A 122397-nucleotide genomic window follows, 5' to 3' on the forward strand; every position below is an offset into this window, starting at 1 on the left:
GGTTTCCTCTCAACCTCTCAAACATCGTTTGTTTTTTCAGCAGGATTACAGTTGATTCACTTTTCCCTTTCTGGATTCAAACATCTGGTGTAAATTAAAACTACAGAGAAGATGAAAAATAAATGTGTCATGCAGTCAGGGGCATCGCTATACCCATTTTACTGGAGCACTTTTTACTCGCCCTCTTGCTGTGCTCCTCCTCTCTTAACTTTTCGCTGTGTAATCCTCGACTTGCAGTCAGAGGATACGACACTGTAGCTGAGAAGAGGTAACTACCAGCTTAACTGTGCTATTTTATAAATACACTGTGAATTTTTATAAAGTAAGTGATTTTTAAATCAGTATACCTTCAGTAATGAATTTAACTGTTAATTGTTGTGTGCTACAAACCTTTGTTCTTATTAAAGTTTTAATTTTACGTTATTTTCTTTCTCAAAACGTGATAATAGTCTATTATTTCATTTCTCTTGGATCTTGATTGGGGGTCTTGATCTTGATCTTGATCTTGATTGGGGGAGTGCGTACATCAGGGTCTGAAAATAATGTGGGCTTTGGGCAAAAATGCCACCTAAATTAAATTCCTGATTATGCAACATGATTCAAGAGTACAGATATCCCCTAATATAATGCAAATGTGATAGAGATTATAGAACAGTTACACAAACAAGAATTTTAGATATTACATTTAAGACACGGTAGTCTGTTGTTGTTTTTTTCTTCAGGGAAAATAGGGGAGTGGGGACGGTTGCAACATGACTTATTTACTCCAAGGCAAATTATTTACTTTTCAACTCCATGTTATTATTATTATTTTTTGCAAACATACTTTGTAAAAATGTCACTGCAGGCATTCTTTACTTAAAAGTACTAACTCTGCTCAGTTATTCAGTAACTTGAGCAAATAAGCACGTCAACCATTCCAAACAAGACCACAGGGAGATGCCAATGGACTGCATATGGCTACTATACGGATCCATTCAGAATTATTAAACACACCAAAATACATTCTGAATGTGTGGAAAATCAGCAATCGGAAGGCGGGTTGATGTCATCACTGAACAGTTCCTCTGATAGAACCAGCAATCATGTCTGTTTGGAGTGTAAGAAGTCCATGTGTACATAAACCACACTGATCCTCACAAACTTCTCCAAAACACACTTCTTTGGCAAGCATCCTTTATAAAACACTCAAAGTACATTAATTTGGACAATTATACGAATATATTGAACTTTGTTCATGCAGAAATGCGATGTAGCGATCAGTGAGCGAGAGCGCACATACACTGTTTGCGCATCAATAATAATGGACTCGCGCATGCCTAATGTACGACTCCTGTATGTCACTGTAATCGTCTTTACCTTAATTAGCCTACAATCATCATCCATGAAAACTTTATTAGCGACACTGGTTTTCTTTAACCAAATGAGAGATGTAGTTTGCGTATGCTATGTTCATGAAGCGGTTGGGAGTTTTGAGCCGCCGTTCAGTCTGTATTTCACACAGCTATGAGAAACGGCTTGGGCTGCTCCGAAACAATTACAGAATACATACAAGAGAGTTGGTGTTTTGTAAATTTTTTTAATGAAATTAATGAATTCTATTAATGTATTTAAATTAATTTTAAGTAAAGTTATCTCACGGCCCCCCTGGAGGATCACTGAGCTAGAGATTATATTCATATTAAAGGGGTCATATAATGCCATTTTTTGTACAAGCTAATATGATTCTTTAGGGTCTAAATTAAAAGTTTGTAATATACTTTAATTAAAAATTCTCATTAGTATTGTAAGAAAACACAAATTTTACCTGGTCAAAAACAGCTCTGTTTTCAGCATGCCATTTAAGTGCATGTGTCTTTAAATGATAATGAGCTTTGCTCACCCCGCCCCTCTGTTCTGTGCGTACACCGTTTGTAACACAATAACACAATATAACCATAACACGTTGTTCATTATAAACGTGGGATTATGAATTATATTGAGAACGTCGTACATAGAAAACATGCCGTAGAGTGTAAAAATAGCCGCATTCATCGTGAAGCGTGCTAGCGATCTGCAAAGATTAATATAAATATGAATATAAAGGTTAATAAAACGTTACACTCACTTCTTCTTCTGGAGGTGCAGCAGGAACACGAATAGTTGGTACCGATCCTTTTTTCAGGAGCAGCTTCTTAGCAAAACCAGCTTTATAACGTTACTGATCCTCCTTTATAAAGCAGTGTGTGAAATGATTCGTGCAAACATGAAAGCATTGACGTTGTGGGGAATATTCCCTTCGAAAACAAAACTCAGCCACTGCGTCTTCAGCGGTTCAGATTTAGGAACATCAAAATGACTGATGTGTTCCTTATTGCACCCAAGAACAGAACACCACAATCGCTTAGACGCCATTCTGCTCATAGACAGTGCTCCAGCGTATCGGTATCAACAATGATGCGCGGACTATGACTGACAGCTCGCTCACGAGCGAGAGCGGGTCTGTGTTGAAACGCTGCTGTCAATCAACAATCGTGGGAGGGGCGTCGATTTTGTGACGTCACAAAATCGAACGGCTTGATTTGAGAGAAGGGAAAACATATAAGAAGATTTAAAAAACAAAACAATGGATGGATTTTTATCATTTTATGATGGTTGTGTACAGGCACTGCCAACACACATTTCAGTACAATCAACTTGTAAAAGTGCATGTACCATTATATGACCCCTTTAAATATGCTCAGTTAGCTCCTCTTCCTTCCTGGAAGAAAGCAGTCACATGTGACCAGTCCTTTTAACATTCCAAGTTAAAAAAGTTTTTTTAAAGATCATATTTTTTGTCAAACTGTCTAAACTGTTTGCGTAAAGCATTGTAAAGTAATATAATTTTAATAGGTGTTTTCCTAACTTCTAAAAGGCATAGCTATACGTGTCAAAGCTATTGTGTCAAGCTGGCATAGCAAGTTTTATTATGACTGTGATGAATTAATAATAAAAACTTAATAAAGAACCCTACTAATAGTCAGTGTTCTGCCCTTTATCTGCCCTACCTTTTATCTCTTCCCTTCTGCTGCTGAAACTAGACTCCCATATTTGTGATGTCATCATATAAGGACTTAAACAATATTATATGCAATACCCAACTTTGAACAGAAGGGTCACTTTACTACAACTTGTTAATAGAATGAATACAGAATGTTTATAGAGAACAGCCCTCTCCCTGTCTAGTATTCAGAGAATACCAAATCTTCTTAATTGAGTTTAACCCTGAATAGTCTATTCAGAATCTTCGTTAAGGTGGTGTACTATCTCATTAATAAGTCTCAGAAACAGTTTGGGTCCATCTGAGCCAACTGTTTTGAGGTAAGCAACTGTTGCGATTACTCTTCCTGAAGTGTCGGAAAAAACATGGAGCTCCTTGAACTTGGCGCTGAAAACAATGTGTGTCCATAGCTTCTTGGGACTTGTATATGTTGCAGTTCTTGTAATGAATCTCTCCATTCCTCCCACAACTTTTGTTTGTTCACAGGTAAGAACGCATCCCAGCAGCATTCCAGTTAGCTCCCTGAGTTGTACTTGAACTGTGATTGGGGCCACAAATCCTTGTGAGTCGTACAAACTGTTTATTACCGACAGCAGTCCATGCCTAGTATAAGGCCCTCTTTCCTTTTGGACGTAGAAGTTGAAGCAGTCTGTGTCCAAATTCCAAAGCAAGACGAGACTTCATTGCATAGTAAGTGAGCAGATACCTAAATCCAGTTCTTTCATTGAGTTGGGAGTAATCCTCAGATGGGAAAGCTCTCAAAACCTTCTTGCTGTTTGAAGCCAGTTTATGCAACTTCAAATTAGATCCAGCCAGCATGTCCTGTGTCCTTTTTAACAGGTCGATTGTCATATATGGGGAGGGTAAGGATTTAAATCTGTCATCCATATAAAAGTCTTGCTCTACGAACTCTTGGGCATCTTGACCGAATTCCTCTTTTCCTTCTTGAGCTGCATAACGAAGACTGTCAAGTTCTACAAGAGAGAGAGAGAGGACCCAAGCGCAGAATGAGCAGTGATGTTTTATGATAAGACTGTAGACAGGGCACAACAAGGAGACTGAGGTGTGAAACAGGATGACCACAGAGACCAGTCCTGGGGTGACCACAAGCTTGAGGACTGTAGAGAAAGAAGCAGCACCAGGTGGGACGATGGTGAGGAAGACCGATGTAGCACCAGTCTTGCTGCCAGGCAGAGGCTCCCAGAGCCAACTGCTTGTGGACGATTGTTTGGAAGATATTGCCTTGGCTGCTTGAATGGGAGTGGGGCAACCCATGAATTTTCCTTGTCATTATAGACATCTCTGTCCATGCAGAAAGAGTCTGTCCTCGATAGACGGAGCTGTCATCTTTTGTTCTCTGAAAAACATCCCATTCTGCTAGTCTTTTAGTCCCCTCCTTGATAAGGGACTTGGTGAGTGACATTCTCCATAATGTTGGTGTGGTAAGTTTGAACGAAGGTAGGTTTCTGAACTTTCCCAAGGCACATGTCTCCAATGATTGAACATCTTAAGTCTAACTTTTGCGCAAAGGGAGCATTTGGTGGACTGTTCACTTGCTTATGGGCTTTGTGGACTCTGATCATATCTGTCTAACAGGAGAGGAATGGGAACATGATGATCTGGTTCTGAAATGTACCTCACAATATGTTTTAAGTGACTGTGGTTACTAACCACTTTCTGGAGTGGGGATTTCGGAGCAATTGTCTGGAATTTCATTACACTCAAGAGGCACTCATAAAGGTAGACTAAGCTTCCATCATATGATTCCACTTGAAAGCCTCATGCTAGTCAGCCTTCTGTTTTCGACTGTGCCTGCGCATGTTTTGAGTGCCAAACAGATAGAAGAATTCTGATCTTGCGAGCGATCTGTTGCTTTGATCGTCTAGTATCGCATATGTTTTGACTGCTTTCTATGGGAGGCCTTCAGGAAATACTTTCACGAGACAAGTTGACTGTCTCCATATACCTCTGTACAAGTTGAGGAAACCTCAGACTTCACTGTGGTCCTCCGATGTTGGGAATTTGGTTATTTCATCCATGGTGCTTGTATGTATGGCTGCAGCTGTCTTTTCCAGCCTTAAAGTCTCTAGTGTCTAGCTGTGCTTGTTGTATTTTCAGTTCACTTTCTTTCTTAGCAAATGCTATTTCCACTTTAGCCGCTTCAGCCTATGATTTAGCCATTGTGGCGGCTGTGGTTATGGCCAATGAGCCTCGTAAGTGCCGTGATGAACATGATGCATTAGATGTTTGCCTCAGCAATCCAGACTTGGAGCTTGACTTAGACATTGTAGAAGGAAGATCACCTTATGAGCTAGCTTGCTTCCACCATTAGAAAAATGAAAGCTTTAGCGTAAGTTCTGCCGGGAAGACTCAATTGTTATGTCACTTATTACCTTCTCATCTATCCATTCGTGTTCTAATACTTGTAGTATAAAAGATCGGTACTTACACATGTCTGAGTTCGCAGATGCTGATGCCTACATTCACCTCCATCCTCCCCAGTGGAGGAGGACGTCCTTGTGACGACACACTAACTCTCTGGAATGAGCCAGAATGAGCCAGTCGTCTTGGTAATTTAGTACACGGATGCCCTAGAGCCACGAATGTGCCAGAACATCCGCAGGGCCAAGAACGCAGTATTGACAAGATTTGCCCCAAAAGCGAGCCTGAGGAACTTCCTGTGTCTCTTGGCGATTTGGATGTGGAATTACGCATCCTTAGATCGATGTTCACGAACCAATTTCCGGTTCGTAATGAGACAGATGGACTTCAACATCAGCATCTCGAATTTGCCTACTCCAAGCACAAGATTTAGGTGATGCAAGTCTAAATCGGAAGCAAAGCAGGGTATTTTTTTGTGATAACTTCTTCCGAAAGCGGTGGTCACTGTAGAAGCTGAATGATGTAACCATACAACAAACTGATCCTCTCGTATGAGGCCCCGAGACATTTGGCGGGAAAAACCTCTGAAACAGGAAACAGTCAGATGACTAAATCAGGCAAGCCAGCGCCAACCTCAGGGGTGGGAGCTTGGATGCCAACATAGACCCTACACACATGGCCATAGGGCTATCTTCTCAGACTCCGAAAGCTAAGGTGCGGAAAACAATTAAAATTGGTCCTAACGCAACAAACGCGGAACAGCTGAGAGAGAGGCAAACACACTTAGACGTTGCCATAGGAAGTTACTCTTAAGCGCAAACACATTCACGCAAAAGTTCCAGCTCAATGCAACAGCGGAGCTGACAAGAACTAAGTTATTAGTCATGCAAATCACTGTTTGGTAGCACGAAGCGCCAAACATATAGTGCATGGTAATGTATACTGCAGTACGTAAATGCAGCCAGTCATGTAAAATGAGTGTTGGTAGCATAAGTGCTGCACCGATCACATGAAGTGAGCCTGACAATGGTGAGCGCTAAAATGGCTTGCCATAAGAAAAATTACTCTTATACATGAACTCATTCACACAACTGTTCAGCTCAATGCATTTCCAGTTGGGCTGACAAGTAAAGAGTAATTAGTCATGCAAAATAGTGTTGGTAGCATGAACTGCCAAACACTATGTTGCACAATAAATGTGTGCTGCAGAACTCCTCAGAGCCAGCTCATAGAAACTGCCTTGGTATCAGGCATGAGAAAACTGAGAGAGATAGGAAAAACCATCTGCTCACCCTGCAGCCGGAGCCACTATGGCATTAGTGTTGAAACGGCTTGCCATTGGAAATTATTCTTAATACGTGAACGCATCCACTCATTTGTTCCAGCTCAAGGCAAAAGCGGAGTTAAAAGAAATAGTAATTAGTCATGCAGACTAATGCTTGGTAGCATGAAGCGCCAAAACATAGTGCACAACAAAATGTCTGCTTCAGAACTCAGAGAGTCCACCTAAAAGCAGCCATACGACACAAGAAGCGTAAGTGCCAAATCAAATGCACGTCAAGCTTAGAGGATTGAGAGTCGAAAGGCTCGTCAGGCCACTTGATGTTGAGCTTCTCTGTAGCACGCGCTCGAACGCTTCCTGGCCACTGGGCGGGAGAGCGTCGGCCGCAGTAGCAAAATCCTCAGAATCAGACACCGCGGTGAATAAAATATCCTCCATTACAAAGGAAACGACTTCACATGCCTCTGGACTGGGGCATAAATAATCATGGAGAAACTCTGCCGGAGAATCAGCGTTTCACACACTTACTGTGTGGGTCGTCGCTTGCAATGAAGCGAAAGCCAGAGACTGGCAACGATGCAAATCCATTGTGCTTCACCAAAAGGAGCACGAGAAGTTACACAAAATGCAGTCACTGAAGCACGAAGAGGGAAAATCGTAAAAAGAATGCGTACTAGCACGAGCAAGATAAATCGCTTCTTCTAAAAAAAAGAAAAATCTGAGGAGCAGATGGCGCGTTCACTGTATAAGTGTGAGTGATGTGGTGCCCGCGCCATCAGCCAATGAATTGGCGTGATTCTATACTGGTTCAGACAATTAGAGCACCGCACCTACAGCGTTCTTATTGCATCATCGCTACTCAGCGTCAAGTGAAACTATGTAAGAGAAGACTGATTCATCCAGTAATAAAACAAGTGAAGTAATTAGGAATCATTGAAACTAATTTTATAAAAATAATTCATTCAAATTAATTAGAAACATTTAAATAGACTGCAGCAATTAGTATTTTGTCAGAACCTCTAGCAAGATACATGTTATTTTGTTTAGCTGCCTGTTCAGAATTGTGGTAGAATCATGATATCTATTTTAAAGAAAAAAAAAATGTGATTCTCAATTTATTCAGAATCGTGAAGATCTAACCCAAAGTTACCAGAATTTAATGCTTTGGTGCTGTTTTTGTGAAAAAATGTCTTCCCGGGGGGCCATAACCCCAGACCCCCTACAAATTTATACATACTTTGGAACATTCTTGGGGGGCCTATGCCCCAGTAGTGATCAAACTCTAGAAACGCCCCTGCTATCAACATCATTATTTATCGCTGCATTCTTCAGTCAAACATATTAATACACATTTCTTGGTCCATTTAGTGAAATATTATGTTTTTTATACAGATAAACTTGCTGACCAGAAAAGGATCTGATTGAGACCATGGTGCCCTTGAGTCAGATGAAATTAGGAATAATCGTTTTGATAATCGCGTTTTTTGTATTCTACATAAAATGCCCCAGCGGTAAGTACGGTACATACACAAATCTCACAAACATACACCGAGAGTGAGGAACACTAATATAATGATTGTGTGTGTATGTGTGTGTGTGTGTGTGTGTGTGTGTGTGTGTGTGTGTGTGTGTGTGTGTGTGTGTGTGTGTGTGTGTGTGTGAGAATGTGCTCTAAAGGCACTATTCTCCCATCTCACAATCTACAAAGTATTATCCATCCATGAAATAGGACATAGTTTTTTCTATGCACAGATTAAAGTTGCAGTCCATAACTTTTTTGTGTTCAAAATTTACTAAATTATTTAGTACATCATGAATCCATTTTCCAAACCGTGTTTTTGTCTTATCCTGAATCACTACTGTACAGCGCAGTTTTATGCTCTGACTATTTTAGACCGTTATGGTATGGACCGTCATACCTATTTGGTTATGAACCGCTAGAGAACCAAACGTTATGGACTGCAACTTTAAATACAGAACCAGTACCTAATAAATTGCTGTGTGAGCATTTGCATGTGACCGCTGTGTTTTCTGACAGGACCGAGTTGTGATGCCTCCAATTCTAAGCTCGAGTCTCAGCTCAGAAACAATGCCCAGGAGGCCCTACGTGCCATTGGTTCTAATTGCACGGTGAATGCTTCTTATGAGCGAGCTAAACAGGGCCAGCATGTCTTCAACAAAGGACTCCTTAAGTTCCACCGCAGTGTTCTGAAGGTCCTGCTGGAAGATGTGGGGGGCTACGATGAGCAGCTGAAGAACCTGGAGCGGGACCTCATGATCCCCCTCAACCAATCTGTAAATGATTCAATAAGCACAATGGTGGCCAACTTCGGGTCAGTGTGTGTGTGTGTGTGTGGCAGGTGGGATGAGTGCTACAGTGTGTAGACACCTTAGTGTGTAAGTTTTGTATCTGGACGATAAAACAATATCAATAATTATGATAAAAAATGTCACAGCTCTCACGCTCATGCAGGCCACATCTAATGCGTTGCGCTGACACCATCCATGGACCAAAAACATATAAAGCCCTATTCTGACGGTAATTGTTTCTCATGGGGTTGTAAGGGAGTTTCATCATTTAGAGCAGGGTTCACCAATCTCGGTCCTGGAGGGCCGCTGTCCTGCAGAGTTTAGCTCCAACCCCAATTAAACACACCTGAACCAGCTAATCAAGGTCTCATTAGGCATACTAGAAACTTTCAAACAGGTGTGTTGGAGCTGGTTGGAGCTAAACTCCGCAGGACAGTGGCCCTCCAGGACCGAGATTGGTGAACCCTGATTTATAGGGTCTAGCAGTAGCGGTTTTTGGCACGGGCGAACCGGGCAATCGCCCGGGGCGGCATTTTTGGGGGGGCGGCGCCACCGGCACGAGCAGAAAAAAAAACCCCAAAAAAAAATCTGTGCCGCGAAGCGGTTTTCTATTATCTATCATTTCACTGTGTGGGGAATTGGCAAATTTGCGCCCCCTGCAGCTGCAGTCGCCCCTGCTTGCTGAGAAGATGCCGTGCACAGAAGCTGTTTGTTTGAGAAGGGGAAAGGGAAGGGGGCGCGGAGGCGCGGGCGCGGATGACAGTTCACCTCTGGGTCTCTCCCAAATGGAAAGGACAAGGGGGGGAGACGGGGGGATCCATATAGTTATCTAAGTCAGTCACACCTCGACTTTCTTCCAAATAACACACATTTCATTCATAATATTATAAATACAGGCCTCTATATTTCCTGCACATTTTTGTTTTTCTGAATTGTCTGAATGGCTAATGGGGGTCTCGCCCAGGGTGTAATTCAATGTAGGACCGCCACTGGGGTCTAGTCTGTGATTTTATTGCATTCTGAATCCAGGAAGTCTGTATTTTTCTCTCACCACCCTGCATGAAATTCCCCGGCCGAATTTACCTACTGTTTTTTGACAAACACATGTTTTTTGGTAATTTAATTGCCATCCGAATCCACATCTCAGAGTTTACAAGAAGAGATCAATTCAAAATTCACTGTTTAAATCCGTTTTGACCACTGCCGAGCACCGTACAATAACTGTTGCGCTTTGGGGATGCATTTTAAAGATCTAGCCTACACTTTTATTACTGAAATTCTGGAAAGTATTTACAAGAACAATATCTCTTTACCGCTCAAAAGAGAAAGAGAAGAAAAACACATACATTTGAAAAGGTTCGTTATTATGGCAGCATTTATATACATTAAAAAATAAACCAAGCAGCTTTGTCATTACCTCATGTAAATAAGAGGCTGTATTAACTTATTTCTGCAAATTTCCACATTTTGACACATTTAAAATGATTTTGAGATAAAATACAAGACTAGAGGCCCTATCATACACCCGTCACAATACAGCGCCAAGTGCGACGCTAGTGACGAATATTTTGCTAGTTTCAGTCTGACGCAGTTATCGTTTTTACATCCTGTGCCACGTTGTTTAAATAACAAATGCATCTATGCACCCATGGGCTGCACATAAATTATATGTATTTTAACATAACATAACATTAGGATGTTAGTAATTATGATGACCATAGAAGCACAAGAAAAAATATACAGTTAATACTGTAAATGTATTATACCTTATGGGATCTAGTCCCCTTTCCCTCCAAAATTAAACACAAACATTTTTTATTCAATTCAAAGGGCTTTATTGACATAAGAGTTTCATAAACAATGTGTTTTTATGTGTATATACACTACCAGTCAAATGTTTTGGATCGGTAAGATTTTTTATGTCTCTTCTGCTCACCAAAGTTGCATTTATTTGATAAAAAAAATAAAAAAAAATAAAAAAATAATAATATTGTGAAATATTATTACAATTTAAAACAGCTGTTTCTACGTGAATCTATATAGTAAAGTGTAATTTATTCCAGTGATCAAAGCTGAATTTTCAGCATCATTACTCCAGTCTTCAGTGTCACATGATCCTTCAGAAAATATCCTTCTAATATGATGATTTGCTGCTCAAGAAACATTTCTCTTTATTATCAACATTGAAAAAAGATATTTACATTTTTATTTCAGGATTATTTGATGCATAGAAAATTCAAAAGAACAGCATTTATCTGAAATGGAAAGATTTTGTAACATTAAACACTACCGTTCAAAATTTTGGGGTCAGTAAGAATTTCTATTTTAAAGGTGAACTAAGTAACTTTTTTTACCTTAACTGAACAGCTTCGGAGTCATTGGAATGGTTATATTACTTATTTCGGGTTGAATGGTGGTCGTTTCGCACCCCCCTGGTGCCCGTGAGCGGAAAATACGCACTTGCAACTTTGAGCCGGCGGGCCGCCGGCCGCTGCGTCAGGAAGTCTCGCGTGATATCAGGTCTCGCGATGTAAACAATTGCTTTACGGCCAAAAGAAATCTGCTAAAATGCTGTCATTATTGCGCTCTCTCACGCTGTCCGAACCCGAATGAAGAAGACGTTTTAAAGAACGTCCCATCTGCTTTGATGTCGTTGATCTACTAGCCTCTGGTGTCTGAGAATCGCCAACGAGTTTTTACAACAGTGTTGTCAAATATCTATTCCGAAGCTGTGGGGGGAGCTCTAGAGAGAAACCTGCGAGCAAAAAGCGAGAATACAGTGAAGAAGTCCCAAAGCTACTGAGTGCTGCTTTAATTCTAGGGGGAAAGAAATCAATACTTTTATTCATCAAGAATGAATTAAATTGATCAAAAGTTACAGTAAAGACATTTTTAATGTTACAAAAGATCCTATTTCAAATAAACACTGTTCTTTAGAACTTTCTATTCATCAAAGAATCCTTTTGTACAAAAACATTGATAATAATAAATGTTTTTTGAGCATCAAATCATATTAGAATGATTTCTGAAGGATCAAGTGACACTGAAGACTGGAGTACTGATGCTGAAAATGCAGCTTTGATCACATGAATAAATTACATTTTAAAATATATTAAAATAGAAAATTGTTATTTTAAATGGTCAGATTATTTTTAAAAAATTAAAAAATGAGTTTTTAATCAAATAAATGCAGCCTTGGTGAGCAGAAGAGATGACTTCTTTTAAAAACATTAAAAATCGTACTGATCCAAACATTTTGCCTGGTAGAGTACGCCTGTATCGTATGTATGTGTGTATCATATACATGCATATACACGTGTGTTTGTTTGTGTGTAACTGGAGAGATGGTTATTGAGTGAAATAACTATGTTTCTAAATACGATCCATAACGTCTCTGGTTACTCATGTAACCGTAGTTCCCTTAGAGGAGGGAACAAGACATTATGTATGGGGAAATCATTTTCCTCGAAATGCTGAAGCCTGATTTGAATAACTCTTTTGCTTGAGAAAACTGTGCGTTGAGCTGGGGTGAGAACACTCTTCTCTGTGTTTAACCTCAAGCCGAGAGACTGAATGTGACGAAGGACAATGTCCCTGTGGTGGGTCACCAATTCCCTGGAGCGAGCGCTAAAAGGAGCCAATCATCCAGGTAGTTGAGTATACGAATGCCCTGGAGCCACAATGGGCCAAGAGCAGCATCCATACACTTTGTGAACGTCCTCGACACTAGAGCGAGACCAAAGGGAAGGATCTTGTACTGGTAAGCCTTTCCTCCAAAGGCGAATCTGAGGAACCTCCTGTGTCGCCGTACAACCTGAATATGGAAATATGCATCCTTCAGGTCTACTGTCACGAACCAGTCCCCCGCACAAATTTGAGATATGATAGCTTTCAGCATCAACATCTTGATTTCCCTTTGTAAAGGGAGAAATTCAGCCGGCGGAGGTCTAATATAGGTCGCAGACCGCCGCCCTTCTTCGGGGCCAGGAAGTAACGGTTGAAGAAGCCTTGCTCGACTTCCTTTGAAGGAACCTCTTCTATCGCTCCCTTGAGGAGAAGGGACGAAATCTCCTGCTGTAGTACAGAAGTCTCTGAGGCGCTGTCGACTACAGTCGGAAAAACCCCTTTGAAGCAAAGGGGGTTGCGACAGAACTGAAGCATGTAGTCGAGCCGAACTGTGCTGAGGATCTAAGGCGATACCCCTGACAGACGCCTCTATACTTGAAAGAAATGTGATAGAGGAAGTGGAGTGTTGCAATGCAGAGGACATAACTGTCTTAAGGCGGCCGCACACCGGACGCGCAGCTCAGCGCTGCGCCACGCCACGTCTAGGACAACTGTCACCTGAAAATCCGATAACATCAGCAATTTTCTGATTTCTGTAAATAAATATAAAACTAAATGTATATTGCAGCACAGGGTGAAGTCCGTATATACATTAACTACGATTTGAGACACACACATGTATAAAACTATGTAAATGGCGCTCTGTGGCGCGGCAGGATTTTGAACACGGTCCTGAGCCGCCGCGGACAGACGCCGAAAGGCGCCGCCAGTGTGTGTACTCTCATAGAGAATAGTGGGTTCGAATTTAAAAGACGTGGCGCTGCGCGGCGCGCCGCCGAGCTGCGCGTCCAGTGTGCGACCCCCTTTAGGGTGTCGAGCTGAATCCTGTGGGGCCTTCTCCTTGATAGCTTCCGGCGTTAGGCCAGTGCCCTCGTCCGCTTGGTAGGCTTGGAGGATGGCCATAGTGTGAAGGGCCATGCTTGCCTGACCAGCTGCCATGTAGGACTTTCCGATAAGGGCGGAAGTAGTGCATTCGTATACTTCAAGTGCATGGTTTAGAGGGAAGGAGGGGGCGAGATTTCCACGATGGAGCCGACGACGGAGAAAGGTGAGTAGCCAGCGTGTCCTTGATTGCTGGGATGTCGGAATAGCCCTGCTCCACAGAACCAACGAGGTTGGTGAAGTCAGCGGCTGCGGCATTAGTCAAACGTGCAGAAAAAGGCTGTTTCCAGGATCTGGAGATCTCATTATGCAGATCACTGAAAAAGGGCAGCTTTCTCCTCTCTGGCCTAGAATTAGGGCCACTTAAATCGATCTTAAACTCGCACGGCTCGTCAGGCCAGTCAATATCGAGCTTCTCTGTAGCTGGTGGAAGCACTTCAATAAGCTCCATGTAGGCTGCAGTAGGCCGCGCTTCCTGGCCGCTAGGCGGGAGAACGTCATCAACTAAAACAGGCCCAAAATCCTCAGAGTCGGATGCTGCAGTGTAAATCACATCCTCTAGCCCGAAAGAAACCATGTCGCGCTCTTCCGGCTTAGGGCATAAATAATCATGAGAAAACTTGACTGGCAGAATGCCGTGCGTGTGCTTGGGAAAGGGAGGGAGAGAAAGGGCGAGGCCCGTCTGCTCATACTCCATACCCTCGAACTCTACATTCGAACCCCAGCTCGCGGATCCCCACGAGGCCTCTGCGGTCTCGGGAGAGCAACGAGGGGGGTGGATGACTCCTTCTCAAAAAACGCGAGCCTAGAGCGGAGGGTTTTGAGAAGTAGATTGTCAAAAAAATTACATTTTGATAAACCTAGAACCTAGAACAGCCTTGCGCGCATGCGAAAAACCCAAACATTTAACACACTTACTGTGAGGGTCTTTACTTGCAATAAAGCGAGCGCATGGCGGCAGGCAACGACAAAACTCCATGGCACTTCACCGCAAGGAGAACTGAGTTCCACTATTCGCAGTCGCTGAAGTGCGGATGAAGAATGCCGATGCTAAAATCCGAATATTTGGGCCAGAAAAACTGAGAATGAAGGGCTAGAATGGCCGCTTTATGATGGCAGAGAAATCTGAGGAGCAGATTGCGCGCGCGGCAATATAATATGACGACAAGAACGTCGAGGCGGCGCCCGCGCCATCAGCCAACGAATTGGTGTGATTCTATATGGTCTTCAGACAATCGGCACACCCAGAGGGCGTTCCCACTACGTCTTAAGCTTCGCAGCGTTGAGTGAAGCTATAAAAGAGAACTAGACTACACCACTGGTTGTAACGTTAGACTAGAGCACTGACTTTGTATGTTTGACTAAATTGTTTGCTTTATTTCTTATTGTATAGCTTCTTGTACCTTTCACTTATACTTTTATAATGACTATTATTGATAAAACTGAAATTTAACAAAAAGAGACAGGGCTGAGTTTTGTCATTTTTTACTTTATTACAGTGAAGATGATCACAATGCACATATTGCCTGAACCATATTAATAAGTTTAATATTTTTAAAAATTAAACAAAAAGAGGCAGTGTTGTGTTTTATATTTCGTTTTGTTATAAATAGGCTAACTTTATGCAGTGAATATAATCAATGCGCGTTGTCTGAAACACATTTGTGTGGCTATAATGTTTAAGATTTTTTTTAATGAAAATGAAAAGAGGCAGAGTGGTGTTTTATAACATTTCGTTTTATTGTTGCCTAAAATGTACATACAAAGAACCGGAGTAGCAGAGCGAGTTGAGTGACGCTTTCATGAACGCACTGTTCCATTTGCAGAATTAACGGACTCGCGTCCTCTGGAGTCATTCTCCTGAGTCGGACTTGACAAGTCCTTACTTTGGTATTGAGAAACGTCTAATGTCGACGCTTGTCTTCTTTTGACAAACATGCCTATTTTGTTTGTGTAAGATTCAATAACCACACCGTGTAACTCCGTTCATGTTGCTTTACTGAAGAGTCACCAAGCTCACATTTACAACCCTTGTCGTAAATCACTGCCGTAAGCCTTAAAGGCACAGTAACCTGTCACTCGCAGACAGTGCATAACATAACATAGTCCAACAGGACACAATACTGAATGTTTTCAGACATAACAATGCCGAGAAGCAAGAACAAGATCTGCTGTATGTCATCCATTGTTGTTTACTATGTCACTTTCTTCTTCGCGCGAAAATGACGTTGATCGCTTCTTTCCATGGCTACACCACGCAAGGGGGTAATCCAGCACCCGGAAAGCGTACCTTCCCTGGGGGCCGCCATTGGTTAGCAGACCATCACCTGCTGTTAGCATTCCATTGACTCTCATTCATTTTGGCGTCACTTTGACAGCGAATAACTTTACATCTGAGGTGTTTAAAGACTCTATTTGTCCATTGTTTATTTCTAAAGAAACACAACAATGTATAAAAGGCTCCATTACCTTGTATCTTACGTTATGGCCCTGTAGAAGCAGTTTTTGTAAAAATAGGCTAACGATTGTGTCATAACCTGCGACTCTCTGTCGCACAGTAGAGAAATAACCGTATGGACAGGAGGAGAAGCTCGCGGGCAATCGGGGGAACGTGGAGGCAAAATGACTAAATAATTCATCAGAATACCTACCAAAAGTTTCTCCTGCTCCTAGCTCATGGACAGCTCCTACTCACGCTCTCCGTCTCTGCAAGTTTCGGAAGGAATTCAGATTTCTCTTGGCACAGCTACTAGAAGACAGACGGGTTGCTCACATCACAGCTACTAGAAGACAGACGGGTTGCTCACATCACAGCTACTAGAAGACAGACGGGTTGCTCACATCACAGCTACTAGAAGACAGACGGGTTGCTCACGTCACATCTACGTCGTTAAGCTCAGTTTGAGTCTGCGCAGTACGCTCGACCATCAGGAAGTGAGTGCTTCTAATTGACTTCACTTTTCTCCGTTGAAGTCTATGGGTCGCTGTGTCCATTTCTTTTACTGTCTATGACACAACGCCTATCAAGTAAGGGTAACGTTACTGTTGGCGGTGGAAACGTTTTACTGTCCCGAATCATACTGTACTGTACCGTACCGCTCAGTGGAAACGAGCCATTAGATCGTTAAAATAGGGCCAGAGTGCTTCTTCCTATTTAAACAGGAGATTTGAATAATCAAATAATAATTCAGAATAATTATTATTAAATTAAATATGACCTTATTCTTATTATTTCAAGCATCCACCACGTAAGCAGTTTAATATAATACACCTGCTAATATTAAAGGGATAATCCACTTTAAAATGATATTTCTGTCATATATACTCACCCTCATGTTGTTTCAAACCTGTATGAATTTCTTTCTTCTCCTGAACAGAAAGGAAGATATTTAGATTAAAATCAGTAACCAGACAGTTTCTGGTCTCATTGACTTCCATAGTATATATTTTTTTCCTACTATGGAAGTCAATGAGACCAGAAACTGTCTGGTTAGTGACACTCTTCTAAATATCTTCCTTTCTGTTCAGCAGAAGAAAGAAATCCATACAGGTTTGAAACAACATAAGGGTGAGTATATGATGACAGAATTTTAATTTTAAAGTGGAGTATCCCTTTAATTGTTAAAATTGTCTTAGATGTTGAAATAGAAGTCATATGTTGATAATGCTGTTATTTACAGCATTTTGAAAATTACGTATCCCCTGAGATATGCTGCCAGATTAGGGTATAAAAAAGGATTATCCAATGTATTGGCAATGAGATGTATCTCAAGGTAAACTGGACCTGGACCCTGTACTGGTCATGGCATTATTGTGCATTCCGGGCTCATGGGTGAAGGGTGGTGGGTGGTGGAGGCATAGACATAATATAGAGATAGACGCCCTATTGGCCGTGTGTGTGTGTGTGTGTGTGTGTGTGTGTGTGACAGAGAGACAAATATAAAAAGCTTCAAGCAGACTCTAATTTAATATAATCATATATTGTTTCTTCAACTTATTAAAATATCTGACTTTACTGCTTCTATCTCTTTCTTTCTGTGTGTGATTTGCAAAATACCTATCATAAGAAGGACCCATATCCTTCTATCTCTCCTCCCTCTTCTTACACCTTGCTCTCCCCTTCCCCTTGGTCCATGTCTTATATTTTGTTCTCTTGCCCTTTCCTCTAATACCATTGGCCTTTACTCTTCCATCTCTTCACCCTCTACTCCTCTTACATCCTCAGCTCTTTTTACTCCATCTCCTCTACCTCTACCATCTATTAATTTCCCCTCATCTCTTTCTACCTCTTCCTCTCCCTCTCAATATTACCCTTCCTCTATCCTATCCAAAACCTCCTTTTCCCATTCTTATTTCCACATTAACAGTTAATAAAGTGAAAGAAATTACGTTCAATTTGGTTTTATTATGCACTAAATTGTTTTTGTACGCATTATATAGTAAGCTATGTGTATTTTAAATATAATATAATTCATACTGCTTAGGATAATCATGAACTGACAGTTTGGTGACACCCGATTTTAGCTGCTCAACAGTTCAACAGGGTATAAAAAGGTCTTAAATGTTATATTTTTGACTCATGGTAGGCTATTAGCATTTACTCTTAGTTCTGAACCAGTGCATAGACCTAAACAGCTTCAGTTCAATTTTCTTTTTTGGATTGACATAATTAGACATTTTCGTTTGTTATATTGTTTTTGGTGTGTTTTATCTCTGTAGGTCGGATAAGGATGAGTTCTATGTGGATTTTAATGCATGTGTGTTCGGAGAGTATGTGAGGGAGCTCCGAATGAAACTTGTGGCTTACCTAAAGGCTGATACATCTCCCAACGAAAAGGATAGATACGGGATCCAGAAGACTCGTCAGCGGATTAACTCCATCGCCAGAGAGATGGTGGACCATGTGGTGTATCTGGACCCAATGGCCCGAGATCACTGGCTGAACCAGAACAAAAACCAAAATAAACGTAAGGAGGCAGAGGCGGTCTACGATCTGGTCAAACGTGCATTGAAAGAAATGTTCCAGAACATCCTGCAGGCCTTCCAAAAAGTGTCAGACAAGATCCGTGTCTTTCGCATGAGAAACAACTGGAGCTGGAAAAGGTTAGACAAATAACAGAAACTAGTTTAATCATTCTGAACAGAAACGTGTATTTGAAATGGCCATTTACCGGTTAATAACGTAGGGGAGCGCGGGGCACAGCGCGGGGTAGTTGTAACACGCTTGTTTTAAATACTTCCGCACATGCTTGGATGACGAAACTTTGTGTATTTACTAGTTGCCATATCAACACTATATAGAAAAAAAAATTCCGCCAACATTTTTTTTTTTTTTGGAAGATATCCATAGACATTTATTAAACCATAGCAAAAGTCAATTTCTTACTTAAGTTAATTTTTCATCTCTATTTTTTGTGTTTATTTAAAATAAGACAAATCTGATATTATTTTAATCTCCAATATGTTATTTAACAGTTGAGATAGTTCTTTAATGCTTCGCTAACTAGCAGAAGACACTAGCCGGGTTTAAATCCCAGTTGTGCAGGCGGGGGCATGTTGTAACACTGTGTTACAATGTGCCCCTATTAGAAATATGCTATTATATTCTATACTTTTATTAATTTTATTGAGAAAACGTGAGAAAAAGGTGAATAAAGACTGAGAGTCAATGTTCAGAAATTACTAATTATTTATTTGTTTTGAATTATGTTGTATAGCTGTGTTTTCATGTGTTCGTAGTCAAAACTCAAAAATGAGTTTATATTTAATTATTAAAAATTGCCATTATTTTATATGAAAACGTTTTTTAATTGTATTTTATTTAGAAAATATTTTAGTTTGTTTTGTATATTTTTTTTATTAGATCAGATAACATTTTAAGCTGTCATATGTCATGTTACAATGTACCCCTCACATGTTACAATGTACCCCACCTATGGGGCATGTTGTCACATTTCACTTCCATTCTTTCGGGGTATATCAAGAAAAAAGTATATACTGTATTAATAAAACAAAAACACATAATTGTACTAGACATGTGGGAAATTAATGTGGGAAAAAATAAATACTCTGAACCATAAGTAGATTTACACAAACTGAGAAAGTCAAAAAGCGTTACTTTGTGCCCCGCTCTCCCCTATATACTTGGCTTGTAGTTGATTGAGTAGCCTATTAAATAATTTTCTCCCCATAGTTGTCAATAGCAATATGCTGCCATTAGAGGTAGCTAAATATATGCGTGGTGTGTCTTTGATAACCAGCGAAAATTGCAGGATGATAGAAAAACCTTAAGATGTTCTTGCTTTGTTTTTTTCTGACCGAAAATCGACCCTCGTTAACCGATCATTAACCTAACCGAAAATATTATGTTAAATTAGATTTAAATTATAAGCATCTGTGACACTATTAGGTAAAGTATCCTAAAAGTGTACCCCCTCTAAATAAGAATCACAAGCTGTAGAGTAATAAAATTCAAGAGTCACTCTCAATCTATCTGTCTATAAAGCCTATAAAAAATCAGTCTTCATGTATTTTATTACTCTTCAGCTTGTGATTCTTATTTAGAGGGGGTACACTTTTAGGATACTAACCCAAGTCTCTGAGATCCTGACACCTTGCTCTTCTGGAGACTCCAGGTAGGTTGCAGTTCTGGAAAATGGTGGCGCTGGAGACTAAAGGGTTTCTGATGGTTTCACACTTAATTCTTCACCTTAATTCCTAATTCTTTTGCCGTTAACATGTGTCTTTTCTTCTCCACCTGTTTTTGTCTGACCCTGCTGACCCAATGAGTATTTCACTGTCCAATGGTCATGCATTAACTGCCATTTAAAGTATTGCATTAGTATTATATCCTTCTCATGGGCATTTAATCATTTTTGACTTTTCAGTCTTAGTTAAATCTCTTTTTTGGCTTATTTTATCTGTAAAAGAAAACGTGCCTAATAATTCTGCGCACCTGAATTTAAGGCGTTTTTCATTTCCAGCCTTCATGAACAATCATATATCACTTATAAATGATTAAATACAAAATTAATACTAGTTATTAAGATTAATATGGTTTGGAATTGGCAAAATATGCCTGGGAATAAAATATGATCAGAAAATCAATGTGCCTAATAATTCTGCACGCACTGTATATATGTATCTCACAGGGTCAATTAGTGCTATCTATATCACTATAGTGAAGTCCGTTCTATGAATAACGTTACATCTAAGATTAGTAACAAGCCGTTAACAAAATACAATGAATCTTGCATGATTACATTGCCCACCTATACACATCATATTTCTTATATTTCGTTTACTTTGTGATATGGACCTAAGGGTCTGAAATAAAGAATTAATGAATGAATATTCACGATAGTACAATATATTATGGTACATTACAGTCTTACAATAGCTCACATTATTCCTGTAAGGAGGCCAGCTAGCTACATCTCTCATTCAGATATTGATATTGACTTACGTAACGAGTTAGGGGATTGTGTGTATACTGTCTCGTTTTTAATGCATCTCTCTTTTTCACACTGTTCTAAGTATGAGTGCATCATAAATTAATTCTCATGATCTATTTTAAGCATTAATATAAAAATGTTTATGGTTATATTATTTCCATAGATCATGATGAGCGTCAGTGATGCAGTGGACAACTGTGAAGGATGATCACAGCCACATGCCCCAGACCTGTGATGCAGAAACACAATGGGAGGATCCATCTGTCTCTTGTAATGGAAATTTTTATTCTAGCCAGCTTATACCATACATGGTGTTAAAGAAACTGCAAGTTGCATATCATCATCTTACTGCTGAAGAACGAGGACAGTTTGTTTCTTGAGGGAAGAAGTCAATAAAGATTCTTTGGCTCGGATCTCGCGTGTGCTGAGGCAGCGCGTAGATTACGTGGTCTGCATTAAGAATAATAGTGGACGGGCTACGTTCATTCATGAAAATTACCGACGTGTGTGCATTATCGGGAGTTTCCCCATGCTACTGTTTATTTAAAAAAAAAAAAAAAATAGACTGCAATAAGAATCCAGTGGTTATGCATTCATTGAGATACATAGTGTATTGCAAGCTATGAATTTATGATTCTTTTATTGTATGTTGAAACTATTTTTTATATATAAGCCTATATTCATATATATATTCAGCCTTTCATCCAGACTATTTTAACTTGTCTGATTGATTTTTTGCTGTTTGATTCTGAGGAATTAAATAAGTGGGCTGCATTTAAATTTACTTATCTGACTTTCATTAGTTAGATTCATGTATATGTTCAGTAATTCATCCAGACCGTGTTAACTTGTCTGGTTGATCTTTTACTACATTTCATTTTGAGGAATTAAATGGTATAATTTGGTGCTACAGCTGTCCACCTCCGAGGAGATGGATGCGCTGAGCATCGAGTTAAGGGAATTGAAGATTCTACATCTCAATCTCCTGTGTACAATGAGTTTGGAGTTTATAACTTTGTATATGGGGCTGCTGGGCGGAGCAGCCCTAGCCATTAACAAACTCATTGTACGGGCAGAGTGTAATTTCCTGTGCTCCCCCTCAGAAAGATTGGGGACCGGAATGGCATTCTCAACAGAAGCCTTTAAAGCAGAAGATGGATCTGAGGCCTGTTTTTCTGTGAAAAAGGTTTCGGCCAAGGTCCTGATGCCACTGGGGTCAGACCTCTGAGGGCAACCCCGACCGGGGTGGAGCGGTGTACACCTCAGTATACGGTGCCCGCCCCACCTCGGTGCCCTCAGGAGGCCGTTCTGCCAACCCCGCCACCCTTGGTGCCTAGGGGCGCAGCGGTCTCCAGCGAGCACATGGCTCAGTGTCACCACGACACTGTGTCAAACTCGCACCCTCTGAGGGGGGTTCAAAAAGAGTCAGTTCGGTTGTTTCCTGCCAGGATGCTTCAGGTCACCGAAGTGGCTGTTACAATAACACCAGAGGCCAGTCTCGAGAGACTGGTACCCTTAGTAGATTTTCTGACAGAGTGGAAGAATCTGCCGAATATATCTCCATGGGTCTTGCAGATAATAGAGAGAGGTTACAGAATCCAGTTTCGTTCTCCTCCACCTCGTTACAACGGGGTGCTACTCGCGTTAGTACATCCCGAGCAGGCTCTGGTAATATAGCAAGAAGTAGAGTCTCTATTAGCGAAGGGAGCTATAGAGTAGGTGTACTCGCCCGACAGAGAATCAGGGTTTTACAACCGCTACTTTATTGTTCCGAAAAAGTATAGGGGGTTGCGTTCCCATTTTAGATCTTCGTCTGTTGTATCGTGCAGTCATGAAACTCAAGTTCAAGATGCTCACACTCAAACAGATCGTGACTCAAATCAGATCCGAGGACTGGATTGTCACGATAGATTAAAGGCACTTACTTCCATCCTCCCTCAACAAAGGAAGTTCCTGAGGTTTTCTTTTGGGGGCAAAGAATATCATTATTGGGTGCTTCCATTCGGTCTAACTCTATCACCCTGCACGTTCCTGAAGTGCGTAGATGCAGCTCTGGCCCCGCCAGGCTGCAGGGCTACGCATTCTGAACTACATTGATGACTGACTGATTCTGGCGGAATCAGAGCAGTTAGCGGTTCGGCATCGAGATGTCGTCCTCGCTCAGATGAAGAAATTGGGGTGAGACTCAATGCCAAGAAGAGTGTGCTTTCTCCACTACAGAGAACCACTTTCCTTGGTGTGGTATGGGATTCAGTCACGATGCGAGCCACACTTCGCCCGTTCGTGTAGCTGCTATCCTCACAGCCACAAAAGAGTTGAAGCTAGGCCAGTCACGCACTGTGAAACAGTTCGAGAAACTGTTGGGCCTCATGGCAGCAGCGTCCAATGTGATACCCTTTGGCCTACTGTATATGAGACCTTTGCAGTGGTGGCTCAGAACCAGAAGGTTCTCCCCGAGGGGAAACCCACTTCGTACGATCAAGATCACGCGGCGGTGTCTCCGCGCCTTGGTTAGATGGAGGAAATACTGGTTCCTATCCCACATGAGCAGTCACGCACTTTGAAACAGTTCGAGAAACTGTTGGGCCTCATGGCAGCAGGTCCAATGTGATACCCTTTGGCCTACTGTATATGAGACCTTTGCAGTGGTGGCTCAGAACCAGAGGGTTCTCCCCGAGGGGAAACCCACTTCGTACGATCAAGATCACGCGGCGGTGTCTCCGCGCCTTGGTTATATGGAGGAAATACTGGTTCCTATCCCACATGAGCAGTCACGCACTTTGAAACAGTTCGAGAAACTGTTGGGCCTCATGGCAGCAGGTCCATTGTGATACCCTTTGGCCTACTGTACATGAGACCCTTGCAGTGGTAGCTCAGAACCAGAGGGTTCTCCCCGAGGGGAAACTCACTTCGTACGATCAAGATCCCGTGGCAGTGTCTCCGCGCCTTGGTTATATGGAGGAAATACTGGTTCCTTTCCCAGGTTCCGGTGTTGGGAGCTCTTTGCCATCGAGTTGCTATCTCGACAGATGCTTCCCTCACCGGCTGGGGAGTGGTAATGGGAGGCCGCTCATCCCAGGGCCTGTGGAGGAGTCAATCTTTTTGGCACATAAATTGCCTGGAGATGATGGCAGTCTTCAATGCGTTGAGACATTCCTCCCAGACCTGAGGGACCATCATGTGCTTGTCCGTACAGACAACACATCAGTGGTCTCTTTCATAAATATGTAGGAGCAGACATCCTGTTGAGGCAGGGGCTGAGGCCCGGGGAATACAGGCTCCACACCGAGGTGGTGGAGCACATTTGGGGGGTTTATGGCCAGGCACAAGTGGATCTCTTCGCGTCTCAGGATACGACGCACAGTCCACTTTGGTTCTCCCTCACACACCCAGCTCCTTTGGGGCTGGACGTTGTGTTATGGACATGGCCGAGGCTACGTCTGTACATCTTTCCCCGATTACTCTGCTCCCAGGAGTTCTGGAGAAGGTCCGCCGGGACGGAATAAGTCTGCTACTAGTAGAACCGTACTGGCTGGGCTGACTGGTTCTCGGACCTGGTGTCTTTCCTCGATGGCTCTCCCTTGGAGATTCCAGTCAGGAGGGACCTTCGGTTTTAAGTGGGAGGGGTGACCCTTCACCCCAGCCCAGAGATTTGGAACCGGTGGGTTTGGCCTCTGAGGGGGCCCAACTCATTGACTTTGGTCTCTCAACTGAGGTTGTGGAGACCATATTTCACTCCAGAGCTCCCTCCACGAGGAAACTCTATGTATTTAGTGATGGGTTTTCCCTTCATATTGCGGGTCTGTGGACAGTGGGGCCCAGTTACTGCCCGATTGGTACAGTGCTGGAGTTACTTCTGGTTTGTTTTTCCGCAGGGTTATCCCCTTCCACACTGAAGGTGTACGTAGCGGCCTTAGTGCCTACATGTCCCTTTTGGTGGTATTTCCCTGAGGGTGGGGGAAACCTTTGGTTGTTTCCTCTGTGGTGCTTTTAGACCAGGACAGGAGTATGGCGGCTTAGAAGCCTTATTATATGTAGATATCCCTGTAGGATGTGGTATGCGGCAGGCTGGTCCTCTCCGCTCACATTCGTAAGGTTTTGCAACTTCGACCTGGGCGCTTCCCCAGGTTCTCAAGTGCTCTTGTCTTAGTTGTGCAGTATTCACACAGACAGGTTCTGGTTCGTATGGCGTGTTGGGCATTCTCGTTCCCAAAGCGTCATTGACGCACCGCGAGTTCCCTCGAAAGGGAACGTCTCAGGTTACGACTGTAACCCTAGTTCCCTGAGAAGGGAACGAGACGATGCGTCACTTTGCCATACTTCCTACATTCCTGTGATCGACTTGCTTCGGCCCTTTTCGAAGCTAGCGCGGTTCTAAACCGGATGTCCTTTATCCTTTCCTGGTCGTCACGTCACCCGCCCGTGACGCCCACTCTCGCCATTGGACTAGTTGACATAGGTGCTTCAGACGCAATCACGCAGGAGCGTTCCCAAAGCATCATTGACGCATCGCGAGTTCCCTTCTCAGGGAACTAGGGTTACAGTCGTAACCTGAGACGTTTTGTGTATATAAGCTGGGCAAAAAGGAGAAGTGGGCGCGCTTCTTATCTCGGACTCTGACTGATGTGTGAACAGCCTTTCTTGCAAGAAATAAAGATCTTTATAACTTTTGAAATCTCCAGCTGTCTTCCAATTATTATTTAAAGTTGAGAAAGAATTTCCACGACAAATGGCGACGAGGACGATGGGATGCAGTAAACCGACGATCGGCGTGACTGAGGGGAACAATTGACATCCCGAGAGACCATACTCTGCGGCTCAATATCCTCAATCTTAAGGAGAGAGAATTGTTCTACTCATCACGACGACCGAGGTGAACGCACTCCTAGAATTGAACTCACAAGGTCATCAAAAGACGGTGAGAGAAAATTATTTACATAGTAAATAAGAAAATTATTTGCATATTGAATATTTTCCCTAAAAGGGTCAGGGTTTTTTGGAATAAGCCTGAAAGTAATTTCCAAACAGGGTTTGAGAATAAGCCTGAAAGTAATTTCTCAAATGCCATGTGTTAATTTTTTTCCCCAAAAGGGCCAGAGTTTGAGAATAAGCCTGATAATAATTTCTCAGACACCAGACGGGTGCACTCTTAAAACGGATGTGTTAAAAACAACACGACCTGTGTTATATCTTAACACACCTGTGTGTCTAGTTGAGGACAACACATTTTGTGTTACTTTTAACTCAACCAGTGTGTTACTGTTCTTAACACAGGGAGTGTGTTAAAATAATTAACACGCTAATGTGTCATAAATCACACAATTTGTGTCATAGATGTGCTATTTTTGACCAGTTAAAATGAACACAAAAAAAAAAAAAAAAGCATTTTAAGAAATATATATTTATTAAATCTTAACTGCTACATTTTCACAAAGTCGCCATTCACATGTCATTTGAATTTCATAAAGACATTTTTAAACAATTTTATATCTTGGATTTACAAAAAGGTTTTCTTTGGAAATCATGTGAAGAGGTTTTACATCAGCAGCATTTCTCAAATTAATCACTTTGTATTCATTTTTTCTTTGGACTGCATAAGCATACAAGTGTGGGTGAAAGTACATTTGTGATAGAACTCTAAGAAAAACTAAAACAATTAGTTTTTCACATTGTGGAACTATGTGTAAAACTTCACCAAAGAGACGCTCTTCTCTTAAGTCACAGTTTAAAGCAAGTACACAACCAGTTTGAAAAGTCTGACTTAACACACTAACAGAGTGAGAAACATGAACAGTACAATTTGTAATTTTTAATATGTGAGCCATCACAGTAGTCACGCAATTTACCATCACTTTCGGTTGAATCCACAAAGAGATTTTGCATTTGTTCATTGCCTTGCTTTCTTGCAGTGTCACTTTTGTTTCCAAGGAAGATTTCTGTTGGCTTGATAAAAGAGTGGTTTTCAGCAAAATACTTGGTCATTTTGTACGGGTATCAACTTCCTCAAACGTATTTCGTCCTCTTTCAAAATCTTTCATCAAAGTCTGCAATTCATCATTGGGTATAGAGTAACGATTAAGCAGAGATGTGGTTCTCTCTTGCAAACAGTCCAGGGTTTCACAGAGTAGTTCTTTTGTGCATGTGATGCTTCTTTGCACATCGGTCAGGGAACAATTTGAAGAGGAGTACATTTTTGCAACAAATGCTGCTGCACAGCCTTGGTAGTCAGAAGTGCTGCAACTGGAGCCATCAAAATTAGTCTCTAGATTATCAACAGCAGCAGAGCAAGATGCAGCTGAGAAGTTCTCACTCATGCTAGTGTCAGAGTCTTCAGATGGAATTATCCAGGAGGCTGGAGATGGTGGTTCCAGTCTGTAAAAATAAAAGTACATTTTAAAAAAATCCATTTTTTGCAACAGGAATACCGCAAAAGGAGTAGCAAAAGTCAGGGCGCTAGGATTTGAACTTGTACTGCCAGATCTGAGAGGTTGTAAGTGCCGACTTGACATTGTGCAGCAAAACTGAAGTAAAGTACAAAAGTAAATGTCGTAAACATTTGTGGATGTCATTTTACACATTTGTGACTATTAATCTACAACTTCCAATTCAAAACATGGATGTTTTGATCATTGTCTGTGTGTGCAAATTGAAAGATTCAGCTTTTCACATCAGAGCTGTGAGTGTAAATTTCAACTTGCAAATACGAATGTTAAAATGACAAGTTCTCACATTCAGATTTTCAACCTCTCGAGTTAAGCTACTGATTTAACTCCATAGTTTTGGATCACTGCATTTAATTTGAGAATGTACATACAGAATGAAACATCCAGCATGATAGAGTAAACAGTCACTACTGTGAGCAGCAAAAACAGCCTCCCCTGGGTCTTAATGCCCATTCGGTAATAAATAAAATGAATCAAATACAATGCTGAATTACAGCAGAACTGGAGTATTTCGAACAACTTAGGTAAAGTTGGTTTTATATTCGATATTCGCACATTTGCGGACTTCCGCGTTCAATAACTCGTGAACTAAACGTTGTTGCTACAGAAAACACCTATCACATATAACTACAGATAAAACACCAGAAGCTACAACATAATTTTCCTCAAAACGATCTTTCCTTCGCACTGGACAAAATACATTATCTCTATGCGCAGGCTGCTAAGAAGGGACCATCTGCAAAGTGCAAACCCGAAGGAAAGCTCGTTATGAGGAAGATTTAAATATTAAAACAATGTTATTTGTGTAGTAACAATATTCAGCTCACGAGATATTGAACGCGGAACCATGGAACCAACTTTACCCAAGTTGCAGACTTGATCATGTAGGACCTCAGTGCCACATACGTGGACAGCACCATGAACATAGTCAAGTAAAAAAAATAAAAATAAAATATTGCCAACCAGGGTAAAAATAGTTTCAGGTTTGATATTTGCTGCGTATTCACCTAGACTGCTTTAGTGTACTTTTGTGTAGGCTACTGTACATACAGTACGCAAATATGTTTTATGTAAAAGTTACAGTAATTCACCAAAGGGATTTCTTTCATGTTCCAAAGGTAGTGCTTTCCTATTGACTAGACTGACTTACTACAGGTGAAATTTTGACAATACCTCCTTTACTGTACGTACAATAAACAAATAAGTTTAAGAAAAAATTACTGTAATTCACCTAAAGTATTTTTTCATGTTCCAAAGGGTGTAGTGCTTTCCTAGTGAGCACACTGACTTACTACAGGTGAAATTTTGACAATACCTCCCTTACTGTAAGTATAGTACAAACATTATTATTTAAAAAATACTGTAATTTCTCCTTTTTTCATGTTCCAATGGTTATAGTATGTTCCTAGTGATCACTCAATTAACTTTGATAAATGTATTAGGTAAAAGTATGTATTAGAACTGCTGTTCCTTGTACAACACAATTCTTTCATTGATTAAAAAAATTCAGATATTTTAGGTTAATCATATTTTCAACGTTATAAATAAGCAACACCCTTATTGTAATGATTCAAGTTAAGTTTTTGTTATGAAGTCCTGAAGAAGTGGATTCTGGAACACACTGCTGCTTCAATGTATATCTAATGATTGATTATAATCAAGGTATTAATCAATAGTTTTCCTTCTATATATCAAATGAGTTGAATGACTTCTCTAGGCTTATGAGATTTTACTTTGTTATAGAAATTATCAGTGTGATTATCGAAAATGTTATTTCATGTATCCTTTAAAATTTGATATCTGAGGTGTAACGCAAGGGTCTGGCCCATGCCAGGAATGCAGTAACAGTGCTTGCTCATTTAGCCTGGCTTCCAGAGATGAAATGATGAAGATGACTTCTTTAACAGGTGTCACTACATCCATCTGCTTTTCTAGGCTACCCTGATAGCAATGGTCTCAGGAGTCATTGAAACCTATAGTTGAGAGACCATTTCTTAGTTAAAGTCTTTACTTTACAGTTAGATTTAAAGTATCCTCTCCTTGAGAAAAAAGAACATGTTAACTTAATGTTTTGAGAAGACTCTCCTCCTCACCAAATCCAATCTTGAAGAAACTGTGTCTGTGTGTGTTAGTATTATTGGTTACAGGTTAAGGAACAAGTGGAAATATAGCTGCAAGCAGCGATACGGGGCCAAGCCCCTGAAGCAGCAGCAAGAGCAGGAATAGTAAAAACAGCAGAAATTGAAGAAAAAAGAGCTGGTTTAGAAGTATAGGTGAAAATGAACTCAAAATGAACAGAAGTTCAGATGAGAATGAACATAGAATGAACAAGACATACATTAATCCAAGAGGAAGAAAGATTAGTACAACGTTGAATAATAAAGGAATCGACATGACACACAATTTTTTAAAATCATGCCACGTGGGGCTCGAACCCATTATCTCTGGGTCAGATACCTGTCACTCATATCATTGCGCCACTGGGAACTTGTGTTTTTGGCAAGATGAAGAAGGTCCAATAGTTCAAGTGAGAAGCAATTCAAAATGAATAATTTTTGTATAAATTTGCTGCATGTTGTATTTATCGAGTTCGTTCACATATAGGCACCATGTCTGGAACAGAAGCAACTTTTCCACCACTTAAGGCCACAATACCTCTTGCGATCTGGGAATGTGAATGCGATCTGGGAATGCGATCTGGGAATGCGATCTGGGAAATCAAACCCACAACCGGAATGGTTCATGGTTCATGCTAACCAATTAGCATGCTAAGCTAACTATCATAAGGCAACAAATACAGGTCAAATTTGGAGAAAAATATCGGGAACGGTAGCAAAAATCAAAAATCTGTTCAGTCACTTCTGTGTGGCTCGGCCCAAAGATCAACTGAGCCAATTTACAGAAAAAATTTAACAAAATTTGAATGAGGAGTAGCACAAAAAATTGAACACTGTACTTTTCAAAATGGCCACTAATGTAATGGGCAGAGTCTTATTGTAAGATATTGATTGTGATTACCATAATGAGTGGAATCAGATGTACTAAGTTTCATTTTACATCTATTTACATTCACATATACATCAAAGGGTTCAAAAGCTATAACCCTTTTAATGTTGCATTTTTGAACTGGTGGTGGCGCTACAGAGTTGGTCCTACAGACTCAAAAATTGGTCCAATTACTATTCATTACAATCACTTCAAGTGTGGAAGGTCACGACGTGCCTAAATTCAGGGTCCGAATGTCAGAACAACTTAAACCAAGAGAGGATCAACAACAGCAACATTTTGAAGAGGTGAAATTGAAATATTACTCTAACCACGAGGAATTAATTACAACTTTTATGTATAATCCCAGTGGTATTCCGTGAACAATTAGAAAGATAATAGAAATAAAACAGTGCACTGTACAGTATCTTGAATGCCTCCATGATCTTGCTGTTCATTATCTGTCAGATTTGCTGCACCAATGCGTACGGGTTCAGTCACTACTGTTAATAATAATGTAGCCCCTATTAATGTACTACAACCTTAAAAAAAAAAAAAAAAAAAAAAAAAAAAATTTGAGTATTATATTATTATGTAAAACAGTATTATTAGGTATTGTCAAAATTTCACCTGTAGTAAGTCAGTCTGGTCATTAGGAAAGTACTACAACCTTTGGGATATATATAAAAAAACACGATAGGTGATTTACAGTTTATTTCATAAACATATGTAATAAACATGTAATAATATGCTCAGTACATAAACATGTTTGATAATTGTACAGTAAGGGAGGTATTGTCAAAATTTCACCTGTAGTAAGTCAGTCTGGTCACTAGGAAAGCACTACAGCCTTTGGAACACGAAAAAATACTTTAGGTGAATTACAGTAATTAAAAAAAAAACATATTTGTCAACTGTACGTACAATAAGGGACTTTTTGTCAAAATTTCACCTGTAGTAAGTCAGTCTGGTCCGTAGGAAAACACTACAGCCTTTGGAACACGAAAAAATACTTAGGGTGAATTACAGTAATTAAAAAAAAACATATTTGTCAACTGTACGTACAGTAAAGGAGTTTTAGTCAAAATGTCACCTGTAGTAAGTCAGTCTGGTCACTAGGAACATGCTACAACCTTCGGATAGTAAAAAATCCCTTTGGTGAATTAATGTAATTTTATTCAAAAAATATTTATGTACATTATGTACAGTGAGGCAGGTTTCCTAAATACAATCATTATAATGCACTTTTTATTGTTGCTAAAGTACAATCAATAGCATTAGAACACATAATGTGAGAGAGATTTGCTGGTACATCTGTACTTTGCAGAAATGTAGTTGTCTGTTTGCACACAATAGAAAAAATATAGAACTTTTTAGACGGTCCCTATCTTCTTTACCACACACATTGAATGTTCAACTGAATTTGTATGCCATTAAAACAATATTTGCCCATTTTGATCGATTGTGGAGAGTGTTGTAGTTCACCATCTTTGTCCTAAAGATCATGTAGCTGCTTTTATTTTGCAAAAATGTGCTTTATTGCGCTTGTTATTGAGACAGTTTTTAAGCAAAAAAGTGCAAATGTGCGAATATAAAACCAACTTTACCTAAGTCAGGCCAACAGGGTTCACGATGGAATATATGGTGCGTTTAAGTCCTCCTGGGAAGTTTGTATTCATGAGGTTTTACACATTTTTTTTTATGTTTTAAATTAATGAAGCCACTGTAAACTTTATCATCACATATTATATTGTTATATCATAATGCTATCATATTTTGTGCAGGCATTAGCTTACTTCATTGTCACTGCTGAATACCTAAGTATAGTGGTATTCCACAATGTTTCTCACTGACACACCCCTAACTCTTCAAGATCGGGATTAAAGATAATCCTGAGCTTCATATTCTCATCATTGTGGTGGCGTTCAACTAAATACGATCTTTATGACATGACTTGAATGCACCAATAACTCTGGGACAATCCATACAAACAGTCTTTGCTAAAATACATTACAGACTGTCACAGTGAGAAGTTATTCGTCCTGTATCAACGCTAAAGGCCTAACCACTGCAGTCAACACCTTGGAGTCTATCCATGCTGTTAAATAAAAGTCTGTAGACAAGTCTTAAAGTGCAAAAGGATCATTATGGGTCACATGGATGTAACTCTAATGTCACCATGATACCAATCCATTAGTTTTTCATGTAACGTTATGTAGGTATACAGAATTTTATATGAATACATATGCAATGTTTGCTCTGTTTAATATATAATATGTTTGCTCTTTTAAATTGCTGTTTGGCAGAGCAGTGGTAAATATATGTTGTTATATATGGTAGCCTATATATTATTTATTATTATTATTTATATGTTATTGTAAGTTTAATTTTTAATCATGCATGCAATGAAGACACCATTTAACCATTTGATTAAATATAACAGCCAGCTTACAAATACAACTAAATAAATAGCACGTGTAAATTTTTTCATATTCTTTCTTTTAAAACATGCCATCTTTTCCTGTAGCGGAAGACTCATTAATATTCATTAGGGAAGTCATCCTTGATTGGTCTAACCCCAGTGACGGGTAGGTTTAGGGGCGGGGTTAGGGGTAGGTCATCAGACCAATCAGGGATGACATCCCTAATGAATATTAATGAGTCTTCCGCTACCATCCTGCAAAAAAAAAAAATTCGCGGCCCGCCGCTCCAAAGTTGCAAGTGGGCACCAGGGGGGTGCGAAATGGCCGTAGCCAGCTATGAGGTCACCGAGGTCCGGACCTCGGTCATTTTTTTATATTCAAAAATAAAATTTCAAGCTCTCTGAATGATTAATTAGCCGTTTAAACCGCGTCATATGTGTGTTTGCAATTCATGTCGCTGCGAGAAGGTAGAACAGTGAACGGGGCTTGAGAGCGTGTTGTGAGTGAGGGCGCGGGTGCAGCCTCCGTGTTGCCAGATCCACCTATTATACGTCTTTTTGGACTCGATATAGTCATTTTCTTTTCCAAAACACAAGCTTTGAATTTATTTCGGATTTTTATTATTTTTTTGTTTTTTAATGTTTTTCGTGGCATTAATAAAGAAGAAGCTTAGACAAACTGTAATTGCTGACAGGAAGATACCACATTCGGTAAGACAAACGCAATGATCATCGTGATTATCTGTAAGAAATGTACAGCACTATCAAACACAATAGCATAATACAGATCTGTATCATTATTCTAACGTTATTTGTAACTTGTTACGAAATAAAAAGTCTCTCACCTAAAAAAACGTAGGCTACTTTCCCAGTAGCACCTCAATGCAGTACACGAGATCCGGAGGGCGGAGTTGGATCCAGATATAAGGGGTGGAGATGGGTAGGTTTAGGGGTAGGTTTAGGGATCAGGGGGTGGAGATGGGTAGGTTTAGGTATATGTAAGGTGGGAGGAGTTGGATCTAGATCCGACTCCTCCCCGTGGATTTCATGTTCTGCAGTGAGGACCATCTCTACTTTCCTGTCCCGTCAGGCCGTCAGTCTCGTTGCGCGTCCTCTTCAATTACACGCGCAAATGCGGCAGAACGCTTTATGTCACTTTATTATAAATAAAGCGCAAAAGAAACTACAAGCATGATGCAACAACATCGTAGCTGATGTCAATTTGTAAGTCATGAAATTACCAAAAAGTGCCAATAAATTCCGCAACTTACTTCATGTTTGGAATGATTTACATGCAGGTTTATGTTCATTCAATTTTCATTCTATTCATCAGGATCAGTGGTCATGTTCATTAACAGCTCATATTAGTATTGTGTATTTACCATGGTAACTGTTGTTTCCTTAACCCCAAAATGCCACTTTATTTTCACTGTTTTTGCACTATATTTCTAAACGACTGTGATCTGACATACCAACTTATTTCTATTTACAAAAACTATTTTGGAACTGCTATTTAATAGCCTTAAGTGCGCACTTTGCTCATGCGATCAAAGGGTTTATTTCTTGCAAGTGAAGACATTAGGACAAAATTATTGTAATTTTCCTATAGTGTAATGTAAAAATATACTTTTGAAATATTCATTTTCATTTATTAGGCTATATGGATTTTATATAGGAATAATTATATAAATCATTATTATATTATTATACTAATTGTTTAGCTAACTGGCTAAAACACCAGTGATAATGTAATGTAGACTGAAACTCTAAATCATAACTAAAAAATATGTTTGAGCCCCCTTCAATGTCCAGGTACAAGTCAATGTTTTTTCTTTGTGCACAGTTCATGGTGAAGCTCTTAATTTTGAGCTCTCAAAGTGCACCAGATTGATGCATTTAACCTTAAAATGTACAAAATTTTATTGCGGGGGAGCATGCCCCCGAACCCCCCTAGAGGGACAGAGGTCCACCCATCATAGTTTTACAAAATCCTATAGGAAAGAACGATCATTTATGAACTTTACTCCAGCATAGTACAACAAAGTTCCTTTTAAGTCAGTAAACTAAAACTGTTAATGCAAAATTTAAATGTCCTTGGACAAACTATACATTTGGCCTGCCTAAGGGGGGGCCTACAAGACATTGTGCCCAGAGGCCTCTGAATTCTTAATCCGGCCCTGCACCTCACCCCGGACCTCACTAATTTTCAAACCCTGATTACGGCCTTGTGCTAACTTAGTTTTTGATAAAAAATAAAATAAAACTCAGCATAGGAGCTTTACAATGAGTGAACTGAGAACATTGTGTCTTTATACAGAGAGGAACTCGAACCACAGTATGCAAACTAGGCTTTTGAATATTGTTGATTGCGGGATATCGGCCTAACGTTACCGATCCGTCAAAATGATGTTTGCTATTAAAATAGCCGCACATCATCACATAGCCTTCACCATACCTAGAGATTGGCATGGAGTAATTTCCATAAGATCATCTCTCAATGCAAATCAAACCAGCTATTAGGCTAACTGAAATAAAACCATGCCAATCTCTAGGTATGGGGAAGGCTGTGTGATGATGTGCGGCTATTTTAATTCCAAAGGCCAAGGGAACTTTATCAGGATGCATAGTATCCCGGATCCATGAAGTAACTGGCCTTTAAAAGTAAAAATCTGCCTGCCTCTATGGGAATTTAACATAGGGGTGTCCAGACTTATGCACCTTGTATTTTAAGGAAGAACATTTATTTATTTACGATACATTATTCATTCTCAAAGAAAATTGGTGTCCTTAAAGGTTGGATTTTTCCCCCAAAAAATTTAATTAAGGCATTAAGTTCAATTTCCAAAAGAGGATTTTTTATTCCTCTTTTTAGTCCACTTTAGCATGGGTGTCTAAACTTATGCATAGCACTGTAGTTAATGTAGCAAAACCATGGTTAATGTTAGTAAGGGTTCTCCAGATTTATATAACACTTAAGGAACATTAAAAAATGATCCTATGTCACCCAGATCAATAGTCTGTTAACACACATTAACACACTTTGTAAAAATGTTTAAGATCAAGCATTGGAACCAGCAGAACAGGCACCAACAGAGAAACAAGTCCATCACTAGTAAGTATCCACTGCAGTTTATAAAACCTTAGTCAATTTTAAAGGCACAATGCACTCCAAAATAAAAATTATCTCTTTTTTTTCTCCCTCGTGCCATCCCAGATGTATATCTGACTTTCTTTCCACAGAGATTTTTAGAAAAATTATCCATTATTGTAAGCCAATATAATGCAAGTGCATGCTCCAGAAACTATATACAGCCTACAAACAGCCTGCTGTGTTGTTAATAAAGGCCTTCTGAAGTAAAGCGATGCATTTGTGTAAGAAATACATTTGAAACTTTATCGAGTAAAATAACTAGCTTCCGACAGACGGCCGTACGCATCGATTTACAGCGAAAGAGTAAGTGAGAAACTGACCTGACGCACAACGTATTGAAGAACGCGGAAGCGCAGAGGATGGAGAAAAACTAAACACCAGGCATGAATTAGAAGTCTAAAACGAGAATTTTTAAAGAGAAATGTGGGAGGAGCTTGAATTTATTGCCTAGCCCTGTTTGTTTGAACCACGAGAGCCGTCAAAGCTTACGCTACTCCTACGTCGTACATTGACAAGTGTTACTCTTTGGGCGTAATTTGACTTTCATATGGCTGTCTGCCGGAAGCTAGTTATTTAAGTCAATAAAGTTATAAATATGGATATGTTTCTTATACGAACGCATCACTTCGCTTCACCTTTTGCCATTATTAACCTCCCAGAGCCGTGTGGAGTACTTTTATCATGGATGGATGCATTTTTATGGACTTATCAAAAAAATCTCACAGGGAGCTACAGAATAAGAAATCTTTGAAGTCCACTTTTTTACTGTCTGTTTCCATCAGTAAAAGGTTTTTTTTTTCTCAGAATTGTGAGGCAGGAACACACAATTGCAAGAAAATATCAGAATTGTGAGCTGACTTTTTTTTACTCCCCTTTCACGAGTTCACACTTACATATAATTTGAAGGGTAAAGTTTAATGCGTATTTGGCGTGCTGTCCGGAGGGAGGGCTCCGAGCTCGGAGTTCGGCCCGAACCCAGAGTACTCCCCCCCGTATGTAAGTGTTTAGGACTAGAAGGGTATATGCACCTCTTACCATTGATTGCTGAGTGCTCTCCACCTGTGTTAATTATCTGAACGTGCTCCTCCCGAACCTTGTTAATAAAACATAAGAATTCAGCCTTCGAGGGAGTTTGATTGACAGGTATTTATTTTTTACATTTCTATTTTACAAAAATTACACAAAAGTAACCTGCTCTGTCTTGTCTCTGCGTTTAGACCGTTTTTTCTTTGATCCGGAATGTATTTTTCATTGCGTGACAACATGATGTGTGGCGTGAGAGCGCCATGACTTGTTGGACATAGCAACAGTAACTAAAGGGGGCGGGTTTTTGCAAATTAAGGGTCTAACAGGTCTCTGCCTGTTAATTACAGGGGGGCAGGGTTTTATATTATTTTGAAGTAGCCCCGGGCGCCGCCATTGGCTAGTGGACCATCACTTGCTGTTAGCATCCCATTGACTCCCATTCATTTTGGCGTCACTTTGACAGCGAATAACTTTACATCTGAGACGTTTAAAGACTCCATTTGTCCATTATTTATTTCTAAAGAAACACGAAAATGTATAAAAGGCTCCATTACCTTGTATCTTACGTTATGGCCCCGTAGAAGCAGTTTTTGTAAAAATAGGCTAACGATTGCGTCATAACCACGCGACTCTCTGTCGCACAGTAGAGAAATTACCGTATGGACAAGAGGAGAAGCTCGCGCGCAATCGGGGGGACGTGGAGGAATACTTAGCAAAAGTTTCTCCTGCTCCTAGCTCATGGACACCTCCTACTCACACTCTCCGTCTCTGCAAGTTTCGGAAGGGAATGATTCAGATTTCTCTTGATACAGCTACTAGAAGACAGACGGGTTGCTCACGTCACATCTACGTCGTCAAGCTCAGTTTGAGTCTGCGCAGTACGCTCGACCATCAGGAAGTTAGTGCTTCTAATTGACTTCACTTGTCTCCGTTGAATCCAATGGGGTCGCTGTGTCCAGTTTATATACTGTCTATGGTTAATTATCACTGGACTACTTCGCTCTTGCATCTCCCAAAAGTAAAAAAAAAAATTTGTTTTCTTGATACCATTTTAATGGTTTAATTAAATTGCTATAACCAATTATTTAAAATGTAATGATTTAAGCAAAACTTTCTTCAAAGGTTAAACCAAACTTTTATTTTGACGGATTGCCGTGTAGACCTTTGAGTCTCTCTGTGTTTTATGATATGATGATAGTTTTTCTCAAATGAAGCTAAAATGCTGCTGAAGTGACTCTCAGAGCGGCTGTATTGATAAAGTGCATTAATGTCCTCATATAGGCTGAAAACATCGCAAGCGTCATGCGTGCCTCAGTGTGTGTGTGTGGTAAATGAAACAGCGCGTATGTGCCATTCATTCACAGAGACACACAGAACATGCACGATTCCTATTTAAATGGTCTTTATGCGGTTTAATATTGACAGACACTGGTCTATATCGCGATTTTATTGACCTACCGAAGTTTACTGACCTACTTTTCATCTAAAGGTGTAACTAAGTAACCACCGGAAGTGCGAGTACACTGCTTGGCGATTTTGAACGTTCCGAAACCAGGAAATGAGATAAGGGCCTATTGGACTTGATAACTTGCAATTGTAACTTTATATCTCACAATTCTGAGAAAAGACAGCAAAAAAAAAAAAGAAGATAGAATTGCTTTTTTTTTCAGATTTTCTAATTTATCCTGTGATTCTGACTTTCAAACAGCCAATTGCGAGTTTATATCTCGCACTTCTGAGAAAAAAAAAGTTTGAATTGTGAGTCGCAATTACCTTTTTTTTTAATTGTATTCCATGGCGGAAACAAGCTTTCATATGCACAGACAGTAGCTCACATTAACGTGCAGATTGTGCGCACACAGAAACCTACTGGAGCACAGAAAGTTAGTGTCAACACTGTCCTGTGATTTCTCAATAAGAAACTGCGTAAAAACAGAAGTTATAGCATATATTTCTTTCTGCTTTTGAAGTAACTAAAACTTACAGCTTAGCTAATAGCAAAGAGACGATACACAGGTATGATTAAATCACACTAGAAATTGTTCTATCGCCAATGCATTCAAATGCAGTACTTTATCTGTATCTGCTTTAAAACAAGCAGAAATCTGTAAGAAATGTAACAATCCATAGACAATACAACTGATGAAAATGAGCTGTTACGTCAGAGCAAAAGCCTCGTGGGCAGTGCTGTGACATGCTGCAGCTGTGCTCAAGGCGACCTGAGTTCAAGGTTCACACTTCTCAAGCCAAGTTTGTAGTTTGTTCACATAATTTAGCCTCTAGTTGTGTTATTAACATGTATATAATGGATTAAGTATATGTTTTAAATTACAGAAACAAAATAGATACTCATAAGGTATCATATTTATACTTTCAATAAATTAATATTTACATAATTTCTGATTAATAATTAGGCTGGCTAATTTTGAAAGTTTTCAAAGTCAATATTGCTTGTGATCTTAATATGTAATATGTATTTGTATTCTTTCTGTTTACACTTTTGCATGATCTTCTTTTATAGGCTATGAGGAAAAACCATGCACACAGAGAAAGGAGCTCAATTCTGCTAACTGGGAGAGCAGCTGAAAAACAAGAAGAGAAGAACAGTAGAACACCTATTAATGCAGATGATTCTATTATTTTTCTGCAAGAACCAAGACAAGCAAATACTGATGATGAGCAGTCAAGACGTGTGATATTGCACATTGGACTTTACTGAGTTCTTCATGTCATGTTGGGCATCTACTGTGCGCAGAACTTCTAATTATTTATGTGGATGCCATTAATAAACCTGTTAGATTTTTATGTTTTATTTTTGAGATTAATAAAATTGTATGTTTTAACAATGTTATAGCTAAGCATTTTTTATGTTTAAGAGAACATTTTGGGAACAAAAATAAAACTTCCCACTAAAAACTTTATAAGAATGTTAAGTATTATTTTTAAGAGTATTTTTAGAGAATGTTATCCTAACTTTTAGAAGAACATTCTAAGAATAAAAATAAAACTTCCTGCTAAAAACTTTATAAGAATGTAAAGGGATAATGTTCTAAAAATTTTATGATTAAACCTTTATAGAAGGTCATCACAAAACATTTTTAGAGTGTTCTTAGAGAATGTTATCCTACCTTTTAGGAGAACATTCTGGTAACTTAAATAAAACTAAGTAAATAAAACGCTAAACCCATTTTACTGGAGCACTTTTTACCTACCCCTCACTGTGCTCCTCCTCTCTTCACTTTTCGCCGTGGAATCCTCAACTTGCAGTCAAAGACGATACGACACTGTTGCTGAGAAGAGGTAACTACCAGCTTAACTGTATTTATTAATACTATGTGATTTTTTATAAAGAAGGGAGTGATTTTTAACCTTCAGTAATGAAATGAACTGTTAATTGTTGTGTGCTACAAACCTTTTTTCTTATTAAAGTTTTAATTTTACGTTGTTTTCTTTCTCGAAACGGAATTATAATGTAGGCCTATTATTTCATTCCTCTTGGATCTTGATTGACGCACATCAGGGTCTGAAATTAATGGGGGCGAGTGGCAAAAATGCCATCAAAATTTAAATCAATTCCTGATTATGCAATTTCACTCAAGAGTGCAGATATCCACGAATATATTTCAATTGTTATAGAGATTATAGAACAGTTCGACAAACAAGAATTTTAGATATTACATTTGAGACCCAGTAGTCTGTTTATGTTCCTTCAGTGAAAATAGGGCAGTGGGGACGGTTGCAACATGACTTCCTACCCCAAACTTTTTATTCACAATATCATTTGTATTCTAGTTACTAATTACTTTTCAATAATTTTAGATTTAAACCTTCTTTTTTTTGCAAACATACTTTGCAAAAATGTTCCTGCAGTCATTCTTTACTTACTTTACTAGCTCAGTTATTCAGTAACTTGAACAAATAAGCACGTCAACCTGCCATTCCAAACAAGACCACAGGGAGATGCCAATCGACTGCATACAGCTATACGGATCCATTCAAATTATTAACCTTCTGGGCTTCTTCGTAAAATAGTCACACTTAGCTTCCTCCCGCCCGAAAACGGGCGAAGCCTTAACATTTTACTTTACTGTTTCCCAGGATAACCAATCAAATATATTTTTGTTCTATAATGTTTTCTGATTATTATTTAGAATTTTTAGAATTTTTTATGATACTTTGCATTAATTATATAATTTTTATGAGCAATTTTTTCCATTAGAATTAATATATATATTTATTTTATTTTATTTATTTTATTTAATTTTTCAATAAATGCAACATTTCACATCAAAATAGAGTGCAGGCCTTAAAAAAAAAAATGTTCAAGTGAGAAGAGCGCCATCTAGTGGCTTCAAAATGTATTAATTTGTGTCATGTCCTATAACCGCCTATAGGCGGCCTATAGCTTTTTTATTTATTTATTTGATTTATTCCCATTCGGAAAGGAAAAAAAGTATTACTAAGCAACCACTGAATGGAACAACACAAATTATATATCATTTTTAAAGCTTAGGATCTCAGCTTTTTAATGCATCTAATTACATTTATTAACTCCTAACGAGTGCTGAGTAATCCCTCTAAAACCGAGTGTACCGCCAGCAGGCGCCACCTAGCTGCGAAAATATTCATTACCATATTTTTCAAAAATCTTGCCTTGATTAACACAAAGTTGATGTCATTTGAAAGCTTAGAGTCTGAACTTTACAGTGAATGTATCAACTTTGAAAAACTCTTAAAGGGATAGTTCGCCCAAAAATGATATTTAGCCCATGATTTACTCACCCTCAAGCCGTTCGAGATGTATATGTCAATCTTTTTTCAGACGAACACATTTTCAGTTATTTTAGAAAATGTCTTAGATCTTTCAGTGGTTAGAATGTGAAGCAATGGGGTCCAGCTCGTTGAAGTCCGCAAATGAGCATGCATCCTTCACAAAAGTAATCCATCCGGCTCCAGGGGGATAAACGAAGGCCTTCCGAGGGTAATCCGTGCGGTTTTGTCGTAAAAATATACATATTTAAAACTTTATAAACGAAAATAACTGGCTTCCGGTCGCGGTCGACGCGCGTTCACGGAGATGGATGCTGGCATATGACGTAGGACGTAGCGTAGGAAGCGTCGTGACGTAGAACGAACGTAGAGTTTTGTTTTGCTCTGCTCTCTGGCTGCGCTGTCACGTTCGTACTACGTCACGACGCTTCTATCTCCATGAACGCGCGCCGACCGCCACCGGAAGACAGTTATTTTCGTTTATAAAGTTTTAAATATGTATATTTTTACGACAAAACCGCACGGATTACCCTCGGAAGGCCTTCGTTTATCCCCCTGGAGCCAGATGGATTACTTTTGTGAAGGATGCATGCTCATTTGCGGACTTCAACGAGCTGGACCCCATTGCTTCACATTCTAACCACTGAAAGATCTAAGACATTTTCTAAAATAACTGAAAATGTGTTCGTCTGAAAAAAGATTGACATATACATCTCGAACGGCTTGAGGGTGAGTAAATCATGGGCTAAATATCATTTTTGGGCGAACTATCCCTTTAAGTATTGCTGAGTTATTTGCTGATAAATAGAATTTCTTTTTTTTCATAATCTATAAAATAATGTACTGCAATGTGTCAAAAACATCATACAGCTCATGAAACATTCTCAGATAATTGAAAATGGCACTTCATTTTTTACAGCATATTATTACAATTAAAATGAGCCCAAAATTAACATAATCTATTGCTTTTATGACAAGATATTCTTCATGGAGAAAAAATTGCCCATGAGGGGGTGTCAAAGACTGTACAAAAATGCTGTCTCTTTTGCAAATGCTGTAACTTTTGATTCCTTTATCCAAATTTTTATTTTTTTTATCCAGATGCAGCTAACATGTAGGGGGACTTCACTAAAAAAGAATTTTCCTCCTACCTTATTTCCTTCCTGAGTTATTCCATGACAAATAAGAAAGATATGCAAAATCATAATAAAAATTATATATATATTGTCTTTTATCCGCTGTTTCTTGGCAGGACAATGTCCAAATGTAATGTAATTTATATTTTCAAAAAATTTAAAAAGAGTTCTTTCAAACGATACCTACCTTTTGAATCTCCTTGCTATAGTTTTGGAGTTATTATGATTATATAATTTTTATATAGTTTGGGGCAAAATTTGCTGTTTCAGTCTTACCAGTTCATTTCTCTGTGTGTGTGTGTGTGTTTGTGTGTGTGGGTGTGTGTGTGGGGGGGGGGAGGGTGTCTTATTTGCACTCTTGATGTTTTAGAGTGTCACCCCTTCATTGCTGTACACTTTTTTTCAGCACAGTGGCTGATCTGTAGCTTGTACCACCAAAAGTTTCTCTGAGTTTTCCTATTTTTTCGTATTTCCCATTCATTTCCTATGTCGCCCGTTTTCGGGCGGGAGGAAGCTAAGTGTGACTTTTTTTTTTACGATCCTTTAACATATCAGAATCATCTCCTTGATTTTTTAGTCACCAAGTTTCACGCCCATCTGATGAAGCAAAAAAATTAAACAATTTGAAACGTTCAAGTTTTCGCCCGTTTTCGGGCGAAGAAGCCCAGAGGGTTAAAGGGGTGGTTGATTATGATTTCACTTTTCTAACTTTAGTTAGTGTGTATGCTGCTGTTTGAGTATAACCAACGTCTGCAAAGTTACAATTCTCAAAGTTCAAAGCAAAGGGTTTTTTAAGGACTACAACAACTACACAAGCTTCTTCCCAGGTTAGTGACATCACTAACGCTAAAATTTACAGAAACCCCGCCCCGCCCCGGAACATGATTATTAAACAGATTATCATAACAGAATATGCTAATCAATGACTAGAAGATAACTACACATAAGCTGCATAAATTCATCAACTAACCATTCAGAAATGTCCTGTTGCTTCTACATGTTGTCACTTCTTCTTGAGTCTCTCCATCATTGTCTGACTCCGGTTTGAACATAAAAGGCTAAAGGTTTTAGAAATTGTCAGTGCATGTCTGTATGAGTGCAAGCTGTTGAAACTCCGCCCCCCTGTGCCGGGAACAGCAGCTCATTTGCATTTAAAGGAACAGACACAAAACGGTGCGTTTTTGCTCACCCTCAAAAAGTGACAATTTTATCATACTATATAAAAATATCTGTGGGGTATTTTGAGCTAAAACTTCACATACACACTCTGGGGACATCAGAGACTTATTTTACATCTTGTGAAAAGGGCATTATACCACCCCTTTAAGTTATCTCACGGCCCCCCTGGATGATCACTGAGTTTGAGATGATATTCATATTACACATGCTCAGTTAGCCCCTCTTCCTTCCAGGAAGAAAGCAGCCACTTGTGACCATTCCTTCTGTAAAAAAAAAAAAAATATATATATTTTTTTAATGATCAGATTTTTTTCACCGTCTAAACTGTTTGCGTGAAGCATTGTAAAGTCATATAATTTTAATCAGTGTTTTCCTAGCTTCTAAAATGCATAGCTATATGTGTCAAACTATTGTCCAAAATTCTGAACCACCCTTTTAAATGGGCAGGAGCACCAAATAACTTTTACACCAATATACTGTATACAAAACTTTGCATAAGACACATAAAAATGTATGAAAAACAATTTCTAAACAATTATTGTTTAACATCTGTTTCTTTTTCCCTAAATAAAATAATCAAATAAAACAAAATAATGAACTAGCAAATTTAAGGTTACAACTGTATAAGAGTGAGTGACGTGGCACCACTGGGGAGGTGCCCGCGCCATCAGCCAATGAATTGGCGTGATTCTATACTGGTTGAGACAATCATTTATATGACGCAATCGTTAGCCTATTTTTACAAAAACTGTTTCTACTGGGCCATAACGTAAGATACAAAGTAATGGAGCCTTTTATACATTTTCGTGTTTCTTTAGAAATAAATAATGGACAAATGGAGTCTTTAAACGCCTCAGATGTAAAGTTTTTCGCTGTCAAAGTGACACCAAAATGAATGGTAGTCAATGGAATGCTAACAGCAGGTGATGGTCTGCTAATCAATGGCGGCGCCCGGGGAAGCTTCAGTGTTTTCTGAAACACTGCCCCCCTGGATTCATCCAGGACACAAATTTATACATACTTTTGGAACATTCTTGGGGGGCCTATGCCCCAGTAGTGATCAAACTCTAGAAACGCCCCTGCTATCAACATCATGATTTATCGCTGCATTCTTCAGTCAGAAATATTAATACACATTTCTTGGTCCATTTGGTGAAATATGTTTTTTACACAGATAAACTTGCTGACCAGAAAAAGATTTGATTGAGACCATGATGCCCCCTATTCTGCTGATCTTGGCGGGTTTGGCAGCTTTCGGGTTTGTAGAAATCTTCGTAGAAGCCCCCGACAGTAAGGGTGAGATATACCAATACACAAATCTCACAAACATATACCAAGAGTGAGGAACACTAATATAAAAATTGTGTGTGTGTTTGTCTGTGTGTGTGAATATGCTCTGAACTAGAGGCACTACCTACCAATTCTACCATCTCACAATCTTAGTTTTGTTCTATGCACACATTAAAGCTGCAGTCCAAAACCTTTTTGTGTTCAAAATTTACAAAATGTACATAATGAGCGAGTACATCATGAATCCATTTTCCAAACCGTGTTTTTGTCCTATCCTGAATCACTACTGTACATCTATAATAAGTTATTATATTCAGACTATTTTAAACTGGTTCAGGTCGGCGTCCCTGCGGAGTATCCCAGTACCTGCGTGACTCGTCATAGACATAAACAGAGAGAAGAAGCTCCGGCTACAACGTTCTTCCACATGACACATGCAGTTTTGGTTATGAATTGCTAGAGAACCATACGTTACGGACTGCAGCTTTAAATACAGAATCAGTACCTAATAAATTGCTGTGTGAGCATTTGCTTGTCACTGCTGTGTTTCCTGACAGGACCGACCTGTAGTAATCAGAGTTGTAAGCTTATTGAGACTCAGCTCAGAAAAAACGCCCAGGAGGCCCTAAATGCCATTCAATCTAAACGAGAGCTGTCTCCTTCTTACGATCGAGCTAATCGGGACCAGCATGTCTTCAACAATGGACTCATTGGGTTCCCCCGCAGTGTTCTGCAGGACCTGCTGAGAGATGTTGGGGGCTACGATGAGCAGCTGGAGAACCTGGTGCAGGACCTCATGATCCCCCTCAGCCAATCTCAACAACATTCAATCAGCACAATGGTGGCCCACTTCAGGTCAGTGTGTGTGTGTGTGTGTGTGTGTGTGGGTGTGTGTGTGTGTGTGTGTGTGTAGCAGGTGGGATAAGTGCTACAGTGTGTAGACCTATGGTGTAGACACCTTAGTGTGTAAGTTTTGTATCTGGATGATAAAATTATATCAATAATTATGATAAAAAATGTCACAGCTCTCATACTCGTGCAGGGCCAAAAACATATAAATCCCTATTCTGACGGTAATTGTTTCTCATGGGGTTGTAAGGCATTTTCATCATTTAAAGGGGCTAGTCTGTGATTTTACTGCCACCTGAATCCAGAAAGTCTGTGTTTTTCTCTCACCACCCCGCGTGAAAATCCCTGACCGAATTACCACTGTTTTTTAACAAACACCAAGGTTGTGTGGTAGTTTAATTGCCGTCCGAATCCACATCTCTGAGTTTACAAGAAGAGATCAATTCAAAATTCACTGTTTAAATCCGTTTCGACCACTGCCGAGCACCGTACAATACCTGTTGCGCTTTGGGGATGCATTTTAAAGATCTGGCCTGCACTTTTATTACTGAAATGCTGGAAAGTATTTACAAGAACAATATCTCTTTACCGCTCAAAAGAGAAAAACAAGAAAAACACATAGACATTTGAAATGGGTCGTTATTATGGCAGCAATTATATACATTAAAAAATAAACCAAGCAGCTTTGTTTTTGCCTCATGTGAATAAGAGGCTGTATTAACTTGTTTCTGCTAATTTCCACATTTTGACACATTTTAAATTATTTTGAGTAAAATACAAGACTAGGGGCCCTATCATTCACCCGGCGCAATGCAGCGCAATGCAGCGCCAAGCGCGACGCTAGTGTTTTTTGCTAGTTTCAGTCTGACGCAGTTATCATTTTTACGTCCTGCCACGTTGTTTAAATAGCAAATGCATCTGCTGGTCTGAAAACGAAGTGTGTTCAGGCGCATTGTTGGCGTGTTGCTATTTTGAGGCAACTGAAATAGACTGCTACAGAGCCTGGGAAGTCACCTGGCGAGAAAAAAAAACAATCCGTGGCGACGGTTTTGCATCCATCCGCTCAGTTTATAAACCGTACTCACGAATTCTCAAACTGTTCCCTCAGTTTAACAAATCGTGCCCACGGATTAATAAACCGTACCTACGAGTTTCTAATCCGCGCTCTAAGATTTGTAAACCGTGCCTTCAGTTTTTGCAATCTGTACCAACAAATTCATAGACCGTGCCCATGCTTTCGCAATCCGTCCACACGGGTTTGTAAACTGTACTCACAGATTTGTGGCTCACCCTCATTTTAGAAGAACAATTTAGGTGACAGTCCTATCTCCTTGCCAATGGTCTTATGTACATCATACCAAAGTTTAATGAGATGTAACAAAATTGGGTTATCAGTCTTTTTTTGACAAAATTCGGTAGTTGTATTTGTAAACAAACTCACAAAAAAAATTGTCTTTCAATGAATAAAATGCAATATGAACCCAGGATGGAGTTGTGTCTAACAGAGACAAAATAAATTGCATTTGGGCTGCAAAGTAATATTTTTTAAAATTGAGTAGTTGAAGTCACCCTGACTTATAGTCCCACGTCAATTTCTCCAAAGATATTCTTGGTACCTTATTATTCCAAATGAACTGTCTTACATTTTTATTAAGAGTTTAAAAAAAGGTTTGGGGTAATGGAATAGGCAGTGATTGAAAGAGGTACTGCAATCTCGGCAAAATGTTCATTTTAATGCAATTAATCCTTCCGATCAAACTGATGGGGAGGCTAATCCATCTGTGTAGATCTTCCTCAATTTTTTTAAGTAGTGCATAATTCAATCTATAAAGATTTTTTTAAGTTATTGTCCACAACTATACCAAGATATTTTATTCCAGTTGGGGCCCATTTGAACGCAGATGCACTTTGACACGCAGAGTAGTTGAATGTTGTTAATGGAATTATTTCACTTTTATCATAGTTTACCTTATATCCTGAGACAGTACCATAGGTGTCCAATAAATCCTGTAGTCGAGTAAGAGAGTGAGAGGGGGCTGTTAGATATAAGAGAACATCATCAGCTAATAAGTTAATTTTATGGGTTGTCTGACCAACCTTAAAGCCCTTTATATCAGAGTCCCTTCTGATTGCCTCCGCCAAAGGCTCAATGGCTAAGGCAAACAGACTTGGGGACAGTGGACATCCCTGTCTACTGATCTATGTAGGGACAACGGTGACGAAATTTGCCCATTAGTAGTAATCTTTGCTTTGGGTTTATGATATAGGGTTCTCACCCAGTTAATAAATACTTGTCCAAAACCAAATTTAGTTAATACCTTAAATAAATAAGGCCATTCCAGCCTATCGAAGGCTTTCTTGGCATCTAACGCCACAGCCACAGTGTGATCAGATCTTGATTTTGCTAAATGGATTAAAGAATCTACTTAAAGGAACACGCCGACTTTTAGGGACTTTAGCTTATTCACCGTATCCCCCAGAGTTAGATAAGTCCATACATACCCTTTTCATCTTGGTGCGTGCCGTGACTCTGTCTGATGCACCCACCGCTAGCCTAGCTTAGCACAAAGACTGGAGGTAAACGGCTCCAGCTAGCATACTGCTCCCAATAAGTGACAAAATAACGCCAACATTTTCCTATTTACATGTTGTGATTTGTATAGTCACAGCGTGTACAAATAACAAGGTCACATGAGACACAGCCATCTTCTAACTGTATACATACTGGGAACTATATTCTCAGAAGGCGAAGCACTGCTACTTGGGTGGAGTGATTTGCTCACAGCAAATGTAAAAAAAAAATTTAGTACACAAAACAATATAAAATATTTACATTTCAAACAAATCTCATTTCTTTTAAACTGGTTCCTCAAAAAAAACAAAAATCATATTTTCAGGCAGTGATTTCATGATTGAGCTTAGCAAACTGAGCATTCATGCTTTCTTTTTCTTTCATACCTCCATGCTGTAAATAATAATGGTGCTTAGATCAAACAGAAACAGTCACATGATAAAGTCAGTCACATTGTATCAGCGATTCGGAAGAGCTGCATCAGTATGCAAGGAATATCAGTGTTTTCATCGTGATATGTCATGACTGTGAAGCCCCGTGGTGAGGAGCAGAGAGTTCGCTCAGAGTTGGAGCAAATCACTCCGCAGAAGAAGCAGTGCTTTGCCTTCTGAGAATATAGTTCCCAGTCAGTGTTGCCAGATTGGGTGGTTTTGAATTTGATTGTACGGGTAAAAAAGGGTTTGGGCGGGTGAACAAAATTTGGGTTGGTTTGGGGTCAGTTCGGCAGTTTTCAATCATCAAATCTACATTTTAAAGTCTAATTGGTTAAAAAACTAAACTAAAGTGTGCATGTAGTCCATAAAATCAGTCATCATGACATTACTGTACACACACGCCCATGCAGAGTCAGCTGGCATTGGTGTTGACGTCACCGACGAGCACGCACTTTTAGCCAATCAGCGATCAGCAGGCAGACGCGATTTAGCGCGATAAGTTGAAGCTGTATATTCAAAGTGATTGCTAATGCCAAAAAGTGACATAGCCTACTAAACAGTAAGTTGTATCTACAGTAAAGAGTGAGATAGTGAGCAACTCTATAAACGTACATGTGGTGGGAGATATCGATGGTGAATATAACTCTGAGAGGAGAGCACAGTTGAATGACTTGAATTGAAATCAAAAATGGGACGACTCCTGTCCATGGTCATGTGCACACTAGCCTAGCCAGACATCTGCAACTTTTACACCACCCAGACTGCACTCTACTCGACCCTGAAAATCCTCGCAGCGCCTGAAAATAGGTCTAATAGGTTAGACAAACTTAGTCCCGGTCACGTTGGAAGTTACAGAGCTGGGGACTATTTTCAGGCGCTGCGCCATATCATTACGCCTGCTGGACTCATGGTACAGCAGCAAAGTTTCTTGATTATTACGCAGGAATGAGAGTATAGTTCCTAGCCATATCAGCCTAGAAAATCGCAACTTTTCATTTTCCGTCGGTACACGATGTAACTACAGAAGAGTCAAGATTTAAATAGGAAAAATATCTAAACTCTTTGGTCATTTTTTTGAGAGAGATGCTAATGGTCCTGTCCAATTCAATGATCTATGCTAAGCTATGCTAAAAGTGGTAGCCTACCGCCAGACCCGGAGTTCGGCTGAATGGATTCGAAAACGGTAAGACTCACTGTTTAACTCTGGGGGAGTTGTAAAATGAGCCTATTTCCAAAAAAAGTGGAGTATCCCTTTAAAAACCTTATACCTTTTGTTTTACTTATGCAGAAATGAGACATTTGTACCAGTCGCATTGAAACACTTCAAATGATACCAAATGTGTAATTGTCAGGGTGTGGTGCAGGCAGAAGGTGGCGAAGGTGGCTCCAATTCAAACGTTTTACTACAATAATACAATTCTTAACAGAGGCAGGCAGACAGAAACACACTCTAAATACAACTTATAACGGACAAAGACTGACTGAACGGAAGGAACTTAAATACTAACACAGATGAACACTGATTAACTGAACACAGGTGATATAGATTATAATGATGATAATTAACTAAATCCAGGTGATACAGATGAACTGATAAAGATGAAGACACATGACAAGACAGGCAGACAAGTCCAATGAAAACAAACTAAACAGAACATAACCATGACATTACTCCGGTAGGCGTGTCCTCACGCCATAGGACTAACTGAAGGGAGGGGACTCAGGAGGACAAAGAGTGGGTGAGGGCAGACAGGGAGGAGCTAATAGGGATAAGGATGGAGCAGCCGAAGCAGGTGGACAGGGCAGAGCAGGCAGCCAGGGCGGAGCAGACGGAGGGAGGAGCCATGGTGGAGGCAGGGCTGACGACTCCAGGGGGCCGACTGACAGGGGCGGAGCAGGTGGGAGAGGAGACCAGGGCAGAACCAAAGAGCCGACGCACCAGGGTGACACCAAGGTCCTGGCGGGACACAGCGAAGCTGGCGAAGCGACCGAAGACCCAGGTGGAGCCAGAGGGAGTGAGGAGCCCAACTGAGCCTGAGGGACGGAGCGAAGAGGCGAAGCTGGAGGAGGGTAGTCCCAGGGCGAGGGCAGGACGACGAGGGACCAAGGCGGAGGCGACGGGATGAGAGAGCCCGGCAGAGCTGGTGGACTGAGGGTCCATGGTGGAGCTGAGGGTGGTTGGAGCCAAGGCTGTGCCGATGGCTCGACGGGCTGAGGCGGAGTCCAAGTAGCGGAGGTGGGAGGTGGAGACCGGGGATCCTCCGACCCTGATGGACTTGGTGACAGGCAGACCCACGGCGACTCCACCTCCCCAAAGGTGGATAGAGGAGCCGAGGGGCTGACAGGCAGTGGAGGAGGAAAAGTAGAGAGGAGGCAGATGGGAGGAGGTGGAAGAGGGAGGCTGGGTGGGAATTCAGGCTCTGAGGTGGTAACAGGCTCAGGGCTGGGCGGAACCAGCGGCGAAACAGACTCTGGGCTGGACGGGACCATCGGTGAAAAAGGCTCAGGGCTGGATGGGACCAGCGGTTAAAAAGGCTCGGCGAGCATGACGTTTACAGTCTCTGGCTCAGCAGGCATTACGTGTCCAGTTTCTGGCTCGGCGGGCATTATGTGTACAGTCTCTGGCTTGGTGGGCATTACGTGATGCACAGGCTCAGCAGGACTGACGTGAAGCACAGGCTCGGCAGGCAAGACGTGAAGCTCAGGCTCGGCAGCGGCCATCTTGTCCGGAGACACTGGCTCGGCGGCGGCCATCTTGTCCAGAGACACTGGCTCGGTGGCAGACGTGGCATGAACAGACTCAGACTTGGCAGGCATGACGTGAAGAGACTCAGACTTGGCAGGCATGCCGTGAAGAGACTCATACTTGGCAGGCATGACGTGAAGAGACTCAGACTTGGCAGGCATGACGTGAAGAGACTCAGACTTGGCATTTTTACCGGCTTAAGACTCTCGTGAGCAAGGACTTCAGAGCACACTACGCACTGGGGATGTTGTACTCCGTTTATGACCTGACACACAAATCCATACTTAATAAATTCCTCTCTGTATTTTCTTGATTTGGAGTAAGCCGGGTCCGAGTGATGGGCTTGGCGGGCTCCACCCTTAGCAGAAGTGGAGGGCATTTCTTGCGGCTCACCCTCACTGACCTCCGATGCCCTCTCGGATGTTCCCTCCGCAACTGCAGTCTTCGCACCATCAACCGGCCTCACCTGTGGCATATGTGACTTTTCTCCCCCTCTCGGTTTTTCTGTTGTGGATATTAACCACCGTTTCATTTTAAAGCAGTATTATTTGTTTGTAGCCTCCAAACACCTTTAACTTTAGCAAACAGCGGGACACGTTGTGTTGCTGCGCGTGGTGTACGTACGTAACTTGATTGTGATTGACGCTGACGTAATCTTGTAATGTCTGGGACAAAATTACAAATTGAATTAAAATATTATTATTTTTTTATTTGTATCAGACTTTTATGCAAACACCATTTAACAAATATTGAATTAACCCTTTCACACGTAAGTTTAAAATATTCTGGCTGACCCCCCAGCGTGAGTTTTTCAAGGCGACCGTTATTTAGATGTGTCACTTTATGGTTTCCATGGTGACGCGTCATTGCTTGTCACGTGACATGAATGATGATCTGCTTTTATGTCATTTTTCCTTTATTATTCAAAATATTCACAAATTTGTTAGATATGGCATGAAATAGCTGATATTCCGATTGTCAAATATATGCAAGTGGAAGTGTTTTGTTGTTTAAACACCTTTCTAACAATCGCGTTAGTTGAGCTGAATGCGCATGTTAGTTTGTGCCACAGTTCAGAGAATCGGATCTGTTGGATTTACAACACGTGAATTCATCCACTTCTCCCGAAATACATAAGTAAGTGGCTGGTGAACTGGGAGAATAATAGAGTAAACTTTAAAGTTACTTACACAATGTGTATCTGATATGAATAAAACGTGTCTAATTACGCGCACATGCACTAAAAGCCTGTTACTGGAGGGACTAAGTTATCTTTTGAGTCTTATATTGCGCTAATACTGTCAAATACAGACATTGTTTACATAAACAAAGTTGGTTATGTCTAAAGTGAAAGCAAACAGAGAAAATTAATTAAAATCTGCTTGTCATGTGCGTGTATATTAGACGCGTCGCGTGCAGTTCTTAAGGCCCTTTCACACTGGACGCGATTTTGACGCACGAATCATTCGCGCGATGGTTTTATTTTTCGATCAGCTGTTTGTGTAATGAGTGCTTCCACACCGAACGCGAATGCGCAGCGGCGAAAAAACGACTTTTATTTTATTCGCTTCGATGTCGATTTTTTTTTTACTTTTGCGGCGACAGAATAGGCTTCAGCCAATCACATACTACAAGGACAACGATTTGAAAGACAATGTGTGGCGTAGCATTGCCAACCAACTCGGTTATCTTGACTGTGAGTTTGTTGTGTGATAGTTTTAGTCATATAGTCCTGTGCTGTGTAGGCTAGCAGGCCAAACTACATTTGGGATAGAAAGCTAACACTATTATCGTCAAAGATAGAGACAGAGACCGTGTTTACTTTGAACACGTAACAAAATGTAGTGAGACTATTTAGGGCTGCTTTTAGTATACTATACATTCTTTGTGTGATATCTACAGTTTCTAGTCGAATGATTTTTAACTTACTTACTTCGTGTGTTACATGTAATGTGTAGTTACATTACAAAACGCACTGTGTTTAGTTGAAGAAGCAAAAAAAAAAAAAAAAAACTGTGCACATACTCCCCTTCAGACTCTCTGTTCTGTAAGATTGGGTGCACCCAAAACCTTCTTTTCTGTCTTTTAAATAAAATGAAAAGCTTGTCTTCACTGGATGCTATGACTATGACTGGATGATGATGATGATGAAGTGTCCATGTTTTCTCAGCTGTCGGCGCGATTCGCGCGAAAGTTTTGGAATGTTGAAGCTCTCTGAACGTCACAGACGTCGCAAATTCGCGTCGCGGCTGATGTGAATGGTTTTGATGCGAACTATTCGCACACGAACTATTCGCTTTTTCGTTTCGCTTTTTCGTTACGCATCCGGTGTGAAAGGGCCTTTAAAGAGACAGTAGCCCTAATAATAAACATGCTGCCGCTTTTCCTTAAAGAGATAGTTCACCCAAAACCAAACAGTTGCTGGTCCCCATTGACTTCCATACATAGTAGGAAAAAATATATACTATGGAAGTCACAGGGGTACATCAACTGTTGTGGTTACTCATTCTTTCAAATAACGTTTATTTTCAACAGAAGAAAGAAACTTATTCGGGTTTAAAACAACTTAAGAGAGTAAATTATGACTTTTTTGGTGGAGAACTATCCCTTTAATGTTAATAAAACAACAAAACACACAGAGGAAATCATTCACTGCTCTTGACTGAGAACTTTTAGTCTGTTGTGTTTTATTTTCATATTTGTTCATTTATTTACTTTCTCATACTGTTAAATACACATATAGCTGAAAAAATAAAGCAGTTTATTTCATTTGTATATTAAGTTGTGTATGTGTAATATGTATCTCTGTTCTTAATTTTTAATAACAAAGAAAATAATGACAAAGATTTTTATCTTCGCCACTTTGGCCTAAATGTCTGCCACTCTTTTTTATTTTATATTTTGTTACCTATAAGGCTTTGTTTTTAAAATAGAGAAATTCGTTTGGCTGTAATGCTCAGTCACTTGCAAAATAGTAAAACCAACATGAAAAAAGAATCGTGATAAATCGTGATTTTCCTGGAAAAAAAAATCGTGATATGATATTATTGCCATATCGCCCACCCCAGGTGTAAAAAAGTGCCTTCTACAAAATTGTTTTCTACAAACTCCACCAGATTCTTGTTCTACATCTCACAGACTACCACTGTGGTGATTTACATGTTGTTTTACTGTTTTATTATTTAATAATTAACTGCCAAAGTCATATACTGTATACCTGGCTATATAGCAATATTTAATAAATTCATAAAAAATGCAAATCAAATTGTTTTCTACAAACTCCACCAGATTCTTGTTCTACATCTCACAGACTACAACTGTGGCGATTTTCATGTTGTTTTACTGTTTTATTATTTAATAATTTACTGTCAAAGTCCTATACTGTATACCTGGCTATACAGCAATATTTAATAAATTCATAAAAAAATGCAAATCAAATTGTTTTCTGCAAACTCCACCAGATTCTTATTCTACATCTCACAGACTACCACTGTGGTGATTTTCATGTTGTTTTACTGTTTTATTATTTAATAATTAACTGCCAAAGTCCTATACTGTATACCTGGTAAAACAGTAAAAGAACATGATAATCACCACAGTGGTAGTCTGTGAGATGTAGAACAAGAATCTGATGGAGTTTGTAGAAAACAATTTGATTTAAATTTTTTATGAATTTATTAAATATTGCTGTATAGCCAGGTATACAGTATAGGACTTTGACAGTTAATTATTAAATAATAAAACAGTAAAACAACATGAAAATCACCACAGTGGTAGTCTGTGAGATGTAGAACAAGAATCTGGTGGAGTTTGCAGAAAACAATTGGATTTTATTATGAATATTTTTTATAAAAAGTCTGCCGACACCAAGCGCATACACATTGAGCCTACCACGCAACCTCGTGTAGACGCGCAATTTGTTTTTAAGCGTAGATGGCGCGACCGCGCTTCTCCGAAGCACAGATGGCGTGACCGCAGTCCGTTACTGTTAACCGCTTTCACACACGCACACAATATAAAATACACGATACGAATTCGCTCACTCCTTTTCGTTCACTCTTTGCTGATGTAGTGCACTCAACTGCCATTCACCATGTAGCCAGGATTAGTGAATGAGTGAACGAGTGAGCGGTTTCAGACACAGCTAATGTCAACATTGTGACAACGCTGTAACAACTTTCACCACACAACGTAGTTATAGCAACCTTTTGGCCATGTTGTTAAAACGTTGTTAGAAGGTTGGGTACGTTGCGCCAACGTTCTGTGTTTGCTGGGTATTAGCATAGGCTACTCTTAGTTCTGAACCAGTGCATAAACAGCTTCAGTTCCATTTTCTTTTTTTGGATTAATTGACATAATTAGACATTTTCGTTTGTTAGCTAAATTGTTTTTGGTGTGTTTTATCTCTGTAGTTCGGATGAGTTCTATGTGGATTTTAATGCAGAAGTGTTCGGAGAGTATGTGAAGCAGCTCCGAACGAAACTTGTGGCTTACCTAAAGGCTGATACATCTCCCGACCAAAATGATAGATACGGGATTCAGAAGACTCGTCGGCGGATTAACTCCATCGCCAGAGAGATGGTGAACCATGAGGTGTATGTGGACCCAATGGCCCGAGATCGCTGGCTGAACCAAAACCAAAATAAACATGATAAATACAATAAGGTCAGAGATGCATTGAAAAAAATGTTCCAGAATATCCGGCTGGCCTTCGAAAAAGCGTCAGACAAGATCCGTAACCTTCGCAAGATAAAGAAACGGAGCTGGGAAAGGTTAGACAAAAAAACAGAAAGTTTAATCATTCTGTACAGAAACGTGTATTATGTGTATTAACCGGTTAATAACGTAATTGTATTGCTCTGTTTAATATTTCAATTTGTTGACGCATTCAACGTTGAGTGAAATACCCAAGCTCAGTTGTCAAGTCATAATAGGTATAGCCTATATGCTGCCATTAGAGGTAGCTAAATATACAGCGTGGTGTGTCTTTTGTAACCAGCGAAAATTGCAGGATAAGAACTCGAAAAATTAGAATATCGTGCAAAAGTTCATTTATATCAGCAATTCAACTTAAAAGGTGAAACTAATATATTATAATAGACTCATTACATGCAAAGTGAGATATTTCAAGCCTTTATTTGTTATAATTTTGATGATTATGGCTTACAGCTTATGAAAACTTTCATAGCTGTATACTTACGTTCGGTATTTATGGAATGGACCACCGGAGGAAAATAGGGGAGGGTCATGTATTTTTATTCTTTGTTGAGGGGAGGGTCATTCAACTTTTTTTAGTCTAGCCCTCTGATGGTCTTTATTTATGTCTACACTCTTGGTTTTTGGGGTCTCCAGAGACCCCAGACAATAACATTTAATTTTGTAACAAGATAATAGTTTTTTTTTTTTTTACAAATGTAATTTTATTCTGTTTGTTAATGTTTTTACTCAACATTTGTGCAGTTTTTGGAGAATTTATGATTTCTTTAAAATTTCTATAAATAAATAAATAAATATTTATTTAAATAAGCTTTTTACAAAAAAACAGCATTTGATGTAAAATTCACTTTATAAAAGACCCAGATTTCTAACTTTCATTCATGGGGATAACATGGATCATTTTAAATGGTTTAATGTAACATTTATGCCCATTTTTTGGAAAATGCAGTTTTAAAATAAAATAAAAAATCACTTTAACCACTAGATGGCCATAGAGCTCCACTATATGCTATTTGCTATTTGACTACCTGAAAGATATCTTTTCACAAGTTGGATTCAGTTGGATTCATATCTAAATATTATAAAATCACAATTATAACAAAAATAAAATATTTTTGTCAAAGTTTAGCATTTTTTTGTACTGAACCCCCTGTTCCTGTGTGTGTGTGTGTGTGTGTGTGTGTGTGTGTGTGTGTGTGTGTGTGTGTGTGTGTGTGTGTGTGTGTGTGTGTGTGTGTGTGTGTGTGCGTGTGCGTGCGTGCGTGCGTGCGTGTGAGTGTGTGTGTGTGTGTGTGTGTGTGTGTGTGTGTGTACGTACGCGTGTTGTGAGCAAAATAATTTAGCATTGTGGATGTTTTTTGCATTGGTGGAAGTGTGCCACTTTATTTGTGCCATTTCTGTCGATGTGTTCTGCGTTGTTTCTGATTTTGATGATGAATTTTGTCTATTTTGATTGCGGGGTCTCCAGAGACCCCGAAGACCACGAGTGTCACAATTTTTGTCACGCTAACATAAAAACAGATATCATTCCAATTAATTTTTTTTTTTTGTAGATCTAGAAAGTGTGGAGAGCCGTAGAAGGTTTCATACCATTTGGACAAAGGGAACATTTTTTTTTTATTTGAGCAAAAGTCATTTGGGGTCAAAAAGACCCCGTAAACCATCAGAGGGCTAGGGGGAGGGTCACCCAAAATTTGTATTGTATTTTGTATTCATGAAAGCAACTAAATTTCCAAGTGGCTTGTTTGGTGCATATTATTCCATAGCTCTCTCAGTCTCGCCTAGAAGGTTAATCAACTCAACGGTTGCTGAAGAAGAATGCAACTAAACCCAAAGAATTTGCAACTTTTTATTACAATAGTGTAAAGGCTACAATTATAATGATATGACAGTCCCAATAGCTTTTAATGTTTTGCGTTGCTGCTTGATCGCGCGCGGGAAACTAAAGAACATTTCAGGTTGTTTAAATCAACGAAGCGCATCCTATTTGATATTAATCAGATATTTATATTACATCAAACTCAATATTACGACTTATATCTGAACAAAATGACGTGAATGCACAAGCGAACTAGACTGTGCTGGTCAGAATGTGTTATCCCTGTTAGACGTGCTTTAATTGTCATGGTTGTAAAAACAAACAAACGATGGCTATCTGAACATCTTTGCCAAGTGCAAACCAGTACAGAAGTAGGCTAATCAATAAATTATCGGGGAGGGTCATGCCTTTTTTTACAATCATTTTGGAGGGTCATAGAAAAATGCGAAGGGAGGGTCAAGTCTTTTTTGACAATTTATCTCAAAACTCCTCCGGTGGCCCCTTAAATAAAAAACGAACAGTCCCTTAGAATAGCCTACCTTTAATCATACCTTTATATCTCGATCAAAAGATTGAGTACATAGCCCAAATATACTTTCTGTCAGTATAAGTCAAGTAGCCTATAGCCTACTTAAGTGCAAAAGTATATTTCTGAAAAGTCAAGTATGCTCTCTTATTTTAATTTTAAAAGCAGTATAGACCTACTAATAACACACTTGAATAAACTTTTTCGTATGCTATGGGCGCTTGTGTGAACGGAGAAAAACAGAATAACATTATAGGCCTATAGGCTATATTAAAGGAATAAATAGGCATACACGAAATATTATAATGTTTGTAAACATTTTGCTTTACCGGTATTTTACATTGTAATAATAAAATGCTAATTATAGCATACATGACTTAAAGCCCATCTCAATACCCTCCTCTCAAAAACGCAATTTTATATTAGTAGCATGTTTTTAACCATGCAGCAAATGTTTTAAAATATCTTACTTTAAACTGTTTAACTGACGTTTTTTCCTATCATTACATTTGGCCAAAATCTTGTGTTATAAAAGATGATGTTGTTGGTGTATTGGCTATGACTATATGGCAAACATCAGACTTGGCCGTTCACACCAAGGTAGACCAACGATAACTATACAGATAGCGATAAAGATATAGTTCTAAAAATCGTTCTCGATATAAGAGAATAGCAGAGTCCACAACACACCTATAACCGAGAAGCACTGAGAAATTATATCGTTTGAATCACTTTCAGAGCATTTTTTTCCAGCTGATGAACAATAAAAACAGTAACAGCCAATCAGAATCCATCCTGCTTTAAAGAACTCGGGTATTTATAAACATAATAAACAGAACGATACCGTCTGCTGGTGTGGACACTAATATAGTTATCTTTAAAGTTATCTTTGTAATTATCGTTCAGAACGGGCCTTAAGACTCTATTTGAGTTTTTTGAGTAAAGAAAATGGTGTACTTATTTATTATTAGAGTAGGCTAGCCTATAGGCAAAAAAAAAAAAAAAAAGAAAGAAAAAAACCCTACAAAATAATGTTATTAACCGGTATTTTAATGGACTATTCTTCTTAGTCTATTAACTCACTAGTGAATGACCTTCAAAGTAAAGGACAATTTCTCACATAACTCTTGTTCTCTATTCATCAGTAACTGGAACCAGAACCAGAACCAGAACCAGAACCAGTCTTCCTAATCATCTTATGGATCCTGTTTCCATCAAAATTATTCACCAAAATAAATGATTGGTACACGATTGTTGTTGTATGTTTTTAATGTATGATGTATTTTCTTTGTAAGTGTTGTGTGTTGATGTGGAAATCCATCCGATCTAACATTTTAACATCAAATTGAGCCTAGGAAGAGGATAAGTTGAGCCACATGGAGATAAACTGTGCAATTGATTATGCCGAAGTAAAACTGAACATTTTACCTTTTGCTTTATTAAAGCAAGACATTTTTTTATACTAGATGACTTCTCAATATATCAGTGTGTGTGATCTCTGTGATGAACTGGCCATCTATCCCACCTGCAACGTACAGATCCGGTCTAATGCCACACACACACACACACACACACGGCACCAACGTCATTTATGTAAGTGCATTGCATATATGATAAACATTAATTTCTGCCTAATATATTTCCGAAAAGAAACAGACTCATTGGTCCAGTCAGCATAATTTATTCTGGATTAGAACATGAGCTCAAGGCACAATGTATTTTTTTCGTTAGCAATGACAATTAATGCATATTTTAGGTCACACATTTGGAATGCATTCTGATTACTTTTACAGAAACACAAAATAAAATCCTGTTCAATCTTCGTGCCATTTATCCTGGCAAAACAGTTCAGCTATGCCATACTGTATACAAAGTCAAATAAACACTAAGATTTTGGCTGCAACATGGTCTCTTAGATATATGGCATTAAAGTATATCTAAAACATGTCTTTCAACTGAGTTAAGAACCACAGGCACAGATGATAGTTTTGACAGTCGGACCTCTCTGTAAATTCAAGGCAGTTACTCTCCCATAATCACACATGATGTGCAGTGAAGGCAAAATACACATCATTTAGACAGGTGAACCCTGACCTCTGAAAGGGTTGCATACTACAAGTTAAGACATTCTCGTAGTCTAGGTCTAGTGTGAAATAATACATTTGGGAAACAAAACAAAATGCTGAAAAATGAACATTCTTTTTTTATTTTTTTATAATGTCTGTTGCATGTCATTTTGATCTGCAAAATATTGAATATGCTGAATATTTCTCCTCTGCTGTCAGTCTTGACAGATCTGTGAGACTGTGTTGAGGTAGGAGAGACGATATAAGCACACAGAATGTTATTTAAGGCATGTACTGATCCGTGATCAGTGTTTAAGAGGCTCTGGTCAGATCTGTTGACCTTTTCAACATTATTTACAACATTCAACTACTGTTAAATAAGTAAACATTGTATTAGTATTAGAGTAACCTGGTTCATTGGTGAAACGGCACCGTTCGGTTCTTTAAACGGTTTGTGTTTATGTGTGGTGTTGATTTCAGAGATCGAGGCGTACAGTTATCATAACAGGTATGACACGATTATATGTCACTGTTATTAAGGTATACTGTTACAGAAGGGTGTAATTATACGCAAATGATGGAAATGACAATGTAAACAAGTAAGAATTAAAAAAATAGATTATAAGATGTATTTTTAGTATAGGCACTTAAAATAATTGCTAAACCTGAATTGCTACCAAATGTGAAAGTGCATGTATCATATGTACCACTACAAGGTATAAAACACATTTGTATGTTAGAATTAAAAGCTTTGGTTAATTTATGCATCTTAGAAAGACACTAAAAATTATTTTCTTACTCAGTGATTTTGTCTTGTTTTCCAGTAGAAATATCTTAACATTTGCTTGAGAAGCAAAATGAATATGTTTTAATGTATATGAAAGCTCCTATATCTCGATAGCCCTATATGCCAGAATCACTCCTTTATTCCCACACTTAATGATATGGGTTTTCACTTTGGAAACAGAAGGGTATATCAGCTGTTTCGGCTCACTTTATATAAAAGCCATTTTTTTCCGAATCAAAGTTCGAGCTACAAAATTCAAGCTTTTTTAGATATCTGCAAATCAATCATATTTCAGTCAATCAGTCATGTCATATTTCTATAATGTATTAATCGATCTGGTGGATTGTGACACAGCTACCATTAGGAAAAATGGGAGAGGGATTTAGGTCACTATTGAGGATGCACAATGGGAGGAATGTCTTCAGAAAATATACTCTACTAGACACAACTTAATCCAGTTCAAATCTCTACACGCTTCAGGGCCAGGTTAATTCATGCCAGGCTGAGGAGGGTACATGTTGTAACCTTCACAAGTAATGGACTGATATTTATGACCTACTTTCAAAAGTGTATTAAAAAAAAGAGATTGTTCCAGATCCAATGATTCGCATTTTTGGGGTTATTTTTGTACCTTCTTTTAGTAAATCGGAAAGACTATTTCTATTTCTTTATTTATGATTCTTGCAAAGAGATTGATTCTTCAGAGGTGGTATTTTGTATCAGGGATATTTCTCTGTAACTAGAGTTCCCTTATTTTTATACATTCGGTATACTCAACTATTGCTTCCTTTTTGGACCTTTGTTTATTAAAAACAAATGTCATAATAGAAAACGAAATAAAGTTAAAAAATTAAAAAAAGATTAAGTCTTGGACTGGTTTTGTCACAGAGACCTGGCAACCCTGCTCTCAGAGGACGTGTAACAAGGTGGGTCTGTTAGTCTTGATTTATTTGACAAAAAGTAGAAGTATAGCAACACATATCTCAAGGAATAAAGTTAAAAACTTGTTTCACCTGTGGTCTGTGATGCAGATAGGATACACTGTAGGCTATATTTTGTGAATTCTGTCAGGGTATATAAAGTCTGAAAGTCTCTCTCTGTGCTAGACTGCATGAGTTAAGCTTTTTTTTAAACTTGTGTCAACCGTTACATTTATCATTACAAACTACTGAATATATGCAACACTGATCTCTGTCAATACAGATCTGGCAGAACTTTTTTAGTATTATGACAGAAGAAGCAGAATAAAATGGATCGTTTGTTTCATGCAATTGTGTTATGTAATATGCCGAGGGTCATAGAGGGGGGTACAGTTAGTTTTACATTCTGTATTTGCTTATATTCACCTACAGGGAGTTTGGCCTCTTGTTTATCTGCTGGTTGCTGGACTTAGCTGGTTTAAGCTGGAAGTAGCTGGTTTCCAGCCTGACAGAGCTGCTGGTTCTAGCTGGTCTGTCAGATGATTTTAGTTTCAAAACCTCATAAAAGCAGCTAGAAGCCAATCATCTAATACTGGTTTTTAGCGGTTTGTTTTTTCCGTAGGATTACAGTATATTCACTGTGCAATGCACTTTTCCCTTTTCTGGATTCAAACTTCTGGTGTAAATTAAAACTTCTGGTGTAAATTAAAACTACAGAGAAGATGAAAAATAAATGTCATTCAGTCAGGGGCATCACTAAACCCATTTTACTGGAGCACTGTTTACTCGCCCCCTCACTGTTCTCCTCCTCTCTTCACTTTTTGCCTTGTAATCCTCGATTTGCAGTCAGACGACACGACACTGCTGAGAAGAGGTAACTACCAGCTTAACTGTATTTATTAATACTATGTGATTTTTTATAAAGAAGGGAGTGATTTTTAACCTTCAGTAATGAAATTAACTGTTAACTGTTGTGTGCTACAAACCTTTATTCTTATTAAAGTTTTAATTTTACGTTGTTTTCTTTCTCGAAACGGGATTATAATCTATTATTTCATTCCTCTTGGATCTTGACTGACGCACATCAGGGTCTGAAATTAATGGGGGCGAGTGGCAAAAATGCCATCAAAATTAAAATCAATTCCTGATTATGCAACTTCACTTAAGAGTGCAGATATCCACGCATATATTTCAATTGTGATAGAGATTATAGAACAGTTCGACAAACAAGAATTTTAGATATTACATTTGAGACCCAGTAGTCTGTTTATGTTCCTTCAGTGAAAATAGGGCAGTTGGGACGGTTGCAACATGACTTATTTTCTCCAAGGCCCCCCCTTCTCTCCGAATAAATACCGCAAGCCTACCCCCAACCTTTTTTATTCACAATATCATTTGTATTCTAGTTACTAATTACTTTTCAACTCCATGTTATTATTTTTTAAATTCAATATAGATTTAAACCTTCTTTTTTGCAAACATACTTTGCAAAAATGTCCCTGCAGTCATTCTTTACTTACTTTACTAGCTCAGTTATTCAGTAACTTGAACAAATAAGCACGTCAGCCTGCCATTCCAAACAAGACCACAGGGAGATGCCAATCGACTGCATATAGCTATAAGGATCCATTCAAATTATTAAAGGGGTGGTTGATTATGATTTCACTTTTCTAACTTTAGTTAGTGTGTATGCTGCTGTTTGAGCACAACCAACATCTGCAAATTTCAAAGCACATGGTTTTTTAAGGACTACAACAACTACACGAGCTTCCTCCCGGGTTAGTGACATCACTAACGCTAATATTTACATAAACCCCGCCCCGGAACACGATTAACAGATTATCATAACAGAATATGCTAATCAATGACTAGAAGATAACTACACATAAGCTACATAAATTCATCAACTAACCATTCAGAAATGTCCTGTTGCTTCTACATGTTGTCACTTCTTCTTTAGTCTCTCCATTAGGGCTTTGACTCCGAACTTCGTTATTTGAATATAATTCGAATATTTAAAAAAATTATGATATTCGAACGAATATTAGGCATCCTTTAATATTCTAACCTGTTATGGGCATTCTTTTTTGTAAATGTGTTTGCTTGTAAACGTTGTTTTCAATTCAGATTCCGAGGCTTTTTCACGCCTGGTGAAGTTGTGAATCGCGAGCTCATTAGCAAGGCTATTATTAATATTAATAAACAAACGAACTTCGAATATGATTTTTGGGCAAAAGTCAAAGCCCTACTCTCCATCATTGTCTAACTCCGGTTTGAACATAAAAGGCTAAAGGTTTTAGAAATTGTCAGTGCATGTCTGTGTGAGTGCAAGCTGTTGAAGCTCCGCCCTCTGTGCCGGGAGCAGCAGCTCATTTACATTTAAAGGAACCGACACAAAACGGTGCGTTTTTGCTCACCCTAAAAAAGTGACAATTTTAACATGCTATATAAAAATATCTGTGGGGTATTTTGAGCTAAAACTTCACATACACACTCTGGGGACATCAGAGACTTATTTTACATCTCGTGAAAAGGGCATTATACCAGCCCTTTAAGTTATCTCACGCCCCCCCTGGATGATCACTGAGTTTGAGATGATATTCATATTACTCATGCTCAGTTAGCCCCTCTTCCTTCCAGGAAGAAAGCAGCCACTTGTGACCATTCATTCTGTAAAAAATAAATTTCAAGTTAAATAAAAAAAAATGTATGATCCTTTTATGATCAGATTTTTTTGCTAATGCTACCCAAGTATTTGAAGGTTAAGCAGAGTGATCATTGGCTACTGATTCTGTAGCAGTAACCAATCAGCTGCGCCCTATAGATAACGATGTGATTATGAATAGGTGAGTAAAAGGACCTATTAGCCTGCACTATCTAGAGTTTCATGCCAGAACTTTGTATTTAGAAAACATTCACTCCATGGTCGCAGCTCACGATCAGTGCATTGGATCCCTTGAGTCAGGGCTCACGGAGGTGGACCAACGTCTCGAGCATCTAGAGCCTTCTTGCTCTGGGCTCCGAAAGGACAACGAGTGGCTGCGGGAACAGCAGAATAACGTACTTCTCTCGGAAACAGTTTGCGACTGATGTAAGCCACTGGCTGTCGGCTCTCTGGTGGCCCTTGCAATAGGACGACTTCTACTCCCCTCTCAGAGGCATCAGTCTGTACAATGAAAGGTCGACTAGAGTCAGGATTGTGTAGCACAGCGCTAGTTGTCAAAGCTCCCGGAAGGCTTTCAATCTCTCCTCAGTCCACTGCAGTTGGTTCGGGCAACGTGCCCTCACCATGTCCATAAGTGGAGCAGCCCTGCTGGAGAAGTTAGGAACAAAGCGATGGTAAAATCCAGCCATATCCAAAAAAGATTGCAGGTCCTTACGTGTCTGGAGCACCACACACTTCTCCAAGGCTTGAACTTTCTTCACCTGCAGTCGCACAACACCCTGGCCAATGACATAGCCAAGGTATTCAGACTCTTGTTTAGCTACAGCACACTTGGTGGGGTTGAAAGTTAGGCCGGCATTCTGAAGACGCTGCAAGACTTTTCTGAGATGCTGCACATGTTACTCCCAGGAGTTACTGTAAATGACAATACCGTCAAGATATGCAGCAGCAAAAGGTAAACCATGTAATACTTGTAATACTAACCCGCAACGCTAAGTCCGACTGAACACCAATACATGATCAAGGTAAACAAGACAGACTTTCCAATTAAGTCCACGAAGCACCAGCTCCATCAGTCATTGGAAAGTTGGAGGGGAGACCCATCGGCATAACCTTGAATTGATATAAAGCACTGCCTGTATTGAATGCTGCTTTCTCCCTATCATTAGAGTCTAGGTCAACTTGCCAATATCAATTTGACAAATCTATTGTACTAAACCAACATGCACCTGACAAGCTGTCTAGAGCGTCTGATGGTCGGGGTAAGGGATACAAGTTTTTTACAGTGACTGTGTTAAGCTTCCTGAAATCAATGCAGAACCTGTAACTGCCATCTTTCTTTTTTACTAAGACGACAGGGGAAGCCAAGGGACTACAACTTTCTTCGATGACATCATGAGAAAGGAGCTGCTGAACTTGCCTGTCTATCTCAGCTCATATGTGTGGCAATGTTCTATAAGCCCTCTTCTTAATGGGCTGCGCATCCCCAGTACGGATGGTGTGCTTGACTAAATCTGTACGACCATAGTCATAATCATTTGCACTGAAGATATCTGCATATTTGAAAATCATAGTCCCTAGCCTCTCATGGAAACTTCAGATGCCCCAACACCCGTGCAGAGACGACTCGAAGCCTGTGAAGAGACGACTCCACGCCTGTGAAGAGACGACTCCACGCCGGCGATATGTTATGCCCTAAATTAATACATGATTAACTAACTGTTTTTTTTTATGTACATTTCTGAAATGCACTTTCTGTAAAGCTGCTTTGAAACAATATGTATTGTGAAAAGCGCTATACAAATAAATTTGAATTGAATTGAATTGAATAGTTGAATCTGTTGTTCTCTTTCAAATGCAGATTGACCGAGGTCTACCTTGGGGTTTGGGCAGGGATCAATCTGAGTCTGTATCTGAGCTACTGTGGGTTCCAACATTGTGTATTCTTCACCTGGTTGAGAGAGTAAAGAATGGAAGCCTCGTGCCACAGGGAACATGAAAATCCTCACTTGTCGGATTCATAGCTCGAACACAAGTCACACCTGCTTTTACAGAGGTTAATGTACGTGCTACAAAAGCATTGTCTGTATTTCAGGGTCTAAAATTCTAACAATGACCTGGCAGGGATCATAATGGGCTCTAGAGTCACAGCACTACTCCTAATAGGGACTATATGCTGTATAGTCGGTGTAGCATTTCTTACCACCTGGACATTATGGGAGAACACTTCCTCACCCACCCTAATAGTAATAGGCAACATACCAAGAGTGTCTAGATAGTCATCAGTCACTGATTTTTCACGAGAGAGGGAATCGACATTCTCGGTGTTTCACTGATCAAGGATATTTCTGAGCCTGTGTCTACAAATGCTTGTACAGCAATGTTCTCAATGATAGCAAAAACATAAGGTGTGGGAGTAACAGAAGTTACCTGTTCAGTTTGTTTGGGCCCGCTCATAGACTCAGCAGATACTTGGCCCATAGTACCTGCTACCAGATGTTTCCCTACAGATCAACATCCCCATCGTCGAAACTGACATGATGATCACCAGACGAGGGTAGATGGTCACTAGAAGATCGTGGGCCATATCTCTCACCAGAAAACTTGTTGGAGGGCAATTCTGTCACATGACGATCCTGATGATGAGAGGTGTGATGTAAGCGATGATCAGATGTCGGGCTGACACGTTGGCTATGACGATGAGAAGTAGGGCTGGCATGTTGAGCACAATAATGTGGAGGTAGGCTGGCGTGACAATTTCGATGATGTGGAGACAGGCTGACGTGGTGTTCTTTATAATGTGGAGATGGGCTCAAGTGGTGATCTCTATAGCCTCGCTGTCTGTCACCATCTCGATGGATGGAGGAATATGGGTCATCTCGACGATGTGGAGATAATGCAGGTAAGGATGGATATCTCCTTTGGGATGAGACCGGGGAGTAACAATGTTTATCTCTACCATGTTCAGGTGAGTAGTCTTTCTGACTGGAGGAAGCATGTTGAAAACTGTGATCATATTGTCTTTTTAAGTGACCGACTTCCATCCTGAAAATCTTAACATCAGCAGTTAGTTGCTTTATTGCAGTCATGATTTCTGATGAAATGTCCCCAGATGACGCGGTCTTTGCGGACACCATCGCAGAAAGCAATTCACCACTGGGTGAAGTTGCTGATGAATTTAGTGTCAGGCTGGTCTTTTGACTGAGATGGGAAAGGAGTGCAAGCCTGAGACCTTCCTGTGCTCGTTCCCACTTACAAGCAATAGCCAATGCTTCTTCTAGGCTAGTAGCGCTGTAACGTCTGGACCAATCAGACACACACAAATTATTCATTTATTTAATGAATAATCCAGCAAACTCACTCTCCCAACAAATGCCTGTGAAACTTCCCCCAAAAACTAACATCCCAAATTAAGCTAACACACTGGCAGAACGCGGTGTCTTGTTACAGGACACACTGAGACTGATAAGAGGATTTTATGATCCAAAAGAATGTCCAGAAAGCTGCGACTCTTACTTAATTCTCACTGAGAAGGAGAAATAAACCCTGTTAATTCTATATATTCTATATATAACCATTTGAGAAATGTGTAAACATGTATCTAATTTTCCGATCTCATGATTTTCCTTTAATGTGGTTGTCTTTTGTATTCTTGTAAACTCTATTGGGTTAATATTTCAGACTTTGGATAATATGGTTAACCAAATCAAATGTGTGGCATTTTTGGTATCTATAAACTCCAATCTTCATCCCCGTTTTGTTAATTTACATTACATTCTGCTAACTTTGTGACGCATTAGTATTATAAGCATCTTAAAGATTCTTGTGTTAAACATCCAATCAAATTGCATGTTCAAAGGGACAATGGGTCGTAAAAATTTCCCTCCAAAGGGAAATCTTCTCATTGGCTCACACAGCTCCAGAAAAATGTAAGTATGAAAAAGTTATGGAAGTTTAAATTTACATTAAATCAAATATAATTTATTTAATATTTTTCTTTTATATAAAATATATATTTTACAAAATATGTTTTACAAAAAAATTACTATAAAATGAAAGCCATATATCTAACCAAGTTGTGTTCCAAATTTGAAGTTGATATCACAAAAATTGAAGTTCCCATGAGATTTTGTTTAGGCGTATTACCAAAAATAGCCACCGGGTGTCATTGAATTCCATTGAATTTAACTGTATGCATTCTAACATAACAAATGAATACATTTCTGTCCAAATATCACTTCTGTCACAAAATATGGAACCTTGAGACTCAGACCTTTCTGACAATATGTGTTTTGTCAAGATTAGAAAATATTTTTAGCATAAATTATGAAACATAATGATGCCCAAAAGGGGAGGAGCCTGATAAAATAATTTAGAGTACCGTTTCTATGGTAACACAATGTCCAATTTCAAAACAGTTTTCACAGGATGAATTCTGAGATCGTAAGCTTTCAAATGATACCTAATTTATGATAACTACTAAAATATGTATTGTAATAAAAAAGGCGATAAAAATATATAATATAATATTTTAGAGGATAATATACATGTTATACTTTTTAGAAGATAATATTATTTAATATTTTTTTATTGACAAATACTAGATTAAATGTTTTATTATGAACTTTTAGCAAGAAAACCAAAGTTTCAATTATTAAAAGTGTGTGCATCGACTTTTTGTGACAAACGGCAGAACTCCTGTTATGATGTAGATTTTTTGAGGTGCGCTCTTGTCATAAATTCATCTATTACTGTTCCTGCATAAATTGTAACAAAAAACAGTGCTGAAATATCTATTAAGGAGTCTTAGACTTTTCCAACAATATATAGTTTGTCATGATTAAATTAGGATTTAATTGTAATATAGTGACGTAAACTTAGGCGTCCCGTATACGGGACGGTGACAGTGGCGTGTTAGAACTAAACTGATGGTTTGCTCAAGGCTGTTGATCTGCTGAATTTCAAACAATGCTATAATTTCTTGCTTTCCTGTATTCTGCTTCAGCTCTCTTTCCCTTGGTAAACTGTATGCATGTATGTGTGTGTGTATGTTAGAGTAGTTTAAGTGTTTAGACTAGTTAATAAAATCTTGTTCATGTCACACGTAAAGTTGTCCGTGTCTCAAGCTCATAACTGGAGTCACTAATCATTTAAGATTTTTGCTACTGCTCTTAGTAGTACTGTAAATTAAGAAAGACATTTCCCATGCCCCGGAAATGTACATTTCTTAGAGTTAATAAACAATTAATCCTGAGTGTTCACGGGACAAACAGGTTAATTGATTGTAATATTAATTTACGACAGTAAGTTAATTATATTAACTGATCCAAATATTCATAATAAATTATAACCAGTTATTATTGATTATTAATATTTCATAGAGCTAATTTGCTACAGCGCCATGCTCATGACATTTTGCTTGGAGAACATGGTCAAGACCTGCTATGAACCTTCTAAATCTTTCCATAGCAATGGCGGACTCATCATAATTTGGACTTGTAATCTCAGCGGCAAATACTTCCAAAGGCTCTTTGGGCATACGCGGTCTGGCATTCACAAAAGTCTGAAAATTTTGCAAAAATTGCTTCCTTCCAAAAACGTAATTTAATGCAGCAACACACAGTTCATAGTTCTGTTGTATATCAGGAGACAGAGAGCCAGTAGGCTAAAGCATCTCCACTCAACCGCGTAGGCAACATGGCGGCCAAATCTTGTGTCTGTGCATCAGCACAAGCCTTAACAGCAAGCTCTAATTGGGCTTTCCATAAGGAAAAACTGTCTTTATCCTTACCGTTCCTTGAAAACATGGTGGAAGATCGATTTTGAAGTGCAGTACCTTTGTTATATGAGATTAGACACAGCCGCATTCTCTGATTGATGAGTTGTGCTGTCCAATTCGTCATCATCGCTCCCGTTGAAAGACGACGCACGCGGGAATCAGTTGTCATTTTCCCGTCGATTAGGTACTGTTAAACTTTGAACGGAGCGAGTGATAAAATAGTCTATTTTAAACAGACCAAATGTCTCCTCAAATATCACTCACCTCTACGCTTCGCAAATGCTACTGCCGCGAAACTTCCAGAAACTCTTTAACTTGAAACTTTAATCTCCCCACCGGCATCCGGAATGCAGAATCCATGACAACATTCAAAAAAGAGCTGAAAACTCTTCTCTTCCGTGAGCACTTAACCTCATAAAAAAATAAATTAAAATAAAATAAATAAAAAATGTATATATATATTTTCCTGTAAATTCTCGCTTATCGGGCTTATGCTACTCTGAATAATGCCTGAACTTCGTATTTTGAGCACTTCTTGCGTTGTTTTTTGCCTCTTCACGATGACTTGCTTAATTTAGTCCCAATTTGTGAGTCGCTTTGGACAAAAGCGTCTGCTAAATGACTAAATGTAAATGTGAAACCGCTGCCACCAGTCTGTAACCCTTATTTCTTGATGCCGTATCGGCGATAACTCCTGTCTCTTCACCGTGGGTAACATAAATAAAACACGGGTTACAATGGTGGTAATTCACGTTTCTTTTTTAATCAGAAGCATCGGCATAACAGCATGAACCATAGACAGTAATAAATGGACACAGCGACCCCGTAGACTTTCAAAGGAGAAAAGTGAAGACAGTTAGAAGCACTCACTTCCTGATGGCTGAGCGTACTGCGCAGACTCAAACTTTATCGGACTTTATGCCTCCACGTCCCCCCGATCGCCCGTGAGCTTCTCCTCCTGTCCATACGGTAATCTCTCTACTGAGCGACAGAGAGTCGCGTGGTTATGATGCAATCTTTAGCCTATTTTTACAAAAACTGCTTCTACGGGGCCATAACGTAAGATACAAGGTAATGGAGCCTTTTATACATTGTTGTGTTTCTTTAGAAATAAACAATGGATAAATAGAGTCTTTAAACGCCTTAGATGTAAAGTTATTTGCTGTCAAAGTGACGCCAAAATGAATGGGAGTCAATGGAATGCTAACAGCAGGTGATGGCTTGCTAACCAATGGCGGCCCCCAGGGAAGGTACGCTTTCCGGGTGCTGGATTACCCCCTTGGCATGAACAGCCGCCTAACTAGCATACAACTCGCTTCTCTTCTCTCCGTTTTTTTCTTTTCCCAGCGCGCTCTGCCTTAAGGGGCAGGAGCACCATAAGACACATAAAAATGTATGAAAAACAATTGCTTAAATAGATTATTATTGTTTAACATGTGTTTATTTTACCCAAAATAAAACAATCAATTTAAAAATAGTGAACTAAAATAAAATAAAATAATGAACTAGCAAATTTAAGGTTACAACTGTATAAAAGTAAGTGACATGGCGCAACTGGGGAGGCGACCGCACCATCAGCCAATGAATTGCCGTGATTCTATACTGCATTTCAGCATCCAGTTCAGCATCCAGGTTCAGGTTCAGCATCCAGTGAACCTATGTATGAAAGAAAAACCTATACTGATTCATCCAGTAATAAAACAAGTGAAGAAATGCCCATGGACCCCCCTACAAATTTATACGTACTTCTGGAACATACTTGGGGGGCCTATGACCCAGTAGTGATCAGACTCTAGAAATGCCCCTGCTATCAACACTATTCTTCAGTCAAAAATATGAATGCACATTTCTTGGTCTATTTGGTGAAATATTACGTTTGTTACACAGATAAACTTGCTGACCAGAAAAGGATCTGACTGAGACCATGGCGCACCCTTTTTTAATGCCGATCTTGATGATTTTTACAGCTTTCGGAGTTGTATTAATCATAACCCCCCACCCCCAGCCCCCCCGGCCCCGTATTGAGATTTCGCATAAGGGTGAGATACACCAATACACAAATCTCACAAACATACACTAAGAGTGAGGAACACTAATATAAAAATGTGTGTGTGTGTGAATGTGCTCTGAACTAAAGGAACTACCTACCAATTCTCCCATCTCACAATCTTAGTTTTGTTCTATGCACACATTAAAGCTGCAGTCCAAAACCTTTTTGTGTTTAAAATTTACAAAATGTATATAATGAGTGAGTACATCATGAATCCATTTTCCAAACCGTGTTTTTATCTTATTCTGAATCACTACTGTACATCTATAATAAGTTATTATATTCAGACTATTTTAAACTGGTTCAGGTCGGCGTCCCTGCGGAGTAGCCCAGTACCTGCGTGACTCGTCATAGACATAAACAGAGAGAAGAAGCTCCGGCTACAATGTTCTTACACATGACACATGCAGTTTTGGTTATGAACCGCCAGAGAACCAAACGTAATGGACTGCAGCTTTAAATACAGAACCAGTACCTAATAAATTGCTGTGTGAGCGTTTGCATGTCACGCTGTGTTTTCTGACAGGACCGACCTGTAGGATTCAGAGTTGTAGGCCTATTGACTCCAATTCTCAGCTCGAGTCTCAGCTCAGAAACAACGCCCAGGAGGCCCTACGTGCCATTGGTTCTAATCGAATGGTGTCTGCTTCTGACAATCGAGCTAATCGGGGCCAGCATGTCTTCAACAATGGACTCATTGGGTTCCCCCGCAGTGTTCTGCAGGACCTGCTGAGAGATGTTGGGGGCTACGATGAGCAGCTGGAGAACCTGGTGCAGGACCTCATGATCCCCCTCAACCAAACTGTGCAAAAGTTAATAAGCACAATGGTGGCCCGATTCAGGTCAGTGTGTGTGTGTGTGTCTGTGTGTGTGTGTGTGTGTGTGTGTGTGTGTGTGTGTGTGTGTGTGTGTGTGTGTGTGTGGCAGGTGGGATGAGTGCTACAGTGTGTAGACACCTTAGTGTGTAAGTTTTGTATCTGGACGATAAAACGATATAAAAAATTATGATAAAAAATGTCACAGCTCTCACACTCTTGCAGGCCACATCTAATGCGTTGCGCTGACACCATCCATGGACCAAAAACATAAAGCCCTATTCTGACGGTAATTGTTTCTCATGGGGTTGTAAGGGAGTTTCATCATTTAGAGGGGCTAGTCTGTGATTTTATTGCCATCTGAATCCAGAAAGTCTGTGTTTTTCTCTCACCACCCCGCGTGAAATTCCCCGGCCGAATTACCACTGTTTTTGACAAACACCAAGGTTGTGTGGTAGTTTAATTGCCATCCGAATCCACATCTCTGAGTTTACAAGAAAAGATCAATTCAAAATTCACTGTTTAAATCCGTTTTGACCACTGCCGAGCACCGTACAATAACTGTTGCACCTTTGGGATGTATTTTAAAGATCTAGCCTACACTTTTATTACTGAAATGCTGGAAATTATTTACAAGAACAATATCTCTTTACCGCTCAAAAGAGAAAGAGAAGAAAAACACGTAGACATTTGAAATGGGTCGTTATTATGGCAGCAATTATATACATTAAAGAAATAAACCAAGCAGCTTTTTCTTTACCTAATGTAAATAAGAGGCTGTATTAACCTATTTCTGCTAATTTCCACATTTTGACACATTTTAAATAATTTTGAGATAAAATACAAGACTAGGGGCCCAATCGTATGACCCGTCACAATACAGCGCCAAGTGCGACACTAGTGTTTTTTGCTAGTTTCAGTCCAATGCAGTTATCATTTTCACGTCCTGCGCCACGTTGTTTAAATAGCAAATGCATCTGTACACCCATGGGCTGCTGGTCTGAAAACAAGGTGTGTTCTGGCGCATTGTTGGCGCCAATAGACTGAGCCATTGACCAACAAAAACCTGGTCTAAAGTCAATGGCGTAACATTTTTTTTGTTATTTAAAGAGCGCGCTAGTAATGTGTGCCTATAGGCGGGTCCAACACGCGCATACACTCTGCAAAACACACCCATTACTCATTAAGAGAATAGAGACAACCCTTTTAGACCATGAGCCGCGCTCGCCGACCATTTTTCCCGTTGTTAAACTAGCAAAAGTGGATTCAGACAAGCACTAAGTGCACTTGCGCTGTGCGCTTTATACCATGCGCTTAGATCGTTAAAATAGGGCCCTAGTGCTTCTTCCTATTTTTAAACAGGAGATTTGAATAATCAAATAATAATTAGGATATTATTTTCATATTATGAAATTAAATATTACATTTATTATTATTGTTATATAAGAATAAATAATTTATTCTTATTATTTCAAACATCCACCACATAAGCAGCATAATATAATACACCTGCTAATATTAATTGTAAAAATTGTCATAAGATGTTGAAATAGAAAATTAAATCATATGTTGATAATGCTGTTATTTACAGCATTTTGAAAAGTATGTATCCCCTGAGATACGTTGCCAGATTAGGGTATAAAAAAGGATTATCCAATGTATTGACAATGAGTGCTATCTCAAGGTAAACTGGACCCCCTGGTCATGGCATTATTGTGCATTCTGGGCTCATGGGTGAGGGGTGGGTTGTGGGTGGTGGAGGGGCCAGTAGAAATCTTGCTCTATGCCCGGGCCCAGATCCTTATAGGCCCTCCCGGCCTCAGCGCCCCCTGTGCACAGTCCCCCTTCTCAATCTATGTATTTTGAGTAAATAAATTGTGCAAATGGTAATATTCTCTTGTAAAACTGATATTATTACATTTTGTTGACTACATCTTTGCATTTTTAACTAGATATTTTCTTGCAGAGTTTCACACAACTCATTTTATAGTAGAACAGGGGTGTCCAACCCTGCTCCTGGAGGGCTAGCAGAGTTTAGCTCCAACCCTGATTAAACATATCTGAAAAATCTAACCAAAGTCTTCAGGGTTACTTAGAAAATTATAAGTTGTATCATAAATTACATTATATGATTGATTAGAGATGGTGCTAAACCCTGAAGGACTGTCAAGGTTTGGGTTTTATTTCTTGTTTCTTGTTCTTGTCTGTCATGTGATCCCCTGTTCTAGTCATGTGATCCTGCCATGTGTCTTTGCCCTGTGTCTTTGTCTAGTATTGAATGTATCATATTCTACTGTTGGTAGCCCTGTCGTTGTTCTTGTTTTGTGTTCTGAGTTCCATGCCTGGTCATGCCTTTGTTTTATGTTTAATTAAAGTTACACTTGGGTTCTCACAACCAGCTTGCCTCCAGTGATATTATTACAAGTACAGTGGACCACAAGAGCTAGAGTTTCCCACACGTGAGGTTGAAGACAAAACAGTTCAGCTGTGAAAAAATATAAGAAATGCATGTGCCTCAATTTTAGGACACTTAGACATTTCATATATGCAGCATATTTAGCATATTACATTTTTTTTTTTTTTTTTTTTTTTTTTTGCATCAAATAAATCCCAGAAACATTTGATGACTTTGGCCTTTTTGTATACCCTAATAGGGCAACGTTTCCTGGGAGATACAACTCATAAAATCCAAACTATTTCAAATATTTCAAAAATTCCTTCGGATATATTTTACTTAAGTCCTGATAATATAAAAAGTGACATAAATTGATTTTTGGATTATCATTTTCCACTCTTGCTTGTTTTAGGGTTGAAATGGCCGACTCCCTGTTCAGTGACTACTGAAGTAGGGACCCGGTTGAGATGCACTCTGGTTAGTGTGAACAGATTCTAACCGGAAAAAGACTATCTGGGTATCTTTGGAATACTCATTTCAACATACTACAATTTGGGACACACTAGCATTTGGGAATTCGGAATTAGCATACTAATCTTACTATTTCTGCCATAGAGTTAAAAGTAGTACAAGTAGTACACTCTTAAGAGAGGTGGGGGTCTAGCTGCTCTTTTTAAAGATATCTATCAATGTAAGCAAATATCATTTGGGAATTACCCGTCTTTCGAATATCTGGGTACTGTGTTAAAAGGTGCTCCTCGCATTTTACTTATCATTATTTACAGGCCTCCAAAATATTCTCCAGCCTTTGCTGAGGACTTTACAGAACTGTTATCAACAATTACCTCAGAGTTTGACTGTTTTGCCATTGCTGGAGATTTTAACATTCACATAGATAATGCAGAAAACAATATGGCAAAAGAAATCAAAACTGTTTTAAAAACTTTTGATCTGACTCAGCATGTACATGGACCCACACACAATCATGGACACACTCTAGATTTACTTATCAGTAAGGGTCTAAACATTTCATCGATTGTTATTAAGGATGTAGCACTGTCTGATCATTTCTGTATTTTCTTTGATATATTGATCTCTCCTGCCATTGAAGCTAGATCTGTGTCTGTCAAGAAGAGATGCTTAAATGAGAACACTAGTGTACTATTTATGAAGGCTATATCTTTAACACCAAGCATATCTGCTGACTCTGTTGATTTTCTCCTTGATTCTTTTAACTCAAAAGTTAAAAATATAATTGATGATATTGCTCCTGTTAAAGTCAGGAAGAAGAGTGGCAGACAAAAAGCACCTTGGAGAAACTCAACAGCAGTGCAAAATATGAAAAGACAATGCAGAAAAGCAGAGCGCATGTGGCGGAAGACAAAACTTGTAGTCCATTATAACATCTACAAAGACAGCCTGCATGCTTTCAATATGGAACTAGGCAAAGCTAGACAGACTTTCTTCTCAAATGTTATAAACAGCCATTTAAACAACACACGCACTCTTTTTGCTACTGTAGAGAGACTGACAAACCCCCCAAGCCAGATTCCCAGTGAAATGCTCTCAAACAGCAAGTGCAGTGAGTTTGCTTCTTTCTTCTCTGAGAAAATCAATAATATCAGAAAGCTGATCAGCACATCCTTGAGTTGCACTGAGGTCAGACAGATCAGACCACCTGAAAAAGTAGTAACTATGTCTGACTTCAAAGAAATTGATGGCAAAAAACCAGCAGTCACCACCAGTGTGTCCTTGAGCAAGACACTTTACTCCACGTTGCTCCATGGGGATTGTCCCTGTAATAAGTGCACTGTAGGCTAAGTCGCTTTGGATAAAAGTGTCTGCCAAATGCATAAATGTAAATGTAAAATGTAAATTCAAAAAGGGATCATATGTCAAATTCGCGCCTACCGCGTCTAGTGATACGCTTGACCACTTTGTATCAATTCGCGCGTCGAGAGCGAAATTGACGCGCCTTAAAAACAAAAGTTTGAAGCGAAATTTCGTCCGGTGTGAACGCACCATTAAAGGCTATGCGTGTAACATATTTGCCTCTGCCCTTTTCTCTTCAGAGAACCTGTTGCTATCCACCGAACCAATGTTGTGGTTCTAACGGCACTGAACTTGAATGTCAAGGCCGAACACCACTAGGCTATTTTAGTAATCACACAATAACTTGACAATTTAATTAAAATGTTATATCAATATAGGCCTACATATTATTCTTTTATTTATTTTTTTGTGGGAATTTCCTGGTAAAATTAAGGTAAAAAAAAATATTATTTTATATTTTATTTTGCCTTTCCACGGACCACCTGCAGTACCCTCACGGACCACTAGTGGTCCGCGGACCACAGTTTGGGAATAGCTGCCCCAGGGAACTGTGCTGGCCCCCTTCCTCTTCACCCTCTACACAGCAGACTTCAGACACAACTCGGACAGATGTGTTCTGCAGAAGTTCTCTGATGACTCTGCCATTGTTGGCCTAATCACTGAGGATGATGATGCAGAGTACAGAGGACTGACACAGAACTTTGTGGACTGGTATCAGCGAAATCACCTCCAGATCAACGCGGGGAAGACCAGGGAGATGGTGGTCGATTTTCGCAGACAGCGGCCTGCTCTCCCCCTCTGGTGAACATCCAGGGAAGGGATATTGAGAGAGTGGACACTTATAAGTACCTGGGTGTTCACTTAAATAACAAGCTGGACTGGACTCATAACACTAATGCTCTGTACAAGAGGGGTCAGAGCAGGCAGTACGTCCTGAGGAGGCTGAGGTCCTTTGGAGTGAAAGGGCCCCTCCTTAAGACTTTTTATGACTCTGTGGTGGCATCAGCCATCCTCTATGCTGTGGCCTGCTGGAGCAGCAGCATTACTGAGAGGGACATAAAAAAGTTGAATAAGGTGATCAAGAAATCCAGCTCTGTCCTGGGCTGTCCTCTGGACTCAGTGAGGGAGGTGGGAGACAGAAGGGTCCTGGCTAAATTGACAGCTATGCTGTCCCACCCACTGCACTATACTCTGTCAGCCCTGGAGAGTAGCTTCAGTGACAGGCTGCACCATCCCCGCTGTGTGAGGGAGAGATACTGCAGATCTTTCCTACCAGCAGCCGTCAGACTGTACAACGAATACTGTTGAGTTTGGACTATTTTATTTTATTTTATTATTTTTATATTTATATGTATATTTACATCACATGTGCCATATAGCGTGCTATACCTTACTTATGTGCATTGACCTTCTAATAGGTTTCTATAATATCAGTATTTATTATTTATTATAATTTATTATTATAGGCATTTCTTTGTTTAATACTTGGCTATGCTATTTGTACATTTATCTATCTCTGTCCTGTCTCTACTGTTGCAAACCGTAATTTCCCCATTGTGGGACAAATAAAGGTTTTTCTTATCTTATCTTCTTCTTCTTAACATTAAGTGACATGGCATCTGACGCACAGAAGCCAATGGCACATGTCACTATGCATATTGGCACATCCGGTGGCACATCCGGTCTTCATTGGCATATGCCAGTGGATAGTGGCATGTGTCACTGACATTATTGGCATGTGCCACTGACATTATTGGCATGTGCCAGTGGTGGATAGTGGCATGTGTCACTGACATCGCGACACACTGACCCTGACATGACACCTGACTGACACCGAGTCGCAGAACATGTCACCGTGTTGCGACACCTCCAGTAGCGACTGACAGATGAATCGAACACCTATAGCCTACTGACGTAATTGTGGCACAGAATCCTAAATAAATAGCCTAATTTTGTGATATTTAAAATATCAATTAAACGAATTAAAGTGCATTCATATTTTTTCAAACGTGTTATTTGTGTCACGTTTGTATTTGATTGGTATGCACCACTGAATGTTTTGTAATACCAGTGCTATGTTGTTTATCTCGCAAAGTCACAAACTGCCCATTCTAGGAAATAAATCTATCATGGGTCACTACCATAGACTGTAAAAAATAGGTCACTAATAACGTATTAACAGTCGCGTCCGTTACTGTAAACCTTTATTTTTGCGTGATGCTGCACAGACGCACGCCAGTAGGTGTCAGTATAAGGCCCGTACACACCGGGACGAATATCGGCGCGCGTTATTCGCCAGCGTTTTTCAACGCGTTTTTTGTGTTCACACCCAAGCGTTTTTCGCTGACGATGAGCTGAGTGAACATGCAAATTCATTCCCTGACATTAGATGGCGCTTAATGTAAAACAGAAATCCAATACCACTCCATAACAGTCTATACTCTGCAATACCACTCCATAACAGTCTATACCCTGCAATGCCACTCCATAACAGTTCTCTTTTAACAAGATTTGTGTAGTCGCTGTCGCGTTTGTCATATAGTTCTTTATTCCGACACCAACGAGACCAGCAGCTCTACATTCATCTTGCCTTGCATCTTCCTCGTCATTTCTTCCCGGCAGTGTCGGTCTATGGGCAGTGCAGACGCTACTTGGCGTATATCTTCTTCGCTGTTACATATGTGTGCTCGGCAAGACCGTTTTGTGTTTGAGCGCCCCCAAGTTGTGTTTTACTGTAACTTCAGAAGCTCCAGACACGTGAGCAAAAGCGCCAATCTCATTGGTCGGATAGTTTTTGACGCGGCGCGTCAAACCAAAAAAACGAACCCGAGGCGTTTAAAAAAAAATGACGCTTTTACGCGTGGCGTTTTTCGTGTCGGTGTGCACACTCACATTGGCGCCCTTTGTTTAGTCACGAGGCGTTAAACGTTGGCGAATATCGCGCGCGAAATTCGTCCCGGTGTGTACGGGCCTTTACACTCACTTAAGTGTAGATCAGATGAATGTAGAGCTGCTGGTCTCGTTGGTGTCGGAATAAAGAACTATATGACAAACGCGACAGCGACTACACAAATCTTGTTAAAAGAGAACTGTTATGGAGTGGCATTGCAGGGTATCTGTTATGGAGTGGTATTGCAGAGTATAGACTGTTATGGAGTGGTATTGGATTTCTGTTTTACATTAAGCGCCATCTAATGTCAGGGAATGAATTTGCATGTTCACTCAGCTCATCGTCAGCGAAAAACGCTTGGGTGTGAACACAAAAAACGCGTTGAAAAACGCTGGCGAATAACGCGCGCCGATATTCGTCCCGGTGTGTACGGGCCTTTACACTATCACATGCACAAGCCTGAAGTTCGCAGGTGTGTTGGATTGTACGACGCATGTATGTTGTTAAAACGTTGTTAGAAGGTTGGGTACGTTGCGCCAACGTTCTGTGTTTGCTGGGTATTAGCATACTCTTAGTTCTGAACCAGTGCAAAAACAGCTTCAGGTCCATTTTCTTTTTTTGGATTAATTGACATATTTAGACATTTCGTTTGTTATAGCTAAATTGTTTTTGGTGTGTTTTATCTCTGTAGTTCGGATGAGTTCTATGTGGATTATAATGCAGATGTGTTCGGCGAGTATGTGAAGGAGCTCCGAAGGGAACTTGTGAAATACCTAAAGGCTGATACATCTCCCGACCTAAAGGCTGATACATCTTCCAACCAAAAGGATGGAAACGGGATCCAGAAGACTCGTCGTCGGATTAACTTAATCGCCAGAGAGATGGTGAACCATGAGGTGTATGTGGACCCAATGGCCCGAGATAGCTGGCTGAACCAGAACCAAAATCACCATGCGGACTACCATATGGTCAGAGGTGCATTGAAAGAAATGTTCCAGAATATCCTACAGATCTTCCAAAAAGCGTCAGACAAGATTCGTGTCTTTCGCATGATAAAGAAATGGAGCTGGGAAAGGTTAGACAAAAAAAAACAGAAACTAGTTTAATCATTCTGTACAGAAACGTGTATTTGAAATGGCCATTAACCGGTTAATAACGTAATTGTATTGCTCTGTTTAATATTTCAATTTGGCAATCAAATAGTAGGGTATAGCCTACTGCTTATGCAAATGTAACGTTGACGCATTCAACGTGAGTGAAATACCCACGCTCAGTTGTCAAGTCATAGGTATCCTAAGTCACTATAGTAATATGCTGCCATTAGAGGTAGGTAAATATACAGCGTGGTGTTTCTTTTGTAACCAGCGAAAATTGCAGGATAGTAGAACTCGAAAAATTAGAATAAAGTTAATTTATATCAGCAATTCAACTTAAAAGGTGAAACTATTATATTATATAGACTCATTACATGCAAAGTGAGATATTTCAAGCCTTTATTTGTTATAATTTTGATGATTATGGATTACAGCTTATGAAAACCCCAAATTCAAAATTAGAATATTGTGAAAAGGTTTTCATAGCTGTAAGCCATAATCATCAAAATTATAACAAATAAAGGCTTGAAATAATTCACTTTGCATGTAATGAGTCTATAGATAGCAATTCAATTTAAAAGGTGAAGCTAATATAATATATTATATATATATATATATATATATATATATATATATATATATATATATATATATATATATATTAGGGCTGTCAAAGTTAGCGCGTTAATAACGCGTTAACGCAAAATCATATTAACGACACTATTTTTTTTAACGCTCGATTAACGCAGCGCGTATTTTCTGTTTGACCCGTGGCCCAAAACCTAGTTGTAGAAATGGAGATACACAGTGTTGCCAACTTAGCGACATTGCAGACCCATTTAGCGATTTTTTTTCCCTTCAACAAAGCGCCCAAACCTTATTTAGTTTCTGAGAATCTACCGGTACCGCCGGTACTGCTCACCCAGCACGCGCGCGCGCCTCTCTCCCTCTCGCTCTCTCTCTGCGTCTCGCGCTGGAGAGAGGAGCAGCGCTTTAATTCAGTTAAACACAGATATGATGTTGCTTCTCTAATTTTACATGCAAGTATAGCCGAAATCGCAAAACAGATATTGTGTTTATCTTATGTATTTGATTTCATCAGACGACGGCTCGATTATCAGGATTTTTGTGCAGATTAACGTCTTGGAAGGGAGAGCTGGTTATGTCTTAATGGGTCGCGTTTCAGTCACCATTTCATATTCATTCCGTTGTTTGACAACAGAAACAGTAAAATATACCAATGAAAACAGTTTTATTGAGAATTTAGCTTAATCAAAATGGGCACAGAGAGAGACAAACTATAATGTAGCCTAATAATAAATGTACATTTAGCATTTTCAGAAGAGCTGCCCTGTCATGCAAAAATCTAAAATGTAAATGTTTGTGTTAATCTAAAAAATCTAAAATGCAAATGTTTGTGTTAATTGCTCAGTGCAATGAAAGAGAAGTAATGGGAACCTGGTATTTCTTTGTTCTTTCTACATGTGTCTAATAGACATGAACAAGTTCTTTGAAAAACATCTATGACCTTTGAAACATGTCTCGTGACGTCTTCATGCTCTATGTTGACTATGGTTTCAATAATAAACATACATTTGCATAAAGCATCCATATTTATCCACGCCCACGTTGATTAGAGTATTACAAACTTGAAAAGTATTAATTTAAGTTACATTTAGAACAAATAAAAAAATGTGCGATTAATCACGAGTTAACTCATGACAATCATGCGATTAATCGATAAAAAATTTTAATCGATTGACAGCCCTAATATATATATATAATGTGTGTATATATATATATAATGTGTGTATATATATATATATATATATATATATATATATATATATATATATATATATTAGTTTCACCTTTTAAGTTGAATTGCCGATATAAAGGTACTTTTGCACGATATTCTAATTTTTCGAGTTTCACCTGTATAGTAGGCTAAACTTTGAGAACTAGTTTACTACTAAGTTTTTCGTTTGTACTGCAGTAAGTTCACTGTCTGCAACTATACTACAAGTGAACTTAAGTATACTGATAGTTTTTTAGTCAAATACTTGTAGCAGATTTTTTAGTTTATGAAAGAACACTTTGAAGTATACTCTGTAGTTTAGTAGTTTTATACATACTTGTAAGTTTTCTTTAAGTGAAAATAACATAATTTACTATTTATATATTATTTTTGCACTTTAAGTATCGGTCGACTTCTATGTTTCTATTTAGGTATTATTTTTTTGTTATACTTGAAATATAGCCTACTTTTAAATGTTCTTTAACTTAAAAACATTCCCTTCTAGCTTCATGCATCCTTTTTTATCAACATGTGGGTACGTTCCATTATGAAATTTTAATGGACTACACAAAAATTCAGATACTCAGAGGAACATATCTGTTTCTTTATAAATCAATATTTTCAAACATAGTATAAAGACCGTAAATCAAAGTTTATAAGACCGTAGCAATAATACTATGTGAAAAAAGTATTTAATAGGCTACTCAATCAACTACAAGCCAAGTAGCCTATACTTAGAATACCTTTAATCATACCTTTATATCTCGATCAAAAGATTGAGTACATAGTCCAAATATACTTTCTGTCAGTATAAGTCAAGTAGCCTATAGCCTACTTAAGTGCAAAAGTATATTTCTGAAAAGTAAAGTATGCTCTCTTATTTTAATTTTAAAAGCAGTATAGGCCTACTAATAACACACTTGAATAAACTTTTTCGTATGCTATGGGCGCTTGTGTGAACGGAGAAAAACAGAATAACATTATAGGCCTAGGCTATAGCCTATAAAGGAATAAATAAGCATACACGAAATATTATAATGTTTGTAAACATTTTGCTTTACCGGTATTTTACATTATTTCTGAATGTAATAATAAAATGCTAATTATAGCATACATGACTTAAAGCCCATCTCAATACCCTCCTCTCAAAAACGCAATTTTATATTAGTAGCATGTTTTTAACCATGCAGCAAATGTTTTAAAATATCTTACTTTAAACCGTTTAACTGGCGGTTTTTCCTATCATTACATTTGGCCAAAATCTTGTGTTATGAAAAGATGATGCTGTAGGTAGGTGTATTGGCTATGACTAACGTTAGATGGTAAATATCAGACGTATGGCCCATTCACAGGTAGACCTACGATAACTATACAGATAGCGATAAAGATATAGTTCTAAAAATCATTCTCGATATAAAAGAATAGCAGAGTCCACAACACACCTATAACCTAGAAGCACTGAGAAATTATATCGTTTGAATGTTTATTTAACAAGCATCAGCAACTTCAGAATACTTGAAGGCTCGTGATGTCACACGGAGATCCAAAGTCCCCGGGGATACGTGTGAAGGAGTGATAATGGAAGAGCTTGAATGGATCCGCTGGGTCTTACTGTAGGATACTTGAAGTGTCTGTGATCAGTGCAGGAGAAACACAGGAAGGTGATTGTGAATCTCTGGAAACCCACTTCACGGACGCTGCAGAGAAGATATAAACAGGACGTTAGGATAAGGTGTAAACCACTTGAAGGAATGCTAAATCTGAATCCGGACAACGAGGTCCAGGAACCAGAGAGTCAGGTAACGAAAGACGAGACCGGACGTTGAGTGAAGGTTGACTGAGGTTTAAGAACAGCGTGCATCAGGGTGAGTGATGATGAAGAGCAGGTGGGAGCGATTAGAATTCCGGGGATGACGAGCGGGACCAGGTGCGCCGAGTTGAAATTGATGGAGTGGTGTCATTGATGATTGAATCCGTGACAGTACCCCCTCCTCCACGGCCAGCTCCTGAGGGCCGTAGACCCCGACGACGCGGACGCCCCCGCGGACGGGGTCCTGGACGATCCGGATGATCCCGGTGGAAGTCTTGAAGGAGAGTGGGATCCAAGATGTTATCCCGATGCACCCAGCTGCGTTCCTCCGGTCCATACCCCTCCCAGTCCACGAGGTACTGAAGCTGTCCTCCCTGACGACGGGAGTCTAAGAGGGTGTGAACCTGGTATACTGTATCCTCTGTGGGGTCTACTGGGGGGGGAGGGGGCGTTTCGTCGGCGCTTGATTCTGTGGGCTGAGATGAGAGGGGTGTGATGTAAGGTTTTAACAGAGAGACATGGAAGGTGGGAGCTATCCTGTAGTGACGAGGAAGTGCTAGGCGGTAGGATACCTGGTTGATCTGCCTCTCTATCGCGAATGGCCCGATGTACCTGGGACTCAGCTTACGTGAAGGCAGCCGGAGGCGAATGTCCCGGGTCGAGAGCCACACCAACTGGCCTGGAGTGTGGAGAGGAGTGGCCCTGCGACGGATATCGGCCTGAACTTGATGCCTCCGAACTGCCCCTCGTAGATGGACATGGGCAGAATCCCAGACCCTCTCACTCTCCACGAACCAATGCTGAACTGCTGGATCATCAGATGGTTCCCCAGACCAGGGGAACAATGGTGGTTGGTAGCCTAAGACGCACTGGAAAGGTGTTAGACCAGTGGAGGACTGACGGAGGGAGTTTTGAGCATACTCCGCCCATGGTAGGTACTTGTTCCAGTGGTCCTGTTTATCGTGACAATAGGTCCGTAGGTACCTCCCGATCTCTTGGATCTTCCGTTCCGCCTGACCGTTAGACTGGGGATGGTACCCCGACGTCAAACTAACCGACACTCCCAATAACTTAAAGAAGGACTTCCAGACGTCAGATATGAATTGGGGTCCTCGATCAGAGACCAGGTCTTCTGGAATGCCGAAGTGGCGAAATATTTCTGTGAACAGGAGTTCGGCGGTTTTGAATGCTGTGGGAAGTTTGGAAAGTGCTAGTAGTTTGCAGGATTTCGAGAATCTGTCGACGACGACGAGTATGCAGGTATTGTCATCAGATGAGGGTAGATCAGTTATGAAGTCGACAGCGATGTGTGACCAAGGTCGATTCGGTATGGGGAGAGGCATCAGTTTGCCCTCAGGTAGACGCCGAGGTACCTTGGCCATGGCGCAGGCGGTGCAACCTTGTACGTATCGTAAGACATCCTGGCACATCCTGGGCCACCAATAGCGTTCTTGGAGAAGTGTTAGGGTCTGATGGCTACCTGGGTGTCCGGATCCCGGAGAAGTATGCACTGAATCCATAAGGGCTATCCGAAGTCGGGATGGAATGAAGATTTTACCCTCAGGACCCCCCGGTGGAGCAGGTTCAGACAGAGTGGCCTCAGCGATGAGGTCGTCGAGGTTCCAGAGGATGGGACTCATGATCAGGGCTGAAGGAAGGACGGGTTCAGTGCTTTTCGGAGAAGTTTCAGGTTGGAACAAGCGAGACAGTGCGTCGGCTTTGAGGTTCTTGGTTCCAGGGCGAAAGGTTACCGAGAAATTGAAACGGGTGAAGAACAATGCCCACCGGGCTTGGCGTGGATTCAACCTCTTGGCGTCTCGAAGGTATTCCAAGTTGCGATGGTCTGTGATTACTTGGAACGGATGGTTTGCTCCTTCCAGCCAATGTCTCCACTCTTCTAAAGCCAGTTTGATGGCCAACAACTCCCGATTGCCCACATCATAATTTTGTTCCGCTGGTGTTAACTTGCGTGAAAAGAAGGCACACGGTCGAAGTTGAAGAGGAGTCCCCTGCCGCTGGGACAGTACAGCTCCAACACCATTGGACGAGGCGTCGACTTCCACGATGAATGGCTTATCTGGATTCGGATGGCAGAGCATGGGAGCAGAACAGAAAGCTTTCTTTAAATTCTCGAAGGCTGCAGTGGCTTCCGGAAACCAGGTGAGATGTTTGACCTCCTTCCGTACCATGGATGTTACCGGAGCACAGGTTTTGCTATAGTCTTTGATAAAACGACGATAAAAGTTAGCAAAGCCAAGGAACCTCTGTAGTTCTTTCAAAGTCTGAGGTTTGGGCCAGTGGAGAACCGCTTTCACCTTGGTTTGATCCATGGAGATACCTTCTGGATGAATGATGTAACCCAGGAAGTGAATGGTTGTTTGGTGGAACTCGCATTTCTCGAGTTTTAAATATAACTGGTGCTCACGAAGCCGTTTCAGTACTTGCTGTACATGACCTACATGTTCCTCGGGACTGGTGGAGTAGATGAGGATGTCATCGATGTAGATTATGACGAACCGGTTAAGGAAGTCCCGGAAGATTTCGTTCATGAAACCCTGGAAAACCGATGGTGAGTTGGACAGGCCGAAGGGCATGACCCGGTATTCATAGTGGCCTGCGGGAGTAATGAACGCCGTCTTCCACTCATCACCCTTGCGCACGCGGACCAGGTTATAGGCGCTCCGTAGATCGAGCTTCGTGAAGATTACCGCAGATCGTAGTTGTTCAAGAGCAGCGGGTACCAATGGCAGTGGATATCTGTATTTGATCGTAGAAGCATTCAGGACCCGGTAATCGATACACGGACGAAGACCACCATCCTTCTTTCCGACGAAAAAGAAGCTAGACGCGGCTGGAGACGTAGATGATTGGATATATCCCTGTTGTAACGCCTCCTTCACATATTCCTCCATGGCCTTATGTTCTGGAATGGACAAGGGATAAACCTTCCCCCGCGGTAGAGTAGCCCCAGGCAGTAATTCAATAGCGCAATCCCAAGGTCGGTGAGGCGGAAGTGTGGTGGCCATTTGTTTACTGAACACGTCCTGGAATGTCTGGTATTCAGATGGTATGTTCGGAACCGAGTCAGAGACTGGACTTTCAACAGAGGTGGATCCCAGAAACACTGGAGTTGAGGGTTTAGACAGATTCCTCTTAACAGACTGAAGGCAGCTCTCTTTACAGTATTCGCTCCATTGACATACCTCACCGGTGGACCAACGGATGACAGGAGAATGCTGATCGAGCCATGGGCGTCCCAGCACGAGGTCTGCAGTCGAGTCCTCCAAGACATAAAATGAACTTTCCTCACCATGTAAGTAGCCCACGGACAGATGTACCACTGGACTGTAATGCTGAATGCTTCCTCTCCCCAGTGGTTTGCCCAGAATAGAAAGGATACTCAACGGGCGAGTTAACCGTCGACGGCGGGCATGGAGGCGGTTGAGCAACGATGCAGAGAAGAAATTCCCCGCCGCGCCGGAATCTATAAGGGCTTTTGCTGGAACAGAGTATTCACGATACTTAAGAATTACAGGGGTTAGTGTCAGATTAGGAACTGAAGAGGGAAGATCAATGGTACTCACCGCCGAGCGCCTGGGGCAAATAGGACAGTCCAAGCGATAGTGATCGGCAGCTCCGCAGTAGAGGCACAGATTATTGTTGCGACGGCGAGTACGCTCAGTGGTGGTTAGATGTCCTGCACTGATCTCCATAGGCTCAGGAGCTGGGAAGTTTACAGACGGGGAGTGTGGTGAAGAGAATTCAGTGAACGATCTTGGACTGCTGGCGGAAGAGGATCGCGGAGGAAAAGGTGTGGAAGAACTGAGACAAGCAGTACGATGTTGAGCAATAAGGATTGATCGCTGAATTAGTTTCTCAATTCCAATTGAATCTTCATAGATGGCGAGCTGCAGACAGATGTCTGGATTCAATCCACGTCGATAGGCAGTCATTAAAGCAACTTCATTCCACCCACTGTTAGCGGCGATAGTGCGGAACTGCAGGGCATAGTCGGACACCGTAGAACGGCCCTGACGCAAGCGTAGCAGCTGATCGTGGATGGAAACAGCATTCGAGGTTTGCGCGAAGACAACTTGAAAATGTTCCACAAAACAATTCAGCGATTGTAGAGCAGGTGCATTGGAATTCCATAAGGCTTGTGCCCAACTTAATGCACGACCTGTGAGTAATGAAATAACAAAGGCTATCTTGGCTCTTTCAGAGGTGAATTGATGGGCGTGGATCTCCATGTAAAGTCGACACTGTAAGAGGAATCCACTGCACTCCTCTTCTCCCGAATATGATGAGGGTCGAGCCATAGGGCTATTGGAGGCGGGTCTGAGGCTCTGTAGTGTGCGACTGAGTTCAGCGAGGGTTTCTTGGAGTGTAGTGGGCGGAGTGGATGATGCAGCGGCTGCAGCGGAGAGAGGCGAACGTACCGGAGCAGTCGATACGGTGGCACCCTGAGCGGTCTCTGCACCGGGGAGCGGGACATCATGAGCCGATGAAGCTTGCATAGTGTGGTCCGGTCTTCTGTCACGTTTGTACTGAGGAACGAAGACACCAAGGTAGAGTGACAATGTTTATTTAACAAGCATCAGCAACTTCAGAATACTTGAAGGCTCGTGATGTCACACGGAGATCCAAAGTCCCCGGGGATACGTGTGAAGGAGTGATAATGGAAGAGCTTGAATGGATCCGCTGGGTCTTACTGTAGGATACTTGAAGTGTCTGTGATCAGTGCAGGAGAAACACAGGAAGGTGATTGTGAATCTCTGGAAACCCACTTCACGGACGCTGCAGAGAAGATATAAACAGGACGTTAGGATAAGGTGTAAACCACTTGAAGGAATGCTAAATCTGAATCCGGACAACGAGCTCCAGGAACCAGAGAGTCAGGTAACGAAAGACGAGACCGGACGTTCAGTGAAGGTTGACTGAGGTTTAAGAACAGCGTGCATCAGGGTGAGTGATGATGAAGAGCAGGTGGGAGCGATTAGAATTCCGGGGATGACGAGCGGGACCAGGTGCGCCGAGTTGAAATTGATGGAGTGGTGTCATTGATGATTGAATCCGTGACACCACCCTGCTTTAAAGAACTCGGGCATTTAATAAACATAATAAACACAACGATATCGTCTGCTGGTGTGGACACTAATATAGTTCTCTTTATAGTTATCGTTCAGAACGGGTCTTAAGACTCTATTTGTGTTTATTGAGTAAAGAAAATGGTGTAGGCTACTTATTATTAAAGTAGGCTATAGGCGAAAAAACCAAAGCTTTAAAAATAACGCTATTAACCGGTATTTTAATGGATTATGCTTCTTAGTCTATTAAATCACTATATAGTGGATGCCCTTCAAAGTAAAGGACAAGTTCTCACATAACTCTTGTTCTTTATTCATCAGTGACTTGAAGTGAGTCTGGACTAAAACCTGTTCCAGAACCAGTCTTCATAATCATCTTGGATCCTGTTTCCATCAAAATAATTCACCAAAATAAATTATTGGTACACGATTGTTGTTGTGTGTTTTTAATGTATGATGTATTTTCTTTGTAAGTGTTGTGTGTTGATGTGGAAATCCATCCGATCTAACATTTTAACATCAATTTCAGCCTAGGAAGAGGATAAGTTGAGCCACATGGAGATAAACTGTGCAATTGATTATACCGAAGTAAAACTGAAAATGTTACCTCTTGCTTTATCAAAGCAAGACATTTTTTTTTATACTAGATGACTTCTTAATATCAATGTGTGATCTCTGTGATGAACTGGCCATCTATCCCACCTGCAACGTACAGATCCGGTCTAATGCCACACACACACATACACACACGGCACCAACGTCATTTATGTAAGTGCATTGCATATATGATAAACATTAATTTCTGCCTAATATATTTCCGAAAAGAAACAGACTCATTGGTCCAGTCAGCATAATTTATTCTGGATTAGAACATGAGCTCAAGGCACAATGTATTTTTTTCGTTAGCAATGACAATTAATGCATATTTTAGGTCACACATTTGGAATGCATTCTGATTACTTTTACAGAAACACAAAATAAAATCCTGTTCAATCTTCGTGCCATATATCCCGGCAAAACAGTTCAGCTATGCCATACTGTATACAAAGTCAAATAAACACTAAGATTTGGCTGCAACATGGTCTCTTAGATATATGGCATTAAAGTATATCTAAAACATGTCTTTCAACTGAGTTAAGAACCACAGGCACAGATGATAGTTTTGACAGTCGGACCTCTCTGTAAATTCAAGGCAGTTTACTCTCCCATAATCACACATGATGTGCAGTGAAGGCAAAATACACATCATTTAGACAGGTGAACCCTGACCTCTGAAAGGGTTGCATACTACAAGTTAAGACATTCTCGTAGTCTAGGTCTAGTGTGAAATAATACATTTGGGAAACAAAACAAAATGCTGAAAAATGAACATTCTTTTTTTATTTTTTTATAATGTCTGTTGCATGTCATTTTGATCTGCAAAATATTGAATATGCTGAATATTTCTCCTCTGCTGTCAGTCTTGACAGATCTGTGAGACTGTGTTGAGGTAGGAGAGACGATATAAGCACACAGAATGTTATTTAAGGCATGTACTGATCCGTGATCAGTGTTTAAGAGGCTCTGGTCAGATCTGTTGACCTTTTCAACATTATTTACAACATTCAACTACTGTTAAATAAGTAAACATTGTATTAGTATTAGAGTAACCTGGTTCATTGGTGAAACGGCACCGTTCGGTTCTTTAAACGGTTTGTGTTTATGTGTGGTGTTGATTTCAGAGATCGAGGCGTACAGTTATCATAACAGGTATGACACGATTATATGTCACTGTTATTAAGGTATACTGTTACAGAAGGGTGTAATTATACGCAAATGATGGAAATGACAATGTAAACAAGTAAGAATTAAAAAAATAGATTATAAGATGTATTTTTAGTATAGGCACTTAAAATAATTGCTAAACCTGAATTGCTACCAAATGTGAAAGTGCATGTATCATATGTACCACTACAAGGTATAAAACACATTTGTATGTTAGAATTAAAAGCTTTGGTTAATTTATGCATCTTAGAAAGACACTAAAAATTATTTTCTTACTCAGTGATTTTGTCTTGTTTTCCAGTAGAAATATCTTAACATTTGCTTGAGAAGCAAAATGAATATGTTTTAATGTATATGAAAGCTCCTATATCTCGATAGCCCTATATGCCAGAATCACTCCTTTATTCCCACACTTAATGATATGGGTTTTCACTTTGGAAACAGAAGGGTATATCAGCTGTTTCGGCTCACTTTATATAAAAGCCATTTTTTTCCGAATCAAAGTTCGAGCTACAAAATTCAAGCTTTTTTAGATATCTGCAAATCAATCATATTTTGGTCAATCAGTCATGTCATATTTCTATAATGTATTAATCGATCTGGTGGATTGTGACACAACTACCATTAGGAAACATGGGAGAGGGATTTAGGTCACTATTGAGGATGCACAATGGGAGGAATGTCTTCAGAAAATATACTCTACTAGACACAACTTAATCCAATTCAAATCTCTACACGCTTCAGGGAAAATCGCATGCAATTTAGTAATTCATGCCAGGCTGAGGAGGGTACATGTTGTAACCTTCACAAGTACTGGAGACTGATATTTATGACCTACTTTCAAAAGTGTATTAAAAAAAAGAGATTGTTCCAGATCCAATGATTCGCATTTTTGTACCTTCTTTTAGTAAATTGGAAAGACTATTTCTATTTCTTTATTTATGATTCTTGCAAAGAGATTGATTCTTCAGAGGTGGTATTTTGTATCAGGGATATTTCTCTGTAACTTATTTTTATACATTCGGTATACTCTACTATTGCTTCCTTTTTGGACCTTTGTTTATTAAAAACAAATGTCATAATAGAAAACGAAATAAAGTAAAAAAAATAAAAAAAGATTAAGGGCCCTATTTTAACGATCTGAAACGCAAGTATCAAGCGCGAAACGCAAGTAACTCTGTGGGCGGATCTCAGGCGCTGTTGCTATTATACCGGCGGGATAAATGACTCTTGCGCCCGACGCAAATCTAAAATGGGTTGGTCTGAAGTAGCTTCATTACTCATAGGTGTGGTTTGGGCGTAACGTGAAATAAACCAATCAGAGCGTCATCTCACATTCCCTTTAAGAGCAGGCGCGCTTGTTCCATGGCGGTTTGCTATTATAATGGCGGATTTGCCAGGCGCACGCCAGGAGCGGTTCACAGCCGAGGAGACTGACGTTCTCGTCAGGGCCGTAAAACACAGAGAAGTGACATTGGGGATGGAGAAACCCACCCAAATTAGCTTCGCTTAAACAGGCGTATAATAATTTGGGTAAATGTGTAAGCTAGATTTATGCCTATTTTTTCACATCTTCATGGACAGAACAATGATTTCCCTCGTGTAATATTTTTCCTTGTAATAATGTATGGTTTTCTAAAAATGAGAACTGCTGCGTCTGTGTGAAGATGAGATAAGCAAAGTGCACACGCTACATTGATTATGGGCAAGCATGCGCCCTTAAATAGCATACGAATAACATGCGCAACGCGCCACTGACTTTTGACTAGGTTTTTCCTGGTCAGTGGCGGAATTGTTTTCTAAACCTGCAAAATACGTTTGCGCCGGAACACGCCTCCTCTTTTCGCTGAACCGCCCCCGGGAGCGCAAATGCATTTCCTAGTTTACCGACGTGCGTCTGTGGAGGGAAAAGTCCGCTGTGCGTCGGGTGCAAAATAGGAATGATACATGCGTCGGTGTACAAAGTCAATTGCGCTGGGTGCAAGATAGGGCCCTAAGTCTTGTTTAATGAAAAATTTATCAGAATTTGCTGAAAACAAGAATGCGAAAATGGTCAGAAAAATAAACTAGTTTCCCCCTGGAATTGGATAAAAGCCACATCATTTTGATACATTTTTCATAAACAAGAAATTTTTCTTATCAAGTATGTGTCTTCAATAATGTTTAATTTAAGATATTTTTTAAAGATATTTGTGGTAAAAAACAAGACAAGGTTACACTTTATTTTAAGGTGACGTAGTTAAACATTCGGGTTTGCACATTACTACATGTACTTACTATAGTAATAACAGTAAATTTAGCATAAATACAAGTAACTAACCCTATAGGAAGTACATGTAATTAATGAATATTACTCAGTACTTATTTGAGTAAGCACAATATAACTATTGTCACCCTTAAAATAAAGTCTAACCCAAGACAATAAAATAGTTAGGGTAAGATATATATATATATATTAAAATTTCTAAGATGCATATTCTGTTTAAGTTTTATGGTGTTCATATAAGGCCCTCAGAACTTAGTATGTGAGCACATGTAAGGAAAACAAACAAGTATAATATTTGCTGGCAAATTGCACTATATATATAATATTTATACCTAATATTTAAAAAATAAAATTTAAATCCTGTGTCTCCCTAAAGATGCTGTTTAACATAAAAACATTAAAAAAAAACATTTTGTGGTAAATACTATTTATCTTTAGACTAATTTTCAAGTATTTGATTTCTGTCTCACATTAGTTGGTTAAATCTCTCGGTGTGTTGATTAAGTGATGGTTATTAAGTACATTCCAGTGACTTTCTTTGTCATCTGCTGTTGGCAGATATTTTGGCCCCTGTGTAAACGTCCCCGCTGTCGCTCCGCATCAGCGCTCCTTTAATCTGTCTTCCACACCTTGTTGAGAACTTTAACCACTTCCTCGTAGATGATGAACACTATAGCCACGTCCAGACACACGCGACCTAACCTGGGGACGGTGCCTTTGTAAAATCTAGAGAATAGACAGAAATTTTACAGAATAAATAAGAGTCAATCACACAAAACCTTTCAGAAACATGTACGTGTCATTATGCAATACAGTCATTCGAATTTGGTAGGAATGTGTGCATGCAAAATATAATTTCATATCTAGGCTTCACTACCGTACAAAAGTTTGGGGTCGGTAAGATTTTTTACGTTTTTAAAAGAAGTCTCTTGTGCTCACCAAGGCTGCATTTATTTGCAAAAATAAATACAGTAATATGTGAAATATTAAAGCAATTTAAACTAATTGTTTTCTACTTGAATATATTGTAAAGTGTAATTTATTCCTGTGATCAAAGCTGAATTTTCAGCATCATTACTCCAGTCTTCAGTGTCACATGATCCTTCAGAAATCATTCTAATATGTGACCCTGGATCACAAAACCAGTCACATGTCGCACGGGTATATCTGTGGCAATAGCCAACAATACACTGTATGGGTCAAAATTATTGATTTTTTATTTATGCCAAAAATCATTAGGATATTAAGTAAAGATCATGTTCCATGAAGATATTTTGTAAATTTCCTACCGTAAATATATAAAACATGTATTTTTGTGAGTAAATGCTGCACAATCGCGATCATAAATGAACAACTTTAAAGGAGATTTTCTCAATGTTTTGATTTTTTTGCACTTTTAGATTCCAGATTTTCAATAGTTGTATCTTAGCCAAATATTATCTATCCAAACTATCCAAACAAACCATACATCAATGGAAAGCTTATGTATTCAGCTTTCAGATGATGTATACATCTCAATTTCAAAAAATTTACCCCTGTGACTGGTTTTGTGGTCCAGGGTCACATATGATGATTTGATGTTATCAATGTAAAAAAACTGCTTTAGATTCAGCCATAAATCCCTCTATCAGGCACTTTGGTTTAGTATCATGTTTACTTACGCAGCCGGTCCTTCGTGTTTCATGATTTTGACGGCACAGTCAACGGTGCTCTTATATTTGTGAGCTTCCAATCCCTGCAAACATTAAACACCATTGAAATATCCCATTCATGTTTTTATTTATTTATTTTTTTATGCTTGACAATGATTTTTAATACACACCTGCATTCTAGTTTTGATCACATCCAGTGGTGTATTTCCAAACACGCTTGCGGCTCCAGCAAAGGCTCCAAACATCCCGGTTATGAGGGGGTTAATAGTCTTATTGGGGTTATCGCCTAGTTTTACAGCGAACACAGTTTCATTTCAGCCACATTGCTTCATTAGCACAAACACTGCTTATATATTTATAATTATTATATCATGTTTCATACCTTTGTACCAGTTTCTCAGAGAGGTCATCACGTAGAATCGGATGGCCTGGTTTGAGCCCTGCTTCAGGACTGTTGCGGTCAATCCCTGATATGTTCCTTTGAGTCCTGGTAAATAAGAAAAGATGTTCAAAGATATGCTCATAATTTAACAGACTTACAAAGCAGAATTATTCAGAGTCCCATCTAGTAAAGGGGTCGTCTTCGGTCGACTACAATGACTGGTTTGTATTGAAATGAGCTTCATGTGGTTCAAATAATCGATTGGATCAGAGGTTGATTAAAGTGTGACGGTCACATGGATTGCTGCGTCACATGATGTTCATGCGAGATCATACGAGACTGAATTTATTCAATGCAAATCTGTAAATGATAAAAGCTAAAAACCAGGTTTGATTCATACGAGGATTTAAGCCATCTAATTTCTCATATTTTCCGTTCACCTATTTTGTGCCAGTGTTGTTATCATTAACTGAATATATAATTTATCATTATAGATGAAATAAACTAAAATATAATACTAGATGAAAAACTAATTTACTAAAAACTCATCACTAAAAAAACTCAAATTAAAAAGGAAACTGAAAATACTATTAATAGATACTATAACATTGTATAAATAATCCTATTTCATTTTAAAATAATTTTGTACAACTTTTCTGGGGTGGTTTCATAATAAACATGACTATAATAAAACATATACGCTATAACAACAAGAATAAAACTGCCAAAATAAAATGTATAAAGCAGCCAAACAGGCGTGAATATAAAGTAAAACTATCAAATGAAATAAGAAACGGTTCTCTAGATAGAAAAGTAGTTTCAGCTTATATATCACTTTTCAGAAGTATTTGTTGTAAGTGTGTTTTGTCTCCAGGAGGTGGCGCTGCAGGACAAATCTTTCCCCACACACATGTACCTTGTGTTCGGATTATTTCCCTCACACCGTGGAAGAAACCTCTGTACTTTGGGTTCGCTGAGCTCTGATCATGGATGAATTTGACCTGAAATTAGAAAAATAAAAATAAAATTATAAAAATGAACATAATCACTTCACACTGTTTTTATTTAAATGCATTAAAAGCTGCAATAAAAGTGTAATCTGTTAATACACTTGTCTGATGGTCTTCTTACATAACAGGTAAAGCACAAATAAACTTCACATTTGTATTAGTGTAATAATGTCTTATACTGTGTCTAGACTGCAAGTGAGCAATGCAGTGTGACTAGACTAAAATATCACATAGCTCACTCTCTGTGTAGACCATGAGTACTAGGCTAGTGACTATCAACGCATCAGCATTAATCATCTCGCACACCTTTACAGTCTCCATCGGACACACCACGACTACAGCCTCCGCAACTCCTGCTCCCAGACCACAGATCAGACCCCGTGTGCTGTCCAACTTCCCAGACTCATCCCTCATCTTATTACTGAGGAACTCAAACATCCCAAACCTGCAGAGAAAAACACACACGACAACATCAACACAAACACAAGTTTAAAATGAAAAGAAAAAGCTTCCTTCTCATTTACTTTGCAGAACTTTGCTTTATGGGCACAATAAGGGAAATAAAGAAATATGAATTATAAATAAAGAAATTGCTATAAATATAAATAGATATGTACACAACACATACATATATCCAAACATCTATATATACATGTTTGTATATATTTATTCATATTTATAGGTTTGTGTTTATCTATATATATACACACAAACATATACATACAGTGTTATTTTAGTAACATTGAGATACAGGTTTTATTCATATTTGTAGTCAGATTTTTATAGTTTCTGTTTTCATATCAAAGTTTGTATCTTTTTAATTAGTTTTTAGAGTATATACTGTAAGTATAGTATAGTATATATTTTCTAAGTTTTTATTTTGACAATTTTAAAAACTAACTAACATATCGCCCTGTTTGCCGATATATATATATATACATACTGGTGGTGGTTGAGGAGAGATTCCCTGACATGATTGTAAAGTGCTTTGGGTGTACAATAGTACGAAAGCGCTATATAAATGCCTCATTAATTAATTAATTATTTCATATTAAATTTTTTTCCCGTCATCCTTGTGTTGCATTTACATTTATGCATTTAGTAGACGCTTTTATCCAAAGTGACTTACATCGCATTTCAAGGTACACATTTACATTCTTATCAGTTCCTGCTTTCCCTGGGAATCAAACCCATGACCTTGGCGTTGCAAGCGCTCACTGTTTGAGCTACAGGAAGGCTATAATGTTACACTAAATGATCACACTCTTATTCATGCTTTTAAACCATTCAAAACAGTGACAAGACATGATGGGCCCTATTTTAACTATCTGAAACGCAAGTATCAAACGCGAAACGCAAGTAACTTTTGTGGGCGGATCTCGACGCAAATCTAAAATGTGTTGGTCTGAAGTAGCTTCATTATTCATAGGTGTGGTTTGGGCGTAACGTGAAATAAACCAATCAGAGCGTCATCTCACATTCCCTTTAAGAGCAGGCGCGCTTGTTCCATGGCGGATTGCTATTATAACGGTGGATTTGCCAGACGCACGCCAGGAGCGGTTCACAGCCGAGGAGACTGATGTTCTCGTCAGGGCCGTAAAACACAGAGAAGTGACATTGGGGATGGAGAAACACACCCAAATTAGCTTCGGTTAAACAGGCGTATAATAATTTGGGTAAATGTGTAAGCTAGATTTATGCCTTTTTTTTTCACATCTTCATGGACACCACAATGATTTCCCACAGGAGGAATATTTTTCTTTATAATTATGTATGGTTTGCAAAAATGTGAACCGCTGCGTCTGTGTAGATGAGAGAAGCAAAGTGTGTGTGTGTTGTGCACACGCTACATTATGGCCAAGCATGCGCCCTTAAAATAGCATCTGAACGCGCCACTGACTTTAGACGAGGTTTTTCTTGGTCAGTGGAGGAATTGTTTTCTGAAACTGCAGAATAGCACCAGGGAACGTTTGCGCTGAAACACGCCTCTTCTTTTCGCTGAACCGCCCCCGGGAGCGCAAGTTCATTCCCTAATTTACCGAACGTGCGTCTGTGGAGGGAAAAGTCTGCTGTGTGCCGGGTGCAAAATAGGAATGATACATGCGTCGGTGTACAAAGTCAATTGCGCTGGGTGCAAGATAGGGCCCGATGTGTCATGATGGCTAGTGAGCAAGTTATACTCTACAAAAGAAATATCAAGCCGATGAAAGAGAGCAGAGCGAAACTAGAAAAAGTGGGCATCTCTCAGCCAGAATAAGATGCATTGAGCAACAGACTTCACACTGAGAGCAAAAGACTTCACACTGAGAGCCACAGACTTCACACTGAGAGCCACAGACTTCACACTGAGAGCCACAGACTTCACACTGAGAGCCAAAGGCCCGGCTGTGCGAGGCTTATGAAGTGCTTACCTCACAGCAGCTTTGGGAATAGAGCCATAGAGCAGAGAGCTCAGCCCCCGGTACAGGCCCTTCACCCCATGACCACGCACCGTCTGCTGCACACAGTCAACTGAGCAACAGAGAACCACAGACATTCAGATCTCCAAGAGCATTATGGCATTTTAATCTGAGACATTATGCCTGATGAAGGTCGTGAGACCGAAACGTTGCTAATACAATTTTAACAAGTACAATTTGCAAGTACTGATAGTGTGCGGGAGTTCCTTGTTTTTTTTTATCTGAAACTTTTAAAATGCTTATCTTTAGTAAACGTGGGTGGGTATGAATTATTAAAAGCATTATTATCCTTTTCAGATCGTTCTAGCGTGATGCCCTGGCCTGACGCTGAGTACATCATTCATTAGATTCGGTTTAAAAGAGAACATGACCAGGCTGTTGAAACGTGACCCTATCGGTTGCACGCGTGCTATTGGCTAACAAATGAACCCGGTTGAACAATCAGTGCTGATAAACTTGTTGTGAAAAGGGGCCACAAAGTCCAGTGGCAGATAAACCCAAACCCAGATCAGTTACTGAACTTTGAACCTTCAAACCTGAGTGGACTCTGTCTCCGCTGATGCGTTTTTACACATAATCATTACATGAAAGTGTTTGAAAAGATCTCAGGACAAAGCAGATGCAATTATCATGGAGACCACTGTTGAGAGTCTACTTCAGATAATAACATGAAGGCATTAGAAGTAAATACACACCGATGCCTTTGTACCGAGGCGGGTTTGCCTTCTCGTCTAACTGCAGCTGGGTTTTCACATACTCCGTCGGAAATGTGATGCAGATTTCAATGCCTCCGGCTAACCCACCTGCAAAACAGACAATTTATTCATATTGATATTAATAATACAAGTCAAAATATAACAGATGGGAAATACAGCCATATTTAAAGGCTGTTTTGGTAAAAACAAACAAACAAACAAAAAACTACTATGCCAAGGACCACATTTTTTTAATTTGTCATGTAACTAAATATCTATCTATCTACAGTATCTATCTATCTATCTATCTATCTATCTACAGTATCTATCTATCTATCTATCTATCTACAGTATCTATCTATCTATCTATCTATCTATCTATCTATCTATCTATCTATCTATCTATCTATCTATCTATCTACAGTATCTATCTATCTATCTATCTATCTATCTATCTATAGTATCTATCTATCTATCTATCTATAGTATCTATCTGTCTATCTATCTACAGTATCTATCTATCTATCTATCTATCTACAGTATCTATCAATCTATCTATCTATCTATCTATCTATCTATCTATCTATCTATCTATCTATAGTATCTATCTATCTATCTATCTACAGTATCTATCTATCTATAGTATCTATCTGTCTATCTATCTACAGTATCTATCTATCTATCTATCTATCTACAGTATCTATCAATCTATCTATCTATCTATCTATCTATCTATCTATCTATCTATCTATCTATCTATCTATCTATCTATAGTATCTATCTGTCTATCTATCTACAGTATCTATCTATCTATCTATCTATCTACAGTATCTATCTATCTATCTATCTATCTATCTATCTATCTATCTATCTATCTATCTATCTATTTACAGTATCTATCTATCTATCTATCTATCTACAGTATCTATCTATCTATCTATCTATCTATCTATCTATCTATCTATCTATCTATCTATCTATCTATCTATCTATTTACAGTATCTATCTATCTATCTATCTATCTATCTATCTATCTATCTATCTATCTATCTATCTACAGTATCTATCTATCTATCTATCTATCTATCTACAGTATCTATCTATCTATCTATCTATCTATCTACAGTATCTATCTATCTATCTATCTATCTATCTATCTATCTATCTATATATCTACAGTATCGATCTATCTATCTATTTACAGTATCTATCTATCTACAGTATCTATCTATCTATCTACAGTATATATCTATCTATCTATCTATCTATCTATCTATCTACAGTATCTATCTATCTATCTACAGTATCTATCTATCTATCTATCTATCTATCTATCTATCTATCTATCTATCTACAGTATCTATCTATCTATCTATCTATCTATCTATCTATCTATCTATCTATCTATCTATCTATCTATCTATCTATCTACAGTATCTATCTATCTATCTATCTACAGTATCTATCTATCTATCTATCTATCTATCTATCTATCTATCTATCTATCTATCTGTCTATCTATCTACAGTATCTATCTATCTATCTATCTATCTATCTATCTATCTATCTATCTATCTATCTATCTATCTATCTATCTATCTATCTATCTATCTATCTATCTACAGTATCTATCTATCTATCTATCTATCTATCTTTCTATCTATCTATATACAGTATATACACACATATATATTAGAACTATTCTGGTCACTAAATGTGACTAATAAATTAAAATCACTAACCCTAACAGTAATAGTGATTCATTATTGTAATTTTATTTTAGTCAAGTAATTATATGTACACTACTCTTAAAAATTTGCCGTCGGTAAGATTTTTAAATGTATGCTCAAAAAGGCTTCATTTAATTGATAATTAATATATATATATATATATATATATATATATATATATATATATATATATTTTCTATTTTAAAATGTTAAAATGTCATTTATTCCTGTGATCAAATATGATTTTCAGCATCATTACTCCAGTCTTCAGAGTCACATGATCCTTCAGAAATCATTCTATTATGATGATTTGCTCCTTAAAAAAAACATGATTATTATCAATGTTGAAAACAGCTTCATATGTTTAGAAACCATGATACATTTTATTATTCAGGATTCTTTTGATGAATAGAAAGTTCTAAAGAGCAGCATTTATTTGAAACAGAATCTTTTGTAACATTATTATTAATATCCCTTTTGATAAATTGAACGTGTCCTTGAACGGTGGTGTATTATGAGTTTTTACAGCGATGATCACCTCTATGAATAACGTATGCCTTGTAAAGCCCAATGATCTGTCGCCACCTTAACTGTGTGTGTTGAGCACATCTGTAGGAAAGGGGGCGTGTCCATCTGTGATTGGCTCACTGGACCCGCCCCCTGCTGTACAGATGGGTGTGACTGTAAAACACACGTCCTGTTCTTTAATCAGATCTCAACTTTGTTGACACGTTTATGCTTCTTTTACTGTGTGCCATGTGTGCAGAAAAGCTTCAGATGATCAATCAAATGGGTCTGATTCGACATGCAGACGTTATTATACACTGTATACGTTTTAAAATAAAAATGTATAGCTCTTTTATAGCTTAGGAGAGTTATTTTTCATTTAAGTATCAACTTTGTCTGAGATGTTTCTACTAAAATAAACACCAATGAGTCAATAGTTGTCATACAGTTAGAGTACAGAGCTATGAAATGATCCTGGATAGAAGTTCACAACATCTGACAAGAAACGCTGGTATAACTTTATTTTACAGTCCTGTTTCCCATGTACTTATTATAGTAATTGCAATAACTTGGTAATGACTAGTGAATCTACCCCTAAACCTAACCTTAACCCATGTAGTTACCTTATATTACCCAGTATTTTCTTAGGTAAGTACACTGTAAGTACATTCACTGTAAAATAAAGTGCAATCGAAACGTTTGCGTTCATATTGATATCTCTTATACTTTGATGGCAGACTTGTGTCAAATCTGAGCACAATTGGAGACACTTCCTAGATTTCTTTGGAAATCATTTGGCAATGATTTCCATTTATTGGCAAACCGCAATAACGGACTGAATTAAGTGTGAAATTTTGAAGTAGAAAGACTGCGATAGTCTACATGGCTGTCTAGAAGAAAGAAAACAGATTTTAAAGAGATTTCATTACATTTTTCTTTCCTATGGGATGTACTGAAACGCTTATTGTATCATCTAAATAATCAACACTGTTGTTGAACTGAATTGAGCTGAATAATGACACTATTGTCTTTTTCAGAGCTGATTTACAGCAGAATGTGTCTTGTATTTGATTAAGTTTGCATCATGAAATGCATTTCTACAGTTTCTCTGAATTGTTTCTGTTAATCGTCTCCTATTAGTTTTCATGATGTTCTGTACAACTGCGAACAACTGTGCATGCTCTCTGGAGAGCTGAGGATTTGTTTTAATATACACAGACATATTTTCTGTAAAAACCATATACCTGTTTAACAGGTTTTGGCATAACTGACGAGCACATATCTGTGTAATAGCAGGTGATACTCTATCCTGTCTGACCTGCTGGTCTCCTCGAGCCACAAAAACTGCCCTGAGCGAGAGAAGAGGAGCGTAAAACATCCCAGATGGAGATCACCAAAACATACACACCACGGGCCCTATTTTAACGATCTGAAACGCAAGTATCAAACGCGAAACACAAGTAACTTTGTGGGCGGATCTCGACGCAAATCTAAAATGTGTTGGTCTGAAGTAGCTTCATTATTCATAGGTGTGGTTTGGGCGTAACGTGAAATAATAATAACCAATCATATAATAACCAATAAACCAATCAGAGCGTCATCTCACATTCCCTTTAAGAGCAGGCGCGCTTGTTCCATGGCGGATTGCTATTATAACAGTGGATTTGCCAGGCGCACACCAGGAGCGGTTCACAGTCGAGGAGACCGACGTTCTCGTCAGGACCGTAAAACACAGAGAAGTGTCATTGTATGGGAATGGGAGAAACACACCCAAATTAGCTTCGGTTAAACAGGCGTATAATAATTTGGGTAAATGTGTAAGCTAGATTTATGCCTATTTTTTCACATCTTCATGGACACCACAATGATTTCCCACAGGTGGAATATTTTTCCTTGTAATTATGTATGGTTTGCAAAAATGGGAACTGCTGCGTCTGTGTAGATGAGAGAAGCAAAGTGTGTGTGTGTTGTGCACACGCTACATTATGGCCAAGCATGCGCCTTTAAAATAGCATCTGAATAACGCGGAATTGTTTTCTGAAACTGCAAAATAGCACCAGGGAACGTTTGCGCCGGAACACACCTCCTCTTTTCGCTGAACCGCCCCGGGAGCACAAGTTCATTCCCTAATTTACCGACGTGCGTCTGTGGAGGGAAAAGTCCGCTGTGCGTCAGGTGCAAAATAGGAATGATACATGCGTGATGCGTCGGTGTACAAAGTCAATTGCGCAGGGTGCAAGATAGGGCCCCAAAAGTCCATGCAAGAATAAGTTATGTGTACATAAATCACTTCAAATATTTTAGAATGTATAATATATAATATAATATTGGATAAAATATTATAATATGGTAACTTTATTTTACAGTGTCCTTGTTACATATGTTACATGTACTTACCATAGTAATAACAGTAAATTATGCATAATTACATGCAACTACTGAAACCCTCAACCAAATCCTAATCCCACCCTAACCCTATAGTAAGTACATGTAGTTAATTAATATTACTCAGTACTTAAATATATTATTACACTGTAACAATGACACCTTAAAATAAAGTGTAACCTATAATATAATATAATATAATATATAATATATTATATTGTAAATAAATATTTTTATTTTATATAAATATCAAATTATACACTAAGATTATTTTTTTAAAGGCTCTTCTGCTCACCCAGGCTTCATTTATTTGATCTAAAATACAGTAAAAACAGTAGTATTGCGTAATATTATTACTATTTAAAATAACTGTTTTCTATATGAATATATAGTGAAGTGTAATTTATTCCTGTGATCAAAGCTGAATTTTCAGCATCATTACTCCAGTTTTCAGTGTCACATGATCCTTCAGAAATCACTCTAATATGATGATTTTCTGCTAAAGAAACATTTCTGATTATTATCAATGTTGAAAACTGATGCGCTGCTTCATATTTTTGACTTGCTACAACAATATAAAGGAAGTTTAGACCACTAATACAACTAGTTCTCTTTTGTAGAATTATATGAAACTAACTGATGTATCAGTACTAGGGCAAATGTCAAGGCCAAATCCAGATTACTCTATATACAGCAAAGCAAAAAGCACTTTATAAAGTCCACTATCAGGTTCTTCAAGGAAGCGAGGGATGTTTGATCATATAGCGCTCCAGACAGAACTGTGCGCAGGTTCACAGACAACGCTTAGGTCTAGTCCCAGACTAAAATGCACATTTGAGCTGTTTAGCAACTCGCATATCTACAAATATTTTGAACAATGACACTATTTTCTTTTAGAGCTGCTGTACAGCCAAAATGAACTCGGTTTGCATCATTGAATTATTTGCCTGTTTATGTAATGACACACCTAATCCGGCTTTACGTCTTTAAAGTCAAACAAAGTGAGTCTATGATGCAATCAATGGTGTTGTGTGTGAGTGTTTGCGTGAACACTGAGAGGTGTGATGTGTTGTGTTTTTCTGCTGAGCTAACTGCTCATACTGGAGTACTGGTATGACTGGTCTTTTATCAATATGTCAGCAGAAAGGAATGTTGTTTCAGAGGTGGAGAAAGTCATTAGGTTGTTGCACCAATTAAATGTTTACAATCACTTTAAACATAAATATGTTCAATTGAATAAATGTGAGCTATGACATCTATTGCATGCATCTATCATAATCTAGTGCACGGGTAGTTGCACGTTCTAATCATTAAACAAATATTTGGCAAGAACGACACTCACAATGCGACTGCATTCCATGTTACTGTGTTAATGTGGCCATGCCTCATCCGTCATCATGTCATCATGCATCCAGCACATTTATCACTCCACTGAGCATTACCATGAGCTTCATGCAGAACATCAGGAGATGTGAATGGAACTATTATGAGTTTCTCATTAACTGTCGCTGCCCTGGCAAGACATTAACCACACTAACTACAGGGACACTTCAGGGAAGAGTGGAAAAAGACAAGCTACAACAACACTTTCAGTTATCTGTAGATGCCGAGGTCAGACTAAAAGAAACATTCAGTATCCTGAGGCAAAAAAAAAAAAAAAAAAAAAAGAATGTTAATGGATTGCTAATGGAATGTATATCATAATTTAGAATCAGGGGTCAAATACAAATATTATAAGAATTGAATAAGATGCTATATGGATCAAATTAAATATATTGATCATATTTTATTACTAGAAGATTCAATCAATTTAAGATTAGATCCAAATTAGATGAGATACAAATAAGATTAGATACAAATTATTTTAGTTTTATTAATATTTTGAAAAAGAATTAATTTTGTTTCCATGTTAATTTTAGTTAAATTTTTTTGTAATTTCATTATGTGCTTTTGTCTTTTTATTTAATATTGATATTTTGGTTTAAAAAATATTTTAGTTTTATTTCTAGCTAATAATTGCAGTGCTTCAACTTCAAGTTTATTGCCAAAGCAACATTTGTTTAGTTTCATTTTTTCAACTATTTATATTTTATTTTATTTTATTTCAGCTTTAACAAAAGTATTTTTTATATATAGTTTTAGTTAAGGATAATAACCCTGATTGTTACTTATTAGCTCCAAATAATAATGATGAAATTTCATTAGCATTCCTTTTTTTTCAACTGCTTGTTAAATATTAAACAAAAAGGCCCTTATAACAGCGATAAAGAAATACTTTCTTTATCAATAAAGGAAAGTGAAGAACTTGACTGGGTCATATTTCACCCCAAAAATCGAAAGAAACAAAGAAATTACATTTTGCTTACAAAATCAAGCCCTTTTAGTATTATTTTCATGACATTTGTCCACCTCATTACCATAATGCAAAACAAAATAATGATTATATTTATTTAAATGCAAGTATTTATACAGCATTATTTGTAATGCTTTTAATGTATGCTTATTTAAAATTAAATAATATTGTTACAGCAATTTTTACGTTTAATAAAAATACTGTATTTCACCTCTGAGAAGTAAATCAGAAGTCAAATGTTCCGACACATTACAGAAATAAAAAAGGGAAAATGAGCATGAAAACAATTTTACAATACAAAAGTCCCAGAAACGGATGCCATTAAATGACAGAAAGAAAGAAATTGGCATAATTGTAATTAAACTATTGTTTAATGTATGCAATAAATACAATATTCTCCTATTTATTTTGTTTTGATTTGATTTTGGGGTGTAGTGTGACGTTAGTCCTGACACATTCCATTTAGTTACAGCTAGATTGTTACATTGTAACACAGAAGTTCTACACTGTATCAAAGCGCTTTTGTTACTTTGTGTCAACGTTCTACTTGTTACTTTGCATCAGTTCTTCCAGAGAAACACACTGACACACACACACTCACACACGCGATAGTGTGAATACTCGCCTGTGCAGTGATGATGACTACAACCCTGTAGGGATCAATCGAGCAGAGGACTGTAAACAGTGTGGATGACAGTGCAAAAACTGTGGCACAGCTGATCTGGAGTCAGTCACAGCATTAACAGAAATGACTTTCGCTGTTTCTTATGATTCACAAGCACAGAAAGACACTTACCTGCTAAAATAGCCTTTCCAGGGTGTGTGAGTTTGGCTTGTCCGGCGGGCGCAGCGGCTGATAAACAGTGCGGTCTGTTGAAAGGACTCACAAATTTCGGGTTCACTGACATTTTTCTTGTTTTATAAAAGAGAAAAGCGACTCCTGCACAGCAGAAACAGTATTTGTAGTGCAAACGCCGTTCATAAGTGAAGTGACGGGCTCTCTGAGATCTTTTGACAGCCCGAAGTTTCCTGCTTTCTGTCAGTAGTGTGTGTGTGTGTGTGTGTGTGTGTGTGTGTGCGTGTGTTTTAAGGGAGGGAGAGTCTCTGTCGCAGCGCCATATTTCTGACAAACTCATCATCAGTCCTGTTAAGGTGGAACGGGCATTTTTGTGTTAAAGGTTCATTGGCCTGCCCTGAATGTGAAAACAGCACTTTACAACATCATATCAGTAAAAACGAGCTCCATAAACTTTACAGATGTTGTTTTTTGCAGACCTTGTAAACGAAACTTGTATTTATTTTATTAGAAGATACACTTTTTTCCATCTTAAATTTCGCGCGCTTTTAAGCTTTTTAAGTTAAAAAAGGAGAGCAAAAGACACTTCAACCTTTTTCGTTTTGCTATACATAAATATATAATTAATTAATTATTAGTAATATAAATGTGTGTGTGTGTGTGTGTGTGAATGTGATGACATCTGCTGGTAAGTGTTTGTGTGTGTTCTTGAATAATAATGGAGCAGTGATGTTAATGGCCCTTCACTTTAACTGTAAACTACAACTTCTGCTTTCTCTCATTTGCCTGCATTTAGAGCTTTCATGCATGAGTTCATGAGGATAAAAATAAACATGACAAATTACACAGCACATCAAATCCGAGTACAAAACCATTCAAAACGTTACCATGGTGATCACAATTTCTGTCAAAATAGTTACTATGTATGTGCTAGAAATTATTATAGTTTGGTGGAGATTAAAGTTACAATAAACTGACCAGTTTTTTTGTTGTAAACAAAACAAAAAACACATAACTTTTTATTTATTTATTTATTTATTTATTTATTTTTTTTTTTTTTTTCCGGGGACTTTTATTAGGAAATCTTTTTCATGACGCCAGTGCGCATGCGCAGTTTGTCTCCTTCACTTTGTCCTGTAGCTGTTAGTGTCAAATCTTCTGAAACACAGGACACTCAAAAGCTTCTGCTTTCATTTAGCATCATCATTTTATTTTTGTCTCAACAGCAACAACAACAACAACATCCTCGGTATGAATTTATCATCCTGTTTTCACTCGATTATAGCTTTAAACCATGCAGCTTTAAATATTATTGACCCAGTTGGTTGTGTAGTGTTGTTATAGCAGCATGTGTTAGTTAATGAGAAACAGACACCAGCTCCTTTGCACAATCCCACCTTTATTCACATTAAAACACTTTTTCCTAGTCAGCTATATAGTTTTTGTGCTGTTAAATATCCTTTATAATGATAAAATTGGCCCTCTCTGTGCAACACTTTAGGCTTTCTTGCATATGATTAAGTCTTAAGGCTTGATTAGATTATCAAGCTTGAAATCCCGCCCCCTCATGAATAAACATGCTGAGCTGTTTTCTTTGCCTCTCATGTGTCAGTAATGCAAATATGAAGGCGTTTCTGTTGGATTACAGGATGCATGTCATGTCACTTAATACACCTGCCCTAAATAGACAACTTTTTTTGAGGTGTCAGGTGTGTTTAATGCCTTAAAATGCTGCCTATGGCCCATGTAATTAAACCCCCCTCACTGATATAATCATGTAAAAATAGATGCACAGTAAAAGTGTCAGAATACAATTCAAAACAATGTTTTTACTCCATTCATAGATGACATGAGTTGGCAGTCAGAAACAGGACAGGTTGCTTCATTTCTAGGAAATGAACAACTACTAACTACATTCAAACTACATTTGGTTACTGATTATGCAATTTTGTGGGTTTGCTCTATCTGCGGTTTGATCCCCTGTTTTTTCTTCTTGTGCTGTTTATTACTCTGCGACATGATGATATCATGAAATTTATATTTAAGATATTTAGATTCACTAATATTTTCCCTCTGGTTTATATATCAGATATAATGGCTGTTCCTCCTGCATACTCAGACCTGGGAAAAGCGGCCAAGGACGTCTTCAGCAAGGGTTACGGTAAGAACACTCACTCCGCACTCCTGCAAATGATGCTTTTGCATCACGAGACACTTTGCATTGTACAGTAATTCGCGTGCTTGTTTTATTTGCAGGTTTTGGGATTGTTAAATTGGACCTCAAGACTAAATCTCAAAATGGGGTGGTGAGTTAGTTGTTGGTTTGTTGACTCAAAAACATGTTGCCCAAAAAATTAAATTTTGCATGAAGAAAATCTTTCGATTTTTGTAATGAGACATTATTCTCATGATAATGAAGCAAATCATTACTGTAATGTTTAATTGTCACGTATAAACACAATTTTTTATGTCTTTGATGCATCATTTTGGGAAATGCATTTAGATGGTAAGATTATCATCAGGGCGTTTGTGTGATTTGACAAGTTTTGTGTGGTCACCATCACGCATCATTTACCAGACAGACGGAAATGCTTGTTTATCTCGATGACAGACACTAATCTGTGGGAAACTATTTTTACATCATGTGTGAATTCGTTTTTTGAATCATCTCTTTCTGACTACACAACCATCATGAATTGAATCGCATCCCATCAGCCCTGTGTTTCTGGGTCACATTCGAAATAAACTTAATTCTGTCACATCACTCGCCATCTGTCATCCGGTAATGTCACGAGCCACCTGCTATACACATTTCAGCATAAGAGTCTATTGCTTTTATTCATCATTTTATGTGTTTTTAATAATGCACCAATATAGACTTTCTGACCGATTCTTTTAGCTGATAATTACAGTGTTGTCAGTTATTGATAACTAAAGCTAAAATAATAAAAAATCACTTCGCTAATTGATAAAAGGTTAAATAAAATGAAATGTAAATATCAGATAAACTTAAACGAATATTAGAAATATGTTTGACTTGAAATACTTAGATTGCTAAAACTAACACTGAAAAATTTAAAGCTAAACCGAAATGAAAAACGAATTAAAATTAGTAAAACTTAAACTAAAATTTAAAAAAAAAAAATTCAAAATGTTAAATAATACTAAATAACAAAAACAATTAAATGGCCAAATATCAACTGATGAATTGCCCTTGCTGATACAGATAATTTATTTATGAAAATTATTCAGAAATAATAGTGATGATTATATCAGAAATAAAAATAATAATTTTGCTAGACAAATAATGGCCAATATTATCCAATACTATTTTGTTTGTTTCTAGCAGATGCTAAGTGAAATGACAAACTTTGGAAACTTCAAAATCAGGCATTAAAACAATATAATGTACAGCTCAAAAATGGGCACAGATACATGCCTAAATGTTTCTTCCTATTAATAAAAATCAACTGCAGGAGTTCAACACTTCTGGATCCACCAACACGGACACGGGAAAAGCCGGCGGGAGTTTGGAGACCAAGTATAAAATGAAGGATCTGGGATTGACTTTGAACCAGAAGTGGAACACGGACAACATGCTCAGTACAGAAGTCTCTGTGGAAGACCAGGTCAGTGGATCAAACTCTCCTCATGACCTTTGACCCCTTTGAGTTGCATAGGATATGATCAAAATGGTTAGTTTGCAGAGTAGCATTAAAATGGTCACTGTGATTTTGCCAAGCTCCCGAATCCTGAATATTTTGTTGATCCAGGAACAACATTCCTGGAACTGATTGCACTTGTTGAAATCGCATTCAGTGCATTGAATACCTGTCTTGTGAATCTTGTGTCTTGTCTCCTCAGCTTGCACAGGGGTTGAAAGTGGCCCTGGATACGTCTTTTGTCCCAAACACAAGGTGAGTTGTTAGTGTCTGACGCATCAAGGCCGGTTTGATGATTTTGTTCTTTGACAGTGTTATTTTCTCTTTAGTAAGAAGAGCGGTAAACTGAAGACCGGCTACAAGTGTGACTTTGTCAACGTGAGCTGTGACATTGATTTTGAGGGTCCGGTCGTGCACTCTTCAGCGGTTCTGGGATACGAAGGCTGGCTCGCGGGCTACCAGATGGCGTTCGACACAGCCAAGTCCAAACTGGTGCAAAATAACTTTGCTCTGGGATACAAGACGGGAGACTTCCAGCTTCACACCAACGTGTAAGTATCAGAAAACAACACAGAAACAGCTGATATGGGGTTTTAAAGTTGGCATGTATGCATACATAAGTAACTTGATCCTAAAGAATTAGTTAATTAAAGATCGATCTCGAATCTTACCTTTTCTGTCAAAAATACTAGAAAATGCAGTTTCCACACAACTGTGTTCCTTTTGAGAAAGAAATGGGATCTGTAAGGATTCCAGTGAGGATTTAGACCATATCATAGTACTGAGACTGCTCTCATTAGAGTTACAAATGATTTGCTCTTGTCATCCAATCATGTCTCTCTATTAGTGTTACTGGATCTTAGTGCTGCATTTGATACTATCGACCACAACATCCTTTTGAATAGACTCGAAAATTACATTTCTCTTAGTGGAATTGCATTGGCATGATTCAAATCACACTTATCGAAGAGTAGTAAACGAAGAGATGTCATATCGATCACAAGTTAAGTATGAAGTACCACAAGGCTCAGTACTAGGACCGTTGCTTTTTACACATGCTACCCTTGGGAGATATCGTTAGGAAGCATAACGTTAGTTTGCACTGTTATGCTGATGATACTCAGCTCTATATTTCTTCGGGCCCTGATGAAATATAATGCATACGGAATACATAGTCGATATAAATAATTGGTATAAAAAATTACTTTAATTGTCATTTATTACTGTGATGACAAACTTTTTTTAGCATCATTACTCCAGTCTTCAATGTCACTGATTATTAATTATTAATAATGGTTTTTATTATTTTCAATGTTGAAACGTTTTTGATGCTTAATATTTTTGTGGAAACTAGACACATTTTTACAGGATTCTTTGATGAATATAAAGTTTTTAAAAAGAGCATTTGTATGAAATAGAACCTTTTGTAAAATTATTAATGTCTTTACTGTGAATGCATTATTGCTGAATAAAAATATAATTTTTATTTTTTAAATCTTACCCCTTTTGGTAGTGAATCACAGTTTCCAGAAAAACTATGAAGTAGCATTGATAATAATCAGAAATGTTTCTTGAGCAGCAAATCATCATATTAGAGTGATTTCTGAAGGATCATGTTACACTGAAGACTAATGTAATGATGCTGAAAATTCAGCTTTGATCACAGGAATGAATTACATTTTAAAATATATTCTCATAGTAAACAGTAATTTTAAATTGTAATAATATTTCACTATTTTTACTGTATCTTTGATCAAATAAATGCAGCCTTGATGAGCATAAGAAATCAGATATATTAAAAGAAAATCTGATTAATTATTCCAAACTTTTGAACTGTAGCATTGAGTGCTGGTGTGTGATGCAGGAGTGTGTGTGGATAGATAGATAGAAAGTATACAAGGATGTTGTAGATGTGTCATCATGTGTCACCAGTAATGATGGATCTGAGTTTGGAGGATCAGTCTATCAGAAGGTGAACGATCAGCTGGAGACGGCCGTCACTTTGGCCTGGACCACCGGCAGCAACAACACGCGCTTCGGAATTGCTGCAAAGTACCAGCTAGATAAAGACGCCTCGTTGACTGTAAGTTAACAATCTTTACACACAAATGCTTGGCCAATGCATTGCAAGCATGTGGTTCCGTTGCATATGTGGAGATTGCAAATGCACACGTGTGTGACATTATTCTGACACATTCTGCAACAACACATGAAACTAGAAGCATCTGCATACATGCAACTGCATAAATTCTTCTTTAAATATACATGGAAAAGCTTGAGTGCATGGAAGCTATGTTACATTTTTAAAGCTTGGAATGACCAACCTGACCATGATTTATCATTATTTTCTTATAACAGGCCAAAGTGAACAATTCCAGTCTGATTGGAGTTGGTTACACTCAGAGTCTTCGACCTGGTAAACATGTTTTAATTATTGTTTATGATCTCTTCGGCATTTCTGCAGAATGTAAACTGGGCACAGTTTGTGAATTTTTCATATGCACAGAATACTCAGTGACATTTGCCAAAATGTTCAATATACAAGCAGAGCGCTGCAGGGTCTGCTTTATCCCACAATGCAATGCATTTCAGTGAAGAATGAGGCAGAAGTGATTTTTAATTTGATTAATTAGTTGATTATTCTGCTGGAAGTTGAGACATTATTAAATGTAATTAAAATTGATTAAAAAAAAATTATTTCACTGAATTAAACATGCAATATTGTGGAATCATGTAAAAATAAAAGTTGTATACTACTGTTTAAAATGTTTATTGTTGCAATATACATTTTTTCACCAAAAATTTGTCAAAAACAGCAATTTTTCATGAATGTACATGCAGCACACTAGTTCTTCATTTCACTAGTGTTTCAGTTGTTTAAGATGTTTATTAACCTTTTAACGTCTCATATTCTCTTTCTCATCGTCAAGGGGTGAAACTCACTCTCTCGGCTCTCATCGATGGAAAAAACGTCAACGCCGGCGGACACAAGGTTGGACTGGGTTTTGAGCTGGAAGCGTAGTGCAAAAGACACTGAAGACGAGAGACCGTTCTCATGTCGTCCCTCACAACCCTCCTGAATCACACTAGCACTCGATGACTAATAACACTTAGCGGCATGTTGATGGTGTTTGCAAGTCTGTGGGAGCAGAGCGATTCGATCTCGACCGGCCGTAACATCTGACCTTCTAAGGGAAAAAATATTGCTAATTTATTTAATGAAGGTCGTATATTTACGTAGAGCTCCTGCAGCAAACCAAATTACACAAGTAGCGGTAGATTTGCAAGCATGGTAGAAACATTTGGAGGGTTTCTTTGGAGATGTCAGTGCATGCTAAGCACTTACATCGGTTTTATCGCATTGATGAGTGAAGGTCAGAAATTGCATGATGGTAGTTGAGGTTATTTCTCACGATGAAGCATTAGATTGACGCCGCACTTATAGAGCTTCAGGCATAGTCAAGACTTACAGGAAACCAACAAGACAGCATGTGTTTTTTTTAGAGCTTGCAACACTTTCTTATACACTCATTTATGATTAGAAAGCAACTCTGTATTGTGTGAAAAATGCCACTTTTTCTGGTGTACAAAAGAGTAATTTGATCATTAAACACTCTATGGGCACAGATATCAATGCATTGTACATACCAACTGCTTTTTCCACACACACACATATATATATATATATGTATTTACACACACACACACACTAATTTTACAATTTTCTTGGTCTTTTTACCTAATTTTCCCAGTGGAAATTGTGAAATTCTAATAAACAAAGAACGACTGAATATTGTTTTGTGTTATTTACAGCTGTGCTTGTTTCATGGACCTGCTTCACAGTAAAAGTATGAGAACAAATACACTACCGTTCAAAAGTTTGGGGTCAGTACTTTTTTCTTGAAAGAAATTAATACTTTGATTCAGCAAGGATGCATAAAGATGTATCAAAAGTGACAGACATTTATAATGTACAAAAAATATGTTTCAAATAAATGCTTGTCTTTATGAACTTTCATCAAAGAAACTTGACGATATCCAACGGTATCATGTTTTTTAGTTTATTGTGGTTTCATCGTTTCCATAAAAATTGGAAGCAGCTTTGCCATGACAGAAATAAATAACATTTTTAAATATATTTTGTAAAATTTTAATATTTCACAATATAACAGTTTTTACTGCAAAGAAATGCAGCCTTGGTGAGCAGAAGAGGGTTCATTCAAGAACATAAAATAAAAAATCTTACTGACCCCAAACTTTTGACCAGTTGTGTATGTACAAAAAAATATGTTGAATACACACTGAAATGAAATGTCACGGAAGAGTCCCTCACGTTGCTCATCTGCACGGCAGATTTTGTTTCAGAGAAGGTTCACTTTTGCCACAACCTGCCTGCATCCGGTGTGAGAAAACTCCTGTTCGCCAACTATATAGTACGATAGTTCTTCTGCAAGTCTTTCTACATGTGATCGATCCGGGTAGAATCCTTCCCTGGACATTTCATCAATAAAACAGTCCATGACGTGGCTCTTCTCCAAAAGCATGAATGGTAGGAGCTCTGCTTCCAGAAACAGCATGTGGTGTCTCTGAAGGTAACTGCGTAACCAAGGTGTCAGTTCCTGACTCATGCTCAGTCGGCCTGAGACGGAGACGCTGGAGTTGTGCAGGACGAACTTGGTGATATCTTCATGTCCCAGGTTGCTGATGAGGATGTAGATGGCGTTTAAGTATTCATTGTTGTTTTGGGCATGAATCAGGTCTCGCAACGTGTCCAGCAACTCCCTGGGCATGTGTTCCATTTCATCGAAGATGAAAACCGGTATCTTCTCCGCTTCCTCAGCTTGTGTGACCATTTCAGAGACGTGAGAGTCCAGAGATTTGGTGCATTGTGGGATATCGTCGTCTGTTGGGCAATGGTGCAGCACAAAGTACTGCATCACCAACTCATCGCCAACAACTGAGCGGAAATGCTGAGCCAGTAATCGCCCAACGTGGCTCTTCCCGACTCCAGTAGGTCCATGAAGCGACAACACCAAAGGTTTATTGTGTACATAAGTTGACAAATAATCATGTAAATGACCCAGAAGTTGCTCTGTCACTTCCTGTTGGCCAAACACTTCCCTTTTAATGGTCTTCTCCAGGCCTTCTAGATCATATTTGAGCACGTGGTCGTCCAAGTTCTCAATGGCGTTGTAAATCTGAAGAAAGACAATGATGAACAACAAGTACAGACAGTTCTTTGCACGGCTGCTCTCTTTTGTAGGTACGGCTCTCAAACTGTTGTTCGGATACAAGACCCGACCCTTCCTCTTTTTCTTTCGCTTGCGTGGGGAAGTGCTGGGTACAGGATCGTAAAGATTTTCAAAGGTGAAAACCTTTGGGCTGGTGGACCGTGGAGAAACGAAGCTCTGGGACGACACCGCTGCTATCTCCAGACGCCGCTTCTTCATGGCCAGGTACTTCTGGCGAATGCGCACCATGGTGCGTACGCTTGAGGAGAACTGGGAGAAACTTCCCACGCCGTTCTCCTTCGTCTCTTTCGGTTGGTCCTCTCTCAGTCTGTCACTTGGGTCTTGTTCTCCCATCTGTGGAAAGCAAAGAAGAAATGTATAAAAATATATGAGAAAGAGCGTGAGAATTTGAGTAATACCCATGCTGAAAAAAAAAAATCAATCAATTTTAAATGTCCACAACCACATTTTAGCCGACTAGTTTTTACGGGATTTTCCAGCCAGGGAAATAGTGGCAATGCAATATGCATTCAAATAATGAACAATTGATTAAACTGATATATTGAATAAAAAAAAATTAAAAATAGTGTTTCAAGGTTTATTTCTGTTCCACTAGCAACAATCTGCAGTAAAATTGCTATATATATAGCCATTTTACTGCAGACTTTATATATATTAGAGAGATTACCTGATCATAACCCTTATTTTTTCCCAGTGATATTCCTCTGAGCTTTTCACTTTTGTAAGGTCTCTCTCTCAGCCATCTCTCTTTCTACAATCTTTCTTCAATCTTTCTTCAAATATCCCTCTCACTCCCTTTCTCTCCTCCCCCATCACGTGTGGACACGCCCCCTACTGCTGATTGGCTACAAGTGTGTTGTGCCCCTTGGTCCAATTCCCTTTCAATAGTGTTTCTCAGAAATCGGTTATTGCACCTTTAAAAATAAGGGATCCTTAACGGCATGAAAGAACCTGAAGCACCTTTAACATCCATGGAAACCTCCCATTCCACAAAAGGTTATTTATAGTGGAAAAAGTTTCACTGATAGGTTCTTAAATCAAATTGGTTCTTTAATGGCATTTGTGTGAAAACCACCTTTTGGAACCTTTTTTTAAAAAGTGTTCTCATTGGTTTTATTTAGCACGTTCATCTCAAAGTAAGCGCATTTCCTGAATGACCCTGAAAACACTTTAGTACATGTAAACTGCATGCATCTTAAACTCTTTGTGATGCATATAGCACCTTCATTTTGGTGCAGTTAACATTTGCACAGAACAGCTAATGCTGAAAGCAAGAATGGAGGCATGTGCGTTCAAATAATAAACAACAAGATGTCATTATAGACATGCATAATTAGATTATAAAAATAGCTGTTTCAAGTTTGATTTCTGTTCCACAAGCAGCACCAAAGTGCAAATGCTTTCTGGGGTTTTTTGTCCAGCGGCCGGACCAAACTGCACGTGTGAGTTTGAAGCATGACCAAACTCGCCACAAAAAAATTGAGAAGGAATTGGACGTTTCTGCTTTTTGCTTCTCAACCTCTGCTTTGTGATGCATATTGCACCTTTATTCTGGTGCATTTGAGAGTTTGCATTTACCCACAAAACAGCCAAAGCAAGAATGGAGGCATGTTGTGGCAATGTCATTCACTATTTTCCAGCTGCATTCACCTCGCCTGCAGGCTGAAAGGCGAGCGTTTACAACTACACACATGCAAATGATTCTCCATTTAAACAAGTTTCATCTGCAACAAACAAACAAAAGAGCTCACTTTCAAGAAAAGGCATGCTATTGTCTGACCATCAAGTATCAAATGACAAAAACTGCAGCTTCTTAAGAGGCTTCTCTCTGTTTTCACCCCTATAATGAAACCTGCAGAAATGTGTGCTTCAAAACAAGTTGTGTTAAACTCTTGTGAAAGCCTCTCAAACGGTATATTAAAAACACAAACGTTAGGTAAAACATTCCACACGTTCTGCTTTTCCTTTTACCATCCCCTCTGTAAAAAAAAAAGAAAAAAAAGATAGGGTTTCCTTCCTGGAAATCCTTTTTTCACACACCCCTTTTAGGAGAACAGGGGTAATAAAAAGTGCCTCGAACGTAAAACTATGTGCGTGATCAGACTGCAAGTTTACGTCTCCCTCCAGCTCTTGAGTGCGTTTGCGAAGACCACTTAAATAAGGGAAGTTCAGCAAGACGAGACAGTTGCTTCAGCTGCACTGGTGAACATTTGCCAGATGCAACAGGAAGACAGATGTAAAACTTGAGAAGGACAAACAGAGTAAATGCATTATACAAATGGAGTTGGCTTACCTTACACTCTGAATAACAGCTGGTGTGTGGTTTTGAAATATCAAATTCCTGTAGAAGCTTAACTGATGAGGAGAGGAGAGAAAGAGGAGGCGACTTCCCCACAGCCAGCCAGAGGAACATTAACACGCGAACGCTTTCAGCTCCTCCTCTCTATCTATCTATCAGAGTCAGTCCATCCTCTCGTCTAAACCACTCCTCCCAGTCCATCCATCACGCACTAGCCTAGAGAAACAGGCCTTCTGATGCACCTTTGTGGGGTTAAAAACAGCTTGTTTGCACTTCATTGAACGTCATCTGAGAAAGAAAGAAACTTGAGAATTGAATTGAATTGTAGTTGCAATGTTGTTGGTGGACTATTCAAGTCCAGTAACTGAATCCAAAAAGTGCGTAGGTTTACGTAAGCAGCAGAGAATTTGTTTTTTATCTCTTTTATATGAATCATTGTGGAGGATTTGCTGAGGGTTTGTACTATATAAACCAGCGCGGATGACTACGTGATCTGCTGTTTGACGGAGTTTCAGCAGGGTGGAGTTTGAGCCTGTGGTTTAGAGTTACAGAGAATGTGACTATGCAAATAAAGTAGCACTTTTACACCTCACAACATCATAGATTAGATGGAGTGAAGATTTTATGAGAGTTTTCATATCTGAGTGTGTTGTGGTTTTTCACTGTATAGGCTAGGTGCCAAAAAAAATTTTTTTTTAGAATGTTTAGAAAGTCTTAAATTGTATTCTTTTATAGAAACAATGAATAACTTTGAAATATTTATTTTTACAAGCTTTTTTTTTCTTCTCAATATATATACTTCTGTATGCTGTGTTATTGCTAAATTAAGCTGACTTTAAATTTAAAGTCCCACTGAAGTGCCCTGAATTTCCACTGAAACAGGACAACACATATCGAACAGCTCCTCCCCTTTTTAAAAATAGCCAATAGCTAATATATCACAGCCAGAGCCGTTGAGTTCAGTAAAGCAGCAGTTTCCTTCTAATCTTTAACCGTTTCTCCTCCTAATCTCCTCCATATCACTTTAAAATGTAGCATTCTGTGCAGAGTTCAGAGTTGGCCTTCTCAGCTGCCATAGTTGCAACTCTTGTCATCAGAACAGAGTGTTCAATGCACCACCTTTTCCATTTAAAAAACGTTTTGCAACTTTTTGTTGGGGCTGAACGCAGCCCTGAAGTGCAGAGTGATGTCATCAAAATCCTTGATCCATGTTGGTGGAAGTGAGAGACTGCAATTTTTGAATGCTTATATCTTCTAAATGTGAATTTTGTCATTGTTTTGGAGCACACTAGGTTATAGATAACCTTAAGACTAACATATTCATACTGAAAGCCAAAAAACTTCAGGGACTTTAATTGTTTATATATAGAATATTAATTATTTTGGAATAGGCTATTTTATTATCTGACTTGTTCATTTTCACCGAGCTTCACCAAGACAAATTCCTTGTGTGTAAGCATACTTGCCAAGAAATCTAATTCTGATTTTGACAATATATTGAATATAATAATTATATAAATTGTAATAATTGCATCATAATTATAAATATACCATTATATATGAGACATTTAAAAATGATATTACCATTATATCATTCACAAATCGTTGCTGTCTCTTATTATAAATTATCAAAAATTATATAAGGACTTTTTTTTTAAGGGTTTTGAAATTATCCTCTTGCCCCCGGGATAAACGCAGTAATTTATCTTTCGTTCTCAAACATAATCATAAATATACCACGACATATGACACATTGGAAATGATTTTAACATGATATTATTCACAAGCCTTGGTTGTCTCTTATTATAAATTACCAATAATTATATAAGGGCTTTTGTTTTGAAATGATCCTCTTGACCCCGGAAGTAACGCTGTAATGTATCGTTCGTTATCAAACGTCATTGTTGTTTTCAGGCGTTTTTCCTTCTAATAATAAAGCATAATTCTATTCAGC

The 122397-nt window shown here is 38.9% G+C and overlaps 6 protein-coding genes and 1 long non-coding RNA gene across 7 annotated transcripts in view; 5 read left to right on the forward strand and 2 right to left on the reverse strand.

The window, feature by feature from the left end:
- Positions 1-24618: 24618 nt before the first annotated feature.
- Positions 24619-25853, forward strand: LOC309489520. The gene is made up of 2 exons (XR_014202435.1): positions 24619-25054; positions 25131-25853. It is a non-coding gene; the product is annotated as an uncharacterized lncRNA (long non-coding RNA).
- Positions 25854-40415: 14562 nt separating this feature from the next.
- On the forward strand, positions 40416-61803 carry LOC309489799 (uncharacterized protein). The gene is made up of 5 exons (XM_082158714.1): positions 40416-40505; positions 45465-45586; positions 46138-46435; positions 56594-56953; positions 60388-61803. Exons 2-5 carry the CDS (start codon positions 45502-45504, stop codon positions 60431-60433), a joined length of 789 nt encoding a protein of 262 aa, XP_082014840.1. The 5' UTR covers positions 40416-40505; positions 45465-45501; the 3' UTR covers positions 60434-61803.
- A 12261-nt stretch (positions 61804-74064) lies between these two features.
- On the forward strand, positions 74065-92226 carry LOC309489810 (uncharacterized protein). Its single transcript, XM_082158728.1, has 3 exons — positions 74065-74351; positions 82134-82517; positions 91553-92226. Exons 1-3 carry the CDS (start codon positions 74146-74148, stop codon positions 91563-91565), a joined length of 603 nt encoding a protein of 200 aa, XP_082014854.1. The 5' UTR covers positions 74065-74145; the 3' UTR covers positions 91566-92226.
- Positions 92072-109505, reverse strand: slc25a1b (slc25a1 solute carrier family 25 member 1b). The gene is made up of 9 exons (XM_082158743.1): positions 109231-109505; positions 101460-101567; positions 100717-100816; positions 98612-98750; positions 98212-98296; positions 97296-97400; positions 97084-97199; positions 96923-96996; positions 92072-95987 (listed from the first exon to the last, which is right to left on the reverse strand). The coding sequence occupies exons 1-9, from the start codon at positions 109340-109342 to the stop codon at positions 95873-95875; spliced, it is 954 nt and encodes a 317-aa protein (XP_082014869.1). The 5' UTR covers positions 109343-109505; the 3' UTR covers positions 92072-95872.
- Positions 109506-110331: 826 nt separating this feature from the next.
- Positions 110332-116683, forward strand: LOC309489678 (non-selective voltage-gated ion channel VDAC2). Its single transcript, XM_082158540.1, has 9 exons — positions 110332-110479; positions 111320-111391; positions 111487-111536; positions 112707-112859; positions 113095-113147; positions 113222-113443; positions 114825-114975; positions 115251-115308; positions 115823-116683. The coding sequence occupies exons 2-9, from the start codon at positions 111325-111327 to the stop codon at positions 115912-115914; spliced, it is 846 nt and encodes a 281-aa protein (XP_082014666.1). The 5' UTR covers positions 110332-110479; positions 111320-111324; the 3' UTR covers positions 115915-116683.
- Positions 115587-118665, reverse strand: tor4aa (torsin family 4, member Aa). The gene has a single exon (XM_082158539.1). The coding sequence runs from the start codon at positions 118544-118546 to the stop codon at positions 117254-117256; it is 1293 nt and encodes a 430-aa protein (XP_082014665.1). The 5' UTR covers positions 118547-118665; the 3' UTR covers positions 115587-117253.
- A 3626-nt stretch (positions 118666-122291) lies between these two features.
- Positions 122292-122397, forward strand: part of brap (BRCA1 associated protein) — a 13877-nt gene continuing 13771 nt past the window's right edge. The window contains exon 1 of the mRNA XM_082158766.1: positions 122292-122397. This exon is cut by the window's right edge and continues 196 nt beyond it. The gene's annotated coding sequence lies outside the window, so the exon portion shown is untranslated.

Source organism: Leuciscus leuciscus, assembly GCF_965113295.1.
Source record: "Leuciscus leuciscus genome assembly, chromosome: 24".
Lineage (NCBI taxonomy): Eukaryota > Metazoa > Chordata > Actinopteri > Cypriniformes > Leuciscidae > Leuciscus > Leuciscus leuciscus.

Coding starts and splice junctions, on each gene's coding strand:
- LOC309489799 (XM_082158714.1), top strand. CDS start 45,502: ATGATGCCCCCTATTCTGCTGATCTTGGCGGGTTTGGCAGCTTTCGGG. Junction 45,587..46,137: donor AGAAGCCCCCGACAGTAAGG/GTGAGATATACC, acceptor GTTTCCTGACAG/GACCGACCTGTAGTAATCAG. Junction 56,954..60,387: donor AAGAAACGGAGCTGGGAAAG/GTTAGACAAAAA, acceptor TCTATTCATCAG/TAACTGGAACCAGAACCAGA.
- LOC309489810 (XM_082158728.1), top strand. CDS start 74,146: ATGGTGTCTGCTTCTGACAATCGAGCTAATCGGGGCCAGCATGTCTTC. Junction 74,352..82,133: donor ACAATGGTGGCCCGATTCAG/GTCAGTGTGTGT, acceptor TTATCTCTGTAG/TTCGGATGAGTTCTATGTGG.
- slc25a1b (XM_082158743.1), bottom strand. CDS start 109,342: ATGTCAGTGAACCCGAAATTTGTGAGTCCTTTCAACAGACCGCACTGT. Junction 98,751..100,716: donor ATTCCCAAAGCTGCTGTGAG/GTAAGCACTTCA, acceptor TTTTCTCTGCAG/GTTTGGGATGTTTGAGTTCC. Junction 96,997..97,083: donor TGATCAAAACTAGAATGCAG/GTGTGTATTAAA, acceptor TAATGTTTGCAG/GGATTGGAAGCTCACAAATA.
- LOC309489678 (XM_082158540.1), top strand. CDS start 111,325: ATGGCTGTTCCTCCTGCATACTCAGACCTGGGAAAAGCGGCCAAGGAC. Junction 111,537..112,706: donor CTAAATCTCAAAATGGGGTG/GTGAGTTAGTTG, acceptor AATCAACTGCAG/GAGTTCAACACTTCTGGATC. Junction 115,309..115,822: donor CACTCAGAGTCTTCGACCTG/GTAAACATGTTT, acceptor CTCATCGTCAAG/GGGTGAAACTCACTCTCTCG.
- tor4aa (XM_082158539.1), bottom strand. CDS start 118,546: ATGGGTATTACTCAAATTCTCACGCTCTTTCTCATATATTTTTATACA.